The following is a 127,168-nucleotide window of genomic DNA, read 5'->3' as shown; positions in this document are numbered from 1 at the left end:
TCCTTTACTCCCTCTACACTCACGACTGCGCCCCCACCCATCCCGCCAATACCATCATCAAGTTCGCGGATGACACGACTGTGGTTGGACTCATCTCAGGAGGAGATGAGACAGCCTATAGGGATGAAATCCAAAGGCTGGCAGCATGGTGTTCAGTGAACAATCTTGTCCTGAACTCCTCCAAAACAAAGGAACTTATAATTGACTTCAGGAAAACCAGTGTAGAATACGACCCACTCTACATCAATGGGGTCTGTGTGGAAAGGGTACCCGCTTTCAGGTTCCTGGGTACGCACATCGCAGAGGATCTTACCTGGTCTACCAACACCATCACCACAGTAAAGAAGGCACAGCAGAGACTCCACTTCCTGAGGATCCTCAGGAAAACCAACCTGCAGGAGAAGCTCACGATGTCCTTCTATCGCTGCTCCATCGAGAGTGTGCTGGCATACTGTATAACCACATGGTATGCCAGCTGCTCAGAAAAGGACAGGAAGGCCCTTCAGAGGGTCATCACGACGACCCAGAAGATCATCGGCTGCTCACTGCCCTCCCTGGAGCACCTGTTCAGCCTACGCTGCCTCAGTAGAGCAGGCAAAATAATAAAAGATCCATCCCACCCCGGCCACCGTCTGTTTGTTCATCTGCCCTCTGGTCGACGTTTCAGGTCGATCAAATCCCGAACAAACAGACTTAAGAACAGTTTTTACCCCAGGGCCATACGAGAACTGAAAACTACCTTCTGCACGAGGCAACACTGTTAAAAAATCTTTTGTACTTAATATAATTGTATTTATTTGTTTTTGCATTTATTGCATATATGTTTGTACGCACCGTCAGGATTGGCTATTTTTTAATTTCGTTGTACTCGTTGCAATGACAATAAATGAATATTATATTATTATTATAAGAGCAAGGGCGGTGGGCTCTGCATCTACATTAACAATGACTGGTGTACCAACCACACTGCAATAGAGAGCTACTGCTCCCCACACCTGGAGTACCTACTGCTCAAATGTAGGCCATTCTATCTGCCGCGGGAGTTTACGGTGGTCATCATCATGGCCGTATACATTCCCCCACAGGCTAATGCTAACCTAGCACTAGCACAGCTACACTCGGCCATCAGCAAGCAGCAGGATGCCCACCCCAACGGTGCCTTCATTGTTGCAGGGGACTTCAATCAGGTCGACCTACGAGCCTCGCTCCACAAATTCCATCAGCATGTACAGTGCCATACCAGGGGCTCAAACACTCTGGATAAGGTGTACACCAATGTAAAGGACGCCTACAGAGCTCTCCCCTGCCCACCCCTGGGACAATCCGATCACCTCTCACTGTTTCTACTGCCCGCATACAAACCCCTCATCCGCAAGACCAAACCTGCAATAAAGATGGTCAAAATATGGCCCGAGGATGCCACCCTACAACTCCAGGACTGCTTTGATCGCACCGACTGGGACCTGTTTGCACAACAGGCCACCTATGGTTCAGAGGTTGACCTGGAGGAATACGCATCCACTGGGCTCTCCTACATCAACTGCTGTGTGGAGAATGTCACGGAGGACAAGGAGATAAAGATGTTCCCAAACCGGAAACCCTGGATGAACAAGGAGGTACAGAACCTGCTGAGGGCACGCAACAATGCCTTTAAATCTGGTGACACTTCAGCATACAGTGTTGCCAGATCAAACCTGAACAGAGGTATTAAAAGGGCCAAAGACATCCACAGGCAACGGGTGGAAGACCACTTCAACACCACGGACACCAGAAGCATGTGGCAGGGTGTCAGGGACATCACTGGCTACAAGAGCAGCCCTGCCTGCCCCCACAGCGATATGGCACTGACCAACGAGCTTAACACCTTCTTTGCCCTCTTTGAAACTGGCAAAACCACCTTGAGTGAAAGAACCCCAGCCGAGGCGGTGGGACAGGTCTTGCAACTGAGCACACAGGAGGTACAACGCGCTCTGCAAAGGGTCAACCCACGCAAGGCTGCAGGACCGGATGGAGTTCAAGGAAGGGTACTGAAGGACTGTGCTGAACAGCTGGCTGAGGTATTCACCAGGATCTTTAACCTGTCATTATCTCTGGCTACGGTCCCCAAGTGCCTGAAGTCGGCTATCATAGTTCCGGTGCCGAAAAAAGCAAAGATCTCCAACCTGAACGACTACCGCCCGGTTGCCCTAACGCCGATAGTCATGAAGTGCTTTGAGAGGCTGGTCCTCTCACACATCAAATCCAGCATCCCTGACTCACTGGACCCACATCAATTTGCATACAGGGCAAATAGATCCACAGAGGACGCCATCTCTCTGGCTCTTCACACTGTCCTGACTCACCTAGAGAGAAAGGGCACGTACGTGAGGATGCTATTCATAGACTATAGCTCCGCCTTCAACACGGTCATCCCCACCAAGCTCATCACCAAACTCCACCAGCTAGGCCTCAGCTCGTCATTATGTGACTGGATCCTGGACTTCCTGCTGGAACGACCGCAGGCAGTGAGAATGGGCCCGCACCTGTCCTCCACTATCACCCTGAGTACCGGCACACCACAGGGCTGTGTTCTGAGCCCCATGCTCTACTCCCTCTTCACACACGACTGTGTTCCTGCATTCGACACCAACACCATTGTCAAGTTTGCAGATGACACAACGGTGATCGGGCTGATCACCAACGGTGATGAAACAAACTATAGAGCGGAGGTGCAGAAGCTGGCGGACTGGTGCTCGGATAACAACCTGTCCCTAAATACCACCAAGACCAAGGAGCTGATCATCAACTTCCGTAGGTCACATAACGGGGAATATGCCCCGATCTCTATCAACGGGGACAGTGTGGAGAGAGTGTCCAGCTTCAAGTTTCTGGGCACTCACATTTCGGAGGACCTAACATGGTCCAATAACACTGCTGCGCTGGTCAAGAAGGCACAACAAAGACTGTTCTACTTAAGAACACTGAAAACGTCTGCTTCATCCCCAGGGCCATAGCTGCTATGAACCGGTCCTGCTGAGCCGGATGGCCACAACGCATAGATCAACTTGCACTTTACCCTGTCCAAAACTGTTACAACTGTTTCGTTTCGTTGGGTTGCTGCTGTCTAAATTACTTAAATTATTGCATCGTATGGGAGGCGCATTCCCAATCTCGTTGTACCCCTGGGTACAATGACAATAAAGATATATTGTATTGTATTGTATTGTGTTGTAACAGGTCCTCAGATGATGCGGTCTCCCAGGTTCTGCACACCGCTCTCTCTCATCTGGACAGCCAGGGGGGTTATGTGAGGATGCTGTTCATTGACTTTAGTTCAGCATTCAACACAATAGTCCCCAGCAGACTGGTTGAGAAGCTGCTGGAACTGGGGCTTAGCACCCCTCTGTGTGCCTGGGTCCTGGACCTTCTCACCGCCAGGCCCCAAGTGGTCAGGATGGGGGAACACACATCTAGCTCCCTCACCCTGAACACAGGATCCCCCCAGGGTTGCGTCCTTAGCCCCCTACTGTACTCCCTGTACACACATGACTGTGGGGCCAGGTTCTGCTCAAACTCCATCAAGTTTGCTGATGACACTGTGGTGGTGGGCCGGATCTCCAACAACGATGAGAAGGCCTACCCTACCGGGAGGAGGTGGCTGATCTGGCACTCTGGTGTCAGGACAATAGCCTCCTCTTGAATGTCACTAAAATGAAGGAGCTGATTGTGGACTTTAGAAGGGCTAAACATCCAAGGACGTACACGCCACTGGGGATAAATGGGTTTACTGTGGATAGGGTGAGCAGTTTTAAATACTTGGGAGTCCACATCACAGAGGATCTGACATGGGCAATGCACATTGCCACACTGGTGGGTAAGGCAAAGCAGCGCCTTTACCACCTTAGACAGCTGAGGAAATTCAGAGTGTCTCTGAGGATCCTTCATTGCTTCTACTCTGGGGCTGTAGAGAGCATCCTGTCCGGCAACATTACAGTCTGGTTTGGGAACAGCTCTGCCCAGGACAGGATGGCCCTGCAGAGAGTAGTGCGTTCGGCAGAACGCACCATGGGAACTACACTCGTCCCCCTGCAGGACCTAAACATCAGGAGGTGCAGATCCAGAGCAAGCAAGATCATGAGGGACCCCTGCCACCCCAGTAACGGACTGTTCCAGATGCTACGATCAGGCAAACGCCTCCGCTGTCACGCTGTGAAAACGGAGAGGATGAGACGGAGTTTCTTCCCACAGGCCATCAGGACTGTCAACTTTTATAACTCCAGAGACTAAATTTTTGTCGACACTAATAGTAACTTATTAACTTTATTTATATGCTGTAACTGTAATTCTTTTTGTGCACAATCCGCAGGCATTGCCACTTTCATTTCACTGCACATCGTGTATGTGTATGTGACAAATAAACTTGACTTGATCAGCATCCCGCACCCCCACACCCCACCACCAGCACCCACACCCCAACACCAGCACCCACACCACAGCACCAGCACCCACACCCCAACACCAGCACCAACACCCCAACACCAGCACCCACACCCCAGCACCAGCACCCACACCCCAACACCAGCACCCACAGCACCAGCACCCACACCCCAACACCAGCACCCACACCCCAACACCAGCACCCACACCCCAGCACCAGCACCCACACCCCAACACCAGCACCCACAGCACCAGCACCCACACCCCAACACCAGCACCCACACCCCAACACCAGCACCCACACCCCAACACCAGCACCCCATCACCAGCACCCACACCCCAACACCAGCACCCACACCCCAACACCAGCACCCCATCACCAGCACCCCACACCACAGCACCAGCACCCACACCCCAACACCAGCACCCACACCCCAGCACCAGCACCCACACCCCAGCACCAGCACCCACACCCCAACACCAGCACCCACACCCCAACACCAGCACCCACACCCCAGCACCAGCACCCACACCCCAACACCAGCACCCACACCCCAACACCCACACCCCAACACCAGCACCCACACCCCAACACCAGCACCCACACCCCAACACCAGCACCCACACCCCAACACCAGCACCCCATCACCAGCACCCCACACCACAGCACCAGCACCCCACACCACAGCACCAGCACCCACACCCCAGCACCAGCACCCACACCCCAACACCAGCACCCACACCCCATCACCAGCACCCCACACCACAGCACCAGCACCCACACCCCAGCACCAGCACCCACACCCCAGCACCAGCACCCACACCCCAACACCAGCACCCACACCCCAACACCAGCACCCACACCCCAGCACCCACACCCCAGCACCAGCACCCACACCCCAACACCAGCACCCACACCCCAACACCAGCACCCACACCCCAGCACCAGCACCCACACCCCAACACCAGCACCCACACCCCAACACCCACACCCCAACACCAGCACCCACACCCCAACACCAGCACCCACACCCCAACACCAGCACCCCATCACCAGCACCCCACACCACAGCAACAGCACCCCACACCACAGCACCAGCACCCACACCCCAGCACCAGCACCCACACCCCAACACCAGCACCCACACCCCATCACCAGCACCCCACACCACAGCACCAGCACCCACACCCCAGCACCAGCACCCACACCCCAGCACCAGCACCCACACCCCAACACCAGCACCCACACCCCAACACCAGCACCTACACCCCAACACCAGCACCCACACCACAGCACCAGCACCCACACCCCAAAACCAGCACCCACACCCCAACACCAGCACCCACACCCCAACACCAGCACCCACACCCACACCCCAACACCAGCACCCACACCCCCACACCCCAACACCAGCACCCACACCCCAGCACCAGCACCCACACCCCAACACCAGCACCCACATCCCCACACCCCAGCACCCACAGCCCAAAACCAGCACCCACACCCCAACACCAGCACCCACAGCCCAACACCAGCACCCACACCCCAGCACCCACACCGAGCACCAGCACCCACACCCCCACACCCCAACACCAGCACCCACACCCCCACACCCATCAGCCCTGCCCCCCTCTCTCCATTACCTATCCCTCTCAGCAAGTGTTGCCGCCTCCTCTTACTCTCACCCAGCTCTCTCCCTCACACCACCTCCACCCTCACCCCCCCCTCACCCCCACCCCCCCTCACCCCCCCCTCACCCCCCCCCCCCTCACCCCCTTATCCCTTAAACATGTGTCACTCACAGATCCCTCCCTCACAGACCTCACCTCACTCAAGCACCCTTCCCTCATCCACTCGTACCCCTCCCACCCCTCTCTCCCCCCTGTCTCCGCTCTCGCTGCCCGGTGGTGCGGGTGTGGGCTGATTGATGGGCGGCCTGTGCTGTGCTGTGCCGGGCCGGGCCGGGCCGGGCCATGCTGTTTATAAGGTGCTGCGGGCGGGCGGAGCCGCGGCTCAGTGCGCTGTGGAGAGCTGGTGTGTGTGACACGGTGACCATGCAGCGCTCCCCGGGGCTGGTGGTGCCGGGGCTACAGGGGCTACAGGGGCTACAGCGGCCGGGCAGCCGGCGCTACAAGACCTTCATGATCGAGGAGATCCTGTGGACAGAGAGTGGCTCGTTAGCCCGGGGCTCGCTGGCCCACCCGCTGCCGCTGCGCTCCTGTGCCGGTACGCGCGCTGCTCGCTCCCCTCTCGGACCCTCCTCCCTCCCTCCCTCCCTCCCTCCCTCCCAGTCAACCGGGACCCGGGGACGGGACATCCCATCCCAGCCCATCCCAGCCCAGCCAAGCCGGGCAGCAGCTCCAACTTCCACCCGCTCACTGCCAGCCCGCTCTGGCCGGCAGCACAGAGCCACTCCGACACTTGGCGCTTTGGCCAACTGGTGTAGCCGTGCGCTGCGACGCGCAGAGCCGAACGCAGTGTGGCCACTGACCAGTCACTGTATCCAGTGTTCCCCACTGACCAGTCACTGTATCCAGTGTTCACCACTGACCAGTCACTCTATCCAGTTCATTGGCCAGTCCCTCTGTCCATTGTTCACCACTGACCATTGACTGTATCCAGTGCTCGCCACCACTGACCAGTTACCGTATCCAGTGTTCACCACTGACCAGTCAATCTATCCAGTTCACTGGCCAGTCACTCACTGACCATTGTGTTCACCACTGACCATTGACTGTCATTGCATCCAGTGCTCACCACTGACTAGCAATAGATCCAGTGCCCCACGCCACTGACCAGTGACTGTATCCAGTGTCAACCAGTGACCAGTCACTATATGCAGTGTTCGCCACCACTGACCAGTATCTGTATCCAGTGTCAACCACAGACCAGTGCCCCACACCTCTCACCTGTGTGGGAACACTCTGCTTATATCACTGACCGGTGACATTATCCAGAGCACAGTGCCATGGAGCGTTCCTGTCCCAAGCATAGAGTCATAGACTGATACAGTGTGGAAACGGCCTTCAGCCCAACTTGCCCACCCTGCCCACATTTGGTCCACATCCCTCCAAACCTGTCCTATCCATGTACCTGTCTAACTGTTTCTTAAATGTTGGGATAGTCCCTGCCTCAACTACCTCCTCGAGCAGCTTGTTCCATACACCTTTGTGTGAACAAGTTACCCCTCAGATTCCTATTAAATCTTTTCCCATTCACCTTAAACCTATGTCCTCTGGTCCTCAATTCACTTACTCTGGGCAAGAGACTCTATGCATCTACCCAATCTATTCCTCTCATGATTTTATACACCTCGATAAGATCACCCCTCATCCTCCTGTGCTCCACGGAATAGAGTCTCAGCCTACTCAACCTATCCCTATAGCTCAGATCCTCTAGCCCTGGCAACATCCTTGTAAATCTTCTCTGTACACTTTCCAGGTTGACAATATATTTCCTATAACATGGTGCCCAGAATTGAACATTTATATACTAAAACTCTCATTTGTTTGTTTGTTCCTGAACTACAGCCAAAACATGATAGCGCGACAATTTTAGGTCCACCTTGCTCACCGTTGTTCCTTTGGTGCTAATGGAAGAAGTCTAATTGAAATCGGTGTTATATATTTAAAGTTATTCACATTTTAAAGTTTAAATCTATCTCCTAGGGAGGGAGGGGGAAGGAGGGAGGGGGAAGGGGGGATTGAAGGAGCTGGAGTGGGGGGGAGAGGAAGGGGGAGGGGAAGGGGGAGGGGAAGGAGGGGGAAGGGCGGGAGGGGTGGGAGGGGGAGGAGAGGGTGCTGCACCAATGCACGAGAGATTTGGGCCTAACGGGTCCACTTGGTCTAGTAATACTCTAAATGCGGCCTCACCAACGTCCTATACAACTGCAACATGACCTCTCAACTTCTACACTCAATATACTGACTGATGAAGGCCAATGTTTCAAGTGCCTTTTTCATCTCCAGATACACCACACCATTGATTTTAACCATTCACTTTACCAAATACATACTCAAGTAAATGTCAAGCATGATTCTGACCTTGGGTGCTCTCTATGTGGAATTGCACATTCTCCCTGTGATTGCTTGTATTTTCCTCCGGGTGCTATGATTTCTCCCACATCCCAAAGATGTACCTTCTGTAAATTGTTCCTAATGTGTTGGGAGTGGATGAGCAAGTGGGATTACCTATAATTGGTTGAATGGGTGATTGATAGTTGGTATGGACTCGGTGGGCTGAAGGACCTGTTTCCAAGTTGTATCTCTAAAACTAAACTAATTCTCGGCCCATTTCCTCAAATAACCAGGAATGTAAATTATTAAGCCCAGGGGATTTTTCAGTCTTCAATCCTATCAATTTCCTTAACATCATTTCTCTGTCACTACTTCATCCTTCTCAATATATTGGTCCATAAAGCCATCCATATACATTCCAGTAATTCCTCCTCCATGGTGTTGTTACTGACAGCATTGCTAACCTATTTTATGCGCAAATTAAAGTCACCCATGATGAAATTGTACTTTGAATTCAGTTACAGTAGCCCTAGAATTTCAATTTCTTCACTTTATGCATTCCTCAGGCCACGTGTTTATTTTATTTATTCATCTATTTCTACGCTGGCTAACATGTGCCACTGGTAGTAATCCTGAGATTACTATCTTTAGGTGTCATTGTTTTTAATTTACCTGAGCTCCCTGTATTAAACTTGTAGGACTTCATTCCTTTCATTACCTGTTCCTAAGTCAGAATCATGCTTGACATTTTTTTTAAGGATATACAATACGATAAGATAGAACTTTATTTATCCCAGGAGGGAAATTGGTCTGCCAACAGTCATAAAGCACAACAATATACATGAAATATGAAATGAAAGTGACGAGTGGAAAAGTCCAGGAATGGGGATGTGCAAAGATTGGGGGTGGGGGGTGGGGGGGGGGGGGGGGGGGAGGGGAGTCAGTCTACCCCATGACAGAAGGGGGAGGAGTTGTACAGTTTGATAGCCACAGGGAAAAAGGATCTCCTGTGGCGTTGTGAGCTACAGATACTGTACGTACCATGGTGACTGATTCTCTCGTTCCCCGTTGAGGCATACTGAGACAACATTCCATCCATTGCATTGTAATTACAGCTGCAGAAACACATATCTGCTCCCCCCCTTCAATCAATTCCCCGATCACTATCACCCTTTCTCCTCCCCTCCAGCCACTGTGGTCACTGCAGCCAGTCCTGCACTCCACTATGCACCAGCTTGTCAGTATTCACCTCCACTCCCCTGGCCACCTTGACTGAATCCCACTATTGCTCCCACTACCGAGCACTGTGAGAAGATATTCATTGCAGATCAAAAAAAATGCAAATCTGAAACAAAATCAGGAAATGCTGGGAACGTTCGATACAATATGATACGATAGAACTTTACAATAAATAAATAAATAATAAGTAGTTTATTCGTCCCACAACGGGGAAATTTGCAGGGTTACAGCAGCAAAGTGGATAGCAAAAATAAATAAGCATTCATTAAAAAAATAAAATAAAATAATCTTCATTTACTGGTGTACTGGGAGCAGTGCTGATTGTGCAGTCTGATGACAGGACCTTTGATATCTCTCCTTCACACACTTGGGGTGAAGTCTGTCTCTGAAGGAGCTCTCGGTGCAGTGACAGTGTCCTGCATGGGGTGGGAGGAGTCGTCCAGCAGCGATGTTAGCTTTGCCATCTTCCTCCTCTCTCCCACCACCTGCACTGAGTCGAGGGGGCAACCCAGGACAGAGCTGGCCTTCTTGATCAGTTTATCCAGTCTCTTCCTGTCAGCAGTTGAGATGCTGCTGCTCCAGCAGACCACTCCATAGAAAATGGCTGATGTCACCACAGTGTGGAAGGTGGTCCTCAGGAGCCCCCTGCACACCAAAGGACCTGAGCCTCCTCAGCAGGTACAGTCTGCTCTGGCCTTTCTTATGCATTGCATTACTATTATCAGTCCAGTCCAGTTTGTTGTTCAGGTAAACACCCAGGTACTTATAAGAGTCCACTCTCTCAATGTCCATTCCCTGGATGTTCACCGGTGTCGAGGGGGCGTGGCTGTTCCTGCGGAAGTCCACCACCATCTCCCTGGTTTTCCTCGCGTTGATCTGGAGGCCTAGTGTGTGTAAGATAGTGTTAATGTGCGGGGATCGCTGGGCGGCACGGACTCGGTGGGCCGAAGGGCCTGATTCCGCGCTGTATCTCTAAATCGAAATCATTCTGAAGAAGGCTCCCGACCCAAAAGGTCACCTATCCATATTCTCCAGGGGCGCTGCCAGACCCACTGAGTTACTCCAGCACTTTGTGTTTTCTTTTCATTCCATTAACCTTCTTAATTACTTGTTGTACCTGCATGTCTGCTGTTTGTGCTTCATGCATTTGGACCCTCGATGCTTTTGTATAGTTGCAATGTAAATAATAACCAGTTTTCCCATTCTATTTTCCAAAGTAGATGCTCCCGCATTCCTCCACATCTGCCAACCTCTTGCCCCTGACTTTAACCACCAAGATATTTTTGCAGACAATCGACAGCCTGTTGTTTAAGGCCCCTTGGGCAACAGTGACCATAATATGGTGGAATTCTGCATTAGGATGGAGAGTGACACGGTTAATTCAGAGACTAGGGTCCTGAACTTGAATAAAGGAGACTTTGAAGGGATGAGATAGGAGTTGGCTAGGATAGATTGGCAAATTATACTTAAAGGGTTGACAGTGGAGAGGCAATGGCGAAGATTTAAAGACCGCATGGATGAACTCCTGAAATTGTTCATCACTGTCTGGCTAAAAAATAAAACTGGGATCGGTCAAAGTCAGCATGGATTTAAGAAGGGGAAATCATGCTTGACTAATCTTTTGGAATTTTTTGAGGATGTAACAAATAGAATGGATAAGAGAGAGCCAGTGGATGTAGTGTATCTGGACTTTCAAAAAGCCTTTGACAAGGTCCCACACAAGAGATTTGTGAGCAAAATTAGAGCACATGGTATTGGGTATTGACATGAATAGAGAACTGGTTGGCAGACAGGAAGCAAAGAGTAGGAATTAACGGGTCCTTTTCAGAATGGCAAGCAGTGATGAGTGGGGTACAGCAAGACTCGGTGCTGGTACCTCAATTGTTTACAATATATATTAATGATTTAGATGAGGGAATTAAATGTAACATCTCCAAGTTTGCAGATGACACAAAGCTGCGAAGCAGTGTGAGCTGTTATGCTATGAGGCTGCAGGGTGACTAGGATAGGTTGGGTGAGTGGGCAGAAGCATGGCAGATGCAGTTTAATATGGATAATCCACTTTGGTGGCAAGAACAGGAAGGCAGGTTATTATCTGTATGGTGTCAGATTAGGAGAAGGGGAGGTACAACGAGACCTGGGTGTGCTTGTACATCAGTCACTGAAAATAAGCATGTAGGAACAGCAAGCACTGAAGAAAGCCAATGGCATGTTGGCCTATATTGCGAGAGGATTTGAGTTTAGGAGCAATGAGGTCCTACTGCAGCTGTACAGGGCCCTGGTGAGACCGCACCTGGAGTATCGTGTGCAATTTTGGCCTCCTAATTTGAGGAAGGACATTATTGCTATTGAGGGAATGCAGCGTAGGTTCATTAGGTTAATTCCCGGGACGGCGAGATGGACGTATGGTGAAAGAATGGGTTGACTGGGCTTGTATTCACTGGAATTTGGAAGGATGAGAGGGGATCTTACAGAAACATATTAAATCCTTAGAGGATTGGACAGGATAGATGCAGGAAAAATGTTCCCGATGTTGGGGGAGTCCAGAACCAGGGATCTCAGTTTAAGAATAAGGGGTATGCCATTTAGGACTGAGATGAGGAAAAACCTTTTCATCCAGAGAATTGTGAATCTGTGGAATTCTCTGCCACAGAAGTCAGCAGAGGCCAATTCACTGAATGTTTTCAAGAGAGAGTTGGATTTAGTTCTTAGGGTTAAGGGAATCAAGGGATATGGGGAAAAAAGCCGGAACGGGGTACTGTTTTTAGATGATCAGCAATGATATTATTGAATGGCGATGCTGGCTCGAAGGGTCGAATGGCCTACTCCTGCACCTATTTTCTATGTCTATGCTTCTATGCAACATTCCTGGGTACTCTGCCTCTGCACACAGCAGCTCCTGCCCCCTCCATCTATCAGCAACGATATTCTTAAAGGCAAGCAGAGTTGTTGTGTACCAGACGTGTGGGGAGTGTAAGGGCTGTGCACACTGGCGTCTCAGCTCACTGGGCCCACTTTAGCATACAGAGGGTGTACACTGGGCCCACTTTAGCATACAGTGGACACTCGTGTTGGACCTCTCAGGGATTATTTATTCTAACTTGGGGCATCAATGCAAGATTCATTATGTCATCATCACGATACTCACACTCAGATACCTAAACTCTAATTTATTGGTTTGTTCACACTATCTCTTGCCTGGTTACTTGATCCTCATCAGAATTGGGAGCCCCAGATTAAATCATCACACCCAATCACAGAAACTCTGAGACCAACTGCAGTACTATGGGTGTCAATGTCCCATCACATGATAGGGAAATGTGGGCTTGCCACCTACTGCAAACTGAATAGAAAGTTTTAGAGTCATAGAGCCATACAGCGCAGAAACAGGCCGTTCAGCCCAACTTGCCCACACCAACCAACATGTCCCAGCTACACCAGTCCCACTTGCCTGCATTTGGTCCATATCCCTCTGAACCTGTCCTTTCCATGTACATGTCTAATTGCATCTTAAACATTGTGAAAGTCCCTGCCTCAACTACCTCCTCCAGCAGCTCCATCCATACACCCATCACCCTTTGCCTGAAAAAGTTACCCCTCAGATTCCTATAAAATCTTTCCCCCTTCACCTTAAACCTATGCCCTTTGGATCTTGATTCCCCCACTCTGGGCAAGAGGCTCTGTGCGTCCCCCGATCTATTCCTCTCATGTTCTAGTTTAATTCTAACTGAAACCCTGATGTTCTGCGAGAAACTCCAAAGTTTGGAATAAAATGATGATGTTGGTGCCCAAGGATGGTGCCTGAATCAGTCAGGGTCACCCTGGCTTGGTCCTGTAATTGCCAAAGTCACTGATAACACAACCACCTATTTCTGAGAGGGTGGATTTGCAGACTTTGCAGACGGTAGCTTTAGATTGTGAATGACAATTTACGTTACTGAACTCCCACTATACGGAGCATTCTGGTGTTGCGTTATGCTGCACGTACCCAGTGATGTGCTGGGTATTATCTGTCCTTGTACTACAGCTGTCAACCCTGAGTTATATTGGCATAAGCCGCTCTCGTTCTGACCAAGGATGCCACATATATTGTGCAGGTCTTCTGCAAGTCTTGCCTTCGGTTGCCATCTATTCTGGTTAGCTGGCACATTGTCATCGGCCTGTAAGCAGGGTTATGCTTGGCCAGACTTGCTGGAGTCAGGAGATCGGAGACTTTACATTGGTGCTGGCTGGTTTCTCATTGCTTGTGTGTTTATAACATGGATTTTCAATGCCAGATAATAATTCAGACCAAATGCCAATGGGTTCAAGGCCGACTGAGCTGTGGCCATGTTTGCAGATGCTTTGTGCTCTGATAACTCCAGCAGTATTTCTCCACATCCTGGGATGGGGGTGAAGAGGAGGAAGAGAAGGTAAAGAGGCAGGGAGGAGAAGGAAGATAGAAGAGAGTGAAGGGCAGAGGGCCAGAGAAGAGGGGAGAAAGGGGAAATTAATGGAATGACTTGCTCAGAGGAAGATTTAAGGTGTTTTGAAAATGTGTAACTTATTAGACCTTTTAGTTAGTCTAGAAATACAGCATTGAAACACACCCTTCAGTCCACCGAATCCACGCCGACCATCGATCACCCATTCACACTAGTTCTATGTTATCCCACTTTCTCATCCACTCTCCACACACTAGGGGCAATTTACTGAGGCCAGTTAACCTACAAACCTGCACGTCTTTGGGATGAAATATTTCTTAGGGTGAAATATTTCCCAGGCTGTTAAAAGAAACAAGCAGGAACTAAAGAAGTTGAGAGCTGAAACTAAAATTGGTTGTGGAGTTGCTAATGAGAAGAAAATGTATAGATTGCAGGAAGATGGTAAATTGAAGAGAACGATAGCAAATGGAATTTAAGCCAGAGAGAAGCAAGGTTTAAGCAAGTGTGAGAGAGTGCATTGGAGAGATGCAACAGGAGCAGGGTAATATACAATAAGTAGAAAGATATTGAGTGGTGTAAAGAAAAAGAGAGATTATGGTTCTTTAAAGGTAATAGGACAGAATGTATGGAAGGCCCTAGGGAGTGTGGTGGAATAGAAGGAATCTGCCGTATGTCCAAGCGTGCCTGATGGTGGCAGCACAAGTAGATAAGGTGCACAAAATATAAGAGCAGGGAGTTACAGTCCAACTTTATATTCTATAGGTCAGGTCACAGTTGGAGCATGGTGTACATGGTGTACAGTGTGTACATGGTGTACATGGTGTACAGTGTGTACATGGTGTACAGGGTGTACATGGTGTACATGGTGTACAGTGTGTACATGGTGTACAGTGCTCAGGGTGTACATGGTGTACATGGTGTACAGTGTGTACAGGGTGTACATGGTGTACATGGTGTACAGTGTGTACAGGGTGTACATGGTGTACAGTGTGTACATGGTGTACAGTGTGTACATGGTGTACAGTGTGTACATGGTGTACATGGTGTACAGTGCTCAGGGTGTACATGGTGTACATGGTGTACATGGTGTACATGGTGTACAGGGTGTACATGGTGTACATGGTGTACAGGGTGTACATGGTGTACAGTGCTCAGGGTGTACATGGTGTACATGGTGTACATGGTGTACAGTGCTCAGGGTGTACAGTGTGTACAGGGTGTACATGGTGTACAGTGTGTACAGGGTGTACAGGGTGTACAGGGTGTACAGGGTGTACATGGTGTACAGGGTGTACATGGTGTACATGGTGTACAGGGTGTACAGGGTGTACATGGTGTACATGGTGTACATGGTGTACATGGTGTACAGTGCTCAGGGTGTACAGTGTGTACATGGTGTACAGGGTGTACATGGTGTACAGGGTGTACAGTGTGTACAGTGTGTACATGGTGTACAGGGTGTACAGGGTGTACAGTGTGTACAGTGTGTACATGGTGTACAGGGTGTACAGGGTGTACAGGGTGTACAGGGTGTACATGGTGTACAGGGTGTACATGGTGTACAGGGTGTACATGGTGTACAGTGTGTACATGGTGTACAGGGTGTACATGGTGTACAGTGTGTACATGGTGTACAGTGTGTACATGGTGTACAGGGTGTACAGGGTGTACATGGTGTACATGGTGTACAGGGTGTACAGGGTGTACAGTGTGTACAGTGTGTACATGGTGTACAGGGTGTACAGGGTGTACAGGGTGTACAGGGTGTACAGTGTGTACATGGTGTACAGGGTGTACAGTGTGTACAGGGTGTACAGTGTGTACATGGTGTACAGGGTGTACAGTGTGTACATGGTGTACAGGGTGTACAGTGTGTACAGGGTGTACAGTGTGTACATGGTGTACAGGGTGTACAGTGTGTACAGGGTGTACAGTGTGTACATGGTGTACAGGGTGTACAGTGTGTACAGGGTGTACAGGGTGTACAGGGTGTACAGGGTGTACAGTGTGTACAGGGTGTACAGTGTGTACATGGTGTACAGGGTGTACAGGGTGTACAGTGTGTACATGGTGTACAGGGTGTACAGGGTGTACAGGGTGTACAGTGTGTACATGGTGTACAGGGTGTACAGGGTGTACAGGGTGTACAGGGTGTACAGGGTGTACAGTGTGTACAGGGTGTACAGGGTGTACATGGTGTACAGGGTGTACAGGGTGTACAGTGTGTACAGGGTGTACAGGGTGTACAGGGTGTACATGGTGTACAGGGTGTACAGGGTGTACAGTGTGTACAGTGTGTACAGGGTGTACAGGGTGTACAGGGTGTACATGGTGTACAGGGTGTACAGTGTGTACAGTGTGTACAGGGTGTACAGGGTGTACAGGGTGTACAGGGTGTACAGGGTGTACAGGGTGTACAGGGTGTACAGGGTGTACAGGGTGTACAGGGTGTACAGTGCTCAGGGTGTACAGTGTGTACATGGTGTACAGTGTGTACATGGTGTACATGGTGTACAGTGTGTACATGGTGTACAGTGTGTACATGGTGTACATGGTGTACAGGGTGTACAGGGTGTACATGGTGTACATGGTGTACAGGGTGTACAGTGTGTACATGGTGTACAGGGTGTACAGGGTGTACAGTGCTCAGGGTGTGATGCAGACCCTTCAGCAACCAGGGTTTTTGAGATGCCGTGATGAAGTGAATTGAATTGAATTGAATACATTTTATTAGCCAAGTACAGTATGTACACATACAAGGAATTTGCCTTGGTGCTTTGCTCGCAATCAACAACACGATAAACAGTAAACAATTAAGAATAAAACATAATAATTTAAACATGTGAAGAATGAAATAAAATACCAGAGCAAAAGGAGGCTACAGACCTTTGGCTGTTGAGTAGAGCAACTGCTTGTGGGAAAAAAAGCTGTTTTTATGTCTGGCTGTGGCTGCTTTGACAGTCTGGAGTCGCCTTCCAGAGGGAAGTGCTTCAAAGAGTTTGTCGCCAGGGTGAGAGGGGTCAGAGGTGATCTTGCCCGCTCGCTTCCTGGCCCTTGCAGTGTACAGTTCATCGATGGGGGGAAGGTTGCAGCCAACAACCTTCTCAGCTGATCGAGCTAGACTGGGCCGGCTACGTTTCCTTTCTGTGGAGTTCAGAGTGAGGGATGACCTGACTGAGGGGCAGAATTATGAGAGTCTTGATACTGAACAAGAGAAAACATTTCACAGCAGAGGTATCTAAAACAAGAACGCAGAGGTTTGGGGTTAGGGTGAAATGCTATAGAGGGATCTGAGGAAGAACCTTTGCACTCAGAGGTGTCTGGAATTTGGAATGGACTGCCGGTGTGAATGGTGACGACTGATGCTCCTACAACATTATAAATATATCTGGGTGGACACGAATTGCCAGCGCCGAGACCAAGTGCTGGTAAATGGGATGAAGATAATCTGCTCCTCTTGCATTGAGTGCTGTGGTCTAGGGCCAATGGGGATTTATTTTGGGGAGTAAGGGAATGGAAGAAGAATTAAACAATGACTATACTGTATATCTGCCTTCACAATGATGCACAAAACCTGCCAAGTATATTACAGAACCTAAGGTCTGGTGAGAATGAAAAAAATAAGGGAATAAGGATTAATCAAAACATAGCAGCAGATAAATTGATAGATCTGAATATCTACATTCTAGCATTTTGATGGAGGTGGCTTCACAGATAGTTGATGCTCTGCTTGTCATCTTCCAGAGTTCCAAAGGTTCATGGATTATTCCTGTGTCTAGGAGGGTGGGAAATGTGACCTCATCCTTCAAAAAAGGAGGGAGAGATAAAACAGGAACTGCCAACCTGTTGGTGTAATGTCTGTGGTAGGGAAGCACCAGAATCTACAAGGAAGGACATAATTGTAGATCACCTTTTAAAGAATAACAGAATTATGCTGAGTCAACATGGATTTATGAATGCAGAATCATGTTTGACAAACCTACTGGAGTTCTTTGAGGATGTCACAGTAGAATCAATGCGAACTAATGGATGTGGTGTGTGAGGAATTTTGGATGGTTTTTGATAAGTTCTCATACAGAAGGTTGCTCAATAAGAATAGAACACATGGAATCAGGTAAAATATACTATGATGAGTTAACAGACAAAAAGCAAAGAGTGCACATCAATAGGGATGGCCCCAGTTGTCGGGCTGTGGACGTCCTCATTTTCATTTTCATCCCAAAGATATGCTGTAGATGAATTGGCTACTATAAATTACCATTTAGTGTAAGTAAATGGCAAAAAAAAAAAAGAAAGAAGGGTTGATAGACCTGTGTGGGAGAGAAGAGAGCAATAAGGAGGCAATGGGACTGATAGGTCCCTTGACACTAGCATGGACCTGATGGGCCGGTCTGTCTCCTTCTGTGTCACTATAATAGAAGAAAAAGCAGCCTGCTCGATTGGCAACTTTGCCCAAGACCCTAAACCTTCCCTCCCTCATACACTCTGTTGCCAACTTTCGCTGGCCTCTCCTGAGTCAGACCATATTCTCCTCACCTGGTGCACACATCTGACCTGAAACATCACCTATTCCTTTTCTGCAGAGATGCTGCCTATTACTTCAGCTTTTTGTGTCTATCTTCGGTGTAAACCAACATCTGCAGTTCCTTCCTGCACACATCTGACTGTCTCGTGAAGAAATGCCCGAGGCTATAATAAACAATGAGACAACAAAACATTCAGAAAATATCAATGGGATTAGCAAATTCAATGAGGGTTTCCAGAAGGGATAGCATGTCTGAGTAGCTTGCTGGAGCTTTTAGGTCGTAACGGGCAGAATAGATGAGAGAAAATCAATGTATATTGTGTACTCCATTTTTCAAAAAGTTTCTGATAAAAGGTTAAAATGGAAAGTTTCAATAAATTATATTGAGGGTGGGGGGGGGGGGGGGGTTCAATGCCATGGATTGAAAAGTGGCTAGAATTGTCTGAAGAAGGGTCTCGACTAAAACATGACTCATTCCTTCTCTCCAGAAGCCTGTCCCGCTGCGTTACTCCAGCTTTTTGTGTCTATCTTCTGTTTAAACCAGCATCTCCAGTTCCTTCCTACACATTGTAAAGTGGCTCAGATCAGTTTAATGTCATATACACAAGGGTACAATGAAATCCCTTGTTCGCATGAAGATCACAGAGTAAACAGTACACATGATAAATACAATTGATGACACAATTAAGAAATATAAAGCAGTGCAAAAAAATTCTACGATAAAATAATGGAATAACCAATTGATAGAATTCAGAGGCAACATCTCCGTGAATGGGAAGTGGATTGACTATAGAAGGTGGAGGTCATGTTGGTGAAACCGCATTTAGAGTATTGTGTTCAGTTCTGGCCACCATGTTTGACAAATCTACCGGAGTTCTTTGAGGATGTCACAGTAGACTCAATGAGAAATAATGGATGTGGTGTGTGAGGATTTTTTGAAGGTTTTTGATAAGTTCTCGTACAGGAGGTTGCTCAATAAGAATAAAACACATGGAATCAGGTAAAATATACGATGATGAGTTAATAGACAAAAAGCGAAGTGTGCGCATCCACAGGGATGGCCCCAGTTGTCGGGCTGTGACTCATTGGGTACCACAGGAGCTGAAACGGGGATCAGCTCTTCACAATTACTGTCAACTGTCCGGTTGAGGAGTTTAAATATTTAACGAGGCATGCAGAACTGGGTTAAATCAAAGATAGACACAAAATGCTGGAGTAACAGGCAGCATCTCTGGAGAGAAGGTATGGGTGACGTTTCAGGTCGAGACCCTTCATCAGACTGATCAATAACGAGGCATATTGTGAGTTTAGAGGAGGATGTGGTGGATTCTAGGGAACATAGACAAACTGAAAGGTTGACAAGACAGCAGATGGAATATAAGGTGGGAAAATTTGATGTTGTCCATTCTTGGTGAACGTAACAGAAATTAGAGCATGAGTGGTGAAAGATCTGGTGCTGCGGATGTTCATTGGGACCAGGGAGAGCTTATACACAAGTCACTGATTGCAGGTGCAACAGGCAATAATGAAGGCATTTGCTTTCGCGACTTCATAACCAGAGGCCAAGGAATTCCTTCGCAACCAAGGAATCTAATAGTACCTTGGTGACTCCACTATTTCATACAGTTTTAGTCTCCTAACCTAAATAGACTTGCGCTGTCTAGAGTGTAAAAGAATGAAGGGAAATTTCATTGAAACTTATAAAACCATTAAAGAGTTTGGCAGGAGCATGAAGAGTGTTTTCCCTCAATGAATGAGAAATCAAGAAAGATACCTAAAATAACAAAATATAAGAACTTAGAGACTGAACAGTCTGAAGAAGGGTCTTGACCCAAGATGTTACCCATTCCTTCTCTCCTGAGATGCTGTCTGACCCGCTGAGTTACTCCAGCATTTTGTGTCTACCTTTGATTTGAACCAGCATCTGCACTTATTTTCCTACACAGAGTAAACAGTATACATGATAAATAGAGTTGATGACACAATTAATAAATACACTACCTTAGTAGTGCAAAAAAAATCTACAGTACGATAATAAAACCATTTGATAGAATTCAGAGTCGGCGTACATGGCAACTCATCCATGAATGGGATGTGGATTGAGTATAGAAGTTGGCAGGTCATGTTGCAGTTGTATAAGACGTTGGTGAGACCGCATTTAGAGTATTGTGTTCAGTTCTGGGCACCATGTTACAGGAAAGATATTGTCAAGCTTGAAAGGGGTCAGAGAATATTTATGAGGATGCTGCCAGGACTAGAGGGTGTGAGCGATAGCAAGAGGTTGAGTAGGCTGGGTCTCTATTCCTTTGAGCGCTGGATCTTATAGAGGTGTATAAAATCATGAGAGGAATAAATTGGGCAGATGCATAGAGTCTCTTGCCCAGAGTGGGGGAATCAAGGACCAAGGTGAAGGGGAAAAGATTTAATAGGATTCTAAGAGGTAACTTTTTCACACAAAGGTTGATGGGTGTATGAAACAAGCTGCCAGAGGAGGTAGTTGAGGCTGGGACTATCCTAACATTTAAGAAACAGTTAGACAGGTACATGGATAGGATAGGTTTGGAGGGATATGGACTAAACGCATGCAGATGGGAGTAATGTAGCTGGGACATGTTGGCTGGTGTGGGCAGGTTAGGTCCAAGGGCCTGATTCCACAATGTATCACTCTATGACTCTAAGAGATGATTGGTTCAAGAGTCAGGTAGCAGTGGGGAAAAGCTATTCTTTAAGTCCGGACATCCTGACTTTCAAGCCTCTGTATCTTCTCCCAGAAGGTGGAAAAGGGAATGAGCAGGTCTGGATGGAAGGAAGTGAGGAGCCTTTGATGGACTGGGCTGTGTTCACCACTCTGCATGTTCAGGACAGGAAACAGAGAATGGAAATATTTGGGTCTTTATTGGGATAGCCAACAGTATGTAGTGGTGTTCTGAGAGATCAATGCTTGGACCTCAGCTGCTCATACCAGTGGGATTGTGAATGGTGAGGAGGATGCAAAGAGGTTTCAAGGTGATTTAGATAGATTGACTGAGTGGGAAAATGTTTGGCTCAGTGCAGATATGTGAGCAGTGATCCCCTGGAAAGTGTTGATGAATAAAGAAAATGCTTCCCCTCAAGGGCAAAGCTGGAGTCAAGAGCAGAGTTTAAGGACAAGGAGTTGTGTATTTAACACAACAACAAGGGATGTTACTTCTCAGAGGATAGCGAATCTTTCAGATTATGTATCCAGAGAACTGCAGTTTGAAGAAGTGTTTCGACCCGAAATGTCACCCTTTCCTTCTCTTCAGAGATGTTGCCTGTCCCGCTGAGTTACTGCAGCTTTTTGTGTGTGACTGCAGAGACAGTCATTGATTATTTAAGGCCAAGATGGACAGAGTTTGTCTCATTGACCTTTCACCGTCCGGCACGGCCTGGAAAAGGCCGCGGGATTTTCTCCGCCCGGCGGGGGCTTCAATGTCGAGAGCCCCGACCGCCCCGACGTGCAGAGGCAGCGTCTTTGCCCACCCTGAATTGCGGGGCTTGGGTCGGCCCGCTGCGGACCTTTCACCATCCGGCGCGGCCTGGAACGTGGCAACTACAACAGCCTGATCGCGGGAGAAGATGGCAGGAGAAGAGAAAATACATTCTGGCCTTCCATCACAGTGAGGAGGGGACTGGAGGAGACTCACTGTGATGGATGTTTCTTTTTTTGTTTTATGTTGTTTTGTGGTTGTGTGTGTAATTGCTTATTTTATTGCTCTTATTGTTGGACTGTGGGTGATGAAATCTCGTCCAAAAGAATTATTTTTTTTGGATGACAATAAAGGTAATTCTGATTCTGATTCTGATTGGGAGCAAAATGGAGATAAGACCAAAGGACAGCTTCAAACCTACTCAACAGATGAGCGGGGTTGATGGTCTATTTCTGCTCCTCTGTGTAACATTCCTACATTCTCCCTCTCTCTGCTACTAACTCCATTATCATTATTTGACTATTTGACTATTGGGAAGTCAAATCAGGGCAGTCAACAATGGGGCATCCAGAGTGTTGTTGGGCAGAATGATCTAAGAGTATGTCCTTAGTTCCATAAAAAGGCACCACGGGCCAATAGGATAGTGAAGAAAGCTTTTGGCATGTCGGGTAAATGGAACAAACTGCCAGATGAAGTAGTTGAAGCAAGGAACAATAACAACATGTAAAAGACATTTGAACAGGCACACAGACAGGAATGGATTTGAAGGATATGGGCCAGGCACAGGCAAATGGGACTAGCTGAGATGGGATATCATGGTCGGCATGGATGAGTTAAGCCACACGACCTGTTTCTGTGCTCTATGATTATGACTCGACTTCACTGGCCTTAAACATTGAAATGTGTTTAATGATGTATAAATAATGCAAATTTGTTTTGTGGGATATTGCAGGGCATAGTTTTTGAGCAGAGGTTTAAGCAAAATCTAACCAATGTTCCAGACCAGCAAAGTTGTGACCTCATTTAACGATATGTTTCAGAAAGCTGCAGCCTATAATAGTCATGCTCCCACAATGGCAGACTGCACTCCTGCAGTATTTGGGTCAGAATTGTTTCTTAGTTTAGTTTGGAGATACAGCATGGAAACAGGCCCTGCTGTCCACCATGTCCACGCCACACAGCGATCTCCCATACACTAGTTTTATCCTACACACTAGGGACAATTTACAGAAGCCAATTGATCTACAAACCTGCACGCCTTTGGGATGTGGGAGGAATCCAGAGCACCTGGAGGAAACCCACATGGTCACAGGGAGAACATCCACACAGACAGCACCCCCAGTCAGGATCAAACCCGGGTCTCTGGTGCTGTGAGGCAGCAACTCCACCGCAGCACCACTGTGCTGCCCTGAAGAAGGTGTTGTTGGAAAAGTGAATACCAGGAATTTATACTCAATGTATAAATTCTGTGTCTGTAGTCTCTGGTTAATGTTAGCCCCCATGTGTCTCAGCAGGGTCTGTGTGCCTGTAGTCGCTGGTTAATGTTAGCCCCCATGTGTTTCTGCAGGGTCTGTGTGCCTGTAGTCTCTGGTTAATATTAGCCCCCATGTGTTTCTGCAGGGTCTGTGTGCCTGTAGTCTCTGGTTAATGTTAGCCCCTATGTGTTTCTGCAGGGTCTGTGTGCCTGTAGTCTCTAGTTAATGTTAACCCCCATGTTTTTCTGCAGGGTCGGTATTGAGCTCATACCCATCGTTGGCTTTGACACAACTGTCTCCAGTTCCCACTACAAGGATTCCACAGTTTCTGTCCTCCAGTACTACTGGCTCATCAGCTATGGAGAGTATCAGCAGCGAGTGCAACAACGACCGGGCTGCCCCTCGGTTTAAGAAGCCCCGGAGATGCCGCACCATTTTCACCGAACTGCAGCTCATGGGTCTGGAGAAGAAATTCCAGAAACAGAAATACCTCTCGACTCCGGACAGGTGAGTGATTGGACAGGAGGGCTGTGTGGCAGGAGCAGGACCACAGCGGGCTGGGCCTCCAGCAGAGTGTCGGCCACCAACAGTGGGGTGAGAGAGTTGGTATCAGGCATGGGAGATGTGTTGGAGGATGTTCATGAGGGGTGGGTAGGGTGGTGTCCAGCTGGGAGGGAGGCAAGTGGCGATCTACTGGGAGGGAGGCTGGTGTCTGACAAGTGGCCTTTGAGGAGATGAGCAAGAAGACTGATGAGGACAGTGTAGCGGACATTGTCCACATGGACCTTAGCAATGTCTTTGCCAAGGTTCCACATTGTAGGCTGGTTTGGATGGTTAGATCACATGGGATTCAGGGTGATCTAGCCAATAGGTTAATGATTTGGATAATGATGACATGGTTAGTAAGTTTGCGGATGACACGAAAATATGTGATGAAGTGGACAAGGATATTTAACATCATAATGGGATCTTGATCAACTGATTCAATGAACAGCAGATGGAGTTTAATTCAGATAAAGGTTTGGTGTTGCATTTGGGTAAGACTTACACAGTAAATGGTAGGGCCCTTGGGAGCATTGTAGAACCCAACATTGTACCCCAACATGAGGGGTAACTTCTTTACTCAGAGGGTGGTGGCTGTATGGAATGGGCTTCCGGTGGAAGTGGTGGAGGCAGGCTCGATTTTATTATTTAAGAGTAAATTGGATAGGTATATGGATAAGAGGGGATTAGAGGGTTATGGTCTGAGTGCAGGTAGATGAGACTAGGTCAGGGAGAATGGTCGGCGTGGACTGGTAGGGCCGAACGGGCCTGTTTCCGTGCTGTAGTTGTTATATGTTATATGTTATAAACAGAAAGACCTAGAGGTGTAGGTACAGAGTTCCATCATAGAAGCAAAAAGGTAAACAGGGTAGTAAAGAAGGCCATTGGCACACTTGCCTTCATTGGTCAGGGCACTGAGTACATAAATGGGGATGTCAAGTTCCAGTTGTACAAGATGTTGATGAAGGCTACATTTGGAGTGCTGTGTATAGTTCAGGTCACCCTGCTACAAGAAGGAGGTCATGGAACTCACTACCCCAAAACGTTAGAGACTGCTCCACACTCACCACATTCAGTCTCACCTGTTCAGTACTGCCTTCAACCACTGAAGGTCACCTCACCTTCTGTCTCCTTTCTCTGTTCGTTTATTTATTTACTTATTTATCTATTTATTCATTTCCCTATGTTCTCTAAATCTCTGTAAAGCGTCTTTGAGTATATGAAAAGCGCTATGTAAATAAAATACATTATTATTATTATTAAATTGGAAAAGATGCAAAAAGGTTTAACAAAGATGTCCACACGGAAGATAAACATCATACAAAGCTGGAGTAACTCAGCGGCTCAGGCAGCGTCTCTGGACAAAAGGAATAGGCCACGTTTCGGGTCGAGACCCTTCTTCAGCATGAGAGTCAGGGGAGAGTGAACTGAGAGATATGAAAAAGTAAAAGAACAAATAAATGAAAGATATGTAAAGATATATCAAAGCCTGTTATGATGTATCTGGACTTTTAAAAGGCCTCTGACAAGGTCCCACACAAGAGATTAATGTGCAAAATTAGAACACATGGTATTGAGGATAGGGTATTGAATTGGATAGAGAACTGGTTGGCAGACAGGAAGCAAAGAGTAGGAATTAACGGGTCCTTTTCAGAATGACAGGCAGAGACTAGTGGAGTGCCCCAGTTATTTACAATATATATTAACGATTTAGACGAGGGAATTAAATGTAACATCTCTAGGTTTGCGGATGACACAAAGCTAGGTGGCAGTGTGATCTGCGAGGAGGATGCTGTGAGGCTGCAAGGTGACTTGGATAGGTTGGGTGAGTGGGCAGAAGCATGGTGATGCAGAAGATGCAGTATAATGTGGATAAATGTGAGGTTATCCACTGGTGGCAAGAACAGGAAGGCAGATTATTATCTGAATGGTGTCAGATTAGGAGAAGGGGAGGTGCCACGAGACCTGGGTGTACTTGTATATCAGTTACTGAAAGTAAGCATGCAGGTAGCACAGGCACTGAAGAAAGCAAATGGCATGTTGGCCTTCATTGCGAGAGGATTTGAGTTTAGGAGCAATGAGGTCCTACTACAGTTGTACAGGGCCCTGGTGAGACCGCACCTGGAGTATTGTGTGCAATTTTGGTCTCCTAATTTAAGGAAGGACATTAATGCTATTGAGGGAGTGCAGCGTAGGTTCACCCGATTAATTCCCGGGACGGCGGGACTGACATATGATGAAAGAATGGGTCGACTGGGCTTGTATTCGCTGGAATTTAGAAGGATGAGAGGGGATCTTAAAGAAACATATAAAATTCTTAAGGGATTGGACACACTAGATGCAAGAAAAATGCTCCTGATGTTGGGGGATTCCAGAACCAGGGGTCACAGTTTAAGAATAAGTGGTAGGCCATTTAGGACTGAGATAAGGAAAAGCTTTTTCACCCAGGAAGTTGTGAATCTGTGGAATTCTCTGCCACAGAAAGCAGTGGAGGCCAATTCACTGGATGTTTTCAAGAGAGAGTTAGATTTAGCTCTTAGGGCTAAGGGAATCAAGGGATATGGGGAAAAGCCAGAACGGGGTACTGATTTTGGATGATCAGCCATGATCATATTGAATGGCGGTGCTGGTTCGATGGGCCGAATGGCCTACTCCTGCACATATTTTCTATGTTTCTATGAAAAAAGACCCAGTCTATCCAGCCTCTCCTTATAACTCAAACCTTCCAGCCTGGTAACATCTTAATAAAGAAAGGAACTGCAGATACTGATTTTGCACCAAAATAGACGCAAAAAGCTGGGACTACTCATTGGGCCAGCCGGCAGCTCTGGAGAAAAGGAATAGATGATGATTCGGGTTGAGACCCTTCTTCAGACTGAGAGTTAGGGGAGACGAAACCGAGAGATATGAAAGGGTACATAGAACAAATTAATGACAGATATGCAAAATGGGAGTTGCGCAGAGAACGGTCTCTGCGGAAAGCTGAAAGGGGTGGAGATGCGAAGATGTGACTAGTAGGATCTTGTTGGAGGTGGCAAAAAAGGTCGGAGGATTATGTGCTAAATGCAACAGCTAATGAGATGAAAAGTGAGGACTCGGGGGGAGGGGGAGCAAGGGCGGGTACCAAGGAGACATGAGTGATGGATTCATCTATCGTAGAAGAGGGGAACTCAGATGTTGTGGTATGAAACTTGGGCGCAGGTAGTAGACAGTGGAATTGGGAGTAGGGGAGAGTCTTTGCAGGAAGCAGGGTGGGAAGAAGTGTAGTCAAGATACAGTAGTTGTGGGAGTCAGTGGGTTTATAATAGACGTCAGTCAATAGTTTATCTCCTATGATGGAGACCATGAGATCAAGAGAGGTGTCAGAGATGGTCCAAGTGAATTTGAGTGCAGGATGGAAACTGGTGACGTTAAAGAAGTCCATGAGTTCTGCATGGGTACAGGAGGTAGCCATCTGTGCCCAAGCTGAGGTATTCCATATTCATGCATGAGTTCTGCATGGGTACAGGAGTCCATGAGTTCTGCATGGGTACAGGAGGTAGCCATCTGTGCCCAAGCTGAGGTATTCCATACCAGAACATCTGAGATGTCCTCATTCTTTAGGTAACGGGGGTTCCCCTCTCCCATCATAGATGAGGTCATCACTCATGTTTCCTTGGTACCCCGCAGTGCCGCCCTTCATCCCCCTCCCCCGAGTCACAACAAAGACAGAGACCCCCTATTCCTTACCTTTCACCACATCAGCCATTGCATACAACACGTAATCCTCTGAAATTTTTGGAACCTCCAATGGGTTCCCACCACTAACCACATCTTCCCATCTCCACCCCGTTTTGCTTTCCGCAGAGACCGTTCCCTCCGCAACTCCCTGGTTAACTCATCCCTTCCCACCCACATCACCCACTCCCCAGGTACCTTTCCCAGCAACCGCATAAGATGCAACACCTGTTCCTCCTCCCTCGACTGTCCAGGGGCCCACCACCCTTTCAGGTTAGGCAGAGGTTCACTTGCACCTCCTCCAACCTCATCTACTTGTTCAAGATGTGAACTCTTATACATCGGCGAGACCAAACATAGACTGGGTGATCGTTTCGCTGAACACGTCCACTCAGCCTTTGTGAACCTACCTGATCTCCCGGTTGCTAAACACTTTAATTCTCCTTCACATTCCCACACAGACCTTTCTGTCCTTAGTCTCCTCCATTGTCAGAGTGAGGCTAAATGTAAATTGTTGGAACAGCGTCTCATATTTCGCTTGGGCAGTTTACAGCCCAGTGGTATGAATATTGATTTCTATCACATCAGGTAGCCCGGCATTCCCTCTCTCTCTATCCCTCCCCCACCCAAGTTGCACTAGCTTCTCGTTTTTTCCCAACAAACAGCTAACAATGGCCTATTTCCTTTATCATTGTTACTTTTTTGCATATCTTTCATTCATTGTTTTTTATCTCCCTACATCACCGTCTACATCTCTCGTTTCCCTTTCCCATGACTTTCAGTCTGAAGAAGGGTCTCGACCTGAAACGTCACCCATTCCTTCTCTCCAGAGATGTCGCCTGACCTGCTGAGTTACTCCAGCTTTTTGTGCCTATCTTTAGTTTAATTTAGTTTAATTTAGTTTAGTTTAGTTTATTGTCACCTTTACCGAGGTACAGAGAAAAGCTTTTGTTATGTGCGTTCCAGCCAGCGGAAAGACAATACATGATTACAGTTAGGCTATCTACAGTGTATAGATACAGTACATGATAAGGGAATAACGTTTCGAGCAAGGTAAAGCCAGCAAAGAACAATCAAGGATAGTCCGAGGTCACCGATGAGGTAGATAGTAGTTCAGTACTACTCTCTGGTTGTGGGAGGATGGTTCAGTTGCCTCATAACAGCTGGGAAGAAACTGTCCCTGAATCTGGAGGTATGGGTTTTCACACTTCTATACATTTTTCCTGATGGGAGAGGGGAGAAGAGGGAGTGGCCAGGGTGTGACATCCTTGATTATGCTGCTGGCCTTGCCAAGGCAGCGTGAGATATAAATGGAGTAAATTGAAGGGAGGTTGGTTTGTGTGATTGTCTAGGCTGCGTCCACAATTCGCTGTAATTTCTTGTGATCTTGGATGAAGCTATTCCTAAACCAATGTGATGCATCCCGATAAAATGCTTTCTATGGTGCACCTGTAGAGGTTGGTTAGAGTTGTTGGGGGCATGCTGAACGTTCTAAGCCTTCTAAGGAAGTAGAGGCGTTGGTGTGCGTTCTTGGTCGTTGCTTCAATATGGGTGGTCCAGGAGAAGTTGTTGGTGATATTGACTCCTAGGAATTTGAAGTCTTCATCCATCGATACAAACTGGGGTATGTGTACCATTACTTTTCCTGAGGTCGATCACTATTTCCTTTGACTTGTGACATTGAGAGAAAGGTTGCTGTCACCAGGACACGAGGTTCTCGATCTCCTTCCTGTGCTCCTTCTCATCATTATTTGATATCCGGCCATTAATTGTGCTGCCGTCTGGGATTTGAAAATTGAAGTGGAACATGCCATTGGCTTTCTTCACTGCCTGCTTATACCTGCATGCTTACTTTCAGTGACTGATGTACAAGCACATCCAGGTCTTGTTGCACCTCTCCATCTCCTAATCTGACACCATTCAAATAATAATCTGAGGACGGCTCCTGTTCTTGCCACCAAAGTGGATGACCTCACATTTATCCACATTATATCTGCCATGTTTCTGCCACTCACCCAACCTATCCAAGTCAACCTGCAGCCTCAGAGCATCCTCCTCGCAGCTCACACTACCACCCAGCTTTGTGTCATCCGCAAACTTGGAGCTATTACATTTAATTCCTTTATCTAAATCGTTAATATATATTGTAAACAACTGGGGTCCCAGCACCGAGCCTTGCAGCACTCCACTAGTCACTGCCTACCATTCTGAAAAGGACCCATTAATTCCTACCCTTTTACTTCCTGTCTGTTCTTTATCCATGTCAATACCCTACCCTCAATACCAATTTTGCACACTAATTTTGCACACTGATCTCTTGTGTGGGACCTTGTCAAAGGCTTTTTGAAAGTCCAGATACACCACATCCACTGGCTCGCCCTTATCCATTCTACTTATTACATCCTCAAAGGACAACAGAAGGTAACAACACGGGCAATATGGGCTGAAAAGATGAAGTACGAGGGGAAGCTGGCCAAGAATATAAAGAAGGACAGTAAAAGCTTCTTTAGATATGTTAAGAGAAAAAGATTAGCAAAGACAAATGTGGGTCCCTTGAAGGCAGACACGGGTGAAATTATTATGGGTAACAAGGAAATGGCAGAAGAGTTGAACAAATACTTTGGATCTGTGTTCACTAAGGAAGACCCAAACAATCTCCCAGATGTACTAGAGAACAGAGGATCTAGGGGGATAGAGGAACTGAAAGAAATTTGCATTAGGTGAGAAATAGTATTGGGTAGACTGATAGACTTGATAAATCCCCAGGGCCTGATAGTCTGCATCCCAGGGTACTCAGGGAGGTGGCTCCAGAAATAGTGGATGCATTGGTGATCATTTTCCAATGTTCAATAGATTCAGGGTCAGTTCCTGTGGATTGGAGGATAGCTAATGTTGTCCCACTTTTCAAGAAAGGAGCGAGAGAGAAAACGGGGAATTACAGACCAGTTAGCCTGACATCAGTGGTGGGGAAGATGCTGGAGTCAATTGTTAAAGAGGTAATAACAGTGCATTTGGATAGCAGTAAAAGGATAAGTCCAAGTCAGTATGGATTTATGAAAGGGAAATTATGCTTGACTAATCTTTTGGAATTTTTTGAGGATATGACAAGTAAAATGGATGAAGGGGAGCCAGTGGATGTAGTGTATCTAGACATTCAGAAAGACTTTGATGAGGTCCCACACGGGAGATTGGTGAGCAAAATTAGAGCACATGGTATTGGGGGTAGAGTGTTGATATGGATAGAGAATTGGTTGGCAGATAGGAAGCAAAGAGTAGTAAACGGGTCCTTTTCAGAATGGCAGGCAGTGGTGAGTGGAGTGCCGCAAGGCTCGGTGTTGGGGCCGCAACTGTTTACCATATATATTAATGATTTGGATGAAGGAATAAGAAGTAACACTAGCAAGTTTGCAGATGACACAAAGCTGGGTGGCAGTGTGAACTGCGAAGAGGATGTTAGGAGGTTGCAGGGTGATCTGGACAGGTTGAGTGAGTGGGCAGATGCATGGCAGGTGCAGTATAATGTAGATAAATGTGAGGTTATCCACTTTGGCGGCAAAAACAAGGAGGCAGATTATTATCTCAATGGTATCAGGTTAGGTAAGGGGGAAGTGCAGCGAGACCTGGGTGTCCTTGTACACCAGTCACTGAAAGTTGGCATGCAGGTACAGCAGGCAGTGAAGAAAGCTAATGGCATGTTGGCCTTCATAACGAGAGGATTTCAGTATAAGAGTAAAGAGGTTCTACAGTTGTATAGGGCCCTGGTAAGCCCACATCTGGAGTATTGTGTACAGTTTTGGTCTCCTAATTTGAGGAAGGACATCCTTGTAATTGAGGCAGTGCAGCATAGGTTCACGAGATTGATCCCTGGGATGGCGGGACTGTCATATGAGGAAAGATTGAAAAGACTAGGCTTGTATTCACTGGAGTTTAGAAGGATGAGAGGAGATCTTATAGAGACATATAAAATTATAAAAGGATTGGACACGCTAGATGCAGGAAAAATGTTCCCAATGTTGGGGGAGTCGAGAACCAGGGGCCACAGTCTTAGAATAAAGGGGAGGCCATTTAAAACTGAGCTGAGAAGGAACTTTTTTACCCAGAGAGTTGTGAATTTCTGGAATTCTCTGCCACAGAGGGCAGTGGAGGCCAAATCATTGGATGAATTTAAGAGAGAGTTAGATAGAGCTCTAGGGCTAGTGGAATCAAGGGATATGGGGAGAAGTTGGGTACAGGTTACTGATTTTGGATGATCAGCCATGATCACAGTCGAAGGGCCGAATGGCCTCCTCCTGCACCTATTTTCTATGTTTCTATCCTCAAAAAATGCAAAACGATTAGTCAAGCATGATTTCCCCTTCATAAATCCATGCTGACTTTGACCGATCCCGTCACTGCTTTCCAAATGCGTTGCTATAACATCATTAATAATCCACTCCATCAACTTCCCCACTACCGATGTCAGGCTCCTTGAGTACTCTGGGATGCAGACCATCAGGCCCTGGGGATTTATCTGCCTTCAGTCCCAACAGTTTACCTAACACCATTTTCGGACTAATGTGGATTCCCTTCAGTTCCTCCCTCCCACTAGATCCTCGGTCCCCTAGTATTTCTGGGAGATTGTTTGTGCAACCAAAGTAATCGTTTAACTGTTCTGCCTTTTCCTTGTTTCCCATTATAAATTCACCTGTCTCTGACTATAAGGGACTTACTGTACATTCGTCTTCACTAATCTTTTCCTTTTCACATGCCTAAAGAAACGATTACAGTCAGGTTTTATATTCCCCGCAAGCTTTCTTTCATGCTCTTTTTTCTCCCTCTTAATTAACCCCTTTGTCCTCCTCTGAGTTCTAAATGTCTCCCTGTCCTCTGCTTCGCCGCTTCTTTTGGCCAATTTATATGCCTCTTCCTTGGATTTAACCCTCTCCTTAACTTCCCTCGACAGCCACAGTTGAGCCGCCTTCCCAGTTTTATTTTTTCGCCAGAGATTAACAATTTTTGGAGTTCAGCCATGCGGTCTTTAAATCTTTGCCATTGCATCTCCACTGTCAACCCTTTAAGTATAATTTGCCGGTCTATCCTAGACAGTTCCCGTCTTATACCTTCAAAGTCTCCTTTATTCAAGTTCAGGACCCTAGCCTCTGAATTAACCATGTCACTCTCCATCCTAATGCAGAATTCCACCATATTATGGTCACTGTTGCCCAAGGGGCCTTGCACAATGAGATCGCTAACTAATCCTTCCTCATTACACAATAACCAGTCCAGGATGGCCTGTCCTCTAGTCGGTTCCTCTACATATTGGTTTATAAACCCATCTCGTATACATTCCAGGAAATCCTCCTCCTCGGCACTGCTACCAATTTGGTTGGCCCAATCTATATGTATCTATATATCATGGGTAGCGCAGCGTAGAGTTGCTGCCTTACAGCAAATGCAGCGCCGGAGACTCGGGTTCGATCCTGACTACGGGCGCCGATCTGTACGGAGCTTGTATGTTCTCCCCGTGACCTGCGTTGGTTTTCTCCGAGATCTTCGGTTTCCTCCCACACTCCAAAGACGTACAGGTATGTAGGTTAATTGGCTGGGCAAATGTAAAAATTATCCCTAGTGGGTGTAGGATAGTGTTAGTGTGCGGGGATCGCTGGGCGGCGCGGACCCGGTGGGCTGAAGGGCCTGTTTCTGCGCTGTATCTCTAAATCTAAATCTAAAAATATATGTAGATTAAAGTCACCCATGGTAACCTCTGTACCCTTGCTACACGCATCCCTAATTTCTTGCTTGATGCTATCCCCAACCTCCCTACTGTTGTTTGGTGGTCTGTACACAACTTCAACAAGCGTTTACTGCTCTTGGCTATTTCGCAGTTCTACCCATACCGATTCTACAGCATCCAAGCTAATGTCTCACCTTGCTATTGCATTAATCTCCTCTTTAACCAGCAATGCCACCCCACCTCCTCTTCCTTTCTGTCTATCCTTCCTGAATAACGAATACGCCTGCATGTTTATCTCACAGCCTTGGTCACCTTGGAGCCATGTCTCCATAATTCCAACTATATCATATTCCTTAACCACTAACTGTGCATTCAATTCATCCACCTTATTATGAATGCTCCTCGCATTCAGGCACAAAGCTTTCAGGTTAGTTTTTCTTATCTCCTTTCTTCCTTTTGCTTCTGTCCTCCTTTTATGGCCCTCTGTCTCCTTTAGTTTAGTTTAGATTAGAGATATATGCAGAAACAGGCCCTTTGGCCCACCGAGTCTGCACCGACCAGCAATTCCCACACATTAACACTACCCGACACACACTAGGGAAAATTTACATTTATACCAAGCCAATTAACCTACAAACCTGTACGTCTTTGGAGTGTGAGAGGAAACCGAAGATCTCGGAGAAAACCCATGCGGTCACAGGGAGAACGTACAAACTCCGTACAGACAGCACCCGTAGTTGGGATTGAACCCGGGTCTCCAGCGCTGTAAGGCAGCAACTCTGCCGCTGCGCCACCCTTTGCCACCGTGCCGCCTTTGCATTGATTCCCGTCCCCCTGCCCTGTTAGTTTAAAGGTGACCTTTGCTACATTCTCTTTCCCGTCAGCTGCACGGATACGAGTCCACGTTGTTGACTCCACCCCCTTACTTTTTTAGTTTAAACCCACCCGTGTAGCACTAGCAAACCTGCCTGTGCATCTTCGATGGAGCGCAGGAGGCTGAGGGTGATCTTTCAAAGGTGAATAAAATCATGAGGGCGAGAGTTAAGGTGCAGAGCTAGTCTTTTTCCCAGGGTAGGGGAGTCTAAAATTACAGAGCATAGGTTTAAGGTGAGATGTGAAAGATTTAAAGGGACCTGAGGGGCAACTCTTTCACACAGACGATAGTGGGTAAACGGAACGAGTTGCCGGAGGAAGCCGCAGAGATGCATAGAATAACAATACTTAAAAGACTCTTGGATGGTACATGTACAGGAAAGGTGGGGATGGATGTGGACCAGGTGCAGGCAAGTGGGGACCTGTTAGGCAATCTGGTGTGCGTGGATGAATGGGCCGAAGGGCCTGTTTCAAGCTGTATAGCTCTATCCCTCTATGACTGTAAGGAGTTGGAGACTGGATGCAGGAGCCAAGCATTGTTTGTGATCCCTGTTGCATCTCAGAGAGTCGCTGCTCAGTATCACAGAGGTCCCTGTGGCAGTGGGCTGTTGCAATGGTGGAAGCCGACTGACTGGGTGATAGGAGTGCGCGGTGCTTGAGGCGTGTGTTTGTTGCCATTGTTTCCATAGTGATGGACATTTGTTAATTCACCTGACATTACAGTTAATCCCAATCTGCAGAAAGGGACATTTTTGTGGTTTTCTCTAATGGAAGTGATACAATGGGACTATTCAGAGCATCCCAGCAAATGCTTTCTCTCATGTGAATGACATATTGAACTTCAGGAAACCCACTCCTAAGGCTTTTGTGAAATCTATGTAAAAGCACGTTCAGATTCCTGAGAGGAACATTAGGCATTTTTTTGAACCCCCCCTTTCCTGTTCTCGTGTATATTCATGTGCAGACGAAGAACAATTTTTTTCAGAAGGGTTGTGTCATAGAGTGATGCAGTGTGGAATCCGGCCCTTTGGCCCAACTTGCCCACACCAGTTGTGCATTGCAATATTGTCACTGGTGATTTAATAGGATGATATACCTTAAAACCATGAGCTCTTCTTTTCTCTTATGGTCATACACACACTGACACATGGATAGATTGTTGCACAGACATTATCAGGCACAGAAGGGTTTGTTACATGTATGTACCAATGTTTACAGAGAACATTGGCATACACACAAAGGCACATGGACAGCAAGGTTCATTCATGGAGATAAGACTATACATGCCAAGATAGAGGAATAGATTGATTGTAATCATGTACTGTCTTTCTGCTGACTGGTTACCACCCAATAAAAGCTTTTCACTGTACCTCGGTACAGGTGACAATTAACGAAACTAAATGGTGGCATGCTTAAACTGGGAACTAATTCACAGACTATTCAAGCAACATACTGATACAGTGATAGGTACAGAACAAAGGCCCCATTCTCCTCCATCATGATCACTGAGTATGTCCCATCTCAGCAGCAAGACAGAAGCACCACAGTCGGTGACATAGTTGGTTCAAGATTCCCATCACCTTCTGAGGGGCAATAAATGCAGCAATTCCTGGAAAATCTTCACGGTTCAGTGATGACTGGTAAGAAATGTACCTTCTCTTATATTACCATCACCAGATTCCCCCACCATCATCACCTGGGGTCCACCACTGACCAGAGATGTAACTGCAATTGCCACAAAATACCATGGTGACATGACCATGTCAGATGCCGGACCACACCTGACACCCTAAAGCCTTTCCAACATCCCCAAGGGCTTGGAATACCCTGCACTGCCTGGTTGAGCGCAGCTCCAACACTCATGAAGCTCGCCTTCATCCAGGACAAAACTGCCAGTTTGATTGGTATCTCTTCTATCTTCCCTTCCTTCACCATTTGTATATAGTATCTGCTGAGTGTGACCAATGCAGACTACACTGCAGCACAGTGTTGGCACTGAGGTGGTCCAATGGCGTAATGGTAGAGTTGCTGCCTTACAGCACCAGAGACCCGGGTTCAATCCTGACTACAGGTGCTGTCTGTATGGAGTTTGCATGTTCTCCTTGTGACCGCATGGGTTTTCTCCAGGTGCTCCGGTTTCCTCCCACATTCCAAAGACGTTGAGATTTGGAGGTTTATTGGCTTCGGTAAAATTGTAAATTGTCCCTAGTGTGTAGGATAGTGCAAATGTATGGGGATTGCTGGTCGTCACGGATTCAGTGGGCTGAAGGGCCTGTTTTCTGGGCTGTATCTCTAAAACTAAAAAAACGTTAAAAATTCGCTAAGGTTCCGTGACAGCACCTCCCAAACCCAAAGCCTGTATGTGGTGAGTTCATGCCCGCACCATCTCACAGGCCCATCCATTCAAATTGTAGGCTCCATGGTCAAGATGCTGAAAGTCTAGAGTCTGAAAGTCTAGGGCGGCACGGTGGTGCTGCAGGAGAGTTGCTGCCTTATAGCGCCAGAGACCCCGGACGCAGGTTCGATCCTGACAGTGGGTGTTGTCTGTATAGACTTTGTATGTTCTCCCCGTGGCTTTTTCTCCGGGTGTTCCATTTTCCTCCCACACTCCAAAGATGTACAGGTTTGTAGGTTAATTGGCTTGGTGTAAAACGTAAATTGTCCCTCGTGTGTGTAGATAGTGTCAATGTGCAGGGATTGCTGGTCGGTGCGGACTCGATGGGTTGAAGGGTCTGTTTCCACGCTGTATCTCTAAACTAAACTAAACTAAACTAAATCCAACTGCATTGATGGGGCACTTTCAGCCGAGGGCACCTTGAATGATAGTAAATTCTCACCTTGCCACCCAGAGCCATATCCACCGTATGAATGTACACAAATTCAGAGATTCATGTACACACAAGCACAAACACAAGATGGTGGTATGGGCTGGGAATGGGGCTAAAGAAGACTGCATTAGATTGGTGTTGTCCCTTGATGATCCAACATACCATTGCATGGATTTCTCATTCAGTTCCCACAGTACGTGATGTACAGGAGGCTCCCTTCAATGAGTTGTGTTTGAGTCCCGATGCAGAATCTTGATGCAAAACCTCTGCCTTCGTAGGTACTATCTGTTCCACTGAGTTCCTACAGATTTTGTTATGTCTTTGAAGTTGGCCAATTTTTAATGCCAGGTGCCTTTCAAAATTAGTTGCAAATAACTTAATTTTTTTAATTACTATTTGCAATTATGCTAGTGTTTCAAGTCTGATGAGTTTAAAGGATATTGAAAGATTTCTTGAATGGATCCCACCTGGTCGCTTGTTCTGTGATTTTTACATGTTAAGGCTTAGCAGCAAGTGCTTTCTCACCCAGTTCCATCGCACAGGAATAAAGCAAGAGAGCCTCTTGTTGACTGTATACCTCGGCAGCAGTGTGTGTGTTGCACTGTGCAGAATAGTTACAGCTGTACACAACATTGGCACAACCACACCTGGACTACTGTGTAGTCTGGCCCAACCTGCTGTGGGAAGGATGGCATTAAACAGGAAAGGATGCAACAATTTACAAAGATGTTATTGGGGATTCAAGGAATGGGTTATAAGGAGAGGCTGGATAGTCTGGGTCTTTTTTTCCCCCTGGAATGTAGCAAGCTGAGGGGTGATCTTACAGAGGTTTATAAAATCATGAGAAGCATAGATAAGGTGAATAGCCAGAGTCTTCTCTCCAGGCCAAGGGAGTGTAAAACTAGAGGAAATAGGTTTAAGATGTGAGAGGGAAGATTTAAAATGAACTTGAGGAGCAAGTTTGTTTCCACACAGGGTTGTACATCTGTGGAACAAGCTGCCTGAAGACATGGTTGAGGCAGGTAACATTGCAACATTTAATAGACTCTTGGACGAGTGTATGGAGAGGAAAAGTTGGATGGAAATGTCAGGCGCAGGTACATGGGACTAGTTTAGTTGGGCAACTTGGAGAACAAGCAGAAAATATTGGAAGTTCTCAGCAGCCAGGCCTGAAACAAACTACTCTCTCTGCAACCACTGCCTGATCAGAACATTTCAGCATTTTATTTCAGATTTCCAGTATCTACAGTTCTTGTCTACAGTTGTCCAGTGTGTCGGTGACCCTCGTGGTTCAGTTGTCCAGTGTGTGTCTGTGGCCCACCTGGTCCAGTTGTCCAGTGTGTGTCTATGACCCGCATGGTCCAGTTGTCCAGTGTGTGTCTATGACCCACCTGGTCCAGTTGTCCAGTGTGTGTCTGTGGCCCACCTGGTCCAGTTGTCCAGTGTGTGTCTGTGACCCACCTGGTCCAGTTGTCCAGTGTGTGTCTGTGGACCCAGTTGTCCAGTGTGGTCCAGTTGTCCAGTGTGTGTCTGTGGACTCAGTTGTCCAGTGTGGTCCAGTTGTCCAGTGTGTGTCTGTGACCCACGTGGTCCAGTCACATATTGTACAGCAGGGCTTGCAGATCAAGTTGAGTTTCGATGCAGGAAGCAGTGAGACGATTTCTGGGGTGTGAGTGCGTGTGTAGCCACAGTAGAACTGGCTTTCTCTGCACTTAGTGTACAGCCTTAAATGATAGAACAGAGATGAACCAACAGGCTAGACTTCTGAATAGATCATCACTAAACATCGAAGACAGACACAAAATGCTGGAGTAACTCAACGGGACAAGTAGCATCTCTGGAGAGAAGGAATTGGTGACTTTTCGGGGCGAGACCCTTCCTCAAACTGTGACTCCAGCATTTTGTATCTATCTTTGGTGTATAACCAGCATCTGCAGTGTCTTAATACACATCACTAAACACTAATCACTAATGTGTCTTCATACACATCACTAAACACTAATCACTAATGTGTCTTCATACACATCACTAAACACTAATCACTAATGTGTCTTCATACACATCACTAAACACTAATCACTAATGTGTCTTCATACACATCACTAAACACCCCCATTTCCCTTGGGTTTTGGCATAGTATTTCTTAGTGCTTATTTCTGCATCCTTCTTCCAAAGAAGGAAACACAAATGGGGAAGTTGGTTCATTTCCTGCTGAAGTTTTCTACGAGGTATCTTGTCACAAACTCTTTTAGAGCTGGGTTTTTTCCAGCGATTACCTCAATGCCCTAAAGGCCTCTTTCACATTTAATTTTATTCTTTGGATCATCACAATTACTTTTAAAATATAAACATGGGTAAGAATAAAAGTAAGGAAGATAAGAACATCGAAAAGTACAACCTAGTGAATGAAATGTTTGTGAACATAGAACAGTACAGCACAGAAGAGGCCCCAACCAGATTTATGTGACCAGATAAACTAATCTCATCTGCCTGCACATGATCCAAACCACTGCATTCCCTGCATATCCACGTGCCTGTCTGAAAGCTTCTTAAATGCTACTATGGTATGTGCCTCCACTACTACCCCTGGCAGTGTGTTCTAGGCACCCACCACTCTCTGTGCAGTGTGTTCTGGGCACCCACCACTCTCTGTGCAGTGTGTTCTAGGCACCCACCACTCTCTGTGTAAAACAACTTGCCTTTACTGGGACGGAAATGCAAGAAAAAGGTGATAAATATTTTAGAAGTGTTTGGGCATAAGCATTCCACTTAATTAGATGTGACTGATGGAATAAAGTGACAAATCAGAGTTGAGTTGTGTTTAGTTTATTGTCACGTGTGTACAAGGTACAGTGAAAAGCTTTTGTTGCGTGTTAATCAGTCAGCGGAAAGACAATACAATCAAGCTATCCACAGTGTACAGAATCTAAAGCTGAAACTAAAGGGAAACATACATCAGCAGCAGGAGTAGGTCATTTGGCCCCTAAAGTGTGTTCTGTACAAGAAGATTTCGGCTGATCTGATTGAAACAACTTCCAATCTCCTAATATAAATCCCAATGGCATCCTATAGGTCTACGCGATCTCCCAGTTGCTAAATACTTCAACTCACCCTCTCATTTCCACACTGACCTTTCTGTCCTGGACCTCCTCCACTGTCAGAGTGGGGCCCAACGCAAATTGGAGGAACAGCACCACATATTTTGCTTGGGCAGCTTACATCCCAGTGGTATGGACATTAACTTCGCTAACCTCATGTAACCCTTGCTTTCCCTCTCTCTTTGTCCCTCCCCCACCCTAGATCTCCGACTAGTTTCACTGTCCTCCTGATTAAATTTACTGATTGTATGCATCATTCTCACCTTCCCCTCAGCTAACAATGTACCTTTCTGCATTTCCTTGATCGGCGTCCGCTTTGATCTGTTTTCACACCTTACCCTTTCGTATCTCTAGTCTCCCTCTCCCCTAATTCTCAGTCTGAAGAAAGGTCATGACCTGAAACGCCACCCATTCCTTCTCTCCAGAGATGCTGCCTGTCCTGCTGAGATGCAGCATTTTGTGTCTATCTGTGTAAAAAGAAACATTTAATTATTTCACAACTCACAGCAAACAGAAACAATAGGATGGGAATAGAAAGAAATACAAGTTATTGCAGATGCTGGAAACTTGAGCAAAACACAAGGTGCCAACATAGACAGTTTTTTCTGACTGATTGCAGTGGAGTGGGGGGGGGGCGGGGGGGGGGTGGGGGTCGGGGGGGGTGGGGGGGGGTCGGTGGGGGATCTGCAAAAGAGGAAAAGAGAAGTGGGGGCGGGACAAGATTTACCAAGAATATAAAGATATTTAGGATTTGTTTTGTGTGGCTTTCAGGTTGGACTTGGCACAGTCACTGGGATTAACTCAGCTCCAAGTGAAAACCTGGTACCAGAACCGAAGGATGAAGTGGAAAAAGGTGGTGAGTTGCTTTGGTTTGTGTCGTGGGCCGGTGATGGCCAGTGGGCCGGTGGGCCGGTGGTAGCCAGTGGGCCAGTGGTAGCCGGTGGTAGCCGGTGGTAGCCGGTGGGCCAGTGGTAGCCGGTGGTAGCCAGTGGGCCGGTGGTAGCCGGTAGGCTGGTGGGCGTGTGTCTGAGGTGGACCGGTTGAGTGCGGTGAAGTGAGTGGAAGCTTTGCATAACTGAATGGATCATGGGAACCGAATGAGGTGCGGCAACTAGTGGAGAATCCTGATGTGGCAGGAAGTACAGCCACGTATATCTGAGCAGGGCTGCGCTGATTTGCAAAGACGGTTAGGGGATATGGAGCACTCGTGGGTTTCGTGGGTCGTGTCCCTGGCATCCTTCATCATATTCCTCTTTCTTTTTCATTCGTGTATAAATCCTTCATCTCTGAATGCATCGTTGATCATTGCCTCTGCTGATCCATGTGGTAGCGAACAATTCATTCTCACCACTTTTTAGTAAAGATAACTATATATATATATATATATATATATATATATATATATATATATATATATATATATATATACTCAGCCCATCAAAGACCTTTGAATGGACCATGGCTGTTGTGTACTCGTCTCTGACACTGTGGTTCTGTCACCTTAACAATACCCACACCCTGTACAAGGTTAAGAATCTCAATTTTAAAACTTTTAATTGACCCCAAAGATCAGCAACATTTAGAATTCTCTTAGTTCTAGACTCCCCTGCTAGAGGCAATGTTCTCTCCAACTTCCTGAACCATCTAAACAACCATTTCCATCAGCCCTTAACCTTTGATAATTTAGCGATTTCTCTCATAATTTCAACCCTAGCCTACATGATTTTTTAAAATGTTTGAGTAAACTTCTGGATCAATGAAGGTTGCTTCTCTGTCATTGATCATCAATGTTAGTTTAGTTTAGTTTAGTGATACAGCGCAGAAGCAGGCTCTTCGGCCCACCAAGTCCACACCGACCAGTGATCCCCGCTCATTAACACTAGGGACAGTTTACATTTATACCAAGCCAATTTACCTACAAACCTGTCTGTCTTTGGCGTGTGGGAGGAAACTGAAGATCTCGGAGAAAAACCCACGCAGGTCACGGGGAGAACGTACAAAAAATCCATACAGAGAGAACCACTAGTCAGGATTGAACCCGGGTCTCTGGCGCTGAAAGCGCTGTAAGGCAGCAATTCTAGCGCTGAACCAGGTGGGAGGCTGCTCTCGTATTGGGCCATTACAGAAGAAGAGCTGTTCAGAAATAAGCTTCACAGCTGCAAAATAAATGTTGCAAGAGGTGGGGCGGGCGCTGTTTCCCGAGCTTCAGCGTAGTCAGGAACGCTGGGGAAGGAGTGGGGGCTGGTGGGCGGGAACGCTGGGAAAGGAGAGGGGGCTGGTGGGCGGGAACGCTGGGAAAGGAGTGGGGGCTGGTGGGCGGGAACGCTGGGAAAGGAGTGGGGGCTGGTGGGCGGGAACGCTGGGAAAGGAGTGGGGGCTGGTGGGCGGGAACGCTGGGAAAGGAGAGGGGGCTGGTGGGCGGGAACGCTGGGAAAGGAGTGGGGGCTGGTGGGCGGGAACGCTGGGAAAGGAGTGGGGGCTGGTGGGCGGGAACGCTGGGAAAGGAGTGGGGGCTGGTGGGCGGGAACGCTGGGAAAGGAGAGGGGGCTGGTGGGCGGGAACGCTGGGAAAGGAGAGGGGGCTGGTGCTTGAGTGCCTGGTTGGCTTGGTGGTCACTGAAGGTCAGGGGGCGACAGTGGTCAAGGTTGCATCCTGAGCTGGACATTAATGGAATCGTGAGAAAGTGGTCCCTGGAGATTTCGGCTGGGCGGAAGGTCATGTGGGAACCAGGGATTACATCCTAGAGACATGGGGCAAAGGAATGATGCAACTTAAGTTTAGTTCAGTTTAGTTTAGAGAAACAGCGCGGAAACAGGCTCATCGGCCCACCGAGTCCGTGCTGACCAGCGATTCCCGCACACTAATGTTATCCCACACACACTAGAGACAATTTATAATTTTACCGAGCCAATTAGCCTACAAACCTGTACATCTTTGGAATGTGGGAGGAAACCGGAGCACCCAGAGAAAGATTTGGAGAGGACGCAGAAGAGATTTACTGGAAAGCAGCCTGCATTAAACGGTATTAGCTGCAAGGAGAGATTTGACAGACTTGGATTGTTTTTTTCTGGAATGTTAGATACTGAGAGGAGACCTCACAGAGGGATATAAAATGATGAGAAACATAGATAGGGTAGACAGTCAGAAACTTTAACCCAGGGTGGAAATGTCTAAGACTAATTACAGTATAGCAAAGGGGATTACAGAGGCATGAGGCAGGAGCTGGCCAGAATTGACTGGAAGGAGGCCCTAGCAGGGAAGACGGTGGAACAGCAATGGCAGGTATTCCTGGGAACAATGCAGAAGTTGCAGGATCAATTTATCCCAAAGAGGAGGAAAGATTCCAAGGGGAGTAAGAGACACCCGTGGCTGACAAGGGAAGTCAAGGACAACATAAAAATAAAAGAGAAGAAGTACAACAAAGCAAAGAAGAGTGGGAAGCCAGAGGATTGGGACTCTTTTAAAGAGCAACAGAAGATGACTAAGAAGGCAATACGGGGAGAAAAGATGAGGTACGAGGGTAAACTAGCCAATAATAAAAGGAGGATAGTAAAAGCTTTTTTAGGTATGTGAAGAGGGAAAAATAGTCAAGGCAAATGTGGGCCCCTTGAAGACAAAAGCAGGGGAATTTATTATGGGGAACAAGGAAATGGCAGAGTTGAACCGGTACTTTGGATCTGTCTTCACTAAGGAAGATACAAGCAATCTCCCAGGTGTTCTAGTGGCCAGAGATCCTAGGGTGACGGAGGAACCGAAGGAAATCCACATTAGGCAGGAAATGGTGTTGGGTAGACTGATGGGACTGAAGGCTGATAAATCCCCAGGGCCTGATGGTCTGCATCCCAGAGTACTTAAGGAGGTGGCGCTAGAAATTGTGGACGCATTGGTGATCATTTTCCAATGTTCTATAGATTCAGGATCAGTTCCTGTGGATTGGAGGGTAGCTAATGTTGACCCACTTTTTAAGTAAGGAGGGAGAGAGAAAACGGGAAATTATAGACCAGTTAGTCTAACATCAGTGGTGGGGAAGATGCTGGAGTTAATTATAAAAAACGAAATTGCGGAGCATTTGGATAGTAGTAACAGGATCGTTCCGAGTCAGCATGGATTTACAAAGGGGAAATCATGCTTGACTAATCTTCTGGAATTCTTTGAGGATGTAATTATGAAAATTGACAGGGGTGAGCCGGTGGATGTGGTGTACCTTGACTTTCAGAAAAACTTTGACAAGGTTCCACATAGGAGATTAGTGGGCAAAATTAGAGCACATTGTATTGGAGGTAGGGTACTGACATGGATAGAAAATTGGTTGACAGACAGAAAGCAAAGAGTGGGGATAAATGGGTCCCTTTCAGAATGGCAGGCAGTAACTAGTGGGGTACAGCAAAGCTCGGTGCTGGGACCGCAGCTATTTATAATATACATTAATGACTTGGATGAAGGGATTAAAAGTACGATTAGCAAATTTGCAGATGATACAAAGCTGGGTGGTAGTGTGAACTATGAGGAAGTTGCTATGAGGTTGCAGGGTGACCTAGACAGGTTGTGTGAGTGGGCAGATGCATGGCGGATGCAGTTTAATGTGGATATGTGTGAGGTTATCCACTTTGGTGGTAAGATTAGGAAGGCGGAGTATTATCTGAATGGTGTCAAGTTAGGAACAGGGGACGTACAACGAAATCTGGGTGTCTTAGAGGATCAGTCACTGAAAGGAAGCATGCAGGTACAGCAGGCAGTGAAGAAAGCCAATGGAATGTTGGCCTTCATAACAGGAGGAGTTGAATATAGGAGCAAAGAGGTCCTTCTGCAGTTGTACAGGGCCCTAGTGAGACCGCACCTGGAGTACTGTGTGCAGTTTTGGTCTCCAAATTTGAGGAAGGATATTCTTGCTATTGAGGACGTGCAGCGTAGGTTTACTAGGTTAATTCGCGGAATGGCGGGACTGTCATATGTTGAAAGACTTGAGCGACTAGACTTGTATACACTGGAATTTAGAAGGATGAGAGGGGATCTTATCGAAACGTATAAGATTATTAAGGGGTTGGACACGTTAGAGGCAGGAAACATGTTCCCAATCTTGGGGGAGTCCAGAACAAGGGGCCACAGTTTAAGAATAAGGGGTAGGCCATTTAGAAACATAGAAACATAGAAAATAGGTGCAGTAGTAGGCCATTCGACCCTTCGAGCCTGCACCGCCATTCAATATGATCATGGCTGATCATCCAACTCAGTATCCTGTACCTGCCTTCTCTCCATACCCCCTGATCCCTTTAGCCACAAGGGCCACATCTAACTCCCTCTTAAATATAGCCAATGAACTGGCCTCAACTACCTTCTGTGGCAGAGAATTCCACAGATTCACCACTCTCTGTGTGAAAAAAAACTTTCTCATCTCGGTCCTAAAAGACTTCCCCCTTATCCTTAAACTGTGACCCCTTGTTCTGGACTTCCCCAACATCGGGAACAATCTTCCTGCATCTAGCCTGTCCAACCCCTTAAGAATTTTGTAAGTTTCTATAAGATCCCCCCTCAATCTTCTAAATTCCAGCGAGTACAAGCCGAGTCTATCCAGTCTTTCTTCATATGAAAGTCCTGCCATCCCAGGAATCAATCTGGTGAACCTTCTCTGTACTCCCTCTATGGCAAGAATGTCTTTCCTCAGATTAGGAGACCAAAACTGTACGCAATACTCCAGGTGTGGTCTCACCAATGCCCTGTACAACTGCAGCAGAACCTCCCTGCTCCTATACTCAAATCCCCTCGCTATGAATGCCAACATACCATTCACTTTCTTCACTGCCTGCTGCTCCTGCATGCCTACTTTCAATGACTGGTGTACCACGACACCCAGGTCTCGTTGCATCTCCCCTTTTCCTAATCGGCCACCATTCAGATAATAGTCTGCTTTCCTGTTCTTGCCACCAAAGTGGATAACCTCACATTTATCCACATTATACTGCATCTGCCATGCATTTGCCCACTCACCTAACCTATCCAAGTCACGTTGCAGCCTCCTAGCATCCTCCTCACAGCTAACACTGCCCCCCAGCTTCGTGTCATCCGCAAACTTGGAGATGTTGCATTCAATTCCCTCGTCCAAATCATTAATATATATTGTAAATAGCTGGGGTCCCAGCACTGAGCCTTGCGGTACCCCACTAGTCACTACCTGCCATTCTGAAAAGGACCCGTTTATTCCTATTCTTTGCTTCCTGTCTGCCAGCCAGTTCTCTATCCACATCAATACTGAACCCACAATACCGTGTGCTTTAAGTTTGCATACTTTTATGTGGGACCTTGTCGAAAGCCTTCTGGAAGTCCAGATATAACACATCCACTGGTTCTCCCTTATCCACTCTACTAGTTACATCCTCGAAAAATTCTATAAGATTCGTCAGACATGATTTACCTTTCATAAATCCATGCTGACTTTGTCCAATGATTTCACCACTTTCCAAATGTGATGCTATCCCATCTTTAATAACTGACTCTAGCATTTTCCCCACTACCATGTTAGACTAACTGGTCTATAATTACCCGTTTTCTCTCTCCCTCCCTTTTTGAAAAGTGGGGTTACATTAGCTACCCTCCAATCCTCAGGAACTACTCCAGAATCTAAAGAGTTTTGAAAAATTATCACTAATGCATCCACTATTTCTGGGGCTACCTCCTTAAGCACTCTGGGATGCAGCCTATCTGGCCCTGGGGATTTATCGGCCTTTAATCCATTCAATTTACCTAACACCACTTCCCGACTAACCTGGGTTTCACTCAGTTCCTCCATCTCATTTGACCCCCGGTCCCCTGCTATTTCCTGCAGATTATTTATGTCTTCCTTCGTGAAGACAGAACCAAAGTAGATATTCAATTGGTCTGCCATGTCCTTGTTCCCCATGATCAATTCACCTGTTTCTGACTGTAAGAGACCTACATTTGTCTTAACTAATCTTTTTCTCTTCACATATCTATAAAAGCTTTTGCAGTCAGTTTTTATGTTCCCTGCCAGTTTTCTTTCATAATCTATTTTCCCTTTCCTAATTAAGCCCTTTGTCCTCCTCTGCTGGACTCTGAATTTCTCCCAGTCCTCTGGTAGGCTGCTTTTTCTTGCTAATTTGTATGCTAATTTGTATAACTGAGATGAGGAAAAACTTTTTCAGTCAGAGTTGTGAATCTGTGGAATTCTCTGTCTCAGAAGGCAGTGGAGGCCAATTTTCTGAATGCATTCAAGAGAGAGCTAGATAGAGCTCTTACGGATAGCGGAGTCAGGGGGTATGGGGAGAAGGCAGGAACGGGGTACTGATTGAGAATGATCAGCCATGATCACATTGAATGGCGGTGCTGGCTCGAAGGGCCGAATGGCCTCCTCCTGCACCTATTGTCTATGGCCTACTGACTAGAGGGCATAGATTTAAGGTGAGAGCGGGAAGGTGATGTGTGAGTCAAGTTTTTTACAGAGAAAGTGATGGATGTCTGGAATGCACTACACGGTGGTGGTGAAGGCATATACTATAGTGGCATTTAAGAGGCTTGAGGATAGGCACATAGATATGAGGTAAAGAAGGGATATGGATCACATGCATGCAGAGGAGATTAATTTACCTTGGCATCATGTTTATCACAGATATTGTAGGCCCGAAAGGCCTTTCCTGCACTGTACTCCTCCTGTGCTCCTGTCCTTTATGTTTCATGTTCTGATGTCCCAGGTTGGCCCTGGATTTCAAAGCCTAGAGTTTGGTAGCTGTGATCATGGATTTGATCGTTTAAGCCTGGGAAGTGGAGCCTTGGTGTATGGGAGGAGGTGTGGAACTCATTGGGACAGGTTCATGGTGGGTTGTGGAGGTGCAGTGAGGGTGTTACCCGGGTCTGGTTTCCAGGGCTTGGATGTGACCAGCTCTCAGAAATAAAAGGATGTACCTTTAGGAAGGAGATTAGATGGAATTTCTTTAATCAGAGGGTGATGAATCTGTGGAAATCATTGCCACAGAAGGCTGTGGAGGCTGACAATGGATACTTTTAAGGCAGAAATTGATGATAGATTTTTGATTAGTATGTATGTCAGGGTTTAAGGGGAGAAGGCAGGAGAATGGTGTTGAGAGGGAAAAAAAACCCAGCCATGATTGAATGGTGGAGTAGACTTGATGGGCCAAATGGCCTAATTCTGCTCCTATCGCTTATGAATCAAAGTTATTATGTTGTATCTCAGCATGTGACAAAAATAAATCAATACCTATATCCTATGTGAACTTCAGCAAGGTCTTAGACAAGATCCCAGATTGGAGACTGGTTCAAAAGATCTAAGGCCATGGGATCCAGGGCAATTTCACAAATTATATCTGAAGTTTGCTTGGCAACATGAGGCATAGGATTATGTTGGGGCGGGGGGTGGGGGTGGGGGGGGGAGGGGTTTGTGATTGAAAGCTGTAAGCAGTGATGTGAGTGGATCATTGGATGTGAGTGTGGAAGGCATTAGTACTGCCTCCTGCACCTATGCAGAACTTATGGACTTCATCAATTTCCATCCTACACTCAAATTCATTTCCGACACCTCCCTCCCCTTTTTGATTTCACCGTCTCCATCACAGGAGATAGAGTATCGACTGACGTCTATTACAAACCCATTGATTCCCACAACTATCTCAACTACACTTCTTCCCACTCTGCTTCCTGCAAAGATTCTACCCTCTACTCCCAATTCCTCCATCTACGCCACATCTGCGCCCAATATAAGGTGTTCCATACCAGGATATCCGAGATGTCCTCATTCTTTAAGGAACGGGGGTTCCCCTCTCCCATCATAGACGAGGCCCTCACTCGTGTCTCCTCGGTACCCCGCAGCTCCGCCCTAGCTCTCTCTGCCCCTAGTCTCAACAGAAACAGAGTCTCCCTAGTCCTTAACTTCCACCCCATCAGCTGTCGCATACAACACATTATTCCTCCGACATTTACGCCACCTCCAACAGGATCCCACCACTAGTCACATCTTCCCATCTCCACCTCTTTCCGTCTTCTGCAGAGACCGTTCCCTCCACACTCCCTGGTTAACATCCCTTCCCAGCCAACCCACCCCCTCCCCAGGTACCTTCCCCTGCAACCGCAGAAGATGCAACACCTGTCCCTATACCCCCTTCCTCGACTCAGTCCAGGGACTCCGACTGTCCTTTCAGGTTAGGCACAGGTTCACTTGCACCTCCTCCAACCTCATCTACTGTTTCCACTGTTCAAGATGTGGACTCGTATACATCGGCAAGACCAAATGAAGACTGGGCGATCATTTCGCTGAACACCTTCGCTCAGTCTGCCTGAACCTACATGATCTCCCGATTGCCAGACACTTTAATTCCCCTTCTCATTCCTACACAGACCTTTCTGTCCTAGGCCTCCCCATTGTCAGAGTGAGGCTAAATGCAAATTGGTATGATTATTGATTTCTCTAACTTCAAGTAACCCCTGCATTCTCCTTCCTCCCCCACCCAAGTCGCACCGTCTTCTCGTTATCACCTTGCAAACAGCCTGTTTCCTTTATCATCGTTACTTTTTTGCACATCTTTCATTCATTTGTTCTATATTTCTCTACTTCACCGTCTATATCTCTCATTTCCTTTTCCTCTGACTCTCAGTCTGAAGAAGGGTCTCGACCTGAAATGTCACCTATTCCTTTTCTCCAGAGATGCTGTCTAACCCATTCAGCTTTTTGTGTCTATACTGAATACTTGCCTTGATTAGCCACTGTGTCGAATATACGAGCAGGGAGATTATGGTAAACTGATGGTATTTATTCACAAAATGCTGGAGTAACTCAGCAGGTCAGGCAGCATCTCGGGAGAGAAGGAATGGGTGACGTTTCGGGTCGAGACCCTTCTTCAGACCCTTCTTCGATTTGTACCAGCATCTGCAGTTATTTTCTTATACATATGGTAAACTGATGGATGCTGTCCGTTAGCCACAGCTGGAGTAGAGTTCAGTCTGGGTTGTCACTGATGTGATTGCATTGGAGAAGATGCAGAGTAGATTCAGCAAGTGGTTGCAGGATAGAGGGTTTCTGTTTTGAGGAGAGACGGCATAGGTTGGGTTCATTTTCCTTTGGAGCGGAGAAAGTTGTGGGCATCCAAACAGGGCATGGATAGACCATGAGAAACCTACTGGCCACATCTTCCCACCTCCACCCCTTTCTGCTTTCCAAACAGACGGCTCCCTCCGCAACTCCCTGGTCAACTTGTACCTTCCCACCCCCTCCCCAGGTACTTTCACTGGCAACCGCAGGAAATGCAACACCTGTCCCTTTACCTCCCCCCACGACTCCATCCAAGGACCTCAACTGTCTTTTCAGGAGAGGCAGAAATTCACTTGCACCTCCTCCTCCAACCTCATCTACTGTATCCACTGTTCCAGGTGTGAACTTGCACCTCCTCCTCCAACCTCATCTACTGTATCCACTGTTCCAGGTGTGAACTCCTGCATATCGGCCAGACCAAGCGCAGGCTTGGCGATCGTTTCGCTGAACACCTCCGCTTGGTCCGCCTAAACCTACCTGATTTCCCGGTTGCTCAACACTTTAACTCCCCCTCCCATTCCCACACTGACCTTTTTGTCCTGGGCCTCCTCCATTTCAGAACTGGGAATGTTCAACGGGTCTTACAAGAGAAGATGGAAGTGGGTTCCAAAGAAGAGGATGGATTGGGGAAAGGTCAGCTTAGAGGAACTGTTAAATGACAAAAGGAATGTGAAGGAGAATGTTAAACAGGGCAGTTCTGACCCACCTGTGGTCACTGTTGTTTCTAATCTCCTCTGCCTGCATGTGATCCATATCCCTCCATTCACTGAATATTGTGAAGGACAAATGGCAATTGTAAAACAATAAAATGAGGTTGAAAGGGTAACAGGAGATCTGTTTATCTGCAATGGGGTGGGATTGAGCTATGTTTGTTGACCTGTATCTTTCGAAGGTGCATGATTTATACTTGTAAGAACATTCTGAAGAAGGAAAAAGTGCCTGCAGCGGTAAACAACGCATCTAAAGGGAGATTCTGTATGTAAGGAACTGATGAATCTTTGTTTGTTGAGCAATCTGCTAGATTGCAATCAGCGATCGCTGTATTTGACGCTCTTAAATAAAGTTTTGACTGCCTTTCCCGATCTTTGTGGTGTGTTTTAAAGTTTTCTTTAACAATACCCAGGTGCCTATGTAAAACCCTCGTAAACACCACTATCACATCTGCTTCTACCACCACCCGTGACAGCGTGTTCCAGGCACCCACCACCCTCTATGTTAGAAAACCTGAACTGCACATATCCGGACTTTGAACTTTGCCCCTCTTACCTTTAAACTATGCCCTCTAGTGATTGACATTTCCACACCGGGGAAAAAGGCTCTGACTGTCTACCCCATCAATGGCTCTCATAATTTTATATAGTTCTATCAGGGCACCCCTCAGCCTCTGACACTTCAGTGAAAACTATTCACGTTTGTCAAACCTCTCCTGTACATATATCCTCCAATCCAGGTCATCTGCAGCACCCTCTCCAATTCCTCCACATCCTCCCTCTAACTTCACACTATAAAAGTGACCTAACCAAAGTTTTATAAAGCTATAACATGACTTCCTGATGCCTATACTCAATACCCTGACCGATGAAGACAAGCATACCATATGCCCTCTTTACCACTCGATCCACTTGTGTTGCCACTTCGGGGAACTATGGACTTGAGCCCAAGATTTCCCTGTACATCAGTGCTGTTAAGAGTTCTGCCATTACTGTATGCTTTCCCCTTACATTTAACCTCCCAAAGTCCAACACTTCACATTTACTAGATGAAACTCCATCTGTCATTTCTCCACCCATACAGTATCTGTAACAAATTGATATCCTTTTACAGACTTCCTCAGTGCCCTCTATTCCATCAATTACAGGCACTCCCCAACTTGCGTGTCGGAGCCCCACCCGTGGTCTCCACCTTGGAGCTTCCCAAGTGATCTCCACCTTGGAGCTCCCCCGTGCTCTCCATGCTGCAGCTCCACCCGTTATCCCCATGCTGAAGCTTCACCCGTTGTCTCCACCTTGGAGCTCCCCACGTGGTCTCCCACTGGTATTACACAGTATGAACAGTAAATTTACATGTGAGCAGTAATACTTCCATTTCTGACCTACATAACATCTGATTTACGCAAGGGTCTGCAGGATCTCGAACAAAATGTCGCCCATTCCTTCTTCCCAGAGATGCTGCCTGACCCGCTGAGTTACTCCAGCTTTTGGTGTCGATCTTCGACGTAGGGCGGCACAGTAGCGCAGCGGTAGAGTTGCTGCTTTACAGCGAATGCAGCGCCGGAGACTCAGGTTCGATCCTGACTACGGGTGCTGCACTGTAAGGAGTTTGTACGTTCTCCCCGTGACCTGCGTGGTTTTTCTCCGAGATCTTCGGTTTCCTCCCACACTCCAAAGACGTACAGGTATGTAGGTTAATTGGCTGGGCAAATGTAAAAATTGTCCCTAGTGGGTGTAGGATAGTGTTAATGTGCGGGGATCACTGGGCGGCACGGACTTGGAGGGCCGAAAAGGCCTGTTTCCGGCTGTATATATATGATATGATGATATGATATAAAGGAAGCCCCAGGCGCGAGGAGACCGCCCTGAGGGAGGGGGAGGGGGGAAGAACAAAGGGGGTTTGATTTGTAACTTTGTAAGCGTTCTTAATGGTCTATCATTTGCATACCTTGAGTATGCACGCAAATATTTTCATTGTTACTTGTCACATGTGACAATAAAGTATTCAATTCAATTCAATGAACCAGCATCTGCAGTGCCTTCCTATAGTTACCCTTGTGGAGGACAATAGACAATAGGTGCAGGAATAGGTCATTCGGCCCTTCGAGCCATTCAATGTGATCATGGCTGATCATTCTCAATCAGTACCCCATTCCTGCCTTCTCCCCATACACCCTGACTCCGCTATCCTTAAGAGCTCTATCTAGCTCTCTCTTGAATGCAATCAGAGAATTGGCCTCCACTGCCTTCTGAGGCAGAGAATTCCACAGATTCACAACTCTCTGACTGAAAACGTTTTTCCTCATTTCCATTCTAAATGGCCTACCCCTTATTCTTAAACTGTGGCCCCTTGTTTTGGACTCCTCCAACATTGGGAACATGTTTCCTGCCTCTAACGTGTCCAACCCCTTAATAATCTTATATGTTTCGATAAGATCCCCTCTCATCCTTCTAAATTCCAGTGTATACAAGCCTAGTCGCTCCAGTCTTTCAACATATGACTGTCCTGCCATTCCGGGAATCAACCTAGTAAACCTACGCTGCACGCCCTCAATAGCAAGAATATCCTCCCTCAAATTTGGAGACCAAAACTGCACACAGTACTCCAGGTGCGGTCTCACTAGGGTCCTGTACAACTACAGAAGGACCTCTTTGCTCCTATACTCAACCCCTCTTGTTATGAAGGCCAACATTCTATTGGCTTTCTTCACTGCCTGCTGTACCTGCATGCTTCCTTTCAGTGACTGATGCACTAGGACACTCAGATCTCGTTGTACATCCCCTTTTCCTAACTTGACACCATTCAGATAAAATCTGCCTTCCTATTCTTACCACCAAAGTGGATAACCTCACACTTATCTACATTAAACTGCATCTGCCATGCATCCGCCCACTCACACAACCTGTCCAATTTACCCTGCAACCTCATAGCATCTCCCTCACAGTTCACATTGTCTGGTGTTGTCTGCAAATTTACAAACCAACTGTTCTACATCCTCAAATTAATTTATAAATATCACAGACAACAAGGGTCTCACCACTGACCCCTTGCACTATCTATATATCACAGACAACAAGGGTCTCACCACTGACCCCTTGCACTATCTATATATCACAGACAACAAGGGTCTCACCACTGATCCATTGCACCATCTATGTATCACAGACAACAAGGGTCTCACCACTGATCCATTGCACCATCCAGCGTCATTTTCTGCATCAGTCTACCATGAGGGGACTTATTAAAAGCCTTTCTAATGTTCATGTAATCAACATCCACTGCCCTAATCTCATCAATCACCACCTTCACAGCCTCAAAAAACACGCTGACTATCCTTAATTCAGCCATATACAAAATGCAAGTAATTTCTATCCTGAAACCCTCTCCAAGCTGCATCCCTACCACTGCAGTGAGGATCATCGGCCTATGATTTCCAGAAATTTTCCCTATTTCCCTTCTTAGGCAAAGGAAGAGCATTAGCAGCTCTCCGGTTGTCCGGGACCCTGCCTCTGGCCAGAGAGGACACAAAGATCTTCAAGGCTCCTTGAATAACCTGGGACACAGCCCATCATATGAACTTAAGAGTTTTTATAAAATTATGATGGGCAGACATAGTCAAGGTAGACATAAAAAGCTGGAGTAACTCAGTGGGTCAGCCAGCATCTCGGGAGAGAAGGAATTGGTGAAGTTTGGGGTTGAGATCCTTCTTCAGACTGATGTCAGGGGAGGGGGTGGGACCACCCGAGATACTGGCTGACCCGCTGAGTTACTCCAGCTTTTTGTGTCTACCTTCGATTTTAACCAGCATCTGCAGTTTTTTTCCTATACATAGATAGTCAGGGTCTTTTCTTCATGCAAAGGGAGCTTTGAAATAGAGGGAGTAGGAAGGAACTGCAGATGTTGGTTTACACCAAAGATAGACACAAAAAGCTGCGAGGCAGCATCTCTGGCGAAAAGGAATAGGTGACGTTTTGGGTTGAGATCCTTCAGTCTGAAATAGAGGGCAGTTTAAGGTGAGAAGAGAGCATTTTAAAGGAGATTTGAGGGGTAAAGATTTTGCACTTTGTCATTTGATGGTGGTTATTTAGTATAAGCTGCCAGAGGTGGTGATAGAGACAGGTAAAATTACTGTTGAAAAAGCATTTGGACAGGTACTGTACGTGGTTAGGAAAGGTGGAGAGAGCAGGCCGACTGGGATCGTACAGATGGGCATCTTGGAGGGGTGGGCTGAGGGAGCTGTTTCTGTGCTGCACGATTGTAAAGGAGAGGAAGGAACCAGGTTCCGCTGTAACATTCCTTGACAACTGGTGAAACGCTGAAGCTCTCTGGAATTTGTTGTGATCACTGTTTCATAAGAAGAGGCAAGAAGATACAAGTTACTGAGTGATAATAAATCATAACTTCAACAAATTACTGATGCTGGAATGTGTTAACCTAGAAGGTCGTGCATTCGTTGATTATATTGTTCCAAAAGGCACCGCAGTAATTTGAGGAAAACACCATTATCAAATTAGCCAGAGGTATTTCTGAACTTCGTCTTTAGATTTACTGTGAACTTTTTTGTATCCATTTCTTCCATGGGTACAGTGTTGTCAATATCTACATTGATTTATTATGATTTTTGAAGAGAACCATCTTCAGAATGTTGACACAAGGAACTGCAGATGCTGGTTTGCAAATAAAGACTCAAAGTGTTGGAGTAACTCAGCGTGTCAAGCAGCATCTCAAGTGAACATCTCTGGAGATTTTTAGAAGGTCTTCGATAAGGTGTTGCATGTCAGGCTGCTTGGGAAGATGAGAGCCCATGGTATTAAAAGGAAGATACTAGCATGGATAGCAGGTTGGCTGGATGGCAGAAGGCAAAATGTTGCAATAAAAGGTGCTTGTTCAGGTTGGCTGCCTTAATTGTAGTGTTTAGATATGATGTGGTGTTTTTTGTGGTTGTGTACTATGTGTGTGGGGGGGGGGGGAACTGTAAAATTGTCTCTTCCGAACGGAGCCGCGACCTTTGTTTCTGGGTGGTGTCTCCGTTCCTGCTGCGGCCTACCATCGGCCAAACACCTGGAGTTAGCGGCCTCCAGCTGGGACCACCTGGGCTCTGGTTCGCAGACTTACCATCTGCGGAGCTGGCTGCCTTCGGAGGCTGTGGTGGCGCTGCGAGTGCGGCTGTGACTCGCCTTCGGAGGCTTCTTCAGCCACGGGCTGTGGGCCGCGTGGATATCGGAAGCTCGCAGGCCCCTGGGTGGGGGCCGACATCGGGAGCTCCGGCAGCGGCAGCGTCTTCACCCGCCCCGAATCACGGGGCTTGGGTCGGCCCACTACGGACCTTTCACCATCCGGCGCGGCCTGAAATAGGGATTTTCTCTGCCCGGCGGGGGCTTCAATGTCAGGAGCCCCGACCGCCCCGACGTGCCGCGGCAGCGTCTTCGTCCGCCCTCGATCGCGGGGCTTGGGTCGGCCTTTTCACCGTCCGGCAGACCTTTCACCGTCCGGCGGGGCCTGGAACGTGGCAACCTCAACAGCCTGACCGCGGGAGAAGATGGCAGGGGAAGAGAAAAGACATTCTGGTCTTCCATCACAGTGAGGAGGGGACTGGAGGAGACTCACTGTGATGGATGTTTCTTTTTGTTTGGTGTTGGTTTATGATTGTGTGTTATTGCATATTTTTATTGCTCTTATTGTTGGACTGTGGGTAATCATTCATTTCACTGCACATTTATGTGTATGTGACAAATAAAATTGATTATTGACTATTGGCTATATTGACTATTGACTAGTGGTTCCACAAGGGTCTGTGCTGAGGTTGCTTCTCTTCACGTTGTATATTAATGATTTGTTAAGGGGATTGAAGGCTTTGTGGCCAAGTTTGCAGATGATTGTAAGATAGGTGGAGGGACAGGCAGTGTAGAGGAAGCAAGGACTCTGCAGAAGGACTTGGACAGGTTAGGAGAGTGGGCAGAGAAGTGGCAGATGAAATTCAGTGTAGCAAAGTGTGGAGTCATGCATTTTGGTAATAAGAATAAGGCATAGATTATTTTCTAAATGGAGAGAATCCGGAAATCGGAGGCACAAAGGGACTTGTGACTCCCAAAAAGTTCATTTGCAAGTTGAATCGGTAGTAAGGAAGGCAAATTGGTCATATCAAGACTGGAATACAAAAACAAAAATGTAATGCTGAGGCTCTGTAAGCCACTGGTCAGGCCACACTTGGGAGTACAGTGAGCAAATTTGGGCGCCATATCATATCATATCATATATATACAGCCAGAAACAGGCCTTTTCGGCCCACCAAGTCCGTGCCGCCCAGTGATCCCCGTACATTAACACTATCCTACACCCACTAGGGACAATTTTTTTTTTTTTTTACATTTACCCAGCCAATTAACCTACATACCTGTACGTCTTTGGAGTGTGGGAGGAAACCGAAGATCTCGGAGAAAACCCACGCAGGTCACGGGGAGAACGTACAAACTCCTTACAGTGCAGCACCCGTAGTCAGGATCGAACCTGAGTCTCCGGCGCTGCATTCGCTGTAAAGCAGCAACTCTACCGCTGCGCTACCGTGCATATCTGAGGAAGGATGTGCTGGCTCTGGAGAGGGTCCAGAGGAGGTTTACAAGATTGATTCCAGGAATGAGTAGGTTAGCATATGATGAGCACTTGACAGCACTGGACCTCTACTTGCTGGAGTTTAGAAGATTGAGTAGGGACCTGATCGAAACTTACAGAATAACGAAAGGCATAGGGTGGATGTGGAAAGGATGTTTCCACTGGTGGGAGAGTCTAGGACCAGTGGTCAGAGCCTCAGAATTAAAGGGCGCTCTTTTAGAAACGAGGTGAGGAGGAACCTCTTTAGTCAGAGGGTAGTTAATCTGTGAAACTCATTGCCACAGAGGGCTGTGGAGGCCAGGTCAGTAGATATTTTTTAAGGCAAAGATAGACAAATTCTTGATTAGAATGGGTGTCAAGGGTTATAGGGAGAAGGCAGGAAAATGTGATTTGGAGGCAGAGATCAGCCAGGATTGAATGGCATGGACTTGATGGGCTCTATGGCCTAACTCTACTCCTATAACGTGAACTTGTGAACTTGTGAACATGGATAGGCAACGTTTTGCGTCGCGAATAGACACAAAATGCTGGAGTAACTCAGTGAGTCAGGCAGCATCATTGGAGAAAACGAATGCGTGAGGTTTCGGGTTGAGACTTCATCAGACTGAGAGTCAGGGAGGGGGAAACTAGAGGTATGAGAAGGTATGGAATGAAGCACAGCCTGCATCAATTACTCAGGAAAGATGGAGCCCACAATGGTCAATTGTGGACCATTGCAGACCATGTCAGGTCGAAGCATTTCTTCAGACTCCTGGAAGAGAGGTGGGGGCAGGACAATATCTGGCAACATAGAAACATAGAAAATAGGTGCAGGAGGAGGCCATTCAGCCCTTCGAACCAGCACCGCCATTCATTGTGATCATGGCTGATCGTCCACAATCAATAATCCGTGCCTGCCTTCTCCCCATATTCCTTGATTCCACTAGCCCCTAGAGCTCTATCTAACTCTCTCTTAAATCCATCCAGTGATTTGACCTCCACTGCCCTCTGTGGCAGAGAATTCCACAAATTCACAACTCTCTGGGTGAAAAAGTTCCTTCTCACCTCAGTTTATTCTCCCCTTTATTCTAAGACTGTGGCCCCTGGTTCTGGACTCCCCCAACATTGGGAACAATTTTCCTGCATCTTGCTTGTCCAGACGTTTATAATTTTATATGTTTCAATAAGATCCCCTCTCATCCTTCTAAACTCCAGTGAATACAAGCCTAGTATTTTCAATCTTTCCTCATTTGACAGTCCCGTCATCCCAGGGATCAATCTCGTGATACGCTGCACTGCCTCTATTACAAGGATATCTTTCCTCAAATTAGGAGACCAAAACTGTACACAATACTCCAGATGTGGTCCTACCAGGGCCCTATCTAACCGCAGAAGAACCTCTTTACTCCTAAATTGAAATCCTCTTGTTATGAAGGCCAACATGCCATTAGCTTTCTTTAGTGCTTGTGATAGGTGGATAGAGATGAGGGAGTATAAGCCAGTTCGGTATCTCGAGTGAGCATGCGCCGATCCTAGGTTGCAGGGGCTAAACATTCTCACCGGCTGATTTGCTGCATGTGTACAGACCTGTGTTTCATCCGTATTTTCCAGTTTTGCTTCGGAGAGGTAAGAAAATACTGCTTTAAAAAATATGAATTAGGTGTATTTATGGTTAATATGTATAAGACTACGATAATTTTGTACGTTTTATTGCTTTATGCTTTGGTGAGTGAGGGAGATCGTTACGATTTTCTTTTGCATTGTAACTTGTAATCGGAACTGCACCTCAAGTGAGAATATGAAAGAGATAAGGAGAAATAGCTAGAGGTCGCAAATTGTGAAGCCAGATGAAGGAATATGGGTGGAAGGGGATGGGGGAAGGGAGTACATCCAGGTTGGGCACAGGGCAGAGAGGGGGATAAGGAGGGGGGGGGGGGGGAGGGGGTTAATAGGTCAGATATCTAAAATTGGAGAATTCAATGTTCATACATTGAATGACAGACGAGTTGAACCGGTACTTTGGATCTGTCTTCACTAAGGAAGATACAAGCAATCTCCCAGATGTTCTAGTGGCAAGACATCCTAGGGTGACGGAGGAACTGAAGGAAATCCACATTAGGCAGGAAATGGTGTTGGGTAGACTGATGGGACTGAAGGCTGCTAAATCCCCAGGGCCTGATGGTCTGCAGCCCAGAGTACTTAAGGAGGTGGCTCTAGAAATTGTGGACGCATTGGTGAGCATTTTCCAATGTTCTATAGATTCAGGATCAGTTCCTGTGGATTGGAGGGTAGCTAATGTTGTCCCACTTTTTAAGAAAGGAGGGAGAGAGAAAACGGGAAATTATAGACCAGTTAGTCTGACATCAGTGGTGGGGAAGATGCTGGACTCAATTATAAAAGACGAAATTGCAGAGCATTTGGATAGTAGTAACAGAATCGTTCCGAGTCAGCATGGATTTACGAAGGGAAAATCATGCTTGACTAACCTTCTGGAATTCTTTGAGGATATAACTAGGAAAATTGACAGGGGAGAGCCGGTGGATGTGGTGTACCTTGACTTTCAGAAAGCCTTCGACAAGGTTCCACATAGGAGATTAGTGGGCAAAATTAGAGCACATGGTATTGGAGGTAGGGTACTGACATGGATAGAAAATTGGTTGACAGACAGAAAGCAAAGAGTGGGGATAAATGGGTCCCTTTCAGAATGGCAGGCAGTAACTAGTGGGGTACCGCAAGGCTCGGTGCTGGGACCGCAGCTATTTACAATATATATTAATGACTTGGATGAAGGGATTAAAAGTACGATTAGCAAATTTGCAGATGATACAAAGCTGGGTGGTAGTGTGAACTGTGAGGAAGATGCTACGAGGTTGCAGGGTGACTTGGACAGGTTGTGTGAGTGGGCGGATGCATGGCAGATGCAGTTTAATGTGGATAAGTGTGAGGTTATCCACTTTGGTGGTAAGAATAGGAAGGCAGAGTATTATCTGAATGGTGTCAAGTTAGGAAAAGGGGACGTACAACGAGATCTGGGTGTCCTAGTGCATCAGTCACTGAAAGGAAGCATGCAGGTACAGCAGGCAGTGAAGAAAGCCAATGGAATGTTGGCCTTCATAACAAGAGGAGTTGAGTATAGGAGCAAAGAGGTCCTTCTGCAGTTGTACAGGGCCCTAGTGAGACCGCACCTGGAGTACTGTGTGCAGTTTTGGTCTCCAAATTTGAGGAAGGATATTTTTGCTATTGAGGGCGTGTTGCGTAGGTTTACTAGGTTAATTCCCGGAATGGCGGGACTGTCATATGTTCAAAGACTGGAGCGACTCGGCTTGTATACACTGGAATTTAGATGGATGAGAGGGGATCTTATCGAAACGTTTAAGATTATTAAGGGGTTGGACACGTTAGAGGCAGGAAACATGTTCCCAATGTTGGGGGAGTCCAGAACAAAGGGCCACAGTTTAAGAATAAGGGGTAGGCCATTTAGAACTGAGATGAGGAAAAACCTTTTCAGTCAGAGAGTTGCGAATCTGTGGAATTCTCTGCCTTAGAAGGCAGCGGATGCCAATTCTTTGAATGCATTCAAGAGAGAGCTAGATAGAGCTCTTAAGGAGTCAGGGGTATAGGGAGAGGGCAGGAACGGGGTACTGATTGAGAATGATCAGCCATGATCACATTGAATGGCGGTGCTGGCTCGAAGGTCCGAATGGCCTCCTCCTGCACCTATGGTCTATTGTCTATTGTCTATACCGTTGGCTTATAAACTACCCAAGCAGATTATGACATACAGTAAGGACATATGCAGTAAATGATAGGATGTAAGGAACGTTGATGAACAGAGAGACCTTGGAGTTCAAGTCCATAGTTCCTTGAATGTGACAACACAGTCACGCTGGTTTTGACGAAGGCATTTGTAATGCTTGCCTTCATGGGTTGGGGTATAGAATATAAAAGTTTATAAAACACTCGTAAGACTTACCTTGAGTGCTGTGTGCTGTTCCGGTCACCACTCTTTTGGGAGGATGTGATTGTGCTGGGAGTGTAGAGGAGATTTGCCAGGATGGTGCACGGATGTTGGAAAGATGTGGGAAAGAAAACTGCAGATGCTGGTTTAAATCGAAGGTAGACACAAAATGCTGGAATAACTCAGCGGGTCAGGCAGCATCTCTGGAGTGAAGAAATGGGTGACATTTCGGGTCGAGACCCTTCTTCAGACTGATGTCAAGGAAGGGGCGGGACAAAGATAGGATGTAGTCAGAGACAGGAAGACAGGTGGGAGAACTGGGAAGGGGAAGGGGATGGAGAGGGAAAGCAGGGACTATCTGAAGTTAGAGAAGTTGTATGTTGGACTTTGGCTCTGAGGAGAGATTGGATAGGCTGGGATTGCTTTCCCTGGAGTGAAGGAGGCTGAGGCGTGACCCGATAGTGATACATATAATTATAACATGTATAGATAGTGTAGATATACAGAATCATTTCCAGAGAAGGACGTATGTGCCACAGAGGGAGTGCAGCGGAGATTCACGGGACGTCAGCGTTACCGTCGAAGAAGTACTGAAGTACTATGTTGTATGAAGGTAGGCACATCTCCAGGGCCTGATCAGGTATATCCACGAACATTGTGGGAAACCAGAGAGGGAATTGCGTGAGCCCTGGATGAAATTTACGTGTCATCCTTAATTACAGGAGACTGGAGGGTGGCAAATGTTGTGCCTCTTTTCAAGAAGGGCTGCGGGGAAAATACTGGGAACTATAGGCCCGTGAGCTTAGCATTGGTAACTGGAAAGTTACCAGAGAATATTCTGAGGGATAGGTATACAGGCATTTGGATGGGCAAAGGCTGATTAGGGATGGTTTTGTGCATGAGAGGTCGTGTCTCAAAAATTTGATTGAGCTTTTTTGAAGACGTGACCAATAAGGTTGATGAGGGCAGAGCTGTAGATGTTGTGTACATGGACTTCAGCAAGGCGTTCGACAAGGTTCCGCATGGTAGGCTGCTCTGGAAGGTTAGATCGCATGGGATCCAAGAGGTAGCTGAATGGAAGGAAGCAGAGGGTGATGGTGGAAGGTTGCTTCTCAGACTGGATGCCTGTGACTAGTGGTGTGCCTCAGGGATCAGTGCTGGGTCCGTTACTGTTTGTCATCTACATCAATGATTTAGATGAGAAAATACAGGGCAAGATTAGCAAGTTTGCTGATGATACAAAAGTGGGTAGTTTTACAGATAGTGAATATGGTTGTGAAAGATTGCAGCAGGATCAGGATCGATGGGCCTGGTGGGCTGAGGAATGGTTGATGGAATTTAATACAGAGAAGTGTGAGGTTTTGCATTTTGCAATGTCCAACAAGGGCAGGACCTACACAGTAAATGGTAGGCCTCTGGGTAGTGTTGTAGAGCAGAGGGATCTAGGAGTGCAGGTGCATGGTTCCTTGAAGGATGAGTCATAACGAGAGGATTTGAGTACAGGAGCAAAGAAGTCCTCCTGCAGTTGTATAGGCCCCTGGTGAGGCTACATCTGGAGTATTGTGTGCTGTTTTGGTCTCCTAAGTTGAGGAAGGACATCCTTGCTATTGAGGCAGTGCAGCGTAGGTTCACGAGGTTAATCCCTGGGATGGAGGGACTGTCATATGAGGAAAGAATGGAAAAACAAGGCTTGTATTCACTGGAGTTTAGAAGAATGAGAGGGGATCTTATAGAAATGTATACAATTATAAAATGATGCAGGAAAAATGTTCCCAATGTTGGGGACACAGTCTAAGAATAAAGTGGAGGCTATTTAAAACTGAGGTGAGAAGAAACTTTTTCACCCAGAGAGTTGTGAATTTGTGGAATTCTCTGCCACAGAGGGCAGTGGAGGCCAATTCACTGGATGAATTTAAAAGAGAGTTCGATAGAGCTCTAGGGACTAGTGGAATCAAGGTATATGGCGAGACGGCAGGCACAGGTTACTGGTTGTAGATAATTAGCCATGATCACAATATCATCATATCATCATATCATATATATACAGCCGGAAACAGGCCTTTTCGGCCCACCAAGTCCGTGCCGCCCAGTGATCCCCGTACATTAACACTATCCTACACCCACTAAGGACAATTTTTACATTTACCCAGCCAATTAACCTACATACCTGTACGTCTTTACAATGAATGGCGGTGCTGGTTCGAAGGGCCAAATGGCCTCCTCCTGCACCTATTTTCTAAGTTTCTGTGTTTCTATGAGTCGCAGGTAGATAAGGTGGTCAAAAAGCCTTTTTGCATTTTGGCCTTCATCAGTCAGAGTATTGTATAGAAGTTGGGAGGTCATGTTGCAGTTGTGTAAGACATTGGTGAGACCGCATTTAGAATATTGTGTTCAGTTCTGGGCATCATGTTATAGGAAAGATATTGTTAAGCTTGAAAGGATACAGAGAAGATTTACAAGGATATTGCCAGGACTAGAGGGTGTGAGCTATAGGGAGAGGTTGAGGAGACTGGGTCTCTATTCCTTGGAGCGCAGGAGGATGAGGGGTGATCTTATAGAGGTGTACAAAATCATGAGAGGAATGGATCGGGTAGATGCACAGAATCGCTTGCCGAGAGATGGGGAATCTAGGACCAGAGGACATAGGTTCAAGGTGAAGGGGAAAAGATTTAATAGGAATCTGAGGGGTAACATTTTCACACAAAGAGTGGTGGGTGTATGGAACAAGCTGCCAGAGGAGGTAGTTGAGGCTGGGATTATCCCAACGTTTAAGAAACAGTTAGACAGGTACATGGATAGGACAGGTTTGGAGGGATACAGACCAAGCGCAGGCATTTGGGACTAGGGTAGCTGGGACAACGTAAAGGACGCCTACAGAGCTCTCCCCTGCCCACGTCTGGGACAATCCGATCACCTCTCACTGTTTCTACTGCCCGCATATAAACCCCTCATCCGCAAGACCAAACCTACAATAAAGACAGTCAAAATATGGCCCGAGGATGCCACCCTACAACTCCAGGACTGCTTTGATCGCACCGAATGGGACCAGTTTGCACAACAGGCTACCTGTGGTTCAGAGGTTGACCTGGAGGAATACGCATCCACTGTGCTCTCCTACATCAACTGCTGTGTGGAGAATGGCACAGTGAACAAGGAAACAAAGATGTTCCCAAACCGGAACTGATCCTGAATCTATTGAACATTGGAAAATGATCACCAATGCATCCACTATTTCTAGAGCTACCTCCCTGAGTACCTTGGGATGCAGACCATCAGGCCCTGGGGATTTATCAACCTTCAGTCCCATCAGTCTACCCAATACTATTTCTTGCCTAATGCAAATTTCTTTCAGTTCCTCTATCCCCCTGGATCCTCTGTCCTCTAGTACATCTGGGAGATTGTTTGTGTCTTCCTTAGTGAAGACAGATCCAAAGTACCTATTCAACTCTTCTGCCATTTCCTTGTTATCTATAATAATTTCACCCCAGTCTGCCTTCAAGGGACCCACATTTGTCTTTGCTAATCTTTTTCTCTTAACTTATCTAAAGAAGCTTTTGTAGGAAAGTAACTGCAGATGCTGGTACAAATCGAAGGGATCACAAAATTTTACAGTAACTCAGCAGGTCAGGCAGCATCTCAGGAGAGAAGGAATGGGTGACGTTTCGGGTCGAGACCCTTCTTCAGACTGATGTCGGGGGAGGGACAAAGGACGGATATAGGTGGAGACAGGAAGATAGAGGGAGATCTGGGAAGGGGGAGGGGAAGAGAGGGACAGAGGAACTATCTAAAGTGCAACTATCTTGGGCTGCAAGCTGCCCAAGTGAAATATGAGGTGCTGTTCCTCCAAGTTCCAGTGGGACTCACTATGGCACTGGAGGAGGCCCATGACAGAAAGGTCAGACTGGGAATGGGAGGGGGAGTTGAAGTGCTCAGCCATTCAGAGATCAGGTTAGTTAAGGCGGTCTGAGCGAAGGTGTTGAGCGAAACGATCGCCGAGCCTGCGTTTGGTTTCGCCGATGTAAAGAAGTTGACATCTAGAGCAGCGGATGCAATAGATGAGGTTGGAGGAGGTGCAGGTGAACCTCTGTCTCACCTGGAAAGACTGTTTGGGTCTTTGGATGGAATTGAGGGGGGAGGTAAAGGGACAGGTGTTGCATCTCCTGCGGTTGCAGGGGAAAGTGCCTGGGGAGGGGGTGGTTTGGGTAGGAAGGGACGAGTGGACGAGGGAGTTACGGAGGGAACGGTCTCTGCAGAATGCAGAAAGGGGAGGGGATGGGAAGATATGGCCAGTGGTGGGGTCCCGTTGGAGGTGACGGAAATGTTGGCGGATGATTTGTTGGATACGCTGGCTGGTGGGGTGGAAGGTGAGAATGAGGGGGATTCTGTCCTTGTTATGAATGGTGGGAGGGGGAGCAAGAGCGGAGCTGCGGGATATAGAGGAGGCCCTATTGAGAGCCTCATCTATAATGGAAGAAAGAAGCTTTTACTGTACTTCTTTATATTCTTGGCCAGCTTCCCCTCGTACTTTGTCTTTTCAGCCCGTATTGCCCGTTTTGTTACCTTCTGGTGTCTTATGAAAGTTTCCCAATCCTCTGGCTTCCCACTACTCTTTGCTGTGTTATACATCTTTTCTTTTAGTTTTTTTCCACCCCTAACTTCCCGTATCAGCCACGGTTGCCTCCTACTCCCCTTAGAATCTTTCTTCCACTTTGGAATGAAATGATCTTGCATCTTCCGGATTATGCCCAGAAATTCCTGCCATTGCTGTTCCACCGTCATTCCTGCTAGGTAGGATCCCTTTCCAGTCTACCTTGGCCAGCTCCTCTCTCATGCGTTCATAATCCCTTTGTTCAACTGCAACACTGACACTTCCGATTTAACCTTCACCCTCTCAAATTGCAGATTAAAACTAATCATATTATGATCACTACCTCCAAGCGGCTCCTTTACCTCAAGTTCTCTTATCAAATCTGGTTCATTGGACAACACTAAATCCAGAATTGCCCTTTCTCTGGTAGGCTCCATTACAAGCTGCTGTAAGAATCCATCTCAGAGGCACTCTACAAACTCTCTTTCTTGGGGCCCAGAACCAATATTATTTTCCCAGTCTACCTGCATATTGAAATCCCCCATCACCACAGTGGCATTACCTTTGTTACATGCCAATTTAACTCCTGCTGCATCTTACACCCTACATCCGGGCTACTATTTGGGGGTCTGTAGATAACTCCAATTAGTGTCTTCTTACCTTTACAATTCCTCAACTCTATCCACAGTGACTCTACCTCATCAGTCCCTATGTCACCCTTCTCAAAGGACTGAATTTCGTCCCTCACCAGCAGAGCTACCCCACCCCCTCTGCCCACCTGCCTGTCCTTTCTATAGGATGTATAACCCTGAATATTAAGTTCCCAGGCCCGATCCTCCTGCAGCCACGTCTCTGTAATCCCCACAATGTCATACCTACCAACCTCTAACTGAGCCTCAAGCTCATCTACTTTGCTTCTTATACTTCGCGCATTCATATACAATACTTTTAATCCATTACTCACCTCACCTTTCACATCGATCCCTATTACACCTGGCCATTCTCTCCTATCCCTTTGTCAGCTTTCTTTCCTGTTTATTCTGGGGTCATTAACTATCCCTTTACTCTCTTTCCCTTTAACTCCATCCTTGACTATCCCATTTGACACACAGCCCTCCCCCCTATTTAGTTTAAAACCACCCGTGTAGCAGTGGCAAACCTGCCCACCAGAATGCTGGTCCCCCACCTGTTAAGGCGCAATCCGTCCCTTTTGTACAATTCCCTCTTGCCCCAAAACAGATCCCAGTTGACTAAGAATCTAAATCCCTGCCCCCTGCACCAGCTTCTCAGCCACACGTTCAGGTCCCGTATCTCCCTGTTCCTGCCTTCACCAGCACGAGCAACTGGAAGCAAACCAGAGACCCTGGAGGTCCTGCTTTTCAACATTTTTCCGAGCTCTCTAAAGTCACGCTACAGAATAGCCATCCCCTTCTTTCCGACGTCGTTTGTGCCGACATGCATGACCACCTCCGGCTGTTCACCTTTGCCCTTGAGGATTTTCTGCACTCTGTCCGTGACATCCTGGATCCTGGCACCAGGGAGGCTGCACAACATCCTCGAATCCCGCCTGTTGCTGCAGAAACCCCTGCCCGTACCTCTCACAATGGAGTCTCCTACTCCCACGGCGTTGCCTGACGTTGGCCTCTTTGGTTTTGGCTCAACAGCACGTTTTGCTTTGCAAACCTGTCTGCTGCTCAGTGTGGTAACGTCTTCTTCCCCGACAGCTTCCAAGTGGGTGAACCTGTTCTCATGAGATACAACAAGTTTCCTTCCCTTTCTCACCGTCACCCACCTTCTCTCTTCCAGTACCTTTGGTGTAACAATCTCACTGTAGGACTTGTCCAGGAATGACGCAGTTTCTCGGACGAACCTGAGGTCATCCACTTGTTTCTCCAGTTCCCCTTCACGGTCCTTCAGGAGCTGAACCTGGATACACTTCTCACACTTGTAGCAGCGAGAGGCACCAGCAGTGTCCCTGACCTCCCACATCCTGCAAGCATCACATTGAATCAGCTTGCTTGACATTTCCTTCTTGCGTCTCACCCTCTCCAGCTTTCGGTGTGGCGTCCTCCCTCAGCCTCTCCTCGCCGAAGACTCGCAACCCAAGACTCGCACGTTTCTCACAGAGCACTTCCCTTGATAGGGCCGCACCCAGTCCGTGCCTTACAGTGGCAGAGACACGGGTTCGATCCTGACTTCGGGTACTGTCTTTGCGCAGTTTGTATGTTCTCCCTGGAACTGCGCGGGTTTTCTCCACGATCAGTTTCCTCCCACATTCCAAAGACGTACAGGTTTTTTGATTAATTGGCTTTGGTAAAATTGTAAATTGTGTGTAGGATAGTGCTCGTGTATGGGGTGATCACTGGTCTCGGTGGACCGAAGGGCCTGCTTCTGTGCTGGTTGTTCCTATGATTCTACTGGACAATAGTCACTACATTTATTGTCAATTCAGCCATGTCCGAGATGCCCATGAGTGGCATACATTGAATGTTTTTCTGCAGGTAGACACAAAATGCTGGAGTAACTCAGCGGGTCAGGCAGCATCTCGGGAGAGAAGGAATGGGTGACATTTCGGGTCGAGACCCTTCTTCAGACTGATATCAGGGGAAGGGGCGGGACAAAGATATAATGTATAGAAACATGGAAACATAGAAAATAGGTGCAGGAGTAGGCCATTCGGCCCTTCGAGCCTGCACCGCCATTCAATATGATCATGGCTGATCATCCGGCTCAATAACCTGTACCTGCCTTCTCTCCCTACCCCTGACCTCTTTAGCAAAAAGGGCCAAATCTAACTGCCTCTTAAATATAGCCCATGAACTGGCCTCAACTACCTTCTGTGGCAGAGAATTCCACAGACTCACCACTCTCTGTGTGAAGAAATGTTTTCTCATCTCGGTCCTAAAAGACTTCCCCCTTATCCTTAAGCTGTGACCCCTGGTTCTGGACTTCCCCAACATCGGGAACAATCTTCCCGCATCTAGCCTCTCCAACCCCTTAAGAATTTTATATGTTTCTATAAGATCCCCCCTCAGTCTTCTAAATTCCAGCGAGTATAAGCCTAGTCTATCCAGTCTTTCTTCATATGAAAGTCCCGCCATGTAGTCGGAGACAGGAAAACTAGTGGGAGAATTGGGAATGGGGAGGGGATAGAGAGGGAAAGCAGTGACTATCTGAAGTTAGAGAAGTCAATGTTCATACCGCTGGGGTGTAAACTATCCAAGCGAAATATGAGGTGCTGTTCCTCCAATTTGTGCTGGGCCTCACTCTGACAATGGAGTAGACCCAGGACAGAAAGGTCAGATTGGGAATGGGAGGGGGAGTTGAAGTGCTGAGCCACTGGGAGATCAAGTAGGTTAAGAATGTTCTTCTGCTGCAGGTGGGATGGCTGCCTGGAGAGTTTCCTTCTCGTTACCCTCCTCAAATGGTGGCGCTGCCATAGCACCTGCGGCTTACCTGCGGTCCATTTGTCTTTGTGTTTTTGTTGTTTTTTTGTCTTAATTGTAGTTGTGATGTGGTGTTTTTGTGTTTGTGTACTATGTGTGTATGTAGGGGGGAGGGGGGGAACTGTAAAATTGTAAATAGGTGTCCCTTCCGAACGGAGACCCGACCTTTGTTTTCTGGGTGTTGTCTCCGTTCCTGCTGCGGTCTACCATCGGCCCAACTCCTGGAGTTGTCGGCCTCCAGGGCTCTGGTTCGCAGAGCCTGCGGATCGGACTTACCATCAGCGGAGCCGGCCGTCCTCGGAGGCTGCGGGAGCGGCTGCGACTCGCCTTAGGCTCGGCCCGCTGCGGACCGTCCGGCGCGGCCTGCAACCACAACAACCTGACTGCGGGAGAAGATGGCAGGAGAAGGGAAAAGACATTGTGGCCTTCCATCACAGTGAGGAGAGGACTGGAGGAGACTCACTGTGATGGATGTTTTCTTGATGGATGTTTCTTTTGTGTGTTTTGGGGGTTGTGTAATTTTAATGCCTATTTTGATGCTTTTGTTGTTGGACTGTGGGTGACTGAATTTCGTCCAATTTGGATGACAATAAAGCTATCTTGAATCTTGAATCCACCGACTTCGTGGTACCAATGGGGCATTTGGTGTCTGCTCAATCCTGTCCGACTTTCTCTCCAATTATTGCGTCCACAATTCCTCCAATATTTTAGAGCTCTAGTTCTTAAAGTTTTATCATTAATTACGGTTAGGTCTGGCCAGGTGGGACTGGGTGCATTTCTTTGCTGCAATATCAGGAAGTCACAGCAATATTATCCCCCCTCAGTGCAGATGAACAGACACCGTATGTCCAACCCAGTCTGCCTGTTCTGTGTACATTAGATGTTCACTCAGGGAGTGTATGGATGGGCTTGCCATCTCCCCCCATGACCTTCTATCACTTGCCTGATGTTGGACCCCATTTCTTCCATGCAGGTGCTGAAAGGAGGGCAGGAGGCTCCGACCAAACCCAAGGGGAGGCCAAAGAAAAACTCCATCCCCTCGACAGAGGAGGTGGAGGCTGAGGAGGAGGCCAAGTCAGCATAGGAGCAGCAACCATGCCTATCCTGAGGAACGAGCAACACACAACGCTCTTTCACGCCGGCCAGTGCCCTGGCACCTTGGGCACTGGCTCCAGTGGTGGCGAGAGAATGCAGGAGTGCCAGCCTGCTGCCCGTAAATCACAGCATGTAAATAATGACCTTAATTTAATGCGAGCTGGGAGCCAATGCTCTGTGTATAAGGGAGATTTAAATAAAATATTGTGTATTATTCTGCTAAAGTCACTGTTCCAGTGCTATTGATTTCATCTGTGCAATCAGCGGTTCTTTCACTTTTGATTAAATGTGTGTTTCATTTCCCTTCAGCTGTGAGTTAGAGAATAACAGTGTTCTGTCAGGAGGGGCAGGGGTGGGTGGTGGCTGTGAGTGAAGAAGGTCTGGGCAGTGGGAGGGGCAGGGGTGGGTGGTGGCTGTGAGTGAAGAAGGTCTGGGCAGTGGGAGGGGCAGGGGTGGGTGGTGGCTGTGAGTGAAGAAGGTCTGGGCAGTGGGAGGGCTGTATTGAGGGTCAGTACTTGTACATCCACCCAGTACAGGTAGTATAAGAAAATAACTGCAGATGCTGGTACAAATCGATGGTATTTATTCACAAAATGCTGGAGTAACTCAGCAGGTCAGGCAGCATCTCAGGAGAGAAGGAATGGGCGACGTTTCGGGTCGAGACCCTTCAGTCATTCAGCATCTGAAGAAGGGTCTCGACCCAAAATGTCACCCATTCCTTCTCTTCAGAGACGCTGCCTGTCCCGTTGAGTTGCTCAAGCATTTTGTGTCTATCTTCAATACAGGGATCCTTCAGCCTGTGTGGCTGAACCCAGACTAGAGGGTGAGAAGTGAACCGACTACAGCAGGGTAGACATAGACAGTCAGCACCTTTCCCCCAGGGTGGAAATGGCAAAGACTGAAGGGCATTGCTTTGTGGTGAGAGGGGCAATGTTTTTTACAAAGAGAGTGATTGATGCCTGGAACCTGCTGCCAGGGTGGTGGTGGAGGCAGATATAATCGTGGCATTTAAGAGGCTTTTATGTTGGCACATGCATGTACAGGAATGAAGTTATGGATTACATGCAGGCAAAGTAGATGATTTTAACCTCGCATCATGTTCGCCACAGACATTGTGGAGAAGGGGTCATTCTTTACTGTGCTGTAGGAAGGAACTGCAGATGCCGGTTTAAACCGAAGACACAAATTGCTGGAGTAACTCAACTGGACAGGCAGCATCTCTGGAGAGAAAGAATGGGTGACGTTTCGGGTCGAGACAAAGTCTGAAGAAGGGTCTCGACTCGAAACATCACCCATTCCTTCTCTCTAGAGATACTGCCTGACCCGCTGATGCTTTTGTGTCTTTACTGTGCTGTTCTATGTCTAGGGTGCCATTCAGATTAGAGGGGTGAAAAGGGACGTAGTGGAGTTCGGGGGTGTGTTCAATGTCAGGGTTTATGTCATCTCCTCGGGGCTGGAGAGGAAACAAAGTGGGAGGGGAGGGAGAATCCGGCTGTCATGGTCCATCAGAAGCAGGACAAGGGGAGGTGGGAACAGGAAGTAGGTTCTGTTGAAGGAGTACAAGCAGCACAGCTCCATATTACATAGAACCACTGGAACTGGAGACCCTTCACTTGAATGTACACAAACTTTAAACAAGATATCAAAATCAATGGCACAAATATCTGTAGACTACATGTTGGCTGTTAATGGTAGTAATGTGGTGCATGGTGATGGGTTTTTGATAAGTGAGTAACTATCTTGAGAAAAGGCAGTTTTAGATCTTATGGTGTGAAGTAAAAAAATAATTAGTTATTAATCTTGTATTGAAGGGACCTTTCACAGAAAGTGATCATAACATTAGGGAAGTTGATTGATTAATAGGACTAGATGTTACAATCCCTAAGGTTTGCACTACAATTGACTTAAGACTGAAAGTGATTTAATTCAATACAAGATCAGAAACTTAAATCGAAGTAAAGCACTTTATATTAGACTTTAGAGATACAGCATGGAGACAGGCCCTTTGGCCCACTGAGTCCGCACTGACCCAGCAATAACCCCTTACACTAGCACAATCCTACACACTCGGGACAATTCATCTCAAAGTGTTCTGTTTCTGCATCTTTCATTACACATTCCATTATTCCCTGTGCTGCCCATGAGGCCTTCTCCATCACAGGAGACAGACAATAGACAATAGATGCAGGAGGAGGCCATTCGGTCCTTTGAGCCAGCACCACCATTCAATGTCATCATGGCTGATCATTCTCAATCAGTACCCCGTTCCTGCCTTCTCCCCATACCCCCTGACTCCGCTATCCTTAAGAGCTCTATCTAGCTCTCTCTTGAATGCATTCAGAGAATTGGCCTCCACTGCATTCTGAGGCAGAGAATTCCACAAACTGGTGACCGACATCTACTATAAACCCACTGACTCCCACAGCTATCTGGACTACACTCCTTCCCACCCTGTCTCCTGCAAAAAGTCTATCCCCTACTCCCAATTCCTCCATCTACGCCGCATCTGCGCCCAGGATGAGGTGTTTCACACTAGAGCATCAGAGATGTCCTCATTCTTTAGGAAACGGGGCTTCCCCTCTTCCATTATAGATGAGGCTCTCACTAGGGCCTCTTCTATATAACCATATAACTACAGCACGGCAACAGGCCCGTACGGCCCTACCAGTCCACGCCGACCACTCTCCCTGACCTAGTCTCATCTACCTGCACTCAAACCATAACCCTCCAATCCCCTCTTATCCATATACCTATCCAATTTACTCTTAAATAATAAAATCGAGCCTGCCTCCACCACTTCCACCGGAAGCCCATTCCATACAGCCACCACCCTCTGAGTAAAGAAGTTACCCCTCATGTTACCCCTAAACTTTTGTCCCTCAATTCTGAAGCTATGTCCCCTTGTTGGAATCTTCCCCACTCTCAAAGGGAAAAGCCTACCCACGTCAACTCTGTCCGTCCCTCTCAAAATTTAAAAAACCTCTATCAAGTCCCCCCTCAACCTTCTACGCTCCAAAGAATAAAGACCCAACCTGCTCAACCTCTCTCTGTAGCTTAAGTGCTGAAACCCAGGCAACATTCTAGTAAATCTCCTCTGTACCCTCTCCATTTTGTCGACATCCTTCCAATAATTTGGCGACCAGAACTGCACACCATACTCCAGATTCGGCCTCACCAATGCCCTGTACAATTTTAACATTACATCCCAACTTCTATACTCGATGCTCTGATTTATAAAGATTTATATCCCACAGCTCCGCTCTTGCTCCCCCTCCCCCCATTCGTAACAAGACCAGAGCCCCCCTTGTCCTCACCTTCCACCCCATCAGCCAGCGTATCCAACAAATTATCCTCCAACAGTTCTGTCACCTCCAACGGGATCCAACTACTACTGGCCACATCTTCCCATCTCCACCCCTTTCTGCTTTCCACAGGGACCTTCCATAACTCCCTGGTCCACTCGTCCCTTCCTACCCAAACCATCCCCTCCCCAGACACTTTCCCCTGTAACCACAGGAGATGCAACACCTGTCCCTTTACCTCCCCCCTCGACTCCATCCAAGGACCCAGTCTTTTCAGGTAAGACAGAGGTTCACCTGCACCTCCTCTAACCTCATCTATTGTATCCGCTGTTCCAGATGTCAACTTCTCGGTGATCGTTTCGCTCAACACCTTCGCTCAGTCCGCCTTAACCAACCTGATCTCCCAGTGGCTGAGCACTTCAACTCCCCCTCCCACTCCCAGTCTGACCTTTCTGTCATGGGCCTCCTCCAATGTCATAGTGAGGCCCACTGCAAATTGGAGGAACAGCACCTCATATTTCGCTTGGGCAGCTTACAGTCCAGCGGTAAGAACATTGACTTCTCTAACTTTAGATAGTTCCTCTGTCCCTCTCTTCCCCTCCCCCTTCCCAGTTCTCCCACTGTCTTCCTGTCTCCACCTATATCAGTTCTTTGTCCCGCCCCCCCAGTCTGAAGAAGGGTCTCGACCCAAAAATGTCACCCATTCCTTCTCGCCAGAAATGCTGCCTGACCCGCTGAGTTACTCCAGCAGTTTGTGATACCTTTGATTTGTGCCAGCATCTGCAGTTCTTTTCCTATACAAAAGTGGGTGGTTTTGCATTTAGTGAAGATGGTTGTGAAGAATTGCAACAGGAGTTTGATCGATTGGCGATGGAATTTAATACAGCAAAATGAGAGGTGCATTGTTCCTTGAAGGTGGAGTCACACGTGGTCAAAAAGACATTTGGCACACTGGCCTTCATCAGTCAGAGTAGTATTCCTGTCTCTGACTACATCCTATCTTTGTCCCGCCCCCTCCCCTGACATCAGTCTGAAGAAGGGTCTCGACCCGAAACGTCACCCATTCCTTCTCTCCCGAGATGCTGCCTGACCAGCTGAGTTACTCGAGCATTTTGTGTCTACCACCGATTTTAACCAGCATCTGCAGTTTTTTTCCTACATATTCAGTATAAAAGTTGGGGGGGGGGTCATGTTGCAGTTGTATAAGACATTGGTGAGGCCGCATTTAGAATATGGTGTTCAGTTCTGGCAACATGTTATAGGAAAGATGTTCTCAAGCTGGAAAGGGTTCAGAGAAGATTTACAAGGATGTTGCCAGGACCAGAGGGTCTGAGCTACAAGGAGCTATAAGGAGCTGGGGCTCTATTCATTGGAGCGCAGGAAGATGAGAGGTGATCTTATAGATGTGTATAAAATCATGAGAAGAATAGATCAGGTAGATGCACAGAGTCTCTTGCCCAGAGTAGGTGAATCGAGGCCCAGATGACATAGGTTTAAGGTGAAGATTTAACAGGAATCTTGAGGGGTAACTTTTTCACACAAAGGGTCGTGGGTGTATGGAACAAGCTGCCAGAGGAGGTAGTTGAGGTTGGGACTATCCCAACGTTTAAGTTAGACAGGTACATATATAGGTCAGGTTTGGAGGAATATGGACCGACGCAGCCAGGTGGGTCTAGTGTAGCTGGGACACATGTTGGCCAATGTTGATTGTGGATGATCAGGCATGATCACAATGAATGGCGGTGCTGGCTCGAAAGGCCTATTGGCCTCCTCCTGCACCTATTTTCTACGTTTCTATGTTTCTAAGTGTGGGCAAGTTTGTCCGAAGGACCTGTTTCCACGCTGTATTATTATGACCCTATGCTCCTAACAGTGTTTTGATTTAATTATTGTGCTATCAGGTAGCACATAGGTGGCATTTTCCCAGAGTCTCTCACATCCAGATCCCTTCACTGCCCTGTGAATTCCAGGGCGGAGGAGAGGGTGACTGCCCTTGCTATCAGGGCAGCTCTTGCCTGGCTGTGGATTCAAGGAGCTGCAGTGTAAGGAAGGTTGAGGGGGAAAGAAGCGATTGTTTGTAGTCAGAGCTCACACAACGGGCGATGGGTGTGGTTGCTGATGGTCCATTATCCCAGCTCAGGTCCCCATGACAGGAGCTGCTCACACTGCGTCCTCAGACCACCAAGTTCAGCTGCTACATCTCCAACCTTTCTCCTATCATGAGGTTGGACGTTCAATTGTTCAGTGGTGATTTTATTGTCACATTTGCAAAGTGCTAACACATAGAAACTATTTTCCTTGCAAACAGTCCAGTAGAGTATTGTCACACCCCCGATCCCCGATTAGCAAGTGGTGTATAGAAATAGTCTACTGAACCATATTCAAAAGAGGTGCCATGTTTTGACGCCATTTTCCAAGTCCAGGCTCCAGTTCTGACTTGTGGTGCCTGTTCCAGGCAAGTCCCAGGCTTGTTGCAGGGCCTCCAGTCGTCTCCATCCTTGGACGCCACATCACTCTCCTTGCCCGTCGTCTGTTCCCCGGGGGATGGGAGCATCCCGTAGCCGACCGTGAGGGCATGGTAGGCCAGACCCTGGTTCCCTCTCCTCTCCTACCGGCCACGCTCTTCACCCATCGTGTCCGTCGTCGCTGCCTCCATCCTGACAGACTCTGGGCTTCAGGGAACGAGCAGGGGCCGGTACGGCTGCCTTCCCCTTCCAGGGCGGCATGTGCATGTAAACAATCCAGTGACTTACAACCTGTGGCTCCACTCCTTGCAGGCACCCTGGTGTTATCTAAGGTGTAGAAACAAACTGTAAGAACATTCTGGAGAAAATTACATCTGACTCATTCGCTGTAATTAAAACTTGATGAAATGAGAACGTCTCCAGCAACTGACTAAATGTCACCACTTGGAATCCAGCCTTACCTCAGAATCACTTTGAGCTGTCACCATGAAGTCCCCTGTTAAAAATACCAGTATCAATTAAAGTTTTACTTGTAGTCTTTAGTTCAAAATTTGTTCCAAACAAGAGCATTAAAAATACTAATAAATGAGGAAGAATCCTTGTTATTCAAACGTAGAAACATTGATCTACTTGAGGGATCAGGAATTGAAAGATGTCAACTTTTACTGAACACTTGTCCCACCCTTCATCCATTCCTTCTTCTCCCTGCTCCTGTCTGGCAGAACATACAGAAGCTTGAAAGCATAAACCACCAGACTCGGGAATGGCTTCTTTCCATCAGTTCTCAGCTTCTGAGTAGTCCTTCCATAAGCCAAGGTACTGTCCAATTTACCTCAAACCTCATTACGGACATTGGACTTTGGAACTGGTGCGCTACAATGTTGAGGTCTATATTCTATATTCTGCCCTCTGTATCTGCCCAGTCACTCTGTTATTGTATTGAGTATGTAGAAACAAGAACTGCAAATGCTAGTTAATGCACAAAAAGACACAAAGTTCTGGAGTAACTCAGCGGGTCAGGTAGTATCTCTGGAGAACCTGGATAGGTGAGGTTTCGAGTCGAGACCCTACTTGAGTTTGGCTTATTGACATTTTATTCACGTGTAATATTATCCGAATAACAGTCCAAACAAAGCTTTTCACTGTACCTCGCTACACTTGACAATAATAAACCTAAACAAAAAAATGTGAAAAGCACAAGTGTAAACCTCACAGCTCAAGCCAAACATGGGCCAATGATGACAACAGACACTATACACATTGCCAACAACAGAGGCAAGACTGCAGAATGTTAACAGCTTTCAGTTCAAGCAGAATAGTGACTGATTAAGACATATTTCTTAAAACATCTTCTCAAACAGGGAGTGCTCAGGCAGACATTCAGACATGGGCCCTCGTGCTGGCTGCATGTTAAACGTCACGCGTGTAATCCGAGTTGACGTGTCATGTTGTGGTGAGGTCCCTCCAGTGATGTCATGTTCTGGTTCTCATCCAGGCCTTGCTCGGACTTGCCTGGACTATACAACAGTCAATGCTCCTGTTCCTGGTTCCTCACAAACACCAGTCTCAACGTCCACAGTCGCTGCCTTAATCAGGCTTCCCCGACTCTTCTTCCATGGATGGAGAGGGGCTGGTGTCCTCTCTCCTGCTCCTGGTCCCTGTGTAGAGCCTGCACTACAGTTGGAGAGAGGTGTTCTGGTGGTAATGGGGGCTGTGGTTGTTCGAGGGGTGTGCCCTTACCCTGGCCGAGCACAGACTGTCCCTGTGGACATCACCCATACCCAGCCCAGGTGAGGACCTCCCTCTCTCTGGGTGGTCAGGAGATGTCCCTGGGGTGAGACTACTGGGTTACAAACATCACAGAGATTGGTGGACACAGGTACTAACCCCCACCATCGAAGGAGTCTATAACCGGCACTGCCTTAACAATCCAGCCAGCATCATCACAAAGACCTACACCACCCTGGCCATGTTCTCGTTTCGCTCGTACCATTGACAGGAAGGTATAGGAGTCTAAAAGGCATTACCACCAGGTTCAGGAACAGCCTCTTCTCAACAACCATCAGGCTCTTGAACATCACACCACACCAGGGCAGCACAGTGGCACAGCTGGTAGAGCCGTGTTCAATCCTGATGCCAAATGCTGACTGTGTGGAGTTTGCACCTTCTCCCAGTGGGTTTCTCCCGTGTGGGTTTCTTGCGGGTGCTCCAGATTCCTCCCACATCCCTAAGACGTGTGTGTTTGTTGGTTATTTGGCATCTGTAAAGAAGAAATGCCCTTAATGTGTAGGGAGTGGATGCAAAAGTGGGATAACATACAACTGGTGCGAACAGGTAATCAATGGTCAGCATGGACTCGGTGGGCTGAAGGACCTGGTTCCAGGCTGTATCTCTAAACTAGTTGGTGTTGTGGTTAATAATTTATTGATTTTTGTTGTTTATTATATATTATCTATGAGTACTGTGTTTACAGGCTTGTAATGCTGCTGTAGGTAAGGATTGAATTATTCCGATATGACAATCAGGTTTAGGTTGTATTATTGTCACATTTACTGAGGTTGGATGCTGGTTTAAACCAAAGATAGACACAAAGTGCTGGAGTAAGACAGCGGGACAGTCAGCATCTCTGGAGAAAAGGAATGGGTGACGTTTCGGGTTGAGACTACAGTCTGAAGAAGGGTCTTGACCTGAAATGTTACTTATTTCTTTTCTCCAGAGATGCTGCCTGTCCCACGGATTAACTCCAGCTTTTTGTGTCTATCTTCTGTACATAGCTATAATCAAGCCAAACTCAAGTACAAAGATAGAGCAAAGTGGAAGATATAGAGTGCAGAATATAGTTCTCAACATTGTAGCGCACCAGGTACAGAGACAAAGTCCAATGTCCGCAATGGGATAGAGGTGAATCAGACAGTGGCCAAGCATATGGAGAAGCATGAAGACAGAGGCGAGCGAGTAAGTGTTCCTGAATCTGCTAGTGTGCACTTTCAAACTTCTGTACCTTCTGCTGGATGGGAGCGTGAAGAAGAAGGAATATAGTGGGACAAGTCTTTAATTAACACTCATAACTCTAGAGACAATAGACAATAGGCAATAGGTGCAGGAGTAGGCCATTCGGCCTTTCGAGCCAGCACCGCCATTCAATGTGATCAAGTCTGAACATTCACAATCAGTACCCCGTTCCTGCCTTCTCCCCATAACCCCTGACTCTGCTATCATTAGGAGCTCTATCTAACTCTCTCTTGAAAGTATCCTGAGAATTGGCCTCCACTGCCTTCTGAGGCAGAGAATTCCACAGATTTACATCTCTCTGACTGAAAAGGTTTTTCCTCGCCCCGTTCTAAATGGCCTACCCCTTATTCTTAAACTGTGGCCCCTAGTTCTGGACTCCCCCAACATCGGGAACATGTTTCCTGCCTCTAGCGTGTCCAATCCCTTAATAATCTTATATGTTTCAATAAGATCCCCTCTCATCATTCTAAATTCCAGTGTATACAAGCCCAATCGCTCCAATCTTTCAACATACGACAGTCCTGCCATTCCGGGAATTAACCTAGTGAACCTACGCTGCACTCCCTCAATAGCAAGAATGTCGTTCCTCAAATTTGGAGACCAAAACTGCACACAGGTGTGGTCTCACTAGGCCCCTGTACAACTGCAGAAGGACCTCTGTTTCTATACTCAACGCCTCTTGTCATGAAGGTCAACATGCTATTAGCTTTCTTCACTGCCTGCTGTACCTGCATGCTTACTTTCAGTGACTGATGAATAAGGACACCCAGATCTTGTTGTACGTCCCCTTTTCCTAACTTGACACCATTCAGATAATAATCTGCCTTCCCATTCTTACCACCAAAGTGGATAACCTCACATTTATCCACATTAAACTGCATCTGCCATGCATCTGCCCACTCACACAACCTGTCCAAGTCACCATGCATCCTCATAGCATCCTCCTCACAGTTCACACTGCCACCCAGCTTTGTGTCATCTGTAAATTTGCTAATGTTACTTTTAATCCCTTCATCTAAGTCATTAATGTATATTGTAAATAGCTGTGGTCCCAGCACTGAACCTTGCGGTACCCCACTAGTCACTGCCTGCCATTCTGAAAGGGACCCGTTATTCCCTACTCTTTGTTTCCTGTCTGCCAAACAATTTTCTATCCAAGTCAGTACCCTACCCCCAATACCATGTGCTCTAATCTTGCCCACTAATCTGCAATTTCACAAAATGCTACAGTAACTCAGCAGGTCAGGCAGCATCTCAGGAGAGAAGGAATGGGTGACGTTTCGGGTCGAGACCCTTCTTCAGACTGATGTCAGGGGGGCGGGACAAAGGAAGGATATAGGTGGAGACAGGAAGATAGAGGGAGATCTGGGAAGGAGGAGGGGAAGGGAGGGACAGAGGAACTATCTAAAGTTGGAGAAGTCAATGTACATACCGCTGGGCTGCAAGCTGCCCCGGCGAAATATGAGGTGCTGTTCCTCCAATTTCCAGTAGTTCCTCCAAATTCCGTCCTTCCAGACCTCTTCGCCGCTGTGCCCACACACACCGCGCTGGGCCCACACACACCGCGCTGGGCCCACACACACCGCGCTGGGCCCACACACACCGCGCTGGGCCCACACACACCGCGCTGGGCCCAGATACACCGCGCTGGGCCCAGACACACCGCGCTGGGCCCACACACACCGCGCTGGGCCCACACACACCGCGCTGGGCCACAGACACCGCGCTGGGCCCACACACACCGCACTGGGCCCACACACACCGCGCTGGGCCCACACACACCGCGCTGGGCCCACACACACTGCGCTGGGCCCACACACACCGCGCTGGGCCCAGAGACACCACGCTGGGCCCACACACACCGCGCTGGACCCACACACACCGCGTTGGGCCCACACACACCGCGCTGGACCCACACACACCGCGCTGGGCCCAGAGACACCACGCTGGGCCCACACACACCGCGCTGGACCCACACACACCGCGCTGGGCCCACACACACCGCGCTGGACCCACACACACCGCGCTGGGCCCACAGACACCGCGCTGGGCCCACACACACCGCGCTGGGCCCACACACACCGCGCTGGGCCCACACACACCGCGCTGGGCCCACACACACCGCGCTGGGCCCACACACACCGCGCTGGGCCCACACACACCGCGCTGGGCCCACACACACCGCGCTGGGCCCACACACACCGCGCTGGACCCACACACACCGCGCTGGGCCACAGACACCGCGCTGGGCCCACACACACCGCGCTGGGCCCACACACACCGCGCTGGGCCCACACACACCGCGCTGGGCCCACACACACCGCGCTGGGCCCACACACACCGCGCTGGGCCCACAGACACCGCGCTGGGCCCACAGACACCGCGCTGGGCCCACACACACCGCGCTGGGCCCACAGACACCGCGCTGGGCCCACAGACACCGCGCTGGGCCCAGAGACACCGCGCTGGGCCCACACACACCGCGCTGGGCCCACACACACCGCGCTGGGCCCACACACACCGCGCTGGGCCCACAGCCCCCACCAGGCAGAGTCCCACAGCACTGCTGGGTCCTACTGCCCACCCTCTACTACAGGTAACTGCAGCAGGGGCTCCACTGGGTCTCCCCCTTCCCCCTCTAGCCAGGTGACCCCCCAGTACTCCCCACATCGGTCCTCATGCCCCCCTCTGCCCTGCTAACCCACCACCCCCTCACCATACATCCCCTCCCCCTCCACCTGCCCCCCTGCCTCCATCCGACCCCAACCCCCACCATTGCCGGGTGTTCACCATCCCCCCTGACCTCCCCCTTTCAGACACCGAACGGTCTGTCCTCAGCAGAGGCCTTACCTTTGTTCCCCTCCGCCCCCACATCAACGAGTTCCGCGTCCGCCATGACGTGGAGCTCTTCTTCCGCCGCCTCCGCCTCCGAGCCTTTTTCCATGGGAAGGAGTCCTCACCCCCACTGATGACCCCTTCTCCCGTCTCCAGCGGACCCCCTCCATTTTTACCCCCCCAGTATGGCCAACTACCCTCACTAGAACTTTTCATCTCCAACTGCCGGCGTGACATTAACCGCCTCAAATTCTCCACTCCCCTGACTAACTCCAACCTCTCCCCTCCTGAACGTGCAGCCCTCCACTCACTCCGCAACAACCCGGACTTAATCATTAAACCCCCTGACAAGGGAGGGGCTGTGGTAGTCTGGCGTGCTGACCTCTACCGGACCGAGGCCAGACGACAACTCTCAGACACCTCTTCCTACCGATCCCTGGACCATGACCCCACCGATAAACACCAGACCTTCATCAGCAGCACCATCACCGACCTCACCAACTCCGGCGATCTACCCCTCAGTGCCTCCAATCTCATAGTTCCCCAGCCCCGCACGGTCCGATTCTACCTCCTACCCAAAATCCACAAACACAACTGTCCTGGCAGACCCATTGTCTCTGCCTGCTCATGCCCCACCGAACTTATCTCTACCTACCTCGACTCCATCCTATCCCCCCTGGTCAAATCCCTCCCCACCTACGTCCAAGACACCTCACACGCTCTCCATCTCCTGGATAACTTCCGGTTCCCAGGCCCCCACTCCCTCATCTTCACCATGGATGTCCAGTCACTCTACACTTCCATCCCCCACAAGGATGGTCTTGAAGCCCTCCGTTTCTTCCTCGACCGTAGAACCAGTCAATCCCCATCGACCAACACTCTCCTCCGCCTAGCAGAGCTGGTTCTTACCCTCAACGACTTCTCCTTTGACTCCTCCCACTTCCCTTCAAACCAGAGGCGTAGCTATGGGCACTCGCATGGGCCCTAGCTACGCCTGCCTCTTTGTCGGGTACGTCGAACAATCCCAGTTCCAGACGTACACTGGCCCCATCCCCGAACTCTATCTCCGCTACATCGACGACTGCATTGGTGCTACCTCTTGCACCCATGCAGAACTCACTGACTTCATACACTTCACCTCCAATTTCCATCCTGCTCTTCAATATACCTGGACTATCTCCGACATCTCCCTCCCATTTCTGGACCTCACCATCTCCATCACAGGAGACAGACTAGTGACGGACATCTACTATAAACCTACTGACTCACACAGCTATCCCACACTTCTTCCCTCCCCTTTCTGCATTCTGCAGAGACCGTTCCCTCCGTAACTTTCCCCTGCAACCGCACGAGATGCAACATCTGTCCCTTTACCTCCCCCCTCAACTCCATCCAAGGACCCAAACAGTCTTTCCAGGTGAGACAGAGGTTCACCTGCACCTCCTCCAACCTCATCTATTGCATCCGCTGCTCTAGACGTCAACTTATTTACAACGGCGAAACCAAACGCAGGCTCAGCGATTGTTTCGCTCAACACCTTCGCTCAGTCTGCCTTAACCAACCTGATCTCCCGGTGGCCAAGCACTTCAACTCCCCCTCCCACTCCCAGTCTGACCTTTCTGTCATGAGCCTCCTCCAGTGCCATAGTGAGGCCCACCGGAAATTGGAGGAACAGCACCTCATATTTCGCTTGGGCAGCTTACAGCCCAGCGGTATGAACATCGACTTCTCCAACTTTAGATAGTTCCTCTGTCCCTCCCTTCCCCTCCTCCTTCCCAGATCTCCCTCTATCTTCCTGTCTCCACCTATATCCTTCCTTTGTCCCGCCCCCCTGACATCAGTCTGAAGAAGGGTCTCGACCCGAAACGTCACCGAATCCTTCTCTCCTGAGATGCTGCCTGACCTGCTGAGTTACTCCAGCATTTTGTGAAATAAATACCTTCAATTTGTACCAACATCTGCAGTTATTTTCTTACACTAATCTCCTATGTGGGACCTTATCAAAGGCTTTCTGAAAGTCCAGGTACACTACATCCATTGGATCTCCCTTGTCCATTTTCCCAGTTACATCCTCAAAAAATTCCAGATTAGTCAAGCATGATTTCCCCTTCGTAAATCCATGCTGACTCAGAACGATCCTGTTACTACTATCCAAATGCTCCGCAATTTCTTCTTTTATAATTAACTCCAGCATCTTCCCCACCACTGATGTCAGACTAACTGGTCTATAATTTCCCGTTTTCTCCCTCCCTCCTTTCTTAAAAAGTGGGACAACATTAGCTACCCTCCAATCCAAAGGAACTGATCCTGAATCTATAGAACATTGGAAAATGATCACCAATGCGTCCACGATTTCTAGAGCCCCTTCCTTAAGTACCCTGGACCTGGGGATTTATCAGACATCTTTGTGGTGCAGTGGGAACCAATGGGAACGAATGCTGGAAGCATTCACAGTCAGATGGTAGAAGCCCATTCCCATTGCTTCCCCAAACACAACATCAGCGGCCCAGGGATACACCGGGACCATTGGTAAAACCTGCTCTCACTGTTCCCAAAGTCTGCCTCACCTGTCCCTAGAGCTGCAAACAAACTCTCCTCGACATCTGTCATCCCAGCTGCAAAAACTGGTACCTTCTCACCACCCAGACCTGCACCACCCCTTTACACCAGGATTGAACCCACAGAACCAGATCCAGAGACCTGGGTTCAATCCTGACCTCGGGTGCTGAATGTGTGGAGTTGCATGTTCTCACTGTGACCATGTGGGTTTCCTCTGGGTACTCTAGTTCCCTTCCATATCCCAAAGACGTGGGGTGCGTAAGTTAATTTTCTGATGTAAATTACCCCTAATGTTTTGCTGAGTGGTGGAATCTGGGGGAGTTGAAGTCAATAGGTGGGAATGGAATTGGTCTGTGAGCCAACCTGGCCTCTGTGGGCCAACCTGGCCTCTGTGGGCCAACCTGGCCTCTGTGGGCCAACCTGGCCTCTGTGGGCCAACCTGGCCTCTGTGGGCCAACCTGGCCTCTGTGGGCCAACCTGGCCTCTGTGGGCCAACTTGGCCTCTGTGGGCCAACAAGGTCTATGTCATAGGGAGGAGGAGAATGCGGGAGTGTTGTCTAGTCCTGGGTGTGCTTTGACAGTATTTGTGTTCCAGGTGGAAGATTGATGTGGTGGCCACAGGACCCTGGGAGTTGGGTGGTGTGTGATGGAGAGGCCACAGGACCCTGGGAGTTGGGTGGTGTGTGATGGAGAGGCCACAGGACCCTGGGAGTTGGGTGGTGTGTGATGTGGTGGCCACAGGACCCTGGGAGTTGGGTAGTGTGTGATGTGGTGGCCACAGGACCCTGGGAGTTGGGTGGTGTGTGATGGAGAGGATATCTCCAGTCCCACCTCCCTGCCGTTCACAGACAGAGGTGACCACTTCCTCTTGCTACAGACCTGCCGCTGTTCCATGCACGACGATGGCTGGTGACTCAGTTGTCCCCTGACCTGTGTCTGGATGGGCTCCGGGTTTACACACCCCACCAGGGTTCCGTAGTCCACAGATCGGGGACTGCTCCCAGCATCAGGGACCCCAGCTGCAAACTCTGGCTGTTCTAATTGCGTTTGAAGGTGTGAGCTGTTTGCCAGACCTGCCCATGTTGTACCTCAAGGGACGGAGAGGCTGGCTGCCACTCGAGCCACTGTAGACTTTACACAATCACACTCTGTGGTTGAAATTCAATAGCTCGGTAAGTATCTGTTCTTGCTTACTCAGCTTTCTTTGCATAACTCAGGGGATGTGAACTTCTGTGACAGTAACTTATGTAAAGTATCCATGTGCTCTCGTCTGTTGGCACACACCTCCTGTAATTATCCCCTCTGTCTCTGCCTCTCTTTATTTTGGTTAGATGCTGGGCGAGACACAGGCCCCCAACACAAGCACATCTAGTCCTTCTTTTAACTCTCCCCCTCCCCCTCCCCCTCCCCCTCCCCCTCCCCCTCCCCCTCCCCCTCCCCCTCCCTCTCCCTCTCCCTCTCCCTCTCCCCCCCACCCCTTTAAACTAGATATGTGAGGAGTTTAAAAAAATACAGTGTGGTTGGTGCCTGGAACGAGCTGCCAGGGGAAGCAGATACGATAGTATCTGCGCTGTATCTCTAAACTAAAAATGAAACCTCCGCAGGAGTAGAAACCACTCATCGTTACTCTGGGAAACCCACCAATTCTAAACCTCACCACGAGCTGACAAGCTCAATCACATATGAGTACACCTGCAAAATCACTGTGCGGTTTGTTGGCTGTTATACTTAGTGTGAGCTTCAGTTTTAATTACATAAGGTTGTGTACAGGCAAGTACTTAAGAAGACAAATCTATTAAAAATGTAGCACATGCATAATTGATATAAACTGTGGTAGTAAGGAATTCAAAGGCTTGTGCTGATCAAATCTAAGATAACTCACATTGAGAACTGTGCAGCAAGCAACAGGTCCTGAAGCTAAGCTGACTGTAGTGAGAAACAGCTATTTAATTCTATTAAGGCATTGCAGTAATTCTTGTCAAGGTTTACTGCAAAAATACTTTTATTACATTTGTCATTTTTAAACGAATAAATATTTTGGACTGTTTCAATAAAGTTTAACACCTCACACCTGCACACTCCTCCATCAATCAACTATTTATTCACTTCCACTTTCAATACCTGTAACAATCCAGGTTCGGCCTGCCTGTGGGCAGAGTCCCAGAGATTCAATGAATTCCTCAAGCAATGGGCAGTGCAGGGAATGGGTTGCAGACTACATTCGGGAAATGTCAGGTTGGATTCCATTGAAAAATAAATCATGAACATAAAGATAATTATAATCATACTTAATAGCCAAGTATGTTTTGCAACACACGAGGAATTTCATTTGCAATTTAATTTCATAAACAGGTTTATAATGAGAATTGGATTAATAGTCATGGCAACAGCTGACTGAAATGTAACAAGTATGTAGGTTAATTGGCTGGGTAAATGTAAAAATTGTCCCTAGTGGGTGTAGGATAGTGTTAATGTACGGGGATCACTGGGCGGCACGGACTTGGAGGGCCGAAAAGGCCTGTTTCCGGCTGTATATATATGATATGATATGATATGAAGCTATTAGTTATCCTGATAATTGAGAGTACCTTTGATGCTATACTTAATTAATGCAAATAGAGATCAAATTAGGAAATTACGAAAATGGAATAAGTGGATCATTTGAATAAAGAGACTGAATTAGTTCAATGGTTCAATGCTTCTTTTATCGTCACGTATACAAAGGTACAGTGAAATATAATTTTGCATGTAGATCAGCGCGATTATTACATAAAGACAATTCCCGATTACGTACCCCATGCATGGAAACAGCCCACTGAGTCCATATGCAATAGTCACCAGATTGTAGCACCATGTTACACAGTCCAGGCTGCAGTTGACCATAAAGGCCCATTGAATCCATTGCCTGATTCGGATCGCCAGCCAGCCGTCCTTCTCTCCTCTCCAGGTCCTTCAGCATTTTGTGGCCCAGGAAGCGCTCCCACAGCCGACTGTGAAGGTGCAATAGGTTAGACCCCCCCAACTCCAGTACCTTGTAGTTATGTGCCCTGGTTCCTCTGGTCAGGGAAGTGATGGTTACAGTACAGATCGGCAAAATCCCCCAGACTCGTGACCGGACCCCAACTCTAGAATCACACTGCACGTGTTCAGCATCTTGTCAGTGTGATAGAGCCTTGCACAGACTGCTGGTGTAAATGAAGTTGTCAGATCAGTGAATACCTGGGTGCAGGGAGACCTGATATCCAACAGAAAGACCGTACTTAGACACAAATATAGAACATACAACAGTGCAGCACAGCAACAGGCCCTTTGGACCACAATGTCCGTGCTGAACATGACGTCAAGTTAAATTAATCTCCTTGGAATGCACATGATCCATACCCATCCATTCCCTGCATATCCATGTGCCTGACCAAAAGTCTCTTAAATGCTACGATTGTGTTTGTCTCCACCACCACCCCTGGCCGAGCATTCCTGGCACCAACCACCCTTTGTGTAAAAACCTTGTCCTGCACATCTCCATTAAACGTTGCCCCTCTCACCTTAAAGCTATGCCCTCTAGTTTCCATCCTTGGGTAAACGGTTCTGACACTCTAGCCTATGTATAGCTCTCATCATTTTATATACTTCTGTCAGGTCTCCCTGCAACCTCCAATGTTGCAGAGAAAACAATCCAGGTCTGTCCAACCTCTCCTAGTCACTCAATCCTAGTATTATTCTAGTAGACACAAAATGCTGGAGTAACTCAGCAGGTCAGGCAGCATCTCTGGAGAGAAGGAATGGGTGGCGTTTCGGGTCGAGACCCTTCTTCAGACTGGTAAATCATTCTGGTAAATCTTTTCCACACTCTCTCCACACCTCCACATCCTCCCTGTAATGCGGGAAGCTTCACTCTCTACAGGTGGGAAAACTATTAAACCAACAGTGATAATGATAATAAAAATGTGAATGAACAGTTTGTAAAAACTGCCCATCAACTACCCTGAATTACTGGCAGCGTCTCTGGTGAATGAAGCCTCTCTCGATGGTCACTGCTCCTTCAACGCTGGGGGTTAGGGGTGGCACTGCGGGGGAAGCTGAGGCAGGGCAGTGGTCAGGGATGAGGAAGGGGAGGGGACCACTGAGGGAGATGCAGAGGAAACGACAGGATCAATGCCAATGATGGTGAGGGTAGAGAAGAACTTGAAGGAGCCCAAGATAGATGTTTAGGTTTAGGTTCATATACAATATGCAAGTACAATAGGTGGACCAAAGAGAAAAATACCAGAGTGCAGAATTGTAGTGTAAGAGCTCAGGAGATAAAGTATAACATCCACACTGAAGGAGATGGAGCATTGGGACTGTACCCTCTGGGTCAGATAATTGAGGGCAAGCAACTGTTCCTGAGTCTGGTGGTGTGCGCGGTCAATCTTCTGCAACTTTTGTCTAACAGAAGTGGCAAGAAGAAGATCTGGGTAGGACAAGTCTTTGATTACATTGGCTGCTTTCCTGAGGCAGCGTAAAGCGTAGATGTAGATGAGGAGGGGCTGGTCTGTGTCATGGAAGTAACTAAGAAGGCTAATAAGGTCAAAGCCACAGAAGTTGTCTATGTGGACCAGCAAGGCATTTGACAAGATTCTGCATTGTCGGCTGCTCTGGAAAGTTAGATCACATGGGATCCAGGGAGATCTAGCCGACTGGATAGAGAATTGGCTTTCTGGAAACATAGAAACATAAAACATAGGTGCAGGAGGAGGCCATTAGGCCCTTTGAGCCAGCACCGCCATTCATTCTGATCATCCACAATCAATAAAGGCCCTGTCCCCGTGAGGCGTTTTTTAAGGTGACTGCCGGCGACTGTCATAGTCGTAGCAGGTCGCCGAAAAACCGGCGACTGGACCCCTCCCCACGACAATGTCTACGACAAGCTACAACAATCTACCACCTAGTCGACGTCAAGCTACGGCAAGCTACTGAAAACCAACGACCCAATTGTCTCAAGTAGAACGTCCAGCTACGACGACACCTACGACAACCTACGACCACACAGGCGACAACCTACGACCACCGAAGTCAACCTACGTCCACCCGCGACAAGCTACGACATCTATGATGCTGAAGACTGAAGACAACTGAAGACAATTCACGTTTCACCCACTTTCCCTATAAAAGGGGGTGTACGGTCGGATTTCCAATCATTCTGCATCATGACTATTTGAAAGTGATGCCATGAGAAACTACTCTGAAATACAATAACTTCATACATCAATTTTCCATCAAAATGTCAAGAATTTCCTTTATTGATATACAAGGGCTGATTCGGGATAATCAGCATGGTTTGGTACATTGGCGAATGTGTCTCATGAATCTCATTAGAGAGACACATTCTCCAACTTACCAAACCTTGCTGATGTTTTTGAAGATGTGACCAAAAAGGATGATGAGGGCAGAATTTTAAACGTTGTACGCATGGATTTCAGCAAGGCATTTAACAAGGTTCCACATGGTAGGCTGCCACAGAAAGTTAGATCACATGGGATCCAAGGGGAGACAGCTGAATGGATAGCAAATTGGCTCCATGGTAGGAAGCCGAGGGTGATGGTGGAAGGTTACTTTTCTGACTACAGGCCTGTGACTAGTGGTGTGCCTCAGGATTCGGTGCTGGGCCCATTACCGTTTGTCATCTAAATCAATGAATTAGATAAGAACATACAAGGCATGATTAGCAACTTTGCAAATGACACAAAAGTGAGTGGTGTTGTAGATAGTGAAGATGGTTGTCAAAAAGTGCAGCAAGATCTTGATCGGCTGGGCAGATGGGCTGAGGAATGGTATATGGAATGCATTAGTTTTAGTCTTTTTTTTTAGAGATACAGCATGGAGTACAGCTACATAGTTCCTTGAAAGTGGCATCACAGAAAGAGAGGGTGGTCAAGCAGGCTTTTGGCACATTGGCCTTCATCAGTCAGAGTATTAGTATAGAAGATAGACACAAAAAGCTGGAATAACTCAGCGGGACAGGCAGCATCTCTGGAGAGAAGGAATGGGTGATGTTCGGGTTGAGACCCTACTTCAGATATAGTATAGAAGTTGGGAGGTCATTTTACAGTTGCAAAAGCCATTGGTGAGGCCACATTTAGAGTATTGTGTTCAGTTCTGGTTACCATGTTACAGGAAAGATGTTGACAAGTTGGAAAGGGTGCCGAGATTTATCAGGATGTTGCCAAGACTCGAGAGCCAGATCTATAGGGAGAGGTTTAGACTTAGGGCCATGGTGTCACATTGGACTATTTCACTTTCCATCTGTCATGTTATGATCACTCTTCCCCAAAGGATCTAATCAAAGAAAGATTATTAATTTATCTCTCTCATTCAACAAAATAAGATCAATGAAGTAAACCTGTAAACCAACATCATGCCATCTGGGGATAATTCCCATCCAACCATAGCCTGTTGATACTGAGGGATCATACTGATGGACCTCTGAGAGAGATATTACTCTGCATTGATCCAATGGCCCAAGGAGGGGATTTCTTGCAGAATCGCCGGCCTACAATCCTAAGGAAGACAAACCTGTGATGGGCAACTGGGTCCTCCTGAGAAAACGTGCTGGAGCATTCTCTTGTCATAACCAGTGCTCCCTGTTTCATCAGAGAGACCAGCTCAAGAAACTCTGACAACACCCCTGGCTTGTGGCTGTTAAATTATATCAATGTCCAAACAAAGACTAGAGATTTCCGAGAGGGAGAGTGGTCTGGAATCCAAGAGAGTCCTAGGAATACAAATACATATTTCCCTAAGAGTGGTGTCACAGGGAGAATGAGTGTTGAAGAAAGCATCATCAGCAAGAGCATTGATTCGACAAGTTGGACTATTATGTTACAGGTGTACAAGATGTTGGTGAGGTCGCACTTGGAGTATTGTGTTCAGTTTTGGTCACCCTACCACAGGTGAGATGCTAAAGTTGGAAAGAGTACAGAGAAGATTTTCAAGAACGTTATCAGTACTAAAGGTCAAATTGGGTCAAAGGAGTGCAGGAGGCAGATTGGTGATCTTATAGAGGTAAAAAAATCATGAGGGGAATAGATCGGTTGAATCTACAGTCATTTTCACATGTTAGACACAAAGTGCTGGAGTAACTCAGCAGGTCAGACAGCATTTCTGGAGTAAAAGTTTGGCTGATGTTTCGGACCGGGACCGTTCTTCAGCTCTTTAGATCTTAAATCTGAATAAGGATCCCCACCTGAAACATCACCCATCCTTTTTCTCCAGAGATGCTGCCTGACCCACTGAGTTACTTCAGCACTTTGTGTCCACCTGCGGCACAAACCAGCATCTGCAGTTCCTTTCAACGCACTCCTTTTACAGGGTTGGGATTCAGGAACTTGAGAGCATAGATTTAAGGTGAGAGTGGAAAGATTTAAAAGGAACTTGAGGGCCAACATTTTCACTGGCGGGTATATGGAACAAACTAACAGAGGAGGTAGTTGAGGCAGGCACGGTAACAACATTTAAAAGACATTTGGACAGGTACAAGGATCAAAAAGGTTTAGAGGGATATGGTAAAATGCGTAAATTGGACTAGAATAATGAGCATTTTGGTCAGCATGGACAACATGACTCCATGACTTCATGGCCACAAGAATAACCACATCACGTGTCATAACTGTTGGACTGCTCCACTAACAATGGAGGAATGCAAACGGTCCCATAGCAAAATCAGTGCTGTGGCTGTTAAACTGCCCAGAGAGATAGATCTTCTCAGGCAGCAGCTTATGACAACCTGTTTTCTCCCAAACAATCAGTGAGCCCCAGACAAAGGGAGTCATACAATATCGGCAGTCTGCCCTTGGGCCCATCATAATTACCAGCTGTGCTGAGACTCTAGGCTTCTCTCGGGGAATCCAGCACGACTGGTTTGATGAGAATAACCAGGAGATCCAAGAACAAATGACACATAAACAATTTAACATAAAGAAGGATGAGAGAGGATCTTATAGAAACGCATAAAATTATAAAAGGACTGGACAAGCTAGATGCAGGAAAAATGTTCCCAATGTTGGGGGAGTCCAGAACCAGGGGCCACAGGCTTAGAATAAAGGGGAGGCCATTTAAAACTGAGGTGAGAAGGAACTTTTTCACCCAGAGAGTTGTGAATTTGTGGAATTCTCTGCCACAGAGGTCCGTGGAGGCTAAATCACTGGATGGATTTAAGAGAGTTAGATAGAGCTCTAGGGGCTAGTGAAATCAAGGGATATTCAAGATTCAAGATAGCTTTATTGTCATCCAAATTGGACGAAATTCAGTCACCCACAGTCCAACAACAAAAGCATCAAAATAGGCATTAAAATTACACAACCCCCAAAACAAGAAACATCCATCAAGAAAACATCCATCACAGTGAGTCTCCTCCAGTCCTCTTCTCACTGTGATGGAAGGCCACAATGTCTTTTCCCTTCTCCTGCCGTCTTCTCCCGTGGTCAGGCTGTTGTGGTTGCAGGCCACGCCGGCCGGTCCGCAGCGGGCCGAGCCGAAGGCGAGTCCCAGCCGCTCCCGCAGCCTCCGAAGACGGCCGGCTCCGCCGATGATAAGTCCGATCCGGGGCGGGCGAACACGCTGCCGCTGTTGCTGCACGTCGGGGCGGTCGTGGCTTCCGACATTGAAGCCCCCGCCCAGCAGAGAAAAATCCCGCGGCATATTTTAGGCCGCACCGGACGGTGAAATGTCCGCGACCCAAGCCCCGCGACCCGGGGCGGGCGAACACGCTGCCGCTGCCGGAGCTCCCGATGTCGGCATCCACGCGGCCCGAGCCTAAGGCGAGTCGCAGCCGCTCCCGCAGCCTCCGAGGACGGCCGGCTCCGCTGATGGTAAGTCCGGTCTGTGGGCTCTGCGAACCAGAGCCCTGGAGGCCGCCAGCTCCAGGAGTTGGGCCGATGGTAGGCCGCAGCAGGAACGGAGACAACACCCAGAAAACAAAGGTCGGGTCTCCGTTCGGAAGGGACACATATTTACAATTACACAGTTACCCCCCCCGGTCCAGAGCCAGCACCGCCATTCAATGTGATCATGGCTGATCATTCTCAATCAGTACCCCGTTCCTGCCTTCTCCCCATACTCCCTGACTCCACTATCCTTAAGAGCTCTATCCAGCTCTCTCTTGAATGCATTCAGAGAATTGGTCTCCACTGCCTTCTGAGGCAGAGAATTCCACAGATTTACAACTCTCTGACTGAAAAAGCTTTTCCTCATCTCTGTTCTAAAGGGCCTACCCCTTATTCTTAAACTGTGGCCTTGGTTCTGGACTCCCCCAACGTTGAGAACATGTTTCCTGCCTCTAATGTGTCCAACCACTTAATAATCTTATATGTTTCAATAAGATCCTCTCTCATCCTTCTAAATTCCAGTATATATAAGCCTAGTCAGTCTTTCAGCATACGACAGTCCCGCCATTCCGGGAATTAACCTAGTAAACCTACGCAGCACGCCCTCAATAGCAAGAATAGCATGCTTCCTTTCAGTGACTGATGCACGGAGGGAACAGTCTCTGCCGAAAGCAGAAAGGGGTGGAGATGGGAAGATGTGGCCAGTAGTGGGATCCTGTTGGAGGTGACGGAAATGTTGGAGGATAACTGTTGGAGTGACCAACATCCACTACAAACCTACTGACTCCCACAGCTATCTGGACTACACTTCTTTCCACCCTGTTTCCTGTAAAACTCTATCCCCTACCCCCAATTCCTCCGTCTACGCCGCATCTGCGCCCAGGATGAGGCGTTTCACACTTTACGAAACGGGGGTTCCCCTCTTCCATTATAGATGGGGTTCTCACTAGGGTCCCCTCTATATCCCGCAGCTCCGTTCTTGCTCTCCCTTTCCTCATTGGTAACACGGCCAGAATCCCCCTTGTCCTTACCTTCCACCCCATCAGCCAACGCATCCAACAAATTATCCACCAACATTTTCGTCACCTCCAACGGGATCCCACTACTGGCCACATCTTCCCATCTCCTCCCCTTTCTGCTTTCTGCAGAGACCACTCCCTCCGTAACTCCCTGGACCACTTGTCCCTTCCTACCCAGGTACTTTCCCCTGAAACCGCAGGAGATGCAACACCTGTCCCTTTACCTCCCCCCTCAAGAAGCTGTTCTTGAACTTGGAGGTTATGATTCTCAGGCTCCTGGACCTTCTTCCCAATGTAGCAATGAGATGAGAGCATGGCCAGGGTGGTGTGGGTATGTGATGATGTATGATGCTCATGTTGAGGCAGTTTCTCCTGTAGATCCCTTCAATGATGAGGAGGTCAGTACCTGTGATGGATTGGGCAGTGTTCACCAATTTCTACTGTCTCCTTTGTTCTTGGGCCTTTGAATTACTGAACCAGGCCGCGATGCAACCAGTCAATATGCTCTCTACTGTACACCTGTAGAAGTTCAATGGACTATTTGTCGACAAACTGAACCTCTTTAATCTGATGTGGAAGTAGAGGCATTTGTGAGCTTTCTTTGTGATTGCATCAGTGTGCTGGGTCTGGGTCTGATATTCGGAGATAAGCACGGCCAGGAACTTGAAGCTGTTGACTCCCTCCATCACTGTTAATGGATCCTCTATCATTGATCCTCTTTCGTTGATCCTCGGCTTTCCCGTCCTGAAGTCAAAAATCTGCTCCTCAGTCTTGCTGACATTGAGAGCAAGATTGCTGTTAACATATAACATATAACAACTACAGCATGGAAACAGGCCTGTCCGGCCCTACCAGTCCACGCCGACCATTCTCCTTGACCTAGTCTCATCTACCTGCACTCAGACCATAACCCTCTAATCCCCTCCTATCCATATACCTATCCAATTTACTCTTAAATAATAAAATCGAGCCTGCCTCCACCACTTCCACCGGAAGCCCATTCCATACAGCCACCACCCTCTGAGTAAAGAAGTTCCCCCTCATGTTACCCCTAAACCTTCGTCCCTCAATTCTGAAGCTATGTCCCCTTGTTGGAATCTTCCCCACTCTCAAAGAGAAAAGCCTACCCACGTCAACTCTGTCCGTCCCTCTCAAAATTTTAAAAACCTCTATCAAGTCCCCCCTCAACCTTCTACGCTCCAAAGAATAAAGACCCAACCTGTTCAACCTCTCTCTGTAGCCTAAGTGCTGAAACCCAGGCAACATTCTAGTAAATCTCCTCTGTACCCTCTCCATTTTGTCGACATCCTTCCTATAATTTGGCGACCAGAACTGCACACCATTCTCCAAATTCGGCCTCACCAATGCCCTGTACAATTTTAACATTACATCCCAACTTCTATACTCGATGCTCTGATTTATAAAGGCAAGCATACCAAACGCCTTCTTCACCACCCTATCCACATGAGATTCCACCTTCAGGGAACAATGCACAGTTATTCCCAGATCCCTCTGTTCCACTGCATTCCTCAATTCCCTACCATTTACCCTGTACGTCCTATTTTGATTTGTCCTACCAAAATACAGCACCTCACACTTATCAGCATTAAACTCCATCTGTTCTGGCACCATCCTTGATTTCACTCCTTTACTCTGATTCATTATTACCGGTTATTCACCCAACAATGGTGGGATTGTTTGCGAGTTTGAAGATTGGGTTGGAGCTATGTCTGGGCATAGAGTGAGTGGAGTGGGGATTCATCACTGAGGTGCCCTGTGTTGATCAACACCCAGGAGGAAGTGTTGTTACCAATTCACACTGAGTGAGGTCTACCGATGAGGAAGTCGAAGATCCAATTGTACAGATGAGAAGAGACCTAATGCCCTGAGTTTGATGATAGGTTTAGAGGGGATGGTGTTGAACACTGCGCTGTAGTCGATGAACAGCAATCTACTGTGGAAGTAGAGGCATTTGGGAGCTTTCTTTGTGATTGCATCAATGTGCGGACATACATGCTCTTGGTGTTCAAGTGGTCTTGTGCAGAGTGGAGAGCCAGTGAGATCACATCTTCCGTTGATCTGTTGTGGTGCTGGGTGAACTGTAGTAGATCCAGGTTATTGCATTGGCAGGAATTAGACAATAGACAATAGGTGCAGGAGTAGGCCATTCGGCCTTTTGAGCCCATTCACTGTGATCATGGCTGATTATCCCCATCTCCATTTGTGACATAGCCAACTTTCCAAAGCACTTCATCACAACAGAGATGAGTACCACCTATCAATAGTCACTGAGACATGCCACCTTACTCTCTTGGGCACTGGTATTATGGATATCTTTTCAAAGCAGGTGGGGACCATGGACCATAATAGTGAGAGGTTGCAGATATCCATGAGATCTCCATCCAGTTGGCCCATGCAGGTTTTGAGTATACATCAGTGGCAACACTTTATGAGGTTGGGAGTGGTTATGGAGAGGGAGACTGAGAATGTTTTTTTGCTACTCAGTGCCAGGAGAGGTTGCTAGAACGATAGATTTGAAGAGGTTACAGCGATAACGATATCTTGTTCAACAGACCTGCATGGGCTTGTGTGTGTACCAATGGGAGTGTGAGAGATGCTGCCTTCATTACCCACACTCTCCTTTACAGCAAATCTGACCTCAGGTTATTTGGTGGTAGCAAGAGGTGGCTTGTCCAATGGCCAAGGTGAACATCACCCATCCATCCTTTTGTGTGAATCCGCTTCTCTTTTCTTCATCGAATCTTTGACAAACAGAGGGATGACGCATGTGGTGGACCTGAGTAAACCTGCGGTATAAATTGTGGCTGCACAGAGTAAAGGAAATGACTGAAACACTTCATCGATCCAGGGATAATCTGAAGTTTGTTCATCATCTTCCACCGTTAAACATGCTAACCAACCTGTGTGCAGTTAGGTCCCACTATGGCAGCTGAACTTAAAACAGTATGCATAGGAATAGGCCCTTTGGCCCAGAACATCCAAGTCAAACATTAGTTAAACTAATCTCCTCGACCTGCATGTGATCAACATTCCTCCATCACTCCATATCTGAAAGCTACCATTATGGAATTTATCATATGCTTTACTAAAATCCATGTAGACAAAATCCACTGCCCTGCCCTCATCAATCTCCCTCGGAACCTACTCAAAAAATTCAGTTGGGTTTCCAAGACATGATCTGCTGCAGACAAAGCCATGCTGGCTATTCCTAATTAACCCACTCTCTTCCAAATGGGAGTCAATTCTACTCCTGAAGAAACACCTCAGGTGCATTGGTGATGGTTGAGGTCGGAATATTGACTGAGGCTGTGGGAGAACCCACGGCTCGTGATTCATCTTGTCCATCTGTTCATGGTATGAGGCTACCATATCGCATCTCAGCTGAACCCTGAAAGTCCCAGGCGCCAACAGAAATATTGTAACAAGGCAGAAGATGCATCGTCCCCTGGCTGGGGGAATGGTCACCACCATTGCATGTTCAGCTACACGGACATCACCTGAAGCAGGAACCTGCCTGTCTACTCACGGGTCAATGGATCATCAGAGGAAGTTTGAGTCCCATGGGACCATGGGAGCCAGAGATAGACAGATTCTTGATTAGTATGTGTGTCACGGGTTATGGGGAGAAGGCAGGAGAATGGGGTTGGGAGGGAGGGGTAGATCAGCCATGATGACGGAGTGGACGTGATGGGCCGATTGGCCTAATTCTATTCCTATCCCTTATGACCTTATGACCTGTGAGAAAACAACTTCTAACTGCTGCAATGAAGAAGAAATGATAGCAGTGGGCCTTAAAGTATAAAGATTGGACGTGAGGACTGGGGAATGGTGCTATTCAGTGATGAAAGGCATTCCCTGATTCAGGGTCAATGTAGCATGTACAGCGATTAGTTGGAGAGCCGGTGAGAAAATGCCACAGTGACTAGTTTCTCAAACATCTTGAAATGAAGATGTTCTGGGATTGTTTCAGCTACGACAATGTTGATCTGCTGCACCTAGTTGAGAGAATGATGAGATTGCAGCAATATATCGATGTATTGCAAAGAATGGTGCTGGAGATGGTAAGGATTTTTCACGATGGATCTGGGATATTCCAGCAAGACCTTGCACCATGCCACGCATCAACGGTGAGCCAACTTTTCCAGCAGAAGGAGATATGTGTCTTTGCAGCCTGGCAATTCGCCTGACATGAATCTGATTGAAATTTTCAAGTAGAGACTGAAGGGAAAGGACTATTGCAATGTTTATGAAACATTTGTACAGGTATAGGATAGGATAGGTTTAGAGGGATTTGGGCCAAACGCAGGCAGGGTCAACTAGTGTAGATGGGACATGTTGGCCGAGGTGGGCAAGTTGGGCAGAAGGGCCTGTTTCCATGTTTGAACACTCTATGACTCTTAAGAGTTGAGAACGGTTTGACAGATTTAATGATGATTCAAGTGAACAAATGAAAGTATATGTTAATAATGAAACTGAGGAAAACAAACGGCTGCGAAGTGTTAGATGAAGAGAGTATTACAACTGCACAGGGGTTTAGCCAGCGTCTGTGGGATCACTGAGTGATCAGCCCTGTTTATAACTTTTCCAGCACTGCCTCCCTTCACTCTGAACGACACTATGTGATGGGATCAGTAATATCACACTTGCCTGGTTTCTGGAATTCTGGAAAACAAAGGGAGTTCCCTCTATCCCTAACCCACCTTTCATCAGCATGACAGAACATCACTCTGCCACAGTTAATCAATCGTTCTTCATATCTCTAATTGATGCCCTCCCATCAGACAGCGACATTGAGAATGTGCTTTAAATATCCTCCTCCAAAGTACCCTGAGCTTCCAAATATGTGCATGGGTCATTGACCAGTTATAGACCAGTTCGTCTGACATCGGCGGTGGGGAAGATGCTGGAGTCAATCATTAAAGAAGTAATAACGGCACATTTGGATAGCGGTAAAAGGATTGATCCAACTCAGCATGGATTTATGAAGGTGGAATCCTGCTTGACTAATCTTCAGAATTTTTTTGAGGATGTGACAAGTAAAATGGATGAAGGAGAGCCAGTGGATGTAGTGTATCTAGACTTTCAGAAAGCCTTTGATAAGGTCCCACGCAGGAGATTAGTGGGCAAAACTAGAGCACATGGTATTGGGGGTCGGGTATTGACATGGATACAGAATTGGTTGGCAGAGAGGAAACAAAGAGTAAGAATAAACGGGTCCCTGTCAGAATGGCAGGTCGTGGCGAGTGGAGTGCCGCAAGGCTCGGTGTTGGGGCCGCAACTTTTTACAATATATATTAATGATTTGGATGATGGAATTAAAAGTAACACTAGCAAATTTGCAGATGACACAAAGCTGGGTGGCAGTGTGAACTGCGAAAAGAATGCTAGGATGTTGCAGGGTGACTTGGACAGGTTGTGTGAGTGGGCAGATGCATGGCAAATGCAGTATAATGTGAGGATATACACTTTGGCAGTAAGAACAAGGAGGCAGATTATTATCTCAATGGTGTCAGATGAGGAAAAAGGGAAGCACAATGAGACCTGGGTGTCCTTGTACACCCGTCATTGAAACTAAATATGCAGGTAGAGCAGGCAGTGAAGAAAGCTCATGGCATGTTGTACAGGGCCCAAGTGAGACCTCATCTGGAGTATTGTGTGCAGTTTTGGTCTCCCAATTTGTGGAAGGACATCCTTGCTATTGAGGCAGTGCAGCGTAGGTTCATAGAAGCATAGAAAATAGGTGCAGGAGGTGGCCATTTGGCCCTTCGAGCCAGCACCGCCATTCATTGTGATCATGGCTGATCGTCCACAATCAGTAACCTGTGCCTACATGCTTCCCATTTCCCTTGATTCCACCAGCCCCTAGAGCTCTATCTAACTCTCTCTTAAATTCATCCAGTGATTTGGCCTCGTGGCAGAGAATTCCACAAATTCACAACTCTCTGGGTGAAAAAGTTCCTTCTCACGAGGTTAATTCCCGGGATGGCGGGACTGTCATATGAGGAAAGATTGGAAAGACTGGGCTTGTATTTACTAGAATTTAGAAGGATGAGAGGGGATCTCATAGAGACGTATAAAATTATAAAAGGACTGGACAAGCTAGATGTAGGAAATATGTTCCCAATGTTGGGGGAGTCCAAACCAGGAGCCACAGTCTAAGAATAAAGGGGAGGCCAGTTAAAACTGAGATGGGAAAAAACGTTTTCACCCAGAGGGTTGTGAATTTGTGGAATTCTCTGCCACAGAGGGCAGTGGAGGCCGATTCACTGGATGGATTTAAAAGAGAGTTAGATAGAGTTCTAGGGGCTAGTGGAAACAAGGGATACGGGGAGAAGGCTGGCACAGGTTACTGATTGTAGATGATCAGCCATGATTACAATGAATGGTGGTGGTGGCTCGAAGGGCCGAATGGCCTCCTCCTGCACCTATTTTCTACATTTCTATGTTTCTATCTTCTACATCAGGCGCACGCGCTACTGTATTGTCACCCTCACCAGCACCATAACCACCACAGACTGCAACTTGGTGGGCAGTGACTCAGCTGCAAGTAACAGGGTGCTGCAGCAAAGCAGTAGAAATAGCTGCTGTCTCACAGCACCAGAGACCCAGGTTCGATCCTAACCTTGGGTGCTGTCTGTGTGGAGTTTGCACAACCTTCCTGAGACCGCGTGGGTTTTCTTCACTTCACGTTCCTCCACTTTACTCCCACATCCCAGGTTGTGTGGGTTTTGGAGGTTAATTGGTCTTGTTGTAGGGAGTGGCTGGGGAAATGGAGGACGTATTTTGGTGATAGAACAACCATTGGGCCAATAACCACGCAGCACAGAAACAGACCATCCCACCATCGAGTCCACACTCACAAGCAACCAGCATTTGCACTAATCTTACATTAATCACATTTCTTTATTTTCCTCACAGAATTCTCACTTAAAATGGTGCCACTGGTGGTAATGATGAAGGTCATTGATAGGTTGAGGTCCTGAGTATAAGAGTTGGGACATCATTGGAAGGTGGGATCAGGCTGGGCTTGCTCAGTCACAATGGGCTGAGTGGACTCTGTAGCGACCATAGAGATTAGTCTTAGGAGTCGAACCCTCAGATTGGCCAGCAAGGTCACGTGTGAGTGCGACCGTAGGGATTGGTCCAGGGAGTTGAGCCCGCTGATTGGACAACGTCGTCACGTGTGGTTTTGGAGCCCAAAACTAGTCAGTTAGGAGACTTCTTCGAAGTGAACAGTTAGAATTAATGGTTGTCTGTAATCTCGTTCATTATACTTTGTAATCGAATGTTGCTGACGCAATAAACTTCTTCAACAAAGAACGAGCCTCCAGACTCGCCATATTGGTGACCCCGACGTGATCCAGCCGATCACCTACCATGAGTGAACAAGACGCCTCGTCTTCGGTTCCTACGCCCGGCACACCGCAGCTAAACGCGGACAGCGTTCACTTTCCGCCGTTTTGGGCACATCAACCGCAATCCTGGTTTGTCCATGCCGAAGTTCAGTTTCACCTAAGAAACATCTCGATGGACGAGACAAAGTACTATTACCTCGTCAGTGCGCTACCGCCGGAGACGTCCGCGCGGGTGATGCAGTTCATCACCTCCCCTCCTGCAGACGGAAAGTACGAGGCACTGAAGGTACTCTTGTTACGAACCATCGGATTCAGTAGGCATGACCGAGCTAAGAGGCTTATGCACCTACCGGATCTCGGAGATCGGCTGCCGTCCGTCCTCATGGCTGAAATATTGGCGCTGGCAGGTGAACACACGGATTGCCTCATGTTCGAGCAGGCATTCCGAGAGCAGCTTCCCGAAGATGTCAAGCTCATGCTCACGGATTGATCTTTTAAGGACCCCGTGGCATATGCGGAGAAAGCTGATGCGCTCATGGCATCCAAATCAAAAAGAAACAGTTCGATCAACAAGGTCTCGGCACCATCGGGCAGCCCGAAGCGGCATCAAGATGGCGCCGCGTCTCCCGCCATTTCTCCAAAACCCCGGGTAAGAAAGGGCCTACCCTCATCGCGGTTAACGGCAGCACCAACCGCACGTACGGTACGCGGACAATGTCCGTGGCTTTCGGCACCCGCACGTACGAATGGCCATTCATCGTCGCGGAAGTCGGTCAGGCGATACTGGGCGCAGACTTCCTCTGGGCCTTTTCACTAGTCCCCGATGTCCGCGGTAACGGCCTCCGACCCTCCGCCAGCAGCGATGAGCCCGCCACTCCACCGGCCGCCACCCCGCCCAGCCCGACTGTCCAGGCCGTCGTCGCGGCCTCTGACCCGTATGCTGCGGTCCTGGCGGAGTTTCCGGAGCTGCTCGTTCAGCGGTTCGACACCCCTTCTGCCCGGCACGGCATAGTCCACCACATCCGCACCGAGGGACCCCCCGTTTTCGCTCGGGCCAGGAGGTTACCGCCCGGCAAACTGGTAGTGGCGCGGGCAGAATTCCGGAAGATGGAAGAAATGGGCATTGTCCGTCAGTCCGACAGCCCGTGGGCCTCTCCGTTGCATCTGGCAGGTGGAGACCATGCGGCGAATACCACGGCCGACCGCTACCCCATACCGCACCTCCAAGACTTCTCATCTGGGCTGGAAGGCGCCGTGGTTTTCTCCAAAATCGATTTGGTGCGGGGCTACCACCAGATCCCTGTGCGCCCAGAGGACAAACCAAAGACTGCCACGATCACTCCGTTTGGGTTGTTCGAATGGTTGCGTATGCCTTTCGGTTTGAAGAACGCGGCACAGGCTTTTCAGCGGTTAATGGACCGTGTTGGTCGAGATTTGTCTTTTATTTTCATTTATTTCGATGATATCCTGGTCGCCAGCCCCTCAGTGCAGGAACACGTGGTCCATTTGCGGAACGTGTTCCGGCGGCTCCAAGACCACGGGCTCATCATCCAACCTTCCAAGTGTCAATTTGGCCTCCCTTCTCTCGATTTCTTAGGACACCGCATCACCCCCACCGGCGCCACCCTTTTGCCCGAGAAGGTGGAGGCTGTCCGTGCATTCCCGCAGCCCACCACAGTGAAGGGGTTGCAGGAGTTTGTGGGCATGGTGAACTTCTACCATAGGTTCGTCCCGGCAGCGGCACGGGTCATGCGTCTGCTCTTCCAGTGTCTTGCAGGCAAATCTGTGGAGTTAGAATGGTCCGCGGCCGCTGAGACGGCCTTTGAGGCAGCTAAAGTGGCCCTGGTAGACGCCACCATGCTCGTCCACCCGAGTGTCTCCGCCCCCACGGCCCTGATGGTCGATGCGTCGGACGTGGCGGTGGGAGGGGTTTTGGAACAGCATGTAGATGGCAGTTGGCAGCCCTTGGCGTTTTTCAGCCGACAGCTTAATCCGGCTGAGCTGAAGTATAGCACCTTTGACCGAGAGCTTCTGGCTCACTATTTAGCTGTCCGCCACTTTAGGTATTTTCTAGAAATCGATTTGGTAATGACGGACAGAACACCGAAACGGGCCACCCAATGGAGGGCCAGGGCCCGGGCCCGCCATGGTCGGCCCTCCAGCAGCGGCACCTGACTGCCATCTCAGAGTTTACTACCGATGTCCATCATGTCGCGGGTAAGCTTAATGCCGTTGCTGATGCCCTGTCCCAGCCAGCCATTTCCCCAATTTCAGCGGTGGAATGCGAGATGGATCCCCAGGAGCTTGCGGAGGCACAGCTCCTGGCAGACACCGCCTCGGCATACCAGTCCGCCACTTCGGGGTTGAAGTTGGCGCAGGTGGCCTGCGGGTACAAAAGTCTGGTGTGATGTTTCCCTTCCCCGCCCTAGGCCGGTGGTGCCGGCCTCCCTCCAGCGCCGGGTGTTTGATGCCATTTATGGGCTGGCGCACCCGTCCATTCGCTCCACCTCTGCCTTAATAGCCGCTAGGTTTGTGTGGCATGGCCTGCGAAAGCAGGTAGCCGCTTGGGCACGTTCCTGCGTTCCCTGCCAGACCGCTAAAGTTCACCGCCATGTTCAACCCCCGGTGCAGCAGTTCGCGGTTCCGGCGGTCCGTTTTTTCCATATCCATGTTGATTTAGTTGGGCCTTTACCTTCCTCCCGGGGCTACACTCATCTGCTCACAGTGGTTGACCGATTCACCCGGTGGCCGGAGGCTTTCCCGTAGTCCGATACCTCCGCTGCTTCTTGTGCCCGGGCCCTGGCCCTCCATTGGGTGGCCCGTTTCGGTGTTCCGTCCGTCATTACCACAGACCGGGGGTCCCAGTTCACCTCTGCCCTTTGGGCCACGCTGGCGGAGCTGTACGGCTCCCGGTTGCAGCACACCACGGCGTACCACCCACAGGCTAATGGGCTCGTGGAGAGGTTTCACTGGCAACTTAAGGCGGCCCTCAGTGGGCGGATGGAAGGCCCGGACTGGGTAGACCAACTTCCCTGGGTCCTTTTGGGCATCCGGACTGCTCCTAAGCAGGATCTCGGTGCTTCGTCCACGGAACTGGTATATGGCTCGCCACTTCGAGTGCCCGGGGATTTCCTTCCGGAGTCCTCTGGTCAGCAGCCCTCGGTTCCGTCGGTTTTGGCATCACTCCGGGCGCGAGTGGGTTCCCTGGCTCCTGTTCCTACTTCGCGTCATGCGTGTTTCATGGTACATGAACCGCCTGCCTTGAAGGACTGTGAATTTGTGTTTCTGCGTAGAGATGCCCATCGATCCCCGTTGCAGAGGGTCTATGAAGGACCGTTCCGAGTGTTGCGTAAAGGGACGGTCACCTTCACCTTGGATGTTGGGGGCAGGAGTGAGCTCGTCTCCGTGTCCAGGCTCAAACCTGCCCACTTGGATCAGAACCGCCCTGTCCTAGTCGGTCAGCCGCCTCGGCGGGGCTGTCCTCCTGCAATTCCACCTGATCCGGGACCCCCTGCTCCTGTGGTTCCTGCAGCCCCTCTCCTTACTCGTTCTGGTCGTGAAATCCGGCTCCCTGCTAGGTTCCGTACCTCTGGTTCTGGGGGGGGGTCATGTAGCGACCATAGGGATTGGTCCTGAGAGTCGAACCCTCAGATTGGCCAGCAAGGTCACGTGTGGGTGCGACTGTAGGGATTGGTCCAGGGAGTTGAGCCCGCTGATTGGACAGCGACGTCACGTGTGGTTTTGGCGCCCAAAACCAGTCAGTTAGGAGACTTCTTCGAAGTGAACAGTTAGAATTAATGGTTGTCTGTAATCTCGTTCGTTATACTTTGTAATCGAATGTTGCTGTCGCAATAAACTTCTTCAACAAAGAACGAGCCTCCAGACTCGCCATAACTCCTTCTTTCTCATGGAGTCTCTACAACTCTGTGATTTATATCGCAGTCAAGGGAACAATGTTTTACCTGTTGATTTTGCCAAGATTTCTCAACATTTTATAATCTCAGTGTCTTTCACCCACCTCTTCCAATGACATCAGTGATTTCCAGCTGAGCCTCAGCTCTCCCTCAGAACATCCACAATCTCACTCTGCCTCCATCCCTCTCCGCAGTTTGACCGCCCGATCTATAGACCGAACTCTAGCTGTGGCCTAGTAGAGCTCTATCATTTCTGCATGGCTTCCATTTAGTGCCCTACCCTTCACACATTCGGGACAATTTACAATTATACCAAGCCAATTAACCTACAAACCTATATGTCTTTGGAGTGTGAGCCGAATCTGGAGATCTCGGAGAAAACCCACGCAGGTCAGGGGGAGAACGTACAAACTCCATACAGACAGCACCCGTAGTCGGGATCAAGCCTGGGTCTCTGGAGCTGGAAGGCAGCAACTCTACCATTGTGTCAGTATGCTCTCTGCAGAGATCTGTGGACCTCTCCCCTCCACGGAGGGAACTTATTTGCAACACACTGTGGTTTGGGCTGTAGCTCACCATCTTTGAGAATTTTGAGAAGCTTTTCACTGTACCTCGGTACACGTGACAATAAACTAAACTAAACTAAATCCGTGGACACGGACTTGGAATCTTCTTCCCAATCCCCTTATCCCTCTCACCTCAAAACCCTCTAGTCTTTGACATTTAGACCTGAGGAAAAGGCACCTGACTTTCTGCCTTAACCACTCCTCTAATAATTCTACATATATCTATCAGGTCACCACCCCTCAATCTCTGGCATTTTAGAGAAAACAATCCAAGTTTGTCCAACTAATAGCTAACACCGTCTAATCTAGGCATCATTCTGGTCAACCTCCTCTGCAAAGCCCCCACATCCCTCCTGTGATCGGGCGACCAGAGCTTCACACAACCAGAGGCGTTGGTGCAGGAGCGCAGCACTGAAGGGAAAGGGCAATCACATCTCATGGAATGGTGGAGTGGGTGTCTGAGCCCCTTTGACCCATGCCTGCTTCATCAGTTCATAAGTTCATTTGATAGGAGCAGAATTAGACCATTCGGCCCATCTAGTGATCTATCTCTCTCTCTCAACAATCTCATGCCCGCGGTCTAGGCTTAAGCTCAGGGGTGACCGTGCTTTTGCGGTTGCAGCTCCTAGACTGTGGAACAGCATCCCTCTCCCCATCAGAACTGCCCCCTCCATCGACTCCTTTAAGTCCAGGCTCAAAACCTATTTCTACTCCCTAGCGTTTGAGGCTCATTGAGGAGGCGCTGTGAACTGTTTGCGTGCTACTGTATGTTTCATTTTTTCCCCATTGGAACCTAATCAGATGTACAGCACTTTGGTCAACGTGGGTTGTTTTTAAATGTGCTATACAAATAAAATTGACTTGACTTGACTTCTCCCCATAACCCCTGACACCCGTACTAATCTAGCATCTCTCTATCTCTGCCTTAATAATATCCATTGACGGTCTCCATTGTGTTTCTGTGGCAATGAATTCCTGAGATTCACCACCCTCTGACTTAAGCAATTCTTCCTCATCTCCTTCCCAAAGGAACGTCCTTTTATTCTGAGGCTATGATCTTTTAGCCCGATGAAGGTTCCCGACCAAAGCATTGCCTGTCCATTCCCTCCACAGATGCTGCTTGACCCACTGGGTTCTTCCAGCACATTGTGTTTTGCTCAGGATTGCAGCACCTGCAGTTGCCTGTACTCTGCTCCTACTCTTCCCCCAATGTTCCGCTTCATTGCTGGCGTGTAACTCTGGTCCTTGGTCGGTGCCAGCAGTGTGGTCTTCCACCTCACAGGCTGCTGCTCCTCACCACCTCCCCCACAAACGTTAGACAATGGTCCTCTGAGAGTGAATGACAACAGATTATGGACAGCATGGTGGCGCAGTGGTAGAGTTGTTGCCGCACAGCACCAGAGACCCGGGTTCGATCCTGACCATGGAGGATGTCTGTACGGAGCTGTATCATTGTGACTGCATGGGTTTTCTCCGGGTGCTCCGGTTTCCTTTCATCCTCCAAAGACGTACAGGTTTGCAGGTTAGTTGGCTTCGGTAAAAATTGAAAATTGTCTCTAGTGTGTACGATAGTGTTAGTGCGCAGGGATTGCTGGTCGGCCTGGACTCGGTGGGCCGAAGAGCTTGTATCCACACTGTAACTATAAAGTCCAATTGCTCACTGCATGAGTCCTGGTGACTGCAGTACTCTCTGTGGCAGTACTCTCTGTGGCCTTTGATTGCTACAGTACCTTGTGTATGGACCATAACAGTCAGACAGCTCGCTGAATACCCACAAGTGAGTTATAACAACACGGGTACTGTCTGTACGGAGTTTGTATGTTCTCCCCGTGACCTGCGTGGGTTTTCTTTGAGATCTTCGATTACCTCCCACACTCCAAAGACGTATAGGTATGTTGGTTAATTGGCTTGGTAAACGTAAAGAATTGTCCAGAGTGGGTATAGGACAGTGTTAATGTGCGGGGATCGCTGGTCGGCGCGGACACGGTGGGCCGAAGGGCCTGTTTCTGCGCTGTATCTCTAAATTAAACTATAAACAACTTGAGTACAAGGTTCCAGACCACCCCGGGTGATCTTGGACAATACAATATTCACTTGAAGGTCTGTGCTATTAAATTTCTCATGGAATGGATTCTAAATCTGACAAAACCTCGTGTCTCAGCATTGCTGTCATGGATGCTTTAGCAGCCAGTGCTGTGGAAGTACACACTTTATGAGTAATAATGTGAAAGCATGTTTGACCTCTACCTCCCGTCAATGTCATGGTGTCAGAGGGAAGACTGCGTGAATCCAATCACGTATACACAGTGCACAGATATAGGATGGAGGGTCCAACACTCATTAAAGATATAGCATTGAAGTCCAATTAAAGATAGTCGGACGGTCTCCAATGAGGTAGATGGGAGAGCAAGGCCACTCTCTAGTTGGTGATAGCATGGTCCAGTGGCCTGATGACAGCTAGGAAGATGGATACAAAATGCTGGAGTAACTCAGCATCTCTGGAGAGAAGGAATGGGTGACATTTCAGCTCGAGATCCTTCTTCAGACTGATGTCAAGGGAGAGGGAGATACATAGATAAGGAAGTGTAGGGTGTGAAAACAGGACAAAGGGAATGGGGTTCAAAGGCAATGTAGAATAGTTCATTATAGACAATAGACAATAGGTGCAGGAGTTGGCCATTCGACCCTTTGATCCAGCACCACCATTCAATGTGATCATGGCTGATCATTCTCAATCAGTACCCCGTTCCTGCCTTCTCCCCATACCCCCAGACTCCGCTATCCTTAAGAGCTCTATCTAGCTCTCTCTTGAATGCATTTAGATCCAGCTCTCTCTTGAATGCATTCAGAAGATCATTGTTTGTTAGGGGAAGATAACAACCACAAAGTAAACAGAGATAAAACGTAATCGGAGACAGTAAGTCTGGTCGGAGAACTGGGAAGGGGGAGGGATGGAGAGAGAGGAAAAGCATGGGTTAGAGAAGTCAAAGTTCATACCGCTGGGGTGTAAGCTGCCCAAGCGAAATATGAGGTGCTGTTCCTCCAATTTGCGCTGGGCCTTACCCTGACAATGGGAGAGGCCCAGGACAGAAAGGTCAGTGTGGGAATGGGAGGGGGAGTTAAAGTGCTGAGCTACCGGGAGATCAAGTAGGTTTAGGCGGACTGAGCGGAGGTGTTCAGCGAACTGATCGCCGAGCCTGTGCTTGGTCTCGCCGATATATAGGAGTCCACACCTGGAACAGTAGATGAGGTTGGAGGAGGTGCAAGTTAACCTCTATCTCACCTGAAAAGACTGTCAGGGTCCTTGGATGGAGTCGAGGGGGGAGGTATAGGGATAGGTGTTGCATCTTCTGCAGTTGCAGGGGATTGTACCTGGGGAGGGGGTAGTTTGGGTGGGAAGGGATGAGTGGACCAGGGAGTTGCGGAGGGAACGGTCTCTGCGGAAAGGAGTGGAGATGGGGAGATGTGGCTGATGGTGGGATCCTGTTGGAGGTGGCAAAAATATCGGAGGATTATGTGCTGTATGCGATGGCTGATGGGATGGAAGGTGAGAACAAGGGGGACTCTCACTTTGTTACGAATGGAGGGAGGGGGAGCAAGAGCGGAGCTGCGGGATATCGAGGAGACCCCAGTGAGGGCCTCATCTGTGAGAGAAGAGGGGAACCCCCATTCCCTAAAGAATGAGGACATCTCCGATGTCCTGGTATGGAACACCTCATCAAGGGTGCAGAGGCAGCGTAGACAGAGGACAGCTAGGAATAAACTGTTCCTGAATCTGGAGGTGTGCGTTTTCACACTTCTGTACCTCTTGCCTGATGGGAGAGGGGAGAAGACAGAATGGTCAGGGTGAGACTTGTCCTTGATTATGCTGGCGGCCTTGCATAGGCAACGTGAAGTGGAGATAAAGTCAATGGAAGGGAGGTTTGTGTGATGGTCTGGGCTAAATCCACAACTCTCGGCATTTTCAAAAGCAAGATGAGAGGGGCAAGATTTATTCGGAACCCGAGGGGCAACTTTTTCACACAGAGGGTGGTGGGTACATGGAACATGCTGCCAGTGGAGGTGGTTGAGGCAGGTACTATAACAACATTTGAAAGACATTTGGACAGGTACATGGATAGGAAGGTTTAGAGGGATATGGTACTTACGTGAGTAATGTGAAAGCATGTTTGAGCGCTACCTCCTGTCAATGTCATGTATGACGTTGTGGAAATTACAGAAAAATGGCTACAAGAGGACCAGGGCTGGGAACTGAATATTTAGGGGTATACAACCTATTGAAAAGACGGACAGGTGGGCAGAGGGGGTGGGGATGCCTTGTTGGTAAGGAATGATATTCACTCCCTTGCAAGGGGTGACATAGAATCAGGAGATGTAGAATCAGTATGAATAGAAATGAGAAATTGTAAGGGTAAAAAGACCCTAATGGGAGTTATCTACAGGCCCCCAAACAGTGGCCTCGACATATGGTGCAAGTAGAATCAAGAGCTAAAATTGGCATGTCAAAAATGTAATGCTATGGTGGTTATGGGAGATTTCAACATGCAGGTAGACTGGGAAAATCAGGTTGGTACTGGACCCCAGGAAAGGGAGTTTGTGGAGTGTCTCCGAGATCGATTATTAGAACAGCTTGTACTGGAGCCTACCAGGGAGAAGGCAATTCTGGATTTAGTGTTGAGTAATGAACCTGATTTGATAAGGGGACTCAAGGTGGAAGAGCCATTAGGAGGCAGTGATCATAATATGATAAGCTTTAATCTACAAATTGAGAGGGAGAAGGGAAAATCGGAAGTGTCAGTATTACAGTATAGCAAAGGGGATTACAGAGGCATGAGCTGGCCAGATTTGACTGGAAGGAGACCCTAGCAGGGAAGACAGTGGAACAGCAATGGCAGGTGTTCCTGGGAATAATGCAGAAGTTGCAGGATCAATTCATCCAAAAGAGGAGCAAAGATTCTAAGGGGAGTAAGAGGCACCCGTGGCTGACAAGGGAAGTTAAGGACAGCATAAAAATAAAGAGAATAAGTATAACAAAACAAAGAAGAGTAGGAAGCCAGAGGATTGGGACTCTTTTAAAGAGCATCAGAAGATAACTAAAAAGGCAATTCCGGGGAGAAAAGATGAGGTACGAAGGTAAACTGGACAATAATATAAAGGAGGATAGTAAAAGCTTTTTTAGGTATGTGAAGAGGAAAAAAATAGACAAGGCAAATGTGGGTCCCTTGAAGACAGAAGCAGGGGAATTTATTATGGGGAACAAGGAAATGGCAGACGAGTTGAACCGGTACTTTGGATCTGTCTTCACTAAGGAAGATACAAACAATCTCCCAGATGTTCTAGTGGCCAGAGATCCTAGGGTGACGGAGGAACTGAAGGAAATTCACATTAGGCGGGAAATGGTGTTAGGTAGACTGTTGGGACTGAAGGCTGATAAATCCCCAGGGCCTGATGGTCTGCATCCCAGGGTACCTAAAGAGGTGGCTCTAGAAATCATGGATGCATTGGTGATCATTTTCCAATGTTCGATAGATTCAGGATCAGTTCCTGTGGATTGGAGGGTAGCTAATGTTATCCCACTTTTTAAGAAAGGAGGGAGAGAGAAAACAAGAAATTATAGACCAGTTAGCCTGACATCAGTGGTGGGGAAGATGCCGGAGTCAATTATAAAAGACGAAATTGCGGAGCATTTGGATAGCAGTAACAGGATCGTTCCGAGTCAGCATGGATTTACGAAGGGGAAATCATGCTTGACTAATCTACTGGATTTTTTTGAGGATGTAACTAGGAAAATGGACAGGGGAGAGCAGGTGGATGTAGTGTACCTTGACTTTCAGAAAGTCTTCGACAAGGTCCCACATAGGAGATTAGTGGGCAAAATTAGAGCACATGGTATTAGGGGTAGGGTACTGACATGGATAGAAAAGCAAAGATTGGGGATAAATGGGTCCCGTTTTGAATGGCAGGCAGTGACTAGTGGGGTACCGCAAGCCTCGGTGCTGGGACCGCAGCTGTTTACAATATACATTAATGACTTGGATGAAGGGATTAAAAGTACCATTAGCAAATTTGCAGATGATACAAAGCTGGGTGGCAGTGTGAACTGTGAGGAAGATGCTATGAGGTTGCAGGGTGACTTGGACAGGTTGTGTGAGTGAGCGGATGCATGGCAGATGCAGTTTAATGTGGATAAGTGTGAGGTTATCCACTTTGGTGGTAAGAATAGGAAGGCAGATTATTATCTGAATGGTGTCAAGTTAGGAAAAGGGGACGTACAACGAGATCTGGGTGTCCTAGTGCATCAGTCACTGAAAGGAAGCATGCAGGTACAGCAGGCAGTGAAGAAAGCCAATGGAAAGTTGGCCTTCATAACAAGAGGAGTTGAGTATAGGAGCAAAGAGGTCCTTCTACAGTTGTACAGAGCCCTAGTGAGACCGCACCTGGAGTACTGTGTGCAGTTTTGGTCTCCAAATTTAAGGAAGGATATTCTTGCTATTGAGGGCGTGCTGCGTAGGTTTACTAGGTTAATTCCCGGAATGGCGGGACTGTCGTATGCTGAAAGACTGGAGCGACTAGGCTTGTATACACTGGAATTTAGAAGGATGAGAGGGGTTTTATTGAAACATATATGATTATTAAGTGGTTGGACACGTTAGAGGCAGGAAACATGTTCCCAACGTTGGGAGAGTCCAGAACCAGGGGCCACAGTTTAAGAATAAGGGGTACGCCATTTAGAACAGAGATGAGGAAAAACGTTTTCAGTCAGAGAGTTGTAAATCTGTGGAATTCTCTGCCTCAGAAGGCAGTGGAGGCCAATTCTCTGAATGCATTCAAGAGAGAGCTAGATAGAGCTCTTAAGGATAGTGGAGTCAGGGGGTATGGGGAGAAGGCAGGAACGGGGTACTGATTGAAAATGATCAGCCATGATCACATTGAATGGCGGTGCTGGCTCGAAGGGCCGAATGGTCTACTCCTACTCCTGCACCTATTGTCTATTGTCTATTGTCTATTATCTCTATTTATGGGGAGCATCATGAACAGACCATCTACTGCCTGAGCCAAGATCCCCCCAGAATCTGCTGCCTGAGATATGTACAATATCTGTATATATATGATATGATGATGATATGATAATGGTGAAGTGTCTGACAACCTGCTTGGTGTTGGAAGGTTTAGTTGTTCACTGTGTGGCAGGGATTCAGTGCAGAAGTTGCTACGAGACAAAGGCCTTCACAGTTCAAGCCACTGGGTGTATTGTTAGACTCAGTGGAATGTATTCTTGTACTTAAGGGAAGGTGAGCTGAGCTTTGGTGTTGGGTTGCAGTGAAGTTGGTGAAAGACATATTTTCCTGGCAGCTGTACAAACAGCACAGGTGCCTTCTGTATTTAAAGCGGGCATGAAGAATTCACTCAGGGTGGCACAAGGGAACCCGGGCCGGGCAGCATTGTTGGGCTAAATTAAGAGCTAGTCCCAGTTAATTGTACCGTGTTCCTGGCACTAATTACAACTATGCAAAACCGGCTGGTGTGAGTTTTTGGACGGTTGTTCATCTCGTTAATCATCTATGCACTAGCTGTGGCCCAGCGCTGTTCAGTGTGGCTCGGACCAGCCTTTCAGCCTGCTTCATCCCACTGCGGCCCAGGTTCTGACCCTTTAGTACGGCCTCACCCCAGCTTATCCGCCTGGTCAGGGCTTTGGCGTGGCCTCAGGCTGTGACTCTGGGTGTGTCTGGGCACGGTCCTGAGCAGCTACCTCTGGCCAGTGACCAGTAACCCGGCCAGTGAAAGAAACAAAATGCTGGAGTAACTCAGCGGGATTGGCAGCATCTCTGGAGAGAAGGAATGGGTGACAATTCAGGTCAAGACCTTTCTTCCTCACCTATTCCTTCTCTCCAGAGATGCTGCCCGTCCCACTGAGTTTCTCCAGCATTTTAACATAGAAAATAGGTGCAGGAGGCCATTCGGCCCTTCGAGCCAGCACCGCCATTCATTGTGGTCATGGCTGATCATCCACAATCAGTGACCTGTGCCCAACTTCTCCCCATATCCCTTGATTCCACTAGCCCCCAGATCTCTACCTAACTCTTGTTAGATAAATTTAGTGTCTATCTTCAGTTTATACCAGCATCTGCAGTTCCTTCCTACACAACAGGCCAGGTGTGAAGCCAGAACAAGGGGCCACAGTTTAAGAATAAGGGGTAGGCCATTTAGAACGGAGATGAGGAAGAACTTTTTCAGTCAGAGAGTGGTGAAGGTGTGGAATTCTCTGCCTCAGAAGGCAGTGGAGGCCAGTTCGTTGGATGCTTTCAAGAGAGAGCTGGATAGAGCTCTTAAGGATAGCGGAGTGAGGGGGTATGGGGAGAAGGCAGGAACGGGGTACTGATTGAGAGTGATCAGCCATGATCACATTGAATGGCGGTGCTGGCTCGAAGGGCTGAATGGCCTACTCCTGCACCTATTGTCTATTGTCTATTGACTTGGTGAAGCAAGTGATATCCACTCAACTCATCCAACCACACCTTGCTCCGAGAATGGGTGCCATGGTTACCCTCTCAGTTTGCCAGTGAAACGTTCACACATTATTGGGGGGCTACAGTGGGCTTTACAGGTGTATCCTGGGCCTGTACCCCTGTAGTGTAAGGGTTAAATGGACAATTTCAGCTAAAATGTGAAATGGAGTTATCAGCTAAGTTAGCAGTCATACATTCCACGGTCTACGAAAACAAGTTTCCAGGCGCGTTGATGATCTGTGATCATTGCCTGGGAACGCAGTCTTCAAGGCCAATCTATGGGAAAGCGTAACATTGGCAAACAAAACACAACAGCAATAGTTGGGTCGACCACCCGCGCCCCCTGCTGCTAGTAGCACAGAAACGTTGCAGACAATGTTATGATTGGCTCGGGAAGGGGGCAGTGGCACGGTCTGCTCTGATAAGAAATGCCGTAAAGGATGGTGGTGGAGAGAACCTCAGCCTTGGACCAGGTCGCCCACGGTGCCAGGTAATTTTGAATGAAACATCCTGTGGCGTGCTCTGATGAGTTTGCGAGTGTGTACGGGTTTACGTGAGTGTGTACAAACACTCTGCGGCCTGCTCCGCTGTGTAGTTGGGCTTTGCCAGTGTGTTCGGGGATATTCGGGGATACGTGAGTGTATGTGCCTTATTTAGCAGTGTTATAAATTACTGAGTGAATGAAAACTGTTACCTAAATCCAGTGATTTATCAAACACAACATTTGACGTAGTTGGCAGGATTCAGATAGCAGACACTGAGTAATACATAATGTGCGTCAAAGACAGCAGTGGAGCCTGAAACTTGTCGGATCCCAGGGTGATTGGATCATAAGGACGGGTCTTAATTGCTCATCAACAGGTCCGATGCACGAAACAACAATCCTAATGTTACAATCGGACATAATATATTGACACAGTTAAAAGAGAGCGGGTTCCCCGAGAAAAAGGGGAGCCACAAAGGAGCATGCTGGCTGTTGATGTCAATAGTTAGATCTCAACATGAGAATCTTAAACAAAAAGAACAAGAAGTAAAAAACCCAGTTCCAGGCGAGAGCCCTCTGGGGATGGACACGCCAGTTCCCCTAGACTAGGGATGTGGCCAGGGTCCCCGGGGATGGACGAGCCGGTTCTCCCAGATCAGGGGTGTGCCCAGGGTCCCCGGGGGGTTTTCTCGGCGGCCCTTGCAAGACTGGGTGACCCTAGGCCCTATGCCTCCGTTACCCTCCCGGATGGGGTCGCTGTGCCCCACTGCATGCTGGAGCAGGCGCCCCCGCTTGCTTTAGGGCGGGAGGATATCTCTTTGGAATTGCAGGTGTGGGCTACTGCTCGTGAGGAGGAGGAGTGGAGTCTGTGGCAACAGCATGACAGACGCTGGGCACATCTCGGCTTCTAGACAAAGACATTGCCTAATCTCCCCCTTTGAACGACCGCTGTTTGCATGTTACTTGGCACTCCTTACTACTGAGCACCTGACAGACGGTGGGGTAGTGGTTATGCCTCACTAACCTATTATAACCTGGGTTAAGTCTGCCAACGTCTCCCATAAGGAGGAACTCACACAGCGCTCCTCTATTGTAAAATGGAAATGGTACATCTGTGATAGGGCTGAGTGTTAGCCGTCTGCATGAGGAGGTCACGGCCCTCCCTCTGTCCAACAACAACGCTCCAGTCCAACTGTACACCGACTCCTGGGCCATTGCCAATGGTCTGGCTGCATGGATGATGCAGTGGCAGTCCCAGGGGTGGGAGATACATGGTCTGCACCAGCTAATGGCCGTGTATGGTCCCCCATGGGGGATTCAGTCTGACAATGGGTCCCACTTTACAAAGTACAACAGTGGGCAGCTGTTGATGGGGTGCAGTGGACTCTCCTCATCCCGTATTACCCGCAAGCAGAGGGCTGGTGGAGCATACGAAAGGTCTACTAAAATAGCAGATACGTGCACTAACCTCCTCCCACATGCTCAAGAGGTGGGCCCTTGTGTTACAGCAAGCAGGAAACAACTTGAACCAATGACCTGTGGCAGGGGGGACACCCATGAGCCGACATCTGGCTGTTGCTGTCGAGCCAGATGACGCCACTCCGACATCAGGAAGACACCCGGAAGATGTGGGTTTCAGTCCCCGGCGCGGGACCCCCTTGCAAGGGGGATGTCTGCCTTAGCGCAGGGCCAAACGTGGTGGCTTATAATGACTGGGGAGGACAAAACCTATATGTCTACCTTTATCCCAATTAACCAGGCGAGAGTGAGCCTGCTCCTCCCTCACTCTACAGAACAACTGCGAGACGCATCATGGATTCCGGACGATGGCGTGGCCTGATACGTCTGGCAGTGCTGGCTGCTGCACCACCTGTCTGCTCAGAATCAAACACCTATCTCTCACTCCTGCATGCATACCTACGTAAACTAAGTTTGTGCACAGGTCCCACATCACAGACAATAGGACCACTCTGGGACTAGTGGAGGCAGGGCAGGCTATCCAAGCCCTGAGTGCGAAACAGTGGCAATACGAACTGTTGCTTTGCAGAACCTGGCCCTGGACTTCCGACTAGCCGAGAAAGGGGGGACGTGCCATCAGAGGGAGAGAATGTTGCACTTACATACCAGATGCCAATGAACACATTACAACAACACACACAACAACGTGCAACAACGGGTTGAAGCCCTGAACTAAGTTGGGAACAGTTGCACGAGGGGGGCACGAGGAGAGCGCAGGGTGGAATGGTGTTTTGGGGTTTGGAGGTTGGGGGCTGGGTGGTAGTGATACAAAGCTGGGTGGTAGTGTGAACTGTGAGGAAGATGCTACGAGGTTGCAGGGTGACTTGGACAGGTTGTGTGAGTGGGCGGATGCATGGCAGATGCAGTTTAATGTGGATGAGTGTGAGGTTATCCACTTTGGTGGTAAGAATAGGGAGGCAGAGTATTATCTGAATGGTGTCAAGTTAGGAACAGGGGACGTACAACGAGATCTGGGTGTCCTAGTGCATCAATCACTGAAAGGAAGCATGCAGGTACAGCAGGCAGTGAAGAAAGCCAATGGAATGTTGGCCTTCATAACAAGAGGAGTTGAGTATAAGAGCAAAGAGGTCCTTCTGCAGTTGTACAGGGCCCTAGTGAGACCGCACCTGGAATACTGTGTGCAGTTTTGGTCTCCAAATTTGAGGAAGGATATTCTTGCTATTGAGGGCGTGCAGCGTAGGTTTACTAGGTTAATTCCCGGAATGGCGGGACTATCCTATGTTGAAAGACTGGAGCGACTTAGGTTTGTATACACTGGAATTTAGAAGGATGAGAGGGGATCTTATCGAAACGTATAAGATTATTAAGGGGTTGGACATGTTAGAGGCAGGAAACATGTTCCCAATGTTGGGGGAGTCCAGAACCAGGGGCCACAGTTTAAGAATAAGGGGTAGGCCATTTAGAACAGAGATGAGGAAAAACTTTTTTAGTCAGAGAGTTGTGAATCTGTGGAATTCTCTGCCTCAGAGGGCAGTGGCCAATTCTCTGAATACATTCAAGAGAGAGCTAGATAGAGCTCTTAAGGATAGCGGAGTCAGGGGGTATGGGGAGAAGGCAGGAACGGGGTACTGATTGAGAATGATCAGCCATGATCACATTGAATGGCGGTGCTGGCTCGAAGGGCCGAATGGCCTACTCCTGTACCTCTTGTCTATTGTCTATTGTCTATAATCTGTGGAATTCTCTGCCTCAGAAGGCAGTGGAGGCCAATTCTCTGAATGCATTCAAGAGAGAGCTGGATAGAGCTCTTAAGGATAGCGGAGTCAGGGGGTATGGGGAGAAGGCAGGAACGGGGTACTGATTGAGAATGATCAGCCATGATCACATTGAATGGCGGTGCTGGCTCGTAGGGCCGAATGACCTCCTCCTGCACCTATTGTCTATTGTCTATTGGGGCATATTATTATGCCATGGCTGGCGACTGGGCATGTTTTAGTTATAGTTGGCATAATATTCTGCAATTATGTGCTGTCCTATGCTGGGTGAGGAATGCCAAGAGGGTGAAGGGGTGGTAATGAACCAGTGGGCCGAATGTAATGGCCTTTGGGGTGTATGGGGTATGTTGGGTGAAATTGTGTTAAAAACACCACTTTGCATGCTTGGGCTGATTAAAACTGGCCAGTAAATCATGGGGATGCTCGCAAGGCCATTGAGATCAGCTCTGCTTTCACAGAGACACCCGAGACTAGCTGATGGAACACATAACTCACGCCAGTATGGCATGGATAGTTAGTTTGACACATAATCACCTCGCATTCATAGAGATAGAATTATTATACTGTACTTTTGATTATGATTGTTTGTATACTCAGGAACATGTCGTTAGATGGGCGCTAATGTAGGCTGATGACTCCAAGGGGTGGAGTGTAGTGTAAGGGTTAAACTGACAATCTCCGCTAAAATGTGAAATGGAGTTATCAGCTAAGTTAGCAGTCATACATTCCAAGGTCTACGAAAATAAGTTTCCAGGCGCGTTGATGATCTGTGATCATTGCCTGGGAACGCAGTCTTCAAGGCCATTCTATGGGAAAGCGTAATGTTGGCAAACACAACACAACAGCAATAGTTGGGTCGACCACCCGCGCCCCTTGCCGCTAGTAGCACAGAAACGGTGCAGACTTATGGTTGCTTATGATTGGATCAGGGAGGGGCAGTGATAAGAAATGCCATACAGGATGGTGGTGGGCGCCCTTTCGGAGAGAGAACCTCAGCCTTGGACCGTGTCGCGAACGGTGCCAGGTGATCTTGAATGAAACATCCTGTGGCGTGCTCTGATGAGTTTGCGAGTGTGTACGGGTTTACGTGAGTACCCTGCGGCCTGCTCTGCGGCCTGCTCTGCGGCCTGCTCTGCGGCCTGCTCTGCGGCCTGCTCTGCGGCCTGCTCTGCGGCCTGCTCTGCTGTGTACTCGGGCTTTGCATTGCGTTCTGGGATATTCGGGGATATGTGAGTGTATGTGCCTTATTTAACAGTGTAATAAATTACTGAGTGAATCAAAACTGTTTTCTGAATCCAATGATTTATCGAACACAACAACCCCTGGTGTGGAAAGATCAACCATTGGAAAGGACCGTGCTTGTAGGTGTGGGAACGTGTCGTAGGGACAGGGGTTAACATGTCCTGTTGCAGCTGGAGGCGTCAGGTTGAGCTCTTTATAGCAGAGTACTCGCCCAAGGCCTTCTACAAACATTGACTGCACATCTACACAGGAATGCTGAGATCTGAAAACGAATCATAGGAAGACAGACAAACCCTTCTTTATGTTCTCTTGCCTGAGGTGCAATTTTAAACATGACAGTTTTCAATTACAGGTAATGAGCAATATATCAGTGGGAAATTAAACAACTAATCATCTTCCCTTTAAGCTATTCAGCAAACACAATAACTAAAAAAAATCCTGTTTAATGCAGGCACCATTCCAGAGGCACAGTTAGCATTTTCAAAATATTCTAGGAAAACACATTAGGGACCTGCGCTCAGCTTCCACATGAAACTAAGCAAGCGCTGTCTAAAATCGGATTGTGATGTTAAAGCAAGTTTATTTTTTATGTAAAGCGATCTGTTAACAGCTGTTGGAAATTCCCAACTGTGTCTCAGGACAGGGCAGAGAGAACAATGGATCAATTGTGACAATGCTCTTTGCAACTAATTACAGGGTGACAGCAAACGTCTCCAGTTCCCTCTGCTCCCACACCCACTGACTCCGCTCGGAAATAGGTCAGACTCCACTTAGCATTCTTGGTCAATTTAGGAGCTGCATCGGGAGGGGGTGGGGGGGGTTCAAGCGTGTGCATTCTCAGCCATGCATTTAGAGAAGGGCAGCCCACAGCCCTTAAACATCACAACCCAATCAGCTCAGTGTCTCTGACAGAGTGAGATTCACCCAGGCAGCTGCCAATGGGCAGAACACAAACGTCTCCAAACAATAGGTTTGCTGTCCACACTACACTGTTGCTTTGCGAAGTGGAATTGCTTTGTGTACTGTTTACAAGTAACAAGTTAATGGGTTCATGATCAGATTAAAATTATACAGAGAGTGGTGGTGGATGGTTGTATTTCGGACTGGTGGTGTGCCTCTGGGCTCGGTGCTGGGCCCACTGCCGTTATGCATCCATATCAACAATGTGGAGGAAGGAACTGCAGATGCTGGTTTAAAGCATAGACACAAAATGTCTGACAGCAGTCTGAAGAAGGGTCTCGACCCAAAACGTCACCAATTCCTTCTCTCCAGAGATGCTGCCCATCCCACTGAGTTGCTCCAGTATTTTGTGTCTATTCATATGAACAATCTGGATGAGATTGTACAAGGCGTGATTAGTACATTTACAGATGACACTATAATAGGTGGTGTCGTACACAGCGAAGATGGTTATCACGAATTACAGCAGGATCTTGATCAGTTGGGTGAGTGGGCTGAGGAATGGCTAATGAAGTTTAATTCAGACAAGTATGAGGTGTTGTATTTTAGGACCGGACTAGGGCAGAACCTTCACAGGAACAGTAGGGCCCTGGGTAGTGTTGTACGACAGAAGGATCTAGTAGTACATATGCATAGTTCCCTGAAAATGGTTTCACAGGTAGATAGAATGGTCAAGAAGGGTTTTGGTACATTGGCCTTCATCAGTCAGGGTGTTGGGATGTTATGTTGCAGTTGTATAGGTGGAGAGGGTGCACTTGGAATATTATGTTGTCACAAGGAACTACAGATGCTGGTTTACAAAAAAAGATACAAAGTGCTCAGCAACAAGGCAGTATCTCTGGAGAACATGGATAGGCGATGTTTCGGGTCGGGACCCTTCTTCAGACTTGTAATCTGTGTTCAATTTTGAAACTTCAGTGTGACATTAAGCTGGAAAGAATGCAGAAAAGACTAACGAGAATGTTGCGAGGACTCAAGGGTCTAAGTTATAGGGAGAGAGGAGAGGACCCTATAGGCTGGATAGGCTAGGACTTTATTGCTTGGCTCGTAGGAGGCTGAGGAGTGATCATATAGAGGTGTATAAACTTATTCAGGAAATAGATATGGTGAATGCATAGTGTTTATCCCAGGGTTCGGGAATCAGGAACTAGAGGACATACATTTAAGTTGAGATGGGAAATGTTTAATAGGAATCCGAGAGGTAACATTTTTGCACTGGGGTTGGTGAGTATATGCAATGAGCTGCCAGAGGAGGTAGTTGAGACTGGCACAATAACTACATTTAAACACTATTTGGCCAGGTACATCGATAGGAAAGGTTTCTGTCATAGACATACTGCACCTAACAGGCCCTTCGGCCCAACTCACCCATGCTGACCAAAGTGCCCTATCTAAACTAGTCCTATTTGCCTGTTTGGCCCACATCCCTCTAAATCTCCGAAAGCATCTGCCTCTAACGAGGAAGAATGGGACCAGCATATATGGGGCATCTTGGATGAGATGGGCCGAATGGCTTGTTCTGCGCTATATGACTCAGTGACTCTAAGCAGAGAGTCATATAGCACAGAACAGGCCCCTTGGCCCAACTCATCCTGTTTGCAACAGGAGAAGCTTAAAGACAGTTACAGAAACTGTTTCGCAGTCGAGTTGGTGAATTGACACATATTTCCATGAGTCTTACTTCACCCCACCTTCTTCAATTATCTCTATTTATTTTCCTCACTCATTTACTCACCCGACCATTTCATCAACCCCACTCTGATGCTGAACAGTTGTCTCCCCAGTTAACAAAGGGGGTAGTTGCTAAAGAACCTTATCCTGTGTGAAAGTTCGTCGAGCGGAAGATGCAGTAAACCCTGAACTATGGGAGGGTTTAGAGCAAGGCGAGAAGTCAGCAGCTTATCACACTTCTTCCTCCATGAGCATGCCACTGGTGAAAAGCAAACACACGCACACACCAGCCCCCCACTGGCCCTGGATGCCTGAGGGGAGGGAGCGCAGGTGCTCCAGTTCCTGCTCCATTTGAAGTAATGTATTCATCTAACACACCTACCCATTAACCTGATCCAATCGGTCATTGAGTAGGAAGGAACTGCAGATGCCGGTTTACACCGAAGATAGATGCAAAACGCTGGAGTAACTCAGCAGGTCAGGCAGCATCTCTGGAGAGAAGGAATGGGTGACGTTTCGGGTTGAGACCCTTCTTCAGTCTCGACCCAAAACGTCACCCACTTTTTCTCTCCAGAGATTCTGCCTGTCCCATTGAGTTGCTCCAGCCTTTTGTGTCTACCAAGGTTATTCATTGGTTCTACAGCCCACAGCCCAACAGTATGAACATTGATGACACAAGGGGCTGCTGACGTGGGAAATGTAGCGCAGAACATAATGTGCTGGAGTAACTCAGGCAGCATCCCTGGAGAACATGGATAGGGAATGTTTTGGGTCAGGACCCTTCTCTCTCTCAACATATTCAATTCTTTCTGACAATCTTGCTGCCAGAGTTTGGGATCATCTGGTAAATGTATTTTTGGTTTCTTTAATACGTCTATATCTATTTTTCAAGATGGGGGTGAAGTATTCAGTTGCTCTTACCAGGGTTTATGTAACTATAGTATGCACGTCCTGTTACACAATTCTTTTCATCTCGAATCAAAGCTATGTTTGCAATCTTTTGTCCTTGCTAACTTGGATCATTACCTTCAGATCCCTTTGCCTCTACCCCTCATGAACTGAATTATTTAAGATAATGCTATCTCCTTTCTCTCTCTCCAATGGCACCATTGCACACTTGTCTGTACTGAAAATAAAACATTTGCAACTGCAGTCTCCTAAACTTTTCACATTTCTCCTTTAAGAATCGGGATCCTTTAAGAATCCTTTAAGAAGCGGTAGAACTGCTGTCTCACAGTGCCAGAGACCCAGGTTGTAGAACTGCTGTCTCACAGTGCCAGAGACCCAGGTTGTAGAACTGCTGTCTCACAGTGCCAGAGACCCAGGTTGTAGAACTGCTGTCTCACAGTGCCAGAGACCCAGGTTGTAGAACTGCTGTCTCACAGTGCCAGAGACCCAGGTTCAATCCTGACCTCTTTTTTTTTTTCTTTTTTTTTTAATATATAAAAGTTTTATTCCAAAGAAAAACATACAAACATACTAAGCAAAATGTGATCAAACAAAAGCCGCCTGTATCGGCAGTTTACAAATTAAACAATTATCACATTAAAATCCCGCCATCTCTGTCAACAATACATTCAACCCCCCGCGGCGACCAGCGTTCCCGGAAGGCCTCCAGAGTCCCCATGGACACCGCGTGTTCCCTCTCCAGGGACACGTGGGCACGGACGTAAGCCCGGAACAGGGGTAGGCAGCCGACTTCTGTGAGGCCGTCGACTGCCCGCTGCCTGGACCCGCGGATGGCCATCTTGGCCAGGCCCAGGAGCAGACCGACAGGGAGACCCCCTCCTCCCTCCTGACCCTCCCCCCTCTGTACCGGGTGCCCAAAAATTAAAAGCGTAGGGCTAAAATTGAGCCAGAACTTGAGGAGCAGCCCCTTCAGATACTGGAACAGGGGCTGTAACCTCACGCACTCTGTATACAAATGGTACACGGTCTCCTCCTCACCGCAGAAGCGACAGGCGGCAGACGAGACCGTGAACCGGCTCAAGTACCTGTTACAGGCTATAGCCTTATGCAACACTCTCCACCCCAGGTCCCCGATGTAAAGCGGGAGGACCCCCTTATAGAGAGACCTCCACTGGGGACCGCTCCCGCCGCCAGGGCGTATCCGGACGGAAGACGAGAGCGAGGAAGTGGAGAGTGTGCAGGAGCAGCCTGTACAAAACGCGCCTCTCCGCGTCACGGAACGGCACGCTGGGCATCTGGGAAAGGCGGCTCATATTGCGTGGGGCCGGCTCTCGGGAAGGGACCCGTGCCGTGGGCCCAATGAGCAATTCCGACGGAGCGGGGGTAAGCCCAGTCGGAATCGCTCCACGCACACGCCTCTCCTCGACACCCACCGTGACAGGGTGAGGACCGGCCCCCCTCACAACCACAGCACCCCCCTCCCCCTGAGGAGCAGCGCCCTGGCTGAAGGTGACCAAATTCCTGGCTCTCAGGAGATCACGGTAAAAACCAGGCAACTCCCGCCTAGCGCGCTGACTCATGCCCGCTACCGGGAGCCGTGATCCCTCCTGGAGGCAGCGCCCCTGGCAGAAAAAGTACGTGGCCAGCGAGTGCCATCTGGGAGGGCACTCGGAGTACACGTACCTCCGCAAGGTCCTGAGTCGGAGGGCTGCCACCTGAGTGCGGACGCAGACCAGCACCTGACCGCCCTCCTCCAACGGGAGACTCAGAACCCCAGCAGAGACCCAGTGATTCCTCTCACCCCAGAAGAAGTTAACTAACCTCCTCTGTATCATGGCGATGAAACGAGAGGACGGGACCAGAGTGGCCAGCCGGTACCACAGCAGAGAGGCCACCAGCTGGTTTATGACCAAAGCCTTACCCCGATATGATAACACACCAAGGAGGCCTGACCAGCGCCCCACACGGGCGACCACCTTCGCCTCCAGCTCCTGCCAATTCGCCTGCCAAGCCCCCTCAGTGGGACTCAGGTAGATCCCCAGATAGAGGAGGTGCGTGGTGCTCCACGCAAAAACTGCCATCTCCTCCGGCAGGGAGTCTACCTGCCACTGACCCACCAAGAGCCCAGCACACTTCCCCCAGTTGATCCTGGCGGAGGATGCGGCTGAGAACACCCGCTGGCACTCACGCATCCTCCGCAGGTCAACCGGGTCGGTGAACATTAGTAACACATCGTCGGCGTAGGCTGAGAGAACCACCTCCACCCCCGGCCCCGGCAAAGCCAAACCTGCCAGCCGCCTCCGTAGGAGGCACAGGAATGGCTCCACACAGAGGGAATAAAGCTGGCCGGACATGGGGCATCCCTGACGAACCCCCCTCCCAAAGTGAATGGGAGCCAACAAAGAGCCATTGACCTTGACCAGGCACTTTGCAGCAGCGTATAGGAGCCGGACCCGGGCCACAAAATGGGGTCCGAATCCAAACGCCCGCAGAGTCCCGAGAAGGTAGTCGTGTCCCACCCGGTCAAACGCTTTCTCCTGGTCAAGGGAGAGAAAGGCAACGGACTGACCAGCCCTCTGGCACAGATGGATCAGGTCCCGGACCAGATGGATATTGTCCTGGATGGACCGGCCCGGGACTGTGTAGGACTGGTCAGGATGGATCACATGGGACAGCATGGGCCCCAGGCGATTGGCCAATGCCCGTGCAAAGACTTTGTAACCCGTACTGAGAAGAGAGACCGGGCGCCTGTTCTTCAAGAGGCGGAGATCGCCCTTCTTGGGCAGCAGGACGACGACTGCCCTGCGCCATGAGAAGGGCATCTCCCCGGTCGCCAGGCTCTCCCCCAACACCTTCACATAGTCGCCCCCCAGGACACCCCAGAAGGCTCGAAGAAACTCCACAGTCAGCCCATCCAGCCCCGGAGACTTGCCCCTCCTGAGCTGGTGCAGGGCACCAGTCAACTCCTCCAGAGTTAGGGGATCATCGAGGCGCTCAGCCACCTCTTTGCACACTACGGGTAAGCCCTCCCACAGCACCTCTTGTGCCTCCCCACTAGATGTTCCCTCAGAGAACAGAGTGTCATAGAACGACCAAACTGAGGCACCGATCCTCTCTGGATCCGTGACGGGGGAGCCATCGTCCGCAAGCAACTCGACAAACTGCCTGCGGGCACCTCGGCACTTTTCCAGGGAGAAGAAAAAGGGGGAGGCGCGGTCCAGATCGTGCAACATCTGGACTCGCGACCTCACATACGCGCCCCGGGACCTCCTCAGCTGCAAGTCCCTCAGTGCCCCTTTCTTCTCCTGGTACTCCTCCCACTCACACGATTCCCCCTCCGTCTGACCCAGGCGAGACTCCGAGTCGAGCAACTCTCTCTCAAGCCGTCCGATCTCGGAGTCCCGCCCCTTGGTCGACCCCCTCGTGTAGTCCTGGCAAAACAGACGGACGTAAGCCTTCCCTACATCCCACCACTGCC

At 48.1% G+C, this 127,168-nt stretch overlaps 1 protein-coding gene across 1 annotated transcript; it reads left to right on the top strand.

Moving 5' to 3' along the window:
* Positions 1-6,511: 6,511 nt before the first annotated feature.
* On the top strand, positions 6,512-70,892 carry barx2 (BARX homeobox 2). Its single transcript, XM_078426722.1, has 4 exons — positions 6,512-6,643; positions 23,797-24,052; positions 41,089-41,173; positions 70,633-70,892. Exons 1-4 carry the CDS (start codon positions 6,559-6,561, stop codon positions 70,741-70,743), a joined length of 537 nt encoding a protein of 178 aa, XP_078282848.1. The 5' UTR covers positions 6,512-6,558; the 3' UTR covers positions 70,744-70,892.
* Positions 70,893-127,168: the final 56,276 nt, after the last annotated feature.

The sequence above is a fragment of the Rhinoraja longicauda genome, chromosome 32 (genome assembly GCF_053455715.1).
Source record: "Rhinoraja longicauda isolate Sanriku21f chromosome 32, sRhiLon1.1, whole genome shotgun sequence".
Classification (NCBI taxonomy): Eukaryota; Metazoa; Chordata; class Chondrichthyes; order Rajiformes; family Arhynchobatidae; genus Rhinoraja; species Rhinoraja longicauda.
Note: the sequence above shows the minus strand (reverse complement) of the source record. Positions and strands in the feature narration are given on the sequence as shown.

What these genes read in the sequence shown, in the direction of transcription:
- barx2 (XM_078426722.1), top strand. Translation starts at nt 6,559, where the DNA reads ATGATCGAGGAGATCCTGTGGACAGAGAGTGGCTCGTTAGCCCGGGGC. An exon ending in GCCGCTGCGCTCCTGTGCCG is followed by an intron (nt 6,644 to 23,796) that starts GTACGCGCGCTG and finishes GTTTTTCTGCAG; the next exon opens with GGTCGGTATTGAGCTCATAC. An exon ending in TACCTCTCGACTCCGGACAG is followed by an intron (nt 24,053 to 41,088) that starts GTGAGTGATTGG and finishes TGTGGCTTTCAG; the next exon opens with GTTGGACTTGGCACAGTCAC.